Raw genomic sequence first — 144179 nt, 5'->3', positions numbered from 1 at the left:
AACAGCCTAGAAGGATTGCAAAATTTATATAACAAGGACTGGTAATCCTTAGCCTTTGATTCCAAAATCCGAAGTGTTTCTTGCTCACTTTCTTAGCCAGGGACCAATCTGTTGGCCTGTTAGTATTTTAGTAGTAATTTTAGATATTCAGGTCTTTCTCCCTATCCTAGGTGACCTTACAATAAATGGAGTGTTACTAATCAGTATGCCAACACCATAGGTATGAGTGGGGTGACCCCAAATCCCTTGTAATCCCCAAATCTCCCTGACCATCAATAAAGCAGTTAATACTCCAGATTAAGAATTTTATGTTTCTACTTCCTCTGTTTCTCTTGGCTATTTTTGTCCTTAAGTTTTAAAATCTGTCATCTTTTAGCTACAGTCAGAATGAAATTTAAACTCAGTAGTTCTGTTGTAATAGTCAACAACTCATATAATTTTCAATTTCATTTGGGATTTAAAGACAGTGATAAATGTAACTCATAACAATTTTTATAAGCCAGTAGTTCACTGCTGCATATATATTCTGCTGAAATGTGTACACATTTGATTTGTACACATGTGTACACATGTGATTTACATATCTGTGTGAGAGTTGCTATCTGTGGTAACCCCAGACTAAAGATTATCCAAATTCCCATCAAGGATAGATCACATAAATTCTGATCTGTTCACATAATGGAACACTATATAGCCATGAAGATAAGCAAAGGGTAACTACACACAACCATATGGGAGCCAGCTACAGATTAGTGCATATTCTATGATTCCATTTATATAGTGTTCAGAAAGAGCTAAACTAACCTTTGGCATTAGAAGCAATGAGAGTAGATGAGGGGGCCTGGAGAGACTTCCAGGTATTGTGGTAGAAAGAACCCGGGATTCTTCTGGGGGCTGGCTAAATGAGTGTGTTCAGTTTGTGAACACAATATCCATATGACCTGTGTACTTTTATGAATTGCCTTGTACTTTGACAACATTTCAAAGATAGACAATGATGTATAATAACAGTTTTTATACATATATAAATATTCCTCGGGGCGCCTGGGTGGCTCAGTGGGTTAAAGCCTCTGCCTTCGGCTCAGGTCATGATCCCAGGGTCCTGGGATCGAGCCCCAAATCCTGCTTCCTTCCCCCTCTCTCTCTGCCTGCCTCTCTGCCTACTTGTGATCTCTGTCTGTCAAATAAATAAATAAATAAATACTTAAGTATTCCTCTTGTGAAAACTGCTGATACTTGTTTTATGATTTGGAAACCAGGCTTTTAACAGATGAAAAGGGAGAATGGAAGTTTGAATAGATTGAACATACTAAGCAACAGTCACTAAATGTTGACGGGAGCCCTCTTTAGATTAAAAAAAAAAATCCAAAATTAGGTACAAATTGGATATTTAGAACAAAAAAACACCATGAAGTGCGATAAAACACTTTTAACTGCCAAAAACACATTTATGAAACTTACTGATTTTTGCACATGTTTATAACTGCAAATTCTTTGATTGTCTCTTTTGTGATAAGCTTTGTAATATTTTCTACAAGGAGACTACAAAGATTTTTTTCCCCTGATGTGGTTGATCCAATACTTTTTTATTTAAAAAAAATGAGATCTCACATACATTTACCATTTGTTGTATTGCTACAAACTTAGGTTCTACAAACATAGAAATTCTGATACATTTTATTTCTTACAATTCCCATACAAAGGAGTGGTGCTTTTTATAATTTTATACCTTGCATTATAAAAATATATCCCCAACATCAGAGAACTTTCATTTGACTAGGAATTTTTAAGATGTTAATCCTCCACTTGAAATTTTACCAAACAACCTGGAAGAATCTCCCATAGACTAGCCTCTTCTGTCATCACTGCCTATACTCTCACACACCCTGAGCACAAGCCATGTTTAGAATGCAAACATTTTTTTTGTTAAGGCTCTGAGTGAGTCTACCCAATAGGCAAGAGGACTATTCCTGGTTTTCCTGTACCAGAACAGCTAGCAAGAACTTAAATACAGACAGAAGTGATAAATATAGCCCATTAACTCCGAACTAAACATGCCCAATTCAACTTCTCTCTAGTTGGATCTCAAAAATGCCCATGACGGCTCTAATCCCCTCCACACAAGAAGTATGACTATGACAGCCTAAGGTTGGGTGGGAAATAAGAATGATCCCAACCACCTGCTGTTAAAATACTGTACTTCTGAAAATTTTGCAGAAGCAAATGACTGTATGAAGCCAAGCGCCAGCTCCCTTTCTGGTGCGCTGGAAGACATGCAGCAAGCTTCACCTGCTTCTGTTTTAAACCCCCCTCTGTTTCCTACTTTGCCTCACTAGATGCATTTTGCTTCTCCTGGAAATGAGCTCTTCATCTCTAAGTACTGTCAAAGCACTGTACACACCTACAGTTGGCTCCTTTGTTGGCTGTGATTGTCTTCTCACAGTCCACAATCTGGGTGGTATTATTGAAGTTTCTCCTTCAGTGACTTTTTATAAAATTTCATCTGCCTGCCCCCTGGACAGCCCACCTTAGCTTAGTGGACAGCAGGGTAAGATTTCTGCTTTTGTTATCAACCACTGTTAGAAGATGACCAGCTGAACACAGCTTTGAGGTGGCCATTAAGCTTTGAGGCAGTCTGAACTGGCTGTGCTTCAAGGTCTTAATGGTTTGTTCTTGCCATTTGGTGCTGATTTGATGCTAGTGAACAGGGTGGAGCCTCTACGGATACACAGGCAACAGCAGTATTTTCAGTCTTCCCACTGATTACACAATTCCTAATTCAATTCATCACTTGTCCAGACAGGAATTGCTGTTATTTATTTGTGCTGACTCCTGACTCTATTTTACCCCTTTTGTAAGAGCACAAATATTTGTGCTTGTGTGGATTTTACAAGCCCTTATCAAAAGAATAATTGAATAGAGAAAATATTTACTTAATAATTAATAAGTTGATTTCTGCCGGTTAGCGATATTCTGTGTTGAGTACCTTCCTACTCTTCAGCCTAAAAAAGTATTTCATTATTCTAAATTAATATAAAACTTCTTGCATGCAGCACTTAAGTTCATTTAAACTATCAACATTGGATTAAATAAAATGAATCTCTTTAATGTGAGCACTCAGAGAATCTTTAAATTATTGAATATGTCGACAGTGGCCACTGGAAGAAATTTTTCAGTTTCTAGTTCTTCCTCTTGCTTAGTTGAACTAAATAAGCACTTGTACTCAGTGTCACACACATATTATTTCATTTAATTCTGACGACAAAACTTTAAGATTGTCTATGTTCTAAGGAACCTGAGATTCAGACAAGGTATAAACTTGCCCAAATTCCTGTTAGAAATAACTGGTGGTTATGATATTCAAACATGGGTCTGCTGACACAAAGCTAGGGTTCATATCCAACTCTAACTTTTAGAGTTAGTAGTTTGGTAAGCAAGAAGAAACCAGAAATAAAAGGTCATTGTTTTTAACAATCCTCTCAAATCTAGAATGAACTAGAATTATATTCCTATAGTTGGACAATTGAAAAATATTGATTTGTCATCTCCCAATCATAAAAGTAACTCCATCCCCTTCATAGTAAACATGCGTTGAGTTACCATTCAACTGAGCTGTACTTCTTAGTAACTTCATTTTATTTTTATTTTATTGTGGTCACATGCCTGAGCATATTCTGAGACGTTTGTTCAAGTAAAGAGTTCTAAGCCCCATTGCAAACCTATAGAATCATACTTTCTTGTGCTAGGGTCAAGAAATCTGCATTTTTGGGCACCTGGGTGGCTCAGTGGGTTAAGCCACTGCCTTCGGCTCAGGTCATGATCTCAGGGTCCTGGGATCGAGTCCTGCATTGGGCTCTTTGCTCAGCAGAGAGCCTGCTTCCCTCTCTCTCTCTCTCTCTGCCTCCCTCTCCGTCTACTTGTGATCTCTCTCTATCAAATAAATAAATAAAATCTCTAACAAAAAAAAAAAAAGAAATCTGCATTTTTTTACTCTAACAATTAGACTGCAATTCTGAAGAGCACTAGAAGTCTTTAGAAAGAGTTCACCATGTGTTTGCACTGGTTCATTATTTCTTTCTTTCTTTTAAATTCATTTATTTGTTAGAGAGAGAGAGAGCGAGCACAGGCAGACAGAGTGGTAGGCAGAGGCAGAGGGAGAAGCAGGCTCCCTGCCAAGCAAGGACCCTGATGTGGGACGACTCGATCCCAGGACGCCAGGACCGTGACCTGAGCTGAAGGCAGCCGCCCAACCAACTGAGCCACCCAGGCGTCCCTGATTCGTTATTTCTTGACCGATCATATATATGTTCCCTTAAGATATTGATATAGAATCTCAATGTAACTGTTTTTCTGAGAAAGGCTTCTCTGGTAGTCATTAGCCTTCTTCACAAATATCCTGATTCTTCTCTGTCAAAGCACAAGATGAAATTATGTTTCCCTGCCCCTGAGAAATCAGGGATAGCCATGTGACTTCCACTGGCCAATGGAAATGAGTGGAAGTTCCCTGGCTCCAGGAACCTTTTACACTCCAGACAGTGGAGGCTTTATCAGTCTGCATTCCTGCATGAATATAAGAAGAAGTAGAGCCCCAAGCTGATCCCCAGTAGATCCGGCAAAATGGAAGACTAGCAGGATATTAGTTCTTTCCCCATATCACTCTGCACTTACACCTTAGTTGTAAAAACACCAATTATTTTTTTGTCAGTGTCATTACTTTTCAGCTAAAAGATTAAATTTTCCAGTCTATTTTGTAGCTAGATACAGTTATTATGTTAAATACTGGCCATGGGATATTAAGTGGAAATTATATTTCATTGCTAGCAAGTATCCTTAAAAGACAAAGGTGCTCTCACCTTCATTTCTTTTCAAGTTTCCTGGAATACAAATATAATGTCTAAAGTTCCAGCAGCTCTCTGGAGCTATGAAGTGAGTTTTAAGATGCAAACCACATTAAACAGCAAAAAAGGGAGAAGGAGTGTGGGTCTGTAATAAAGTGAGCCTTCCACATTTTCCTGGAAAGCCTACCCATGGATTTATTTTATATGAATGAGAAATAAACCTGTACCAATCGCTCTTTTCAGATCTTTACTTCCTACCATAAAATCTTATTCACTTTGGTACAAAGCATTCTATCTACCTGTAATTACTTATTAGCCAGAACTCTGCCATTAACTAACTTTATTAGTTTGGGCAACATACTTCGCAAATCTGGGCACTGTTCCTCATTTGCAGACAAAGAGCTGATAGGGAGAACTATAGCTTTATCCAGTGTAGATAATGCGGGGCCTGCAGGCTACATGCCTTCCAGAAGTGGGACGCGATTCCTGTGCTTGTCAGCCAGGCTCCTAAAATGATATTCTGCATTTTCTGGGCCACTTTGCCAGCTCACCCACAGTCAGTGCAGTCCTGGTCAGCATCCTGTCAAGCTAGATGGAGTTCGTAAAGGATCGCCAGCCTTACTCAGAAACAGCTGCCGGGGTGATTTTGAACTCACCGCAGCGACCGAACTCACCAAAGACCCGTAAGTGTTTCCTGCAGGAACTTCAGACTAGCTGATGAGTACACTTATTTTGGCACTCATTTATTACACGTAAATCACACTGATCAACTTCAAATGAAACGTTGCTATTTTGTGGAACTTCTCTAATCAGCAGAATTCGGCTGCTGGAAGATTTAGAAGGGGCTGAGCTCAATGACTGGATTTTTACACGAGAGGAAAATAAGCTTCAGAGGGCAGACACGACACAACGAATCAAGAGCCACCCAGCTAAGCTCAGGTTAGGAGGGAGGGCTCCGACTCTCAATCCATGTCTTTTTTCCTGAACTAAGTCTTAGCTCTGTTGCCCATACTCAGCAATTAGCTGGAGTCTCTCATGTTGGGTCTGAGTTTTGCATTTATTCCAGTTTTAATAACCTCCCCGGTATTTAAAAAAAAAAAAAAAGTGTCCCCTCTTGATGTTTTTCCCCTGAATTCCTGAAGCAAATTATTTGGGCATCTATACTCTCTCCCAGCCTGTTACCTGCCTCCTTTTAAAACAGACCTAGTTCTTTCCTGTCTTTACATAAGCTACAGTTTCAGTGTCTTAAATAGAATTTTTTGGACCATATGAGCTTTCAGATTCTTCTTCGTTCTCTGGGCAGCTTTGTTCAGAGATTTTATTCAATATCTTCTTTTGCTTCCTTGCTCTTCCCCCCACCCCCCCTTATTGTTTGTCTTTCTCTAGCTCCCCATTTTCCTCCTGACCACATTTCCTCTTACCGATATAAAATATCTTTGAATCCCCAGTGGCTTGCAGAGTACCTGGCATATGTCGAGTATTCTGTAAATTTTTTGAGTAAAGAAATAGTAAAAGACTAAAAAGATTATTGTAACCACTAGGAAATCTGGCTGTTTATTAAATATCCTTCAGGTGGAACCATGGCTACTTATACAGACATACTTGTGAATGTACAAAGGAGGAGCTCCAGTAACTTATGTTGTTAGTTACAGTGTGTACAGTCTGTACCTGTGTGTACCTGTCTCTCTTTTAGGCACTGTACACGGTATTGCCTCACTTGACAATGAGCACATTAATAATCATAATAGCAAATACAGATGGTGCTCTGGATGGCCCAACTACTTCTTCAGATCATTTTAATATGTATTCATTTATTTATCCTCACAAGAACTCTATGAGGTAGGCACTTTATTACCCTAACAAAGACCTAGAAATAGAAGTACCTGGGTGGCTAAGTCAGGTAAGTGTCTGCCTTCAGCTCAGGTCATGACCTCGGGGTCCTGGGATTAAGCCCCAAGTAAGACTCGCTGCTCAGTGGGGAGTCTGACTCTTCCTCACCCCCTGACTCTCCTCCTTGCTTGCACACACTCTCTCTCAAATAAATCTCTATCTCAAATAAATAAAATAAATCTCTCAAATAAATAAATAAAAATTTTTAAAGAGACGTGGAATACCTTCTGCCTTTACACAGCAAGTAAGTAGCAAGCAGAGGAAGAACTTGTACTTAGATGTTCTGATTCCAGAGTCTATAATCTTAGGCCCTAACATTATACTACTTATTATCAAAGATTTTACAAGTAGAGTTGGTGCCGTGTAAAAAAAAGATACTCTACATTCTATCCAAAGTGCCATTGCTGGAACACCTTACTTACTGGCTTGCATAATAAGTGACAAAGATGCTATTATTTAGTCATAATCTTTACAGAAGGTACTTGAAGAATGCGAAAACAAAAATGCAAATGTGTCATAAGGGGCAAATAACATCAAACTCTAGCCAACCATGAACATTTTAGCATGATACAGCTTACCAGATTAACCTCATTGATCTGTGTCAGACTCTTGAGGAAATAGGATAAGATGGCACAGTGAGTTTAAGATGCTGGGGCAGAAAGAGTCTTGCAGTGTCAAAAGAGTATGAGAAAAAGACCAAGGAGGATGGTTACACTGTAGGATATTTAAGGAGAAGAGAAAGAAAAGACAAACTGGAAATTTGGACAAAATAAAAAGGATTTGAATTTGCTACCACCAAAGTATTCTGTGCTGCTTGGCCCCCCCATCTCACCTGAAAGTAGCTGATTTTGAGTATATTTATTCTATTATAGGTTCTGTATCTCACTTGGAGTCATATCTTTTGGATCAGCTATTTCTTTTTTTTTTTTTTTTTTAGGTCTGGTTGCATATTTTATAAGGTATTATTAATAAGTATAATTTAGACAGATTTTTGTTACCTGGAAGAATAATCTCCAAATTTATAATATGGGAAAGCTGACTCTAATATGTAGAATTTTGCTTCAGCAATTTTTATTTATTAACATCGAAGTTTCTCCCTATATTAAGGTGCTCCTATGAGGATCAAAATTATGCTTCAAGATATATGGAACTTGAACTAGATATTCCTGGGTAATAGGCAACCTCTGGTCTCATTTCATGCCTGCCAGCTCTTTGACTTTTAACCTTTTAATAAAGAATAATTGGTTTAAGTAAATTTTTAAGTACTCCCTCATGTAATACAAGAATTTGCCTACATAGTCAACCTCAGGCAGCAGAACTTTCTCTGGAAGCTTCACTGAGGAAATAATCTTATGTTTCCTTCTCTTTTAATAAAACTAAATTCAAGATTAGACACTAGGTGGATACCCTTCCCTTCCCTTCCCCACCCTTCATTTCCTTCTCTTCCTTTCTTTCCTTCCTTCCTTCCTCCTTCCTTCCTTCCTAATTTCCTCCCTAACTTCCTTCCTTCGATAATTTCTAAATATGCACTCCTAGGGTGCTAGCAGTTACATTGATTTCAGACGAACATTAACTTTAATTTTGCAGTATCATTTGCACTTTCACGAAAACAGAGCATTTGGAGAAGTGTGATAGGACACAAAATATGGCTCTTCCTGTCTGGGGGTTTTGACCAGGTCCTCAAAGCTGAGAATAAGTACTCAAGGCAAGATGGACCATTTATAAAGGAAGTGGCAAAAAATGGCTCTGCCAATGCATATCTAAGAAGAATTCAGTAAAAGGTAAGTGATGGGAGAGAGAGCTATTTAAAGAGAAAGTTTCCTATTCCTTGACTTGAGGAAGTCTTCTCAGGAGAGGCAGACTTCAAAAGAGCAACGAAAAGTACTAGGACTGTAAGCTCTGAAATTAAGGAAAACATAGAGATTAAAATGTGGCTCATGTCTGGAAAAGTCAAACAACTGAGAAGGTTTGTCAAAAGTCAAAGAAAAGAGAGGATTCGAGTAGAAGCAAGAGGAATTTCCACATGACGTGAAACAAAGGCATGTATTTTCTGTGGTTCAGAGGTGGGTCATGGAAGGTAGGCTGCTCTGATCCCTTTTGACAGGCTTTCCCAAAAAAAGATCACTGGAAGGCTAACTACCAGCACAAGAGGATGGATTGCTAGAGGCCAGGAGCTTGACAGCAATCATATCTGGCTAGATAAAGGAAATTTCACTAGTGCCAAGGAGCGGCAATGGGACAGTCCAACAAGGTGATCTCCAGGAACCCAAAGAAGCATCTCATTGAAGAAGCAGCTGGTCATCTGACATACCCAGGAGACACCAACACTTGATTGCAGTCAAGCCTAATAAGAACTTGTCCATTTCCTTCCATCTCCTTCTTCCCCCTGCTCCAACACTGGAGGGTCTAGGATTAGGAGAAATGAGAAGAAGAGCAAAGTGAAGAAATAATGAAGTCTGTAACTCTACTGTCCAGCCTGGAGTAAGCTGTGGAAGGGACAAAGATGTAAAGCAAATACGAATGAGAAATTTAAGTTTCAATTATGGGTTGAACTGACTTATTATTACATTAAAAAATGAGATTATGTTTTCCACATCTGATCAGGTTCTAAAAGCTCTGGCATTTTCTGGAGATTTTATCCATGATGAAGAAGGATGAGTCAACAGACTAAGTTTAATGGGGGATGTAGAGAAATAATAAAGTTGTCTTCCTCTTGAAGCCTACTGAGTGAGACTCACTAAACCCATTAGAAATTACATAAATTTAGAAAGAAGAGAGCCCAAAATGGTATGGTTATATGAAAAAAAAAAATCAGTCTCCAACATCACAGTATTTCTTATCACAAAGGATCTCCATAAAATGAAGAAAATTAATTTTAGGAAAGCTTCTTTGAATTTTGAAGCTAAGATAGCCTATTCAGCCAGAAAACTAGAGCTGAAAAGTGTCATTAGCAATCACAGAATTTTGTGGTGGATATAAACTATAAAAATAGTTTATATGAAATAATCAATATTGATAAATTTGAATATGATCTGAAAAGAGTCATGTATGAAACCAAACATAGCCAAGAGTATATTAGAGTAGATTAGTGTTTGCATTTGTGTCCTGCTGCTGCCAGAAAAATTTAGTGGGATAAACAATACCAAATTTAGGATCTCATAGTAGGTCAGAAGTCTATTGGGTTATCTGATTCTTTGGCTCCCATTTCACAGATCCAGAACCAAGGTGCTGGCAGAGGTGAGGTCCCCCCTGGAGGATCTAGGATGAAATTCAGTTTGTTGTGTCTATAGGACCAAAATATTTGTTTTCTTATGAGCTGTTAGGTGAAGGTAATTCTCAGCTTCTAAAGAGTGCCTCAGTCCTTGGCTTGTGGTCATCTTTCTCTGTTGTCAAAGCCGGACAGGGTAAGTTTTTCTCATGCTTCAAATCTCTCCTGGTACCTTCTACCATCACACCTCTCTGTCTGCAGCTGGAAAGATTCTCTGCTTTTAAGGAATACAGTGGTTAAATTGGGCCCATGTAGATAATCCTAGATAATCTAGATAATCTTTTCCATCTAATTATCTAATCCTAGATAATCTTTCATCTCAAGGTCTATACTCTTTTTTTTTTTTTTAAAGATTTTATTTACTTATTTGACAGACAGAGATCATAAGTAGGCAGAGAGACAGGCAGAGAGGGGAAGCAGGATCCCTGCTGAGCAGAGAGCCTGATGTGGGGGCTCGATCCCAGGACCTGGGATCATGACCTGAGCTGAAGGCAGAGGCTTTAACCCCCTGAGCCACCCAGGTGCCCCTCAAGGTCTATACTCTTAATTACATCCGCAAGGTCCCTTTTGCTGGTAAGGCAACATACTTGTAGGTTGCAGGGGTAAGAACATGGTCATCTTTAGATGATTATGTGTGTGTTGAGTTTGAGGAGTTCTTTATCGATCCTGGATATCGACCTTCTGTCTATACTGTCATTTGCAAATATCTTCTCCCATTCCGCAGGTTGCATCTTTGTTTTGTTGACTGTTTCCTTTGCTGTGCAGAAGCTTTTGATTTTGATGAAGTCCCAAAAGTTCATTTTAGCTTTTGTTTCCTTTGCCTTTGGAGACATATCTTGAAAGAAGTTGCTGTGGCTGATATCGAAGAGATTACTGCCTATGTTCTCCTCTAGAATTCTGATAGATTCCTGTCTCACGTTGAGGTCTTTTATCCATTTTGAGTTTATCTTTGTGTATGGTGTAAGAGAACGGTCGAGTTTCATTCTTTTACATATAGCTGCCCAGTTTTTCCAGCACCATTTATTGAAGAGACTGTCTTTTTTTCACTGTATATTTTTTCCTGTTTTGTCGAAGATTATTTGACCATAGAGTTGAGGGTCCATATCTGGGCTCTCTACTCTGTTCCACTGGTCTATGTGTCTGTTTTTATGCCAGTACCATGCTGTCTTGGTGATCACAGCTTTGTAGTAAAGCTTGAAATCAAGTAACGTGATGCCCCCAGTTTTATTTTTGTTTTTCACCATTTTCTTAGCGATTCAGGGTCTCTTCTGATTCCGTACAAATTTTTGGATTATTTGAAAAATACCAGTGGAATTTTGATCAGAATGGCATTAAAAGTATAGATTAAAAGTATAGATTGCTCTACGCAGTATAGACATTTTAACAATGTTTATTCTTCCGATCCAAGAGCATGGAATGGTCTTCCATATTTTTGTGTCTTCTTCAATTTCTTTCATGAGTGTTCTGTAGTTCCTTGAGTACAGATCCTTTACCTCTTCGGTTAAGTTTATTCCCAGGTATCTTAGAGAGCCATTATTCTGCCTCCCATGGTGTTAATGCCCTGACAGCTTTTATTTTCATGATGAAGTAAATGATTAAGTCATCCCTGGAGAGCAAAAAAGGCAGTGGTGTAATTAAGAGAATAACATTTAGAATAGCTATCATGAGGAATGAGAATAGGAGTAAATAGGAATTATTGGGGGAAAAAATCTATCCTGTGGTAGAGATAAGGGATTAAGTGAGGGCTAAGCACCATTTGGCAACAAGCTATGTATAACTAAGAATCATGCAATTAGTATGCATGCTGATCAGAAAAAGCATCATTAATTTAAAATTATATCTACTTGTTCTTAGGGATTTCACTTGTGTCTGAGTAATTTGCATCATGAATTCTTAACTTTTGTTAAATGGTCAGACTCATTAACTTTCAATTAATACATAGGTATGCCTGCTGAAAATGGAATTAATTCTTTCCCTTTTTGGAGATTTTTATTTATTTATTTGAGATAGAGACAAGGGTGCAGAGGAAGAAGCAGAGTCCCTACTGAGCAGGCAGTCCAAGATGGGACTTGATCCCAGGGTCCTGGGATCATGACTTGAGACAAAGACAGACACTTAACTTACTGACCCACCCAAGTACTCAAATTTTACTTTCCATTTGATAACCAGAGCATTGATTTTCAGCAGAAGGAGAAATAGTACCAGGGACTGGGGGAGAACATAAGGTGGAGTAGAAGTCTCTAAATCTCCAGGGGAGTAAGAAGATTGAAAAATTACATTCAGTATGTAGTTTACTGTTATATTTTAGAAAGGAAAAACACTCTAAAGATTAGAACTATGAAATATAGACTGGGGAGCAGTTGAGATTAAATTTATCAAAAAGGGATTTTTTTTAATTATAAAATACTGATTTAGAGAAGACCCTTTAGCTTTCATTAATTTTTGTTTATTTGGTTTGGAATATATCTCTGTGTCCAGTCTGCATCAGTAGCCTAAAATCACCCTTTCTTGAAGTTTTGTGTGTATATGCATGTGTGTGTGTGTGTGTGTGTGTGCTTATTGCTTTTATTTTTTAAAATTTTCTGGAGCTGTAGTCTTTTATTTGGCCATAAGTTATAATTGGGTCTAACTTAAGATTGCTTTTGTCTACCCCAACAGATTTTCTTAAATTCAAATTGAAAGAGTATACCATGAATACTAGAAATTTCTTTTTTTTTTTTTAAAGATTTTATTTATTCATTTGACAGAGATCACAAGTAGGCAGAGAGGCAGGCAGAGAGAGAGGGGCGAAGCAGCCTCCCCGAGGAGCAGAGAGCCCGATGCAGAGCAGAGAGCCCGATGCAGGTCTCAGGACCCTGAGACCATGACCGAGCCGAAAGCAGAGGCTTAACCCATTGAGCTACCCAAGTGCCCCAATACTAGAAATTTCTTAATCTCAACTACTCTGGACTCGTGATTTAACCAGATCAGTAATAGCTGACTATGGAAAAAGTTAAAAGGGCTATAAACTCAAAGTTTATGTGAGAACATGATACATGAAACTCAAAGTTTACAGGAGAACATGATCAGCAAGGAGACAAGCTGAATTGCATCCTATCACCTGATAGGATGCAGTGAGAAGAACCCAGCATTTCTTCTCTAATATTCTTGCCAAAGATGCATACCCTGACTCTAATCATAAGGCAACATTGGAAAAACCCAAACTTAAACTAATTCTACAAAATACCTGGCCTATAATCTCCAAAAGCGTCAAGATCATGAAAGTTCAGCAAAGGCTGAGGAATTAGTCTAGACTTAGGGATCAGGAGAAATGACACTGAACTGCAAAGTGTGATTCTGAACTGGATCCTCTTTAGGTGATTGGTGAAATGGAATGGATTAGATAGTAATGGTGTATCATTACTCTTCGACTTCAATGCTTATACTGTGGTTTTGTAGAAGAATGTCCTTGTTTGTAGTAATTACACACTGCATTTGTTACCTAGGGTTGCTGAATTAAATTGCCATAAACTGGGTGGTTTAAAACAAGATAAATTTATTTTTTCACAGTTTTGGAGGCCATGAGTCTGACATCAGGATGTCTGCAGGATTGGTTTCTTCTGCAGGTTCTGAAGGAGAATCCCTTCCGTGCCTCACCCCTCACTTCTGGTGGCTGCCACATTCCTTCACTTACAGATGCATCACTCCAATCTCTACCTCCGTATTTACTTGAAATTTGCCTGCATCTCTCCTTTGTATCTGTGTCTCTTCAGTCATCTTGTCCTTTTTCTTATAATGACAGTATTTATGGGGTTTGGGTTTCATCTTTAGTCAAGGATAATCTCATCTCAGAATCTTTTACTTAATTATATCTTCAAAGACTCTATTTCTGAATAAGGTTACATTCTCAGGTACTAGAGGTTTTATGGGTGTGTCGGGGGGGGTCACTATTCAAACCACTACACACACTAAAGTATTTGGGGATGATCAGGGCATCACACTGGCATGGCATTCTCAAATGGTTTAGGAAAAATGTTCTTTGTATGGTACTTGTGATCTTTTTGCAAGTTGAGGCTGCTTCAAAATGAGAAAAATTGGAACAAAGTAGAAGAAGAAGCTCTATTGGTTTAGCAGTGAGTAGGACTGACTACACTGAGATTGGGGTGTGAACTCCACCATTTACTGTGTGAAATTGTGCAGGTTGCTAAACCCATTCCCACTTCAGTTCCTTTGACCACAAAATGGGAACAGTAGTCCTTTCTTTATAGATTTGTGAGGATTGAGACAACAGTTGTAAATAGTTTAGAAAAGTGTTCACCACTTAGTAAAGAGTTAATAACAGTTAATATTATTTAGTATCATTGTAATATCACCAGAATCATTAAAATGATCTAATATTTACTTTTATGCAATAACTGAAGGTCAGAGATTGGCCTGAATTCCTGAATTTAGTAGTCCAGTAGGACTTGTTTCTTTCTATACTAGTTTACCAAATCATACATTTTTGCTTTCTGCTTGTAGTTGCAATTAAGGGGTCAGACTATGAAGCATCGAATTTGTGGGGTTTCGACCTTTAAATGGCACAATATAGCCATTCAAAGATCTGGAGATTCCCAGAAGTCCAGCCTTATTATCATGGTTAGCTACGTATCTTTGTCTGTGTTGGTTGTTGTATCATTTAGGAATAAATTCAGCTACAAGGAACATAAAGCAAAACTAGAGTTTGCTGTAATCCTTTTTCTCCAACAACAGGAAGTTAAGAAGTCAGCAGCCCAAGACAGCAAGGCAGTTCACAGATGTCAGCAAGGACAATCGTAGGTGTGTTAGCTTCCATTCTTTATTGCCGCATTGCCACAAGATGGTTACAGGACACTGAGGTTTTATATCCCTACAGGCATGAAGAGAGGAGCACCAGCAGATTACAGAGCACACCAAGGGAGTCTGTCTTTTCATTTTTTTAAGAGAGCACAATTTCTCAGAAGCTTTTGTTCGCCAGACCTTTCCTATATCACTTTGATCAGAACTGAGTCACATGAATGCCCCCGAGATAAATCACTGTGGGGCAGGAGAAGAGGGAAGAAGGATGGTATTACTATAATTAATTCAGGTCACTTGTGATTTCTCTTCCAGAACTGGGGCAGGGATCAGCTTTCTCAATAGGACCATCTTTGGTATGCTAGCTGAACACACCAAGGTCCTATTATCAGGGAGGAAGAAGGAATGTAGGTATGTAGGTAATGGATGTTTTCCGTCATAAATGGTCACAACTGTTTGTCAATTACATTAAAATGTAACATATCAATTTATCACCAGATCTTTCGGAAAATATCAACCTAAGATTTACTAGCAAAGTATGGTTCTAACCTGATTACCATTTAAGCAATTATGAGATACACAGTTTTTAAAAATATATTTTTAGCATATTTTTTAGATACAAATATAAAATAGGAGCACATAGAATCCTTTTCTTATTGAAGATGAGCTAAGATCTATTAAATTTGTTCCAGTTTGTGATTAAAAATTCTCAATCTTGGGACACCTGGTGGCTTAGTCATTAAGCGTCTGCCTTCGGCTCAGGTCATGATCTCAGGGTCTTGGGATCGAGTCCCGCATCGGGCTCCCTGTTCAGTGGGAAGCCTGCTTCTCCCTCTCCCACTCCCCTTGCTTGTGTTCCCTCTCTCACTATCTCTCTCTCTCTGTTAAATAAATAAAATCTTTAAAAAAAAATTCTCAGTCTTGCAAAGAAGGAAAAATTTTCCATTGTGTGAGAGAGATGGGATTCTCCATGAAATCTTTAAGGAACGCAGGGACTGTGTTTCTGTCTTTATGATCTGGGAAAGGCCTTATATAAGTAGAATATAAATCTAACAACTATTTATCAATATGACCTTATAAAAATCATCTAATCTTGCTCCCTCTTTGCAGATATGAAAGGACTGAGGCCCAGAGAGAGAAGATTAAGACTGTTGCCAGAGGTTGCTTGATTGATAGGGGAGGTGGGACTCGATCTCAGACCTCTTTACCCCAAACCAGTCTTCTTTTATCTGTATCCCTCTGAGGCTGAGACAGTCCAATGATCTGGAAAAATAAATGCATAGTGATTCGTCTTGATTTTTATTGAGAGGAGAAGAGATAGCAAACTAGAGAAATTTTACAGATAGTCTAACCTCTGGCTAGGAAGAGAAGACCAGACCTGAAAGTTTCTTATATCATGAGTAGAGAGAGGAACAACAGATATGAATGTTTGGTTTTATGTAATCAGCAAGCCTATTAAAACTCTAAACTTGTCTTCCCCTGTCTCCATGTATTTACTGAACACCTGCTTTTATCTGGCACAATGCAATATAAAATGAAGTCCTATCTTCCATGCAAACTTAGGTTTTCAAATCTCAAGATTGTACCCATGATCACGAAGAATCAAAATTATGGTTCATGGTCTACTAGGAATCAGCTGTGTCCCATAGTCCCAAGCAACTAGTTGTGCCTCCAAAATTAGAAAGAATTTCTGATTTCTCAGATTAGAAGTGGATGAAGCAGTGAGCTGTCTCTAGTTCAGGGGCCATGATGGATAGCAAATGCTGTCTTTACACACTCACATCACACTCATGGTTGGGAGGCACATGCATGCTGAGACAGAAATCAAAGCAGACTCTAAAGACTGAACACCAGCATCCAATCTCCCATCTCAGATTCAGTCTGAGGCCCATGTTTATTGACGGGACTGGTGTGCAGAATTGTTTTTTTTTTTTTGTCTTTTATTCTTTTTTAAATTGTTCTTAATAAAATATATGTACGTTAAATGCATGTCCACAGTTAGCATTCATTTACTACTAAGTATAAACTAGTGTATATATGACTACATAACTATAGAATTATAACTCAATCGTTCGTGAAATGAGTATCCATTTAAATCTGGAGTGAGAAAGGGTAATATGCAACTAGTGAATAAATGATTGCCTAGACATCTATGGTGAGAGGTGACCATTTATTAGGAGAAGAGAGCTAGTGAGGAGCATCTCCTTCCTGCCAGATGTTTTATAGATCTTACTTTTTTTAAGCCTCATAAAAATTGCACGAAGTAACTTTTGTTAACCCCAAGGGAACAGTAGAAAACTGTCCTATGTGAGCAAGAAATCTCTGAAGAGTATCAGTATGTCAAGCACTTTATAATCATGAGTACTGGAAACATGGAAGTCATGTATCAAAAATAAGTGCATTTGGAAATAGGCCACTTAATTTGATCTTTAAAAAGGGTGCAACTATTTTCAATATCTCTAGTAAATTTGAATTTACTTAATGACTCCTTTAAGTTCATGTGATGAGGTTATAAATAAATTATTCCGATTGCCAAGATTCAATTTCTTGTTAAATTAAGAAAATTATTTCCTGAATATTTTAGTCTGACTTGTTGTTTATTTTTAATTGACCTTATTTTTAGAGCAGTTCATATCAGTCAATTGAGCAGAAGGTATGGAGATTTTCTTTGTATTCCCTACCCCCATGAGGCAATATTCCTCATTATCAACATCCCCCACAAGACTGGTACATTTGTAACAATTGATGAACCTACACTCACACATCATTATCATCCCACGTCTGTAATTTATATTGGGGTTCACTCTTGGTGTTTTACATCTTATGCATCTGGACAAATTTGCAATAACATATACCTACTATTATAATATCACACAAAATAGTTTCACTGCCTTAAAATTCCTCTGTGTTCTGCCTGTTCATCTCTCCCTCTCCCCTAAAAAATGATGCCAAGCACTGATCTTTTTATTCTCTCCATAATTTTTCTCCCCCCTTAATCATAGTTGGGATCACACATTGTGTAGTCTTTCTAGATCAGCATTTCACTTAGCAATATGCATTTACGTTTCCTCCGTGTCTTTTCCTGGCATGACAGCTCATTTTTTTTAGGTGCTGAATAATATTCCATTGTCTGAAAATAACACAGTTTATCCATTTACCTACGTAGGGACATCTTGGCTGCTTCTAAGATTTGCCAATTATAAATAAGCTATTATAAACATCTCAGCACAGATTTTTGTGTGGACATATGTTTTCCTTTGGTTAGATACCAAAGAGCATGATTGCTGAATTGCATGGTTAAAGTATGTTTAGTGTTCTAAGAAACTTCCAAACTGCCTTCCAAAGTGGCTGTTCTATTTTGCATTCCCACCATCAGTGAATGAGCGTTCCTATTGAGCCACAACCTCACCCGTATTTGATGATGTCAGTGTTCTGCATTTTGGGCGTTCTAATCGGTGGTATAGTGTTATCTCACTGTTGTCTTAATTTGTATTTCCCTGATGATGTATGATTGGAACATCTTTTCATATGTTTATTTACCATCCATATATCTTCTTTGGTAAGGTGTTCGTTCATGTCTTGGGCCCATTTTGGATAGTAATCCTTTCTTAGGTGTGTTTTTTTGCAAATATGTTCCCTGTCTGTGTCTTATCTTCTTATTCTCTTGAAATTGCATTTCACAGAACAGTTCTTAATTTTAACAAAGTCTAACTACTAATTCTTTCTTTCATGGATCACGCCTTTGGTGTTAAATGTATGTATTCATTTATTTGGTGTTGTATTTTAAAAAAAAATCATCACCATTCCCAAGATCATCTAGGGTTTTCCCTATGTTATCTTCCAGAAGCTTTCTAGTTTTTGTGCTCTACATTTAGGTCTGAGATCTACTTTGAGTGAATTTTTGTGAGGGATATAGATCTGTATCTAGATTTATTTATTTATTTATTTTTGCATGTGGCTGATGAGATGTTCCAACAGTATTTGCTGCAAAAACAATCTTTAATCCATCAAATTGCCTTTGTTCCTTTGTCAAACATCAGCTGTATTTATTCTGGTCTGTTTCCTGGCTCTCCATTCTGTTTCACTGATCTCATTTGTCTAGTCTTTCACCAATATCACATCGTATTTTTACTGTACCTGTGGAAAATTCCGAGTGAGGGGCTTCCAGTCTTTCCATTTTTCTCTTCTCCTTCAATACTGAATTGGTTATTTTGGGTCTTTTGTCTCTCCATATAAACATGTTATTTATTTATTTGAAAGAGAGAGAGAGCACAAGCAGGGGAAGCAGCAGGCAGAAGGAGAAGCACGTTCTCCACTGAGCAGAGAACCCAAAGTGGGACTCGATCCTGGGACCCTGGGATAATGACCTGAGCAGAAGGCAGATACTTAACTGACTGAGCCACCCAGGTGCCCCGCCTCTCCGTATAAACTTTAGAATCAGTTTGTCCATATTCAAAAAATAACTTGTGGGGATTTTGATTAGGATTATAATGAATCCATAAGTCAAGAACTCCTTGACAATATTGAGTCTTCCTATATATGAACACAGAATATCTCTACTTATTTGGTTCTTTTATTTCTTTCATCAGGGTTTTGCAGTTTTTCCTCATATAAATCTTGTATATATGTTGTTAGATTTATACCTAAGTATGTAATTTGAGGGTTGCTAATGTAAATGCTACTGTGTTTTTATTGTCAAATTCTACTTGTTCATTGCTAGTGTATAGAAAAGTGATTGACTTTGCATATCAGCCTTGTGCTATAGACAGAATGCCCGTGTCCCCTCAAAGTTCACATGTCAAAATCTAACGCCAAAAGTGAATGGAATTAGGAGGTGGGGTCTTTGGAGGTGATTAGGTCATGAGGGCAGAGCCATAATGAAAGGGATTAGAATTCTTATGAAAGAGACCCCACAGTACTCCCTCGCCCTTTTTAAGGGCAGAAGGAAAGATGGACATCTAGCAGCCAGGAAGTGAACCCTCTCTAGTCATTGAATTTGTCGGTGCTTTGATCTTGGACTTCCCAGCCTCTAGAGCTATGAGAAATAAATCTCTGTTGAAATTGGCCACATTGGGGTACCTGTGTGGCTTAGATGTTTAAGCATCTGGCTTTGGCTCAGGTCATGATCTCCTGGTCCTTGGTATCGAGCACCGTGTCAGGCTCCTTGATCAGCAAGGTGTCTGCTTCTCCATTCACCTCTCCCCCCATTGGTGCTTGCTTGATCTCTCTCTCAAGTGAATAAATAAAATCTTAAAAAAAAAAAAAAAGAAGAAGAAATTGGCCAACCAGTCTATGGTATTTTGTTATAGCAGCAACAACAGACTTAGATACCTTGCATCCTATAATTATGCTATAATAGCTTATTAATTTCAGGAGGCCAGTTTGCTTTTGGAAATTGATCTAGAGATCCAGTAAGGGAAGAAGAGACAGAGGACAGACATAGTTACTACAAAAGCAGGATTCTTCTCAGTACAATCCTTTTGCACAACTAGTCTACATGCTATCCAATTTCATTTCCCTCTTGGCTATTATCTCTCAGCCTGTCCCTTCATAACTGACTAAACTCTCAGTAACTTTCTTTTAATGAAGATGTTGACACTTTTTTCCCCCACCTTTCCTTCTAATAAGTTTTGAACAATCATAATTAATTTTTAAGGTTATGACTCATTTAATACCCTAGTTCCATTTCCTTGATCTTTACATTAATAATCTTTACCTCTAATCACTCACATGTCTGTCTACACCTCTAACACCTTAAACCCTGAGATTTTTTCCTCTCTGAATGAGGACTCCACCTCCCTACTTCCTCAATTTCAGTAAGATTGATTTTTTGCTTTTGTTGTGATCTTCCCTATTCCCAACTTATTTATTATTATCTTCCAGTTTATTAGAATCTAAGCTTTATTTTCTGCTTGTTACCTTTCAACAAGAAAGTACCTGTTCCCTGATGCTGTAAACATCCTCCAAGTTTGAGGGATAACATGCCACATTCTACTCCAGCTCCCCTAGATTTCTGAATTTATCACTAATTTTCACATTTATAGCACTTTATTACTCTTGGTCTTGTGGCTCAGCCCTACATTTAGTGTTACAACTGTGTTTTTCGTCTTGGATCATAGTCTGGGTTTTCCATTGTCTGTGCTACCTATAGGCATCTGGATAAATATCTTTCCTAGAATTGTTCAGTCCTGAATCCTAGCCTTGCTTCAGCCTTCTAGGTGAAGCTGTTAGTGATTCCACCCGTCCCTATGCATATGATCTAGAGAGCTCCCTACACAGGCAGAATCCCAGGGTTCATCATGTCAAGTCTATATACTCATTGGACCCTTTTCATTTTTTTACTCTCTTGACTGTTTAGTGGAAGTGATCCATTAATTTCCAAACCCTACTGATTCACATTCTCTAATTCAATTCCAAATTTTTAAATACTCTTAAAGAAATTGCATAATCATGTTGGTTGGGCTCCATTAATGTTTACAGTTGTCAGCTTCAATGAGATAAGCAATTCTTTTACTCATTCTTAGTTGATCCCTTACATATGCCTTTTAGTAACTGCTCAAAACAAAACAAAACACCTTTATGGTTCTTTTCAAGCCTCTGATTAATAAAAATAACCTACTTTTTATGTAACCTAGAATTCATATATCTTATAAGAACATCCCGAATTTTACAATTTACTGTTTCTAACATACAATTCTTTCATCATCATTCTCCCTTCTTTATCAGCTAGGATGACACAAATGGATTCTTTGAAAGAAAAATGGAATTTACCAGAAATTGTCATATCATGTACCAGATAATAGTATCAAAAGGAAGCTTAAAAATGTGGATTTGGAAATCTTCAAGAACCAAGGGAGCCCCAGAAAAAATTACAAAACAGTCTCTTGAGTGACAAAAATAGTTTGGTGTTCCAGTCCCGACATCTGTGGTGAATCCAGCTGTTTCTAGTCTCTGCCCAGTATTAAACTTCTGGGAAAAGAACATTCAAGTGGCTTAGTTTGGATTATATAAATTGCTTCTTGGCTAAGTAGAAGTAGGACTCTCAATTACACATCCACCAGACTCTTAACTACCAGAAAAGTGATAATTCCCCCAAAGGGAATTGGAATGCTCTGAAGAAATGAAAACTGAAGGCTGAACAACTGAAACACAGTAGAAATCCAAATATCCTTTCTATCTCTGAGAAAGACTTTGTTCTACTCTTTTGCAATTCTCCCACTAGGCTCTGATTCAATCCCTTGTAGGATTTAGTCATGACTTTCCATTTCAATATATTCCTTCAAATCCTGGTCCTCTTTGTATCTGTTGAAAACCATTTTATGTTCCAGTCCTACAAATGATAGACTCCAGAGTCATCTTAGTCTTTCTCCTATTATGTACCAACCGTCATCCAATTAACTGATGTGAAAATTACATTGATAATATGTGAAAAATAGCTCTCCAGTTAAGTTTCTTTTTACCTCAGTTGAGCCTATCATAGACTCTTACAATAACATCTTACTTAATTTTTTAGGTTTACCATTTTCTCTTTTATTTTTAGTTTTTTTTTCTTTTTTTTTCAAATTTTTACTTAAATTCTAGGTAGTTATACAGTACAATGTTGGATTCAGGAGTAGAATTCAGTGATTCATCACTTACAGACAATATCCAGTGTTCATCACATCATGTACCCTCCTTAATCCCCATCACCCATCTAGCCCAACCCCCACCACCCTCCTTCACCCCTCAGTTTGTTCTTTAAGAGTCTCTTATGGTTTGTTTTCCCCTCTCTTTCCCCCCCCCCCCCCAACTCCAGTATGTTCACCTGTTTGGTTTCTTAAATTCCATGTATGAATGTAATCATGATATTTGTCTTTCTCTGATTGACTTATTTCACTTAATGTAATATAGTCTAGCTCCAGCATAGGCTGCCTTTTGTTTTTATTATTGTTTCCTTCACTATGCAGAGATTTTTTTTTAAGACTTTATTTATTTATTTGACAGAGATCACAAGTAGGCAGAGAGGCAGGGTGAGAGAGAGGGAGAAGCAGGCTTCCTGCTGAGCAGAGAGCCCTATGCGGGGTTCAATACTAGGACTTTGGGATCCTGACCTGAGCTGAAGGCAGAGGCTTTAACCCACTGAGCCATTCATCACCATTCACTGAAAAGACTTTAATCCATTGGATATTCTTTCCTGCTTTGTTGAAGATTAGTTAACCATATAGTTGTGGCTCCATTTCTGGGTTTTCTACTCTTCTCCATTGATATGTGTATATGTTTTTGTGCCAGTACCATACTGTCTTGATCACTACAGCTTTGTAATATAGCATTAAATCCAGAATGAGCATGCCCTCAGTTTTGGTATTCTTTTTCAAGGTTCCTTTGGCTATTCAGGATCTTTTGTGGTTCCATACAAATTTTAGGATTGTTTGTTCTAGCTCTGTGAAAAATGCTGGTGGTATTTTGGTAGTGATTGCATTAAATGTGTAGATTCCTTTGAGAAGTACACACTTTTTTTTTAAGATTTTATTTATTTATTTGACAGAGAGAAATCACAAGTAGATGGAGAGGCAGGCAGAGAGAGAGAGAGAGAGGGAAGGAGGCTCCCCGCTGAGCAGAGAGCCTGATACAGGACTCGATCCCAGGACCCTGAGATCATGACCCGAGCCAAAGGCAACGGCTTAACCCACTGAGCCACCCAGGCGCCCTGGGAAGTACACACATTTTAACAACATTCTGCTAATCCATGAGAATGGAATGCTTTTCCATTTCCTTGTGTCCTTTTCAATTTCTTTCATGAGTATTCTATAGTTTGAAGAATACAGATCTTGTCTCTCTTTTGTTAGATTTATTCCTAAGTATCTTATGGTTTTTGGCATAATTGTAAATGGGATCAATTCCTTGATTTCCTTTTCTGCTGCTTCCTTTTTGTGTATATAGAAATGCAACAGATTTCTGTATATTGATTATATAGTCTGTGCTTTTACTGAAATCATATATTTGTTCTAGCAATTTTTTGGTGGGATCTTTGAGTTTTCTACATAGAGTATCATGTTGTCCGAAAATAGTGGAAGTTTGACTTCTTCCTTGCCAATTTGGATGTCTTTTATTTCCTTTTCTTGTCCTATTGCTGAGGCTAAGACTTCCAATACTTTCAATCCAACATGTTGAATAGTAATGGTGAGTAGACATCCTTCTCTTGTTCTTGAGTATAGGGGAAAGGCTTTTTTCTCAGTTTTTCCTCATTGAGGATGATATTAGTTGTGGGTCTTTTGTAGATGGCCTTTATGAATTTGAGGCATGTTCCCTCTATCCCTACCTTGTTAAGGGTTTTTATTAACAATGGATGTTGGGGGTGCCTGGGTGGCTCGGTGGGTTAAAGCCTCTGCCTTCGGCTCAGGTCATGATCCCAGGGTCCTGGGATCGAGTCCTGTATCAGGCTCCACATCGGCTCTCCCCACATCGGGCTCTCTGCTCAGCAGGGAGCCTGCTTCCTCCTCTCTCTCTGCCTCTCTGCCTACTTGTGATCTCTGTCTGTCAGATAAATAAATAAATTTAAAAAAATAAAATAAACAATGGATGTTGTATTTTGTCAAATGATTTTTCTACATCTATTGAGAGAACCATATGGTCCTTACCGTTTCTTTTATTAACATGGTGTCTCCTGTTGATTTATTTGCCAAAATCAAACCACACTTGCAACCCAGGAATATATTCCACTTGATTGTGGTGAATGATTCTTTAATGTGCTGTTGGATTCAATTTGCATCCATGTTCATCAGCAATATTGGTCTGTAATTCTCCTTTGTAGTGGGGTCTTTGTCTGGTTTTGGAATCAATGTAATGATGGCCTTTAAGAATGAGTTTAGAAGTTTTCATTTCTACTTTCTAGAACAGTCTGAGATGAGGTCATAACTCTTTTTAAAATGTTTAGTAGAATTCTCCAGAGACACCATCTGGTCTGGGACTTTTGTTTGGAGATTTTTGATTACTAATTCACTTTCTTTGATGGTTATCCATGTGCTCAATTTTTCTATTTCTTCCTGTTTTAGTTTTGGTAGTTTGTATGTTTCCAGGAATTTACCCATTCATTTCTTCTGGATTGCCCAATTTGTTGGCATGTAATTTTTCATCATATTCTCTTATAATTGTTTGTATTTCCTTGGTGTTGGTTCTGATCTCTCTCTTTTCATTTGTGAATTTATTTATTTGGGTCCTTTCTCTTCTCTTTTTGATAAGTCTGGCTAGGTGGTTTATCAATTTTATCAATTCCTTCAAAGAACCAGCTCTTAGTTTTGATGATCTGTTCTAGTGGGTTTTTGGTTTGTTTCTCTATCATTAATTTCTGCTCTTATCTTCATTGTGTCCCTTCTTCTGCTGGCCTTCAGCTTCTAGCTCTGTTACATGGAAGGTTAGGTTGTGTATTTGAGATGTTTTTGCTTCTTGAGGTAAGCCTGTAATACTGTATACTTCCCTCTTATGACAGCTTTGGTTGCAGCTCAAATGTCTTGGACAGTCATGTTTTCATTTTCATTTACTTCCCTACATTTTTGAAATTTCTTCTTTAATTTCCTGGCTGAACCATTCATTCTTTAGTAGGATGTGCTTTAACCTCTATGGATTCGTGATCTTTCCAAACTTTTTCTCGTGATGGACTCCAAGTTTCATAGCGTTGTGGTCAGAAACTATGCATGGCATGATCTCAGTCTATTTGTCCTTGTTGAGGCCTGATTTGTGACTTCCCATGTGATCTGTTCTGGAGAATGTCCCATGTGCCCTCACAAAGAGTATGTATTCTGTTGCCTGAGGATGAAATGTTTTGAATATATCTGTGGAGTCCACCTGGTTCAGTGCGTCATTCAAAGCCATTGCTTCCTTGTTGATTTTCTGCTTAGATGATCTGTCCATTGCTGTAAGTGGGGATGTTAAAGTCCACCACTATTACTGTATTGTCATTAGTGGGTTTCTTTATGTTTGTTATTAATTGTGTCATATATTTGGGTGTTTGCAAGAAGGGGGCCTAAATATTTGCAATTGTTAGATCTTCTTGTTGGATAGACCTCGTTTATTATGATGTAGCATCCTTCTTCATCCCTTGTTACAGTCTTTGGTTTAAAATCTAGTTTGTCTGATATAAGTATGGCTCCTCTGTCTTTCTTTTGATGTCCATTAGCATGATAACTGGTTCTCCATCCCCTCACTTTCAATCTGCAGGAGTCTTTATGTCTAAAATGAGTTTAAGCAGCATATGGATGGGTCTTTTTTTTTTTTTTTATCCATTCTGACTCCCTATGTGTTTTGATTGGGGCACTTCACCATTTTCATTGAGAGTGATTATTGATAGATATGAATTTTGCATCATTTTATGACCTGTAAATTTGTTGTTTCTAGAGATTTTCTTTGCTTCTTTCTAGTCTATTGCTTTTGGTCTTTTTTTCCCCACTCAGAGTCCCCTTTAGTATTTCTTGCAAGCCTGGTTTTGTGGCCATGAGCTCCTTTAATTTTTGTTTGTCTGGGATTTTTTTTTTTTTTTTTTTTTTGAGAGACAGAGAACACAGGAGGGAGCAAGGAGTAGCAGAGGGAAGAGGAATTTAAGCGGTTCCATGCCTGGTGCAGAACCCGGGACAGGCCTCAGTCTCACGACCCTGGGATCATGTCCCAAGTGGAAATCAGGAGTCAGACACTTAACCAATTGAGTCACCCAGGTACCCCTCTGGGAAAACTTTCATTTCCCCATCTATTCGAATACCAGCCTTGCTGGATGACGTATTCTTAGCTGCATGTTTTTCCATTCAACATGTTGAATATAGTATGGCATTCTCTTCCAGCCTGTTAAGTTTCTGTGGATGGATCTATCTTCCCTTTTAGTTCAGGGGTTTCTTTTCCCTTGCTACTTCCAGAACTTTTTCCTATCTCAATATTTTGGAAATTTAACTGTGATATGTCTTGGTGTTGGTCTGCTTCTGTTGATTGTGGTGGAAGTTCTCTGTGCCTCCTGGGTTTGGATGTCTGTTTCTTTCCCCAGATTAGGGAATTTTTCAGGTATAATTTGCTGAAATAAACATTGTGTCCCTTTTCCCTCTTTCCTTCTTCAGGGACTTCTTTGATATGAATGCTATTACTCGTTATGGAGTCATTGAGTTCCCCAAGTCTACCTTCATGATCCAATATTTTCCTTCCCTCGTCTTTTCAGCTTTGTTATTTTTCAAATTTTAATCTTCTATATCATTTATTAATTCCTGTGTTTCTTCCATCCTTGTAGTTATTACAACCAGTTATAATTTTGTATCTCATTTATAGCATTTTTTATTTCAGGTTGACTAATTTTTAGGTCTTTTTTCTCTGTGGTAAGGGGCTTCCTGGTGTTTTCTTTGCCTTTCATAAGCCCAGCTGGTATCCTTGTGATTGCTGCTTTAAATTCTGGATCAGTTATATTACTTACATATCTTTTGATTTGATACCTGGCCCCGACCTTTACTTGTTCCTTTTTGGGGATGAATTCCTTGGTCTTGGCATTTTGTCTCCGTTGCTGTCTTCTGTGTGTCAGGAAAGCCTGGTATGTTTCCTCTTTCTGAGAGTAATGGCTCTATAAAGAAGAGGTCCTAACCTGTCCAGGGCCTGGTGCTTCAGGAAGTGTTTCTGGCCTATGCTGAGTGCACTCTGTTGCTGTGTTTCAACTGCTCTTTCCTTCAGGTCCTCTCCAGAGTTTGCCTACAGTGGGGAGTGTTTGGACCTTGTCCAGTTTGTGGTGAGTTTCACAAGGTGTGTTTCGGTCTTGCTTGTTTCAAGAGGCTAGATCCTATTTCCACTAGAGCAAAGCTCTGCAGCGCTCTGCGGTCAGTAGACTCAGTGTGTGCGGGAGGTCTGTGCGGGTCTTTTGGGCGGGGTCTGGCTCTTGCTCTGCCTCTGAGGCACACCTGCCCTGGTAAATAAGCACCTGCAGATGCGGGCAGGGCTGGGTGTACGCGACTGAAGCCTCCGCTCAGTGCTCTGCCGCTCACTGAGCTGCTGGGTGGGGAAAAATGATGTCAGTCTGTTCTCTGGTCTGTGAGGCGGAGTTTGACCAGCGGCAGTTCAGGAAGCTGTCTCAGGAGAGTGAACAATCTCTCCTCATGTGCCCCATGCAGCCCTCACCCTGCCTTCCCCCTGTCTGTGTCCAGGGCGTCTTCCCACCCCGGGGCACAGTGCTTCTGTGTTTCATCTGAGGGGTATGGGTTTCAAATCTCCACGTTTTCGGGACCTAGCATGGTGTGCACTCACACTGACCCTCTGGGGTTTTGCTGGCTGTGGCTGGTGCTGGCAGGCTCATGCTGCTTAGGAGTTCGTGGTAAAGTGCAGCAAAGTGCCGGTGTCCAGGTTAACTGTCCTCAGCTTGTTTCACTGCTCCTGTGCTACTGAATGGAGCAGGGCATTGGTGTCCACCAGCTCTTTTGTCCCCAGAGAGATAGTGTCGCCTCTCCCAAATGTACTCCCAGACAGGGAACTTGCTCTCCCATTGTGACCCAGGGGATCCTCAGACCACACAGCTGGCTCCTGGACCTCTGTCCTCTTTCACAGGAGCACCTCTCTGCTCACCGGGCTACACCCCAGCAATGAAGAGATGACTTCTGAAACTTCAGTGTTTTTTTTTTTTAAGATTTTATTTATTTATTTATTTGACAGATGGAGATGACAAGTAGGCAGAGCAGCAGGCAGAGAGAGGAGGAAGCAGGCTCCCCGCTGAGCAGAGAGCCTGACTGGGGCTCTATCCCAGGATCCTGGGATCATGACCTGAGCCAAAGGCAGAGGCTTCAACCCACTGAGCCACCTAGGCGCCCCATGAAACTTCAGTCTTTGAGCTCCATTGCTTGTAAAAACTTGAAATCATCATCCTCTCTCATTTTCCCAGTCAGTGGTTTTGGGGACATGTTTGTCTTGTGCAACACCCTGTGCGCTGCCTCCACTCCCTCTCTCTCCTTCCCCCACGTCCCCCCATTACCCCCCATCATCAAGGCTCCATCCCCTTTGCGGCACTCACAAGTCTTTTCTCTCCCAAACCATGTCTCCATACCTCCTACCTTTGACCTTTTTTCCCCTCTGGTTGTACAGTTTGTTCTCAGTCCTCAGATCAATTTCTTGGGTGTTCTGAGTGATTTGATCTTTATCTAGCTGTTGTCGGGGATGAGACAATCATAAGGTCCACCCACTATTCCACCATCTTAACTCACTCTACTGGCTTCTATTACAGACACCGAAACACAGAAATAAGCGAGCTGACAGAAGTCTCAGCCCTCCTGGAACTTATTTTCTAAGGCGGCAAAACAGAAACTAACCACTAATGAAATGGTAAGGTGTAGAGTAATATAAAGTATTATGGAGATAAATAAATCTCAGGAAAGGTGACGGGGAGTGCTAGGGAAAGACTATAATGTAAACACAGCATGGTCAGGGAAAGTCTCTTTAAAAAGGTGAAATTTGAACAAAGATTTTAAAAAGGTAAGAAAGTAGATGGATCTCTGGGGGGGTGGGGATTAAGGCAGCAATGTATGCAGCATGTTGTGTCAGTGTGTCATTAAAGAATAAGTACACCAAGGAGCCAGGAGAGGAAGAAGGGTTGCAAATTAAAATGAGGGCCAGACCATACAAAGACCTTTTAAGCTATTGACTCTGAATAAGGTGTTTGGGCAGAGAATTGCTAGGATCTATCTTCTCTCTTCTCCCCCACTTCTCTCTCTCTCTCTCCTCTCTTTCCAGTTACTATGTGTGTGGTTTCTTTTCTTTCTTTAATCAAAGTATAGTTGATACACAATGTTACATTTGTTTCAGGTGTACAACATAATAAATCAGTACCTCTGTACATTACACTATGCTCACCACAGGTGTAGCTACCATACAATGCTATTACAATACTACTGACTCTCTTCCATATGCTTTGCCTTTCATTTCCATGACTTGTTCATACTTCTCTTTATAAAGGATCATTCTGGTTGTTGGGTTGAAATTAGAGTTTGGTTAAACATTATCAAACCGTATAATTATTACTTGTTTATTCATCTCAGATCTCTTCCCCCTTTGAGTATAAAGTTATATCTTGTTTTTTATCTTACTACGCTTGTGACTTTTAAGTGTTTGAGAGACTGAACAGGTAATTGTATATCTGCGGAATTAGTTCCATTGCTTTCATCAGGCATGAGAGAAATGTTTGTATTAAATTCAATCTGAAAAGATTACATTAAGCTTAATTTCATAGGAAAGCACCACTAAATTGATAAAGACAATAGAGTGTAAAAAGGGAAAAGAGAAGAAAATTAAACCTACATGTAGATAAATAAATATAGGGTGGATTTTTAAAATAAGGAACAATTTATCTTTAGGTTTTTAAGTGGTTTAAGAGCTAAGGGAGTGCAGAATTCTAGCTTAATCAAATATATTAAGCAAACATCTAGAATGACACTAACTAGACTATCATGGTGTATGTCTCCATTAAAATCAAAGCATTGGTAAAATGTTGGAAAGTTAGTAATTTCTCGAATGGCTATGTAGCAGTAGCATAGACAGATCATCAGATAAGTATCTCACAGTTAAACAAACTTATCCCTCGAATCTAAATCAAATTATGTGTTTGAGCCATGTGTATTGCTTCCAAATACAAATTTGCAACGTCATTCAATTTTCAGACAATTCCTAGGTTTCACTAAATGTATTCTTTTGCACTGTCATTTGTCTAGTGTTTGAAAAGCCGTATTCACAAGTTCAGCTAGAAAATATTTATAAGCCCTATGGTGCCAGGCATTGGCAAATGTCCTCCCTGGACATGTGCTGAAGGGAACGAGCCATGCAACTGCTTCCCTCCCACATAATCCCTCTGGCTCATTGAAACTGGATGACCTTCCTGGGAACTCTTTACTGTGGCCTCTGTGGGTGCCAAAAGCCCAAGAAAGCTTGCTGGGTTGTTCTTATTCAAATACTGAGCTTGCTGGGTTCTCATTCAGGCATCTTTAGACACACTTCCTTCTTGCTCCACGACACTACTAATTGGCACAGGAAACATCCCAGCTTTGTCCATTTTCTATAGAAGTTGGAAATGCTTCTCCCTCCCTGTGCTGACAGAATTATATTTTCAATGGTATGAATGCCCCGGCCATTTCAATGATAACTTTGGGAATAAAAATAAAACACATAATGCTGTTAGTTAGTCTTCCACAGCCTCATGCCACAGAATAAGGGGTTACAAGCCAGAGTCCTCAAAACTGGGAGCTAAAGAAATATGTGCGTGCTATATAGTTATTTAACTTTGATAGAAGCTGTACCTAGTGACTTTGTGTTGCTGTGCTCTTTACCTTAATTGACCTATTTGCACAATTATACATTTAATCTGTTTGCCACTAGTTATAAATAAGAGGTTGTTGTGGTCTGTTCCCAAGGAATTTTTCCATCAGTTCAAGAAAGTGTGTTACATTGCCAAGAGTGAAGAAAATTGTCCTTGTATTTTTCATTGGCTAGGAGCCTATGTCTTCCATATTTATAAATGGGGGGAAAAACATCTCTAATCTGTATTTTTAGGTCTTTCCTGCTTGTAATGGACTTGTGTAGACTGATAGGCAGAAAGGAAATATAATTACTTGTGAGAGCACTTGGGCTGGGTGTTGAAATTACTGAAACCTTTTTAAGCCAGTCTTAACATTTTGTAAGTTTGTTTATGTCAAATGGCCAAAGGCTACCTTAAATTTTTTGCATATGTGTATGCATATATGTCTTCCTTGAATTCAAATAGATGCATCGGTGCCTGGGTGGTTCAGTGGGTTAAGCCACTGCCTTCAGCTCAGGTCATGATCTCAAGGTCCTGGGATCGAGTCCCGCATCAGGCTCTCTGCTCAGTGGGGAGCCTGCTTCCTCCTCTCTCTGTCTACCTCTCTGCCTACTTGTGATCTCTCTCTGTCAAGTAAATAAATAAAATCTTTTTAAAAAATGAATTCAAATAGATGCATAAAGGTTTTGTAGAGTTTTTTGAGGCTAATGATGCTCTTTAGTTGTGATATTTCACATTAAATATATTGATAGGAGCAAAATCCATTCAAAAATATTGTTAAATGGATTATTAAGGTTTTGCTTTGTGTTTCTAATTGCATATAGTGAGGTTTTGGAGTATTCAGTAAGAATAAGATAACAATTCATGACATCACCGTCCCTGTGTTTTAAAGATCATGACAGGGTGACTGACCAGGTTACTAGTCATACACAGAAAAATCCAGCCATTTCTGGTTTTTACTTCATGTATAAGAAGTTCATGCATGCTGCCTTGTTTCTAGTGCTGGAAGGTATTTGATTCATTGAAATTCTATGTGCCCACAAAGTGTCTGGAACTGTGATAAATACTTGAATGGATAAAAAAAAAGAAGTAGAAGTCCCCTGGAGAACTATTGTTTAGATCTTTGAATTATGATTTTTAATGCTTTCCAAGTTGTTTTGTTGGAATTAACTTTTAAAGGATAGTTTCAAATTTTCTAATTTTCTAATTTTTCCAAGTTTTTCAATTTTATTAATTCTTTCAAATATTTTATGCCTCCCCAGATTAAAGATCCACTAGTTTGTGAAACAAAACTAAAAACAATTTTCAAGATCATAGTAAGTCAAAGAGGCTGAGGCTTGACAAGGAACAAAATGATAAAACAGAATTGACATTTCCAGAAATAGAGCCAAAATACACATAGGGATTTAGTGTGTGGCAATGTTGTTATTTCAAAGCAGTGGGGAAAGATCAATTATTTAATATACACTGTTGGGACTGCCAGCTAGCCATTTGGATGAAGATCAAGCTGGATCTCTCTATAGTATCTCTAATAAATTTTTGGTAACATAATTTTTAAAATAATAAGAACCCTAATAAACTGGGGGAAAATTGAATACAACTTTTTAAATTTATTTAGGATCATGAGATGGGCAAAGTGCATATAAACATGAAGTATCACTTAGAGACTATAAAGAAAAGGAAATGGCAGAATTGCTTATGTAAAATTTTAAACTATTTATGCAGAAAAATGTATCATCAAAATGTAAAAAAAAGGTAAACTGAGAAAAATATGCATTGAACATATAATAAGCAAAGGCTGATATTCTAGATATGCAAAAATACTCAGAAACCAACATAAAGATAACACCTGAAAGAAAACTGACAAAAATATGAACTGTTCACCAAAAAACAAATGATCAATAATCATTCATGTCACAATCATGTGCTGAAAACCTATATGAGCAGTATTATTCAATGTACTTATATCAAAGAACAAAAGAGACACAAATTCTTATGCTTGAGTTCATTCTATCATGAGGGATGGTGGTGAAGAGGACAATAAACAGTACACCTAAAAAATAATTATATAATGGGTTGGAGTCATGGTTCCCAAACTATGCACCAAGGCATCTTGAAATACTGCAGCAAAATTACAGAGGTGATGCAAGTTATCTATATTTTTAAGGGAAACATGGCAGCATCTATCAGAAAATATACAAATTTCTAGCTCAGGTAGCTCAGAGTTTCAACATCGATTCGTGCTAAATTTCATTTGATGACATCATATCTTTTTTCAGTGGTTGCTGTAATAACCAGCAAATCCTACACAAAATCGTTGTGTATCAGGAAACGAGGATGGTGTTGTGCTTTATGATTCCAAGTGTTGACAAGCCATTCAGGGTCTGACAGACACACACATCCTATTAAGTAACTAATTATGATGAATTAAGAAATAAATGTAAATATTATTATTTTTAAAAATGGCTATTAAGTTGTTTAGACATCAGCACTATTTAGTTGTTTGAATCTATCTGTTTAATGAATGGAGTTAGATACATCTTTTGGCTAGAGGTGCTATGAAGATTTTTTGAGAAACTAAGGGTACTATGGACACCTCTATGTTAGAGGGTGATATGAAAAATGCAGAACTATGAAAAAATGCAGAACCCCCTTTATTTATTATAAGACACTCTCTTATAATTTCCTTGGTGTTGGTTCTGATCTCTCTCTTTTCATTTGTGAATTTATTTATTTGGGTCCTTTCTCTTCTCTTTTTGATAAGTCTGGCTAGGTGGTTTATCAATTTTATCAATTCCTTCAAAGAACCAGCTCTTAGTTTTGATGATCTGTTCTAGTGGGTTTTTGGTTTGTTTCTCTATCATTAATTTCTGCTCTTATCTTCATTGTGTCCCTTCTTCTGCTGGCCTTCAGCTTCTAGCTCTGTTACATGGAAGGTTAGGTTGTGTATTTGAGATGTTTTTGCTTCTTGAGGTAAGCCTGTAATACTGTATACTTCCCTCTTATGACAGCTTTGGTTGCAGCTCAAATGTCTTGGACAGTCATGTTTTCATTTTCATTTACTTCCCTACATTTTTGAAATTTCTTCTTTAATTTCCTGGCTGAACCATTCATTCTTTAGTAGGATGTGCTTTAACCTCTATGGATTCGTGATCTTTCCAAACTTTTTCTCGTGATGGACTCCAAGTTTCATAGCGTTGTGGTCAGAAACTATGCATGGCATGATCTCAGTCTATTTGTCCTTGTTGAGGCCTGATTTGTGACTTCCCATGTGATCTGTTCTGGAGAATGTCCCATGTGCCCTCACAAAGAGTATGTATTCTGTTGCCTGAGGATGAAATGTTTTGAATATATCTGTGGAGTCCACCTGGTTCAGTGCGTCATTCAAAGCCATTGCTTCCTTGTTGATTTTCTGCTTAGATGATCTGTCCATTGCTGTAAGTGGGGATGTTAAAGTCCACCACTATTACTGTATTGTCATTAGTGGGTTTCTTTATGTCTGTTATTAATTGTGTCATATCTTTGGGTGTTTCTAAGATGGGGGCCTATATATTTGCAATTGTTAGATCTTGTTGGATAGACCTCGTTTATTATGATGTAGCATCCTTCTTCATCCCTTGTTACAGTCTTTGGTTTAAAATCTAGTTTGTCTGATATAAGTATGGCTCCTCTGTCTTTCTTTTGATGTCCATTAGCATGATAACTGGTTCTCCATCCCTTCATTTTCAATCTGCAGTCACTTGTAGGCAACACATATATGGGTCTTTTTTTTTTTTTTTTAACCATTCTGACCCCCTCTATGTTATGATTGGAGCATTTAAGCCATTTGCATTTAGAATTTTTTTAAAAGATTTTATTTATTCATTTGACAGAGATTACAACTAGTCAGAGAGGCACATAAACAGAGAGGAAGCAGGCTCCCTGCCAAGCAGAGAGCCTGATGTGGGGCTCGATCCCAGGACCCTGGGATCACGACCAGAGCCAAAGACAGAGGCTTTAACTTCCCAAATATGGGGAAAGAAACAGACATCCAAATCTGGGAAGCAAAAAGCAAGCCAACCTCAAAACATACGGTAACTTTGCACCAGGAGCCACCCAGGAGCCCCTAGAATGATTATTGATAGATATGAATTTAATGGCATAGATTACCCGTAAAGTCATTGTTTATGGAGATTTTCTCTGGTCCTTTCTAGAGCTTACTGCTTTTGGTCTTTTCTTTCCCACTCAAAGAGTCCTTTTTAATATTTCTTGTGGGGCTGGTTTAGTGGTCGTGAACTCCTTTAGTTCTTTTGAGCAAAATCTTTTTTTTTGAGAGAGAGAGCGAGAGCATGTGAAATTGGCAGTGAGGGTGGGGCAGAGAGAGTGAGAATTTAAGCAGGCTCCATGCCCAGGACAGAGCTTGATATGGACCTCAACCTCATGACCCTGAGATCATGACCTCATCAAGGGTCAGACACTTGGCTGACTGAGTTTCCCAGGCACCCTGTCTGGGAAGCTCTTTATCTCTCTTATTCTGAATATTAGCTTTGCTGGACAAAGTACTCTTGGCTGCCTATTTTTTCCATTTCAGCATGTTGAATATATCATGCCACTGTCTTTTGGACTATCAATTTTCTGTGATAGATCTGCTAACCCTACTTGTCTTCCCTTGTAAGTTGGGGATGTCTTTTGCTTTGCTTCTGTAGGATTTTTTTCCTTATCTCTGTATTTTGCAAAGTTACCGTATGTTTTGAGGTTGGCTTGCTTTTTGCTTCCCAGATTTGGATGTCTGTTTCTTTCCCAATATTTGGGAAGTTTTGAACTATAATTTGCTCAAATAAACCTTCTGCTCTTTTATCCCCTCTCTTCTTCTTCTGGGACTCCTGTGATATGAATGTTATTATGCTTTATGGAATTGCTGAATTCCCTAAGTCTACCTTCATGATCCAATATTTTTCTCTCCCTCTTCTTTTTAGTTTCATTGTTTTTCATACTTTTATCTTCTATATCATTTATTCATTCCTGTGTTTCTTCTGTTCTTGTGGTCATTACATCCATTTGGTTTTTCATCTCAGTTTTAGCATTTTTTATTTTCAGCCTGACTAGTTTTTAGGTCTTTTAAGTCAATAGTAAAGGACTCCATGGTGTCTTCTCTGCTTCTCCCAAACCCAACTAGTGGCCTTATAATTGTTGCTTTAAATTTGGATCGGGCATATTTCTTATACCTCTTTTGACTAGATCCTTGGCCGTGACATTTTCTTGTTTTTGCAGCGGGGGGTGGGGAAGTTGAATTCCTCTTTCTTGTTTATTTTGTCTAGGTCTCTGTCTTCTTCTCTGTGTTAGGAAAGCCTGGTATATTTCCTGTTCCTAAGCATAATGGCTTTATAAAGAATAGGTCATATAATTCCTTCTCCACAGGAACACCGCAGTGCCCTCGGGGCTCCACCCTGGCCATATTTCAGACCTCTAAAACTCCAGTCTTTGAGCCAACTGGTTGTAAAAAGACACAAATATCAGCCCCTCACATTTGCTTGTCCAATGGCTTTGGGGAAGTGTTTTCCATGCCCAGTCCCCTGTGCATTCCTCTCTCTCTCACTTCTCTCTGTGACCAGGCCTCACTCCCCACTCCCTCACCTGTGATTCATTTCTCCCCCAAACTATGTTTCTGCACCTCATATCTTCTGCAATGTGACCTCTTCTCTCCCTTTACTTGTGCAATTTATTCTGTCAGTCCTCAGATCATTTCTTGGGTATTTGGGATGATTTGATATTTATCTGGTTGTGTTCAAGATAAAATGCAAACCTAGGGTCCTGCTCTTGCTCCTTAGCTCCTCCCCCATATATAATTGATTTTATGCAACATCTGACTCTTGGTAAAACAATCAGGTACATGAGGAGGTAAGACAATGAGATCAAAATTAAATGAAACATATGATGACACAATGAAATTATATCATGAATTTTATATTTCTTATGTTACTCATTATGGAAAATTCCAAACATACATAAAAATAGAAAAATAGGGGTGACTGGATAGTTCAGTCAGTTATGTGTCTGACTCTTGATTTCAGCTCAAGTCATGATCTCAAGGTCGTGAGATTGAGCCTGTCATGGAGCCCCTCATTCCCTCTGTCCCCCCACCATCTCTCACTCTCTTTAAAAAAAAAAAAAAAAAAAAAAAAGACTTGATAGAAACAAAAAGGAACACCTTTCTATCTATAACCCAGGGATAACAATCAACATTAACTCATAAACCCTCTTTTGTTTCATCTCTCCAGCTCTCCCACCTTTGAATTATTCTAAGAAATTGTCATAATTTTTCACCTGTAAGTATGTCAGCATATATCATTAAAAGGTAAAGAATCTTATTTAAAATATGTCATGGACTAAGTGTGTCTCTCCAAAATTTATATGTTGAAGCTCTAAATTCTAACGTGATGATATTTGAGAGAGGACCCTGGGAAATATTTGGGGTAGATGTGAGGAAGTGAGGGTGCTGCATTCATGATGGGATTAGTGCCTTTCTAACAGGAGACACCAGGGAGCTTGCTTTCTTTCCTCCCGTGCAAACACAGAAAAAACGGTACATGAGCATATAGCAAGATGGCAGCTGTTTACAAGCCAGAAAGAGAGCCTTCTACAGAATCTCACCACCGTGGCAACCCAATCTCCAACTTCCAGTCTCCAGAAATGTGAAAAAATAAATTTGTGTTGTTCAAGCCACCCAGTCTATGTTTTTGTCATGGTAACATAAGATGAGAACTAAAATATATAACGATAACACAATTATCACTCAAAAAGGGTGATAACCCATTATAACCCATTTTTCAGCCTGAGTTTTAACTTTCTGAATTGCTTCAAAAATTTTTCGAGTTGGATTGTGAGTATTAGGACCCAAACATTGTTCCCGGGACAAATCTATAAAACAAACATATTCAAAGACGCTTCTTTGAAAAGGGTTTTGTTTTTTCTTTTCAGGGGATAGATAGATATAGATATAGATATAGATATAGATATAGATATAGATATAGATATAGATATAGATAGATATAGATATGGATATAGATATATCACATCTTATCCTTTCATCTATTGACACACATTTACTTCCATATCTTGATTATTATAAATAATGCTGCTGCCATAAACATTGTGGTGCATATAACTCTTTGAATTAATGGTTTCATTTTCTTTTGGGTAAATATCCTGTAGTGGAATTATTTGGTCATAGAGTATTTCTGTATTTTAATTTTTTGAGGAACCTCATATTGTTTTCCACAGTGGCTGCCCCAATTCACATTTCCATCAATAGTGCATGAGGGTTCTCTTTTCTCCAGATTCTTATCAATGTTTGTTATTTCTTATTTTTTTTGATTCTAGCCATTTTGAGAGATATAAGATAACATCTCATCATGGTTTTGATTTGTATTTCACCGATGATGAGTGATGTCAAGCATCTTTTTATTTGTCTGTTGGTCATCTATATGTTTTCTTTGGGGAAAAAAAAGTCTGTATTGGTACTCTGCCAATTTTTCAGTTGGATTATTTTTTTGTGTTGAGTTGTATAAATTTTTTATAGATTTTGGATATTAACTTTTTATTGGATATATCATTTGCAAATACATTCTCCCATTCAACAGGTTGCCTTTTTGTTTTGTCAGTGGTTTCCTTCACTGTGCAAAAGCTTTATATTTTTTGTAGTCCCAATAGGTTATTTTTGCTTTTGCCTTCTGTGCCTGAGGAGATCTATCCATAAATACGTTGCTAAGGCCAATGTCTAAAAGATTGCTATGTTCTCTTTCAGGAGTTTCATGGTCTCAGGTCTCAGATTTAGGTCTTTAATCCATTTTGAGGTGATTTTTGTTCATTGTGTAAGAAAGTCTAGTTTCACTCTTTTACATATAGCTGTCCAGATTTCCCAGCACAATTTATTGCAAAGACTGTCTTTTCTTCCATTGTATATTCTTCCTTCTTCTGTCATTGATTAATTGACCATATAGATAGGAGTTTATTTCTAGGTCCTCTATCCTGTTCCATTTATCTGTGTCTATTTTTTGTTCCAATACCATAATGTTTTGATTACTAAAGCTTTGTAATTTATCTTAAGATCAAGGATTTTGATACTTCCAGCTTTGTTTTTCTTTCTCAAGATTGCTTTGGCTATTCCATATCTTTTGTGGTTCCGTACAAATTTTAGAATTTTTTTGTCCTAGTTCTGTGAAAAATTCTATTGGTATTTTGAAAGGGATTGCATTGAATCTGTAGATTATTTTGGGTATTGTAGACTTTTTAAGAATATTAATTTTTCCAATCCATGAGCATGGAATATCTTTCTGTTTGTTTATGTCATCTTCAGTTTCTTTCATCAGTGTTTTACAGTTTTCAGAGTGTAAGTCTTTCACCACTTTGGTTATATTTATTCCTAGGTATTTGATTCTTTTTGTTAGAAGTGTAAATGGGGTTATTTTTTTTTAATTTCCCTTTCTGCTATTTTATTGTTAAATTATACAAAAACAACAAATTTCTACGTATTTTATAACTCGCAACTTTACTGAATTTATTTATCAGTTCTAATAGTTTTATGATGGAATCTTTAGTGTATCATGTCAACTGCAAATAGTCACAGGTTTACTTCTTCCTCACACATTTGGATGCTTTTTATTTCTTTTTCTTCTCTGATTGCTACAGCCAGGACTTGCTGTGTTGAATAAAAGTGGTGAGAGTGGACATTTTTGTTGTGTTTCTGATGTTTGAGGAATAGCTGTCAGTTTTTCACCATTGAAAATAAAAAGAAATTAATGTTAGCCATGTTTTCTTATATATGTCATTTTTAAAGTTTAAGTATGTTCCCTCTAAACCCACTTTTTGAGAGTTTTTATCAAGAATAGATGTTATGCCTTGCCAAATGTCTTTTCTGCATCGATTTAGATGACCATATTGTTTTCATCCTTCTTCTTATTCATGTGACTGATTTGTGAATATGAATCACTTGTACCCCTGCAACATATTCTACCTGATTTTTTTTATTTTTATTTTTTTAGTGTATTGTGGATTTGGTTTGCTTATATTTTGTCGAAGATTTTTGTGTCTACCTTTATTAGGGGTAATGTCCTGTAATTTTGTTATAGTGTTGCTGTCTGGTTTTGGTATCAAGGTAATCTGCCTTGTTGAATGAATTTGGAAGTTTTCCTTCCTTTTCTATTTTTTGGAATAGTTTGAGAAGAATAAGTATTAATTCTTCTTTAAATGTTTGGTAGAATTCATCTGTGAAACCATCTAGTCCTGGACCTTTGTTTATTGAGAATTTCTTGATTATCAATTCAATTTCATTCCTAGTGATTGGTCTGTTTGTATTTTTTATCTCTTCCTGATTCAGTTTTAGAAGATTGTATGTTTCTAGGAATTTATCCATTTCTTCTAGGTTGTTTAGTTTTTAATATGATTTTTTATAATCTCATATAATTCTTTGTATTTCAGTAGTGTTGGTTGTTATTCTCCATATCTGATTTTATATATTTGAGCCCACTGCTTTTTTCTTAATAGGTCTGGCTAAAGATTTATAAATTCTGTTTATCTTTTTAAAGAACTAGCTCTTGTTTTCAATGATCTTTATGTTCTCTTTTTAGTTTCTGTTTCATTTATTTCTGTTCCAATCTTCAATATTTCCTTCCTTCTACTAACTTTGGGTTTTGTTGTTCTTTTTCTAGCTCCTTTAGGTGTAAGGTTAGGTTGTTTATTTTAGATTTTTCTTGACATTGGCCTGTATCACTCACTATAATTTCCCTCCTAGAACTACATTTGCTATATCTCAAAAATTTTGGACTATTATGTTCTTATTTTCATTAGTTTCCATGTATTCTTAAATTTCTTCTTTTGCTTCTTTTTGACTCATTGGCTTTTAATAGTGTATTATTTAGCCTCCATGTATGTCTGTTTTTTTCTCTTTTTTTTTTTGTAATTGATTTCTAATTTTATACCATTGTGTCACAAAACTATACTTGATATGACTTAGATCCCTTTAAATTTTTCAAGACTTGTTTTATTACCCTGGAAGATGTTCTATGTGCCCTTGAAAACAATGTATGTTCTTCTGTTTTTAGACAGAGTGCTATTTATATATTTGTTAGGTCCATCTGGTCACACATATTATTCAAAGCTGCTGTTCCCATGTGATTTTCTGTCTGGATGATCAGTTCATTTATGTTAGTGGATTGTTAAAGTCTCCTACTGTTATTGTATCACTGTCAATTTCTCCCTTTATGTCTGTTAATACTTGCTTTATATATTTAGGTGTTCCTGTGCTAGATGCATAGATATTTATAATTATTATAATCATTTGTTGGATTGATCCCTTTATGATTATGTAATGCCTTTGTCTCTTGGTACAGTCTTTCTTTTAACATCTATTTTGTCTGAAAGAAGTATCTTTACCCCAGCTTTCTTTTTTTGCTCTGTTTGCATGATCTATGTTTTTCCATCCCTTCACTTCCAGTCTGTATGTCTTTAGGTCTGAACTGAGTCTCTTGTAAGCAGCATATAGATAACTCTTGTTTTTTATCCGTGCAGCACCCCATGTCTTTTGATTGGAGCATCTAGTCCATTTACATTTAAAGTAATTATTGATAGGTATGTACTTAGTGCCATTTTGTTAGTTGTTTTTTTTTTAGAAGTAGCTATTTTTTATTGAATTATAATTAACATATGGTGTTATATTACTCTCATGTACAGTATGGCAATTCAACAGTTTTATACATTACACAGTGCTCATCACAATAGTCACCATCTGTCACCAAAAAATGTTATTATAGTATTATAGACTATATTCTCTATGCTGTACTTTTTATCCCTGTGACATTTTATAACTGGAAGTTTGTACCTCTTAATTCCCTTTTGTAGTTATCTGTTCTTTTCTTCTCTTGTTCTCTTCCTTTGTGCTTTGATGGCCTTCTTTAGAATTATGTTTGGATTCCTTTTCCTTTTGTGTGTGTGTGTGTATTTATTATAGATTTTTGGTTTGTGGTTACCACTGGATTCAGATATAACATCTTACATGTATAGGAGTCTGTATGTGAGTTCATGGTCTCTTAAGTTAGAAAACATTCTAAAATTTTTTACTTTCCATTTCACATTTTATGATGTCATAATTTACATCTTTTATTTTGTATATTCTTGACTAATTTTTAGTGGATATAATTGATTTTACTACCTCTGGATGTTTTAACCTCTATACTGGCTTTATAAGTGATTAATCTAGTACATTTACTGTACGTTTGCTTTTACCTGTGAAGTTTTTTCCTTTCATAACTTTCTTGTAGTTATGACTTTTTCTTCTCACTTAAAAAATTCTTTTTAACATTTCTTGTAAGGCTGGCTTAGTAGTGATAAATTTCTTTAACTTTTGTGTGTCTGGGAAACTCTTTATCTCTTCCTCTATTCTGAATGATAACAGAGTATTCTTAGTTCTAAGTTTTTTCTTTTCAGCATTTTGAATATATTATGCCACTTCCTTCTGGCCCACAAATTTTCTACTAAAAAAAATCAGCTGGTTACTTTAATATGGTTTTCCTTGTATGTAACTGTTGGTGGTTTTTTTGTTTGTTTGTTTGTTTGTTTGTTTTAACCTTTAAACAATTCTCTCTTTATTGGGGCACCTGAGTGACTCAGTTGATAGGGTGTCTGACTCTATTTCAGCTCAGGTCATGATCTTGGGGTTGTGGGGTTGAGCCTTATGTCAGGTTCCACCCTTAGTGGAGAGTCTGCTTGTCCCTCTCCCTCTGCTCCTTCCCTGGCTCTCTCTAAAATAAATTAAAAAATTAAATCTTACAAAAAGTTCTCTCTCTTTATTATTACTCTTTGCCATTTTAATTATTATGTGTTTTGGTGTGGACCCCCTTGGGTTCATCTTTTAAGAGGTTCTCCGTGCTTGATGGATGTCTGTTCCTTTCCCCAGATTTGGGATGTTTTTAGCTATTATTCTTCATTTAAGTTTTCTGCCTTCTTTCTCTCGTCTCTTTTTGAGATTGGTGTAATGCAGATGTTATCACACTTGATGATATCACAGAGTTCCCTTAACGTATTTTAATATTTTATTTTTTTCTTTCTGTTGTCCAGCTTGGTTATTTTCCATTATCCTGTTGTCCAGATCACTAATTTGTTCTTCTAAATTTTCTAATCTGCTATTGATTCCCTCCGGTGTATTTTTTGTTTCAATTATTGAATTCTTCAGCTCTCTTTTTTTTTTTTCTTTTCTTGAGTTTAGAGAAACTCAATGAGTTTCTCCACTCTTAGGTCCAGTGAATATCTTTATGACCATTGTTTTGAATTCTTTATCCAGCATACTATTCACCTATAATTTTTATTTTATTCATTCATTCAGGGTATATTCTTCTGTCTCCTCATTTTTTCTGTGTTTGTTTTTTATGTATTAGGTAGGTCAGTTATGTCTCCTGGTCTTGAAAGTAGTGACCTTACGTAGAAGAGGTCCTGTGATGCCCTGTAGCACAATGCATTCTGATCGTCAGAACCAGGCACTCCAAGGGTTTCCCCCATGTGGGTTGCATGCCCTGTCCTATTGTGGCTGAGCTGTGGTTGCCTTTAGCCCAGTTAGCTGCAATGATCTCCTTTGCTTGCTGTGGGCACACTTGGGCTCATTGGTGGGTGGACAGATGTTCACCCTAGTTCTCTGCAGTTAGCCTCTCTGCCATAACAGCAGGTGCACCAAGGCAGGGCTTGCTCCCTGCTGGCAACAAGAGGACCAGCTGCAGGAACTACAGGTGCACTGGTGGGTGGGGTTATCTTCTTGCCCTCTTACCATGGCATGAAACACTCTGGTGTGGTGTCAGCCATGGCTGGGGCAGCCTGCCAGGTACAGCAGGTCAGAAGCTGCTTTGGAGGGATGCCTGTTGAGGCAGGGAGTTGGATACAGTGGGTTCATAGAGGAATACTGGGGCAGGTCATGTGGTTCTAATAGGAGAGATGGAGGGTGTTAGCACTGGTTCCAGAAAGTGTCTGGCTATCTAGATTGGGGGATGGAAAAGCAAATGACATCCACCAGCACTTTGTTCCCTGAGAAATCTCCTGCCGATCCTTGCCCCTCCAGCAAACATTCTAAGATTAGTCAATGTATCTCCTTCACATACTCCCCAAGCACTTTTCAAACTGCTGCTTCTAACTGTGTGTCTTCGGCCAAATTATTTAGTGTGTTGACTTTTTAAGAGGAACGACTCAGTTTCCTACCACCCTCTGGCTCTGGTTTTTAAGCTGCTGATGTTAAGCCCCACTGATTTTTAAAGTTCTCAGAATTGGGCACCTAGTGACTCAGTTGGTTAAGCGACTGCCTTTGGTTCAGGTCATGATCCTGAAGTCCTGGGATCCTGTCCCACATCAGGCTCCCTGCTCAGCAGGAAGTCTGCTTCTCTCCCTGACCTCTCTCCTCTCATGCTTTCTCTCTGTCATGCCCTCTCTCTTTCAAATAAATAAATAAAATCTTTAAAACAAAAACAAAAAATCAAATAAAGTTCTCAGAATTAAGTCCTGCTGTTTTTCAAAACTAGATGTTATAGGAACTGTATTCCCAGTGCAGGTCCCTGATACTAGGGATGCTCAGTGTGAGATCTGGTCCTTTTGTTTTTCCATACTTGTGATGTCCTTCTTGTTTGTGGTTAGTCCTTGAAGGCCTTTGGTTCCCAGCTATGTCTCTGTCCCTCCTACCCTTTTTGATGTGGCTTCCTTTCTATGATTAGATGTGAAAGGTCTGTTCTGCAATTCTTCAGGTGGTTTTCAGAGTTAGTTGCATGGATGTAGCTATAATGTATGTATGTCCATGGGGCAAGGTGAACTCAAGATTCTCCTACTCCACCATCTCCTTAAAACTCCTACATTTTTAATAAGTAGATATAAAGATTACAGAATCTTTATATCCATTTAATATATTTGAATTAGGAGTTTATAATTTCTCAGTTGTTTTGGTGAGCTATTCCAAAACACCTTTCCAGGTTGGAGTTAAATAATAGGTCTGAGTTTTCTCTTTTTTTCTTCTAATGTGTTTTGATTTTTTCCTTTGAGTTTTTAAAACTATATGTTAGATGTCCTTAAAAGTCAGAAGTCCTTAAAATGTCGTTATGTTCCAACAGCCTTATGTTGGGCAGACCATCTTATTACACAAAACCTCTTCAGAACATTTTAAAGTAAGTTTAAAGAAATGCTTGAAGCTGCTTTGTGAAAGCCATTCTTAGGAGAATGAAAAGATAAGCCACAAACTGTAGCAAATATGTACAGAACACATATCTAACATAGGATTTGCATCTAAAATATACAATAACATTTTAAAATCTAATAGTAAGGAAACAACCTAATTTAAAAATAGACAAAAGATTTGACAAGACACCTCACCCAGGAAGATAAACAGATGGCAAGTAAGCTTATGAAAAGATGTTCATCATCATTTGTCATTAGCAAAATAATAATGATACATTATTACCCACCTCTTAGAATGGCTAAAAGCCAACAAACTGACGATAAAAATTGCTGGAGAGGATGTGGAACAGCAGGACTTTTCATTCCTAGCTGTTGGGATTGCAAAGTGGTACAGCCATTTCAGAAGACAGTTTTGTGTTTTTTACAAACCTAAACATAGTTATACCATGTAGTCCACAATAATATTCCTAGGCATTTACCCAACTGATTTGAAAATTTATGTCTCCAAAAAAATGAATGTTTATAGAAGCATAATTCATAATCACCCAAAAACTGGAAACAACTAAAGATGTCCTTAATAGGTAAATGGATACCCAAATTGTGACACATCCAGATAATGGGGAAAAGTAAAAACTGTAAAGAAAGCTTAAAACCAGTGATTTCTAGAGGTATGGGGGAAATAGAAATGTTGAATACATAAAGCACAAGGGAATTTTTAGGGCAATCAAACAGTTCTGAATGTTCTATAGTGGTGGGTGTATAACACTACACATTTGTCAAGACCAGTACATTGAGAAACCTAAAACATGTGTTCTCATATACAGATTTTCTGGTTCTATAAACATAGCAATTTTATTAAATTGTATTGTGTTTCCTCACAAATTAAGAGGAAAAAATGTATGATTTTGTGTATAATTATATTACTTAAAATTTTCTTGTTGGGGAAAGCTACCAAGGACTTGAGCAGGCATTAATGAAAACTGATTCTTCCACCTGTAATTTTACACATCAGGTGACTGTGATGACCATGAGAATTTTCACCAACTGGCTTCTGCCTCCATTCATTTCAAACCTTGTTTCTCATCCATTACCCACATAATTCTGGTACCAGGTCCATAAGACACATTCACTAGGGGCATCCTAATGCAGCCTCTGCTCACACACATTTTTTGGTCATGGTGTCCTAGTGAACTGGGACAGTGGTCAATGGTAGTGTTTCTAGAAGCCATTTCCACACCAGAACACTAATATCTTAAAGATAATGGGAAGTGGCTGCAAATTTTACAACATATTACTATCTGAATATATTACTAATTCCTTCCTATGATATATCAAAAGATCTATGAGGTATGAAGACCATAAATTTAAGTTTCTTTAATTTCACAGAAAATCAGCCTCCTGGTGTTAGGAGTATTTGGAAGTTTTCTTTTATTTATTTATTTAGTTTTTCAATTTTCAAGGTAAAACAGCCATCAAGATTATGAGCTAAGAGTGAGAATGGGGAGTGCAGTGAAGGGTCAAGGAGAGAAAATGTATAAAATAGCTGTGAAAATGGAAAAGCAAAAGTACTAGAGAAGAGCGATAGATGAGAAATACAATTGTTGGATCAGCATTAAGACCCACTTGACAGGAAGGACTGTATAGAGAAATGAATAAGCATGATGGTCTAATTTATACCAGTCATGTTTAGCCATACAAGCGCAGATAAAGAGTGGGTGGAGAGGGGCACCTGGGTGGCTCAGTGGGTTGGGCCGCTGCCTTCGTCTCAGGTCATGATCTCAGGGTCCTGGGATTGAGTCCCACATCGGGCTCTCTGCTCGGCAGGGGCCTGCTTCTCTTCCTCTCTCTCTGCTTGCCTCTCTGCCTACTTGTCCTACTTGTGATTTCTCTCTGTCAAATAAATAAAATCTTTAAAGAAAAAAAAAAAAAGAGTGGGTGGAGAACTATCACTTACCAGGCAGATATTAGGAACTGAGAGGGATCAAGAAGAAAGTATATGCAAGAGAGTGATTATGATGCTGGACTGTGGATTTTAACCTGTTTAAAGAGAGGAAAGAGGACATCAAAGATTAACAGTTAGTAGAAAATGGTAGAATCATAGATTGATGGTCCCACTGGATCAAAGGGAGTAAATTGGAAAGATACAAAGTGGTGGTCAGAGATGGAATACATGGAATTGAAATATGAATGGGTTACAGTTAACGGCAATGATAAAGTCTGTAAGAAGACCATCAGGCTAAGTGGCTAGGGTCGTCTTGAGAAGTGATTCATTAGGAGAAAAGTTCCAAGGACCTGAAAAGACAGGATGTTGAAAGGATCACTTACGTGTATAACAAAATCCCAAGAATTAGGACAGGAATACAAATGAATTGAGTGACAGTGATCCAGGGGCTAACACCATTAAGAAATGAGAGAGAGGAACCTGGGAGTTCTACATGGAAGCAATACTGAGTGGCAGTGGATATATAGAGTCTAATAATATGAGATTCAAATCTGGGAGGGCTTAGGGAGTAGAAAACAAAACTGAAGAAGCAACAAAGAGCAGAGGACCCATTTCTGAACCCAGTGACAGTTATGGAAGGTAAACACCCCCTAACTGAGAGGGCTGAAGAGGTAGATATATTCTTAGAAGAGAACCTCATGTTAATTTTGAGTAAGATGATGAAGGCAAAGTTCTAAAAGTACATTGGATGTTGCTAATTATGGACTGGAATTCCAAAGAGCACACATTATATTACGATCTCAATGTCCGTCTGTAATTTTCTGGCCATTATGGCACAATGGATAAAGGTTTATGTGGGCTGATCCAGAGTGTTACAAATTATTCTAATAAATGGAAAAGGTAAGGTTGAGAATAGTATTATACATATACATGTATACATATATACATATGTAGATACATATACGGTATGCTCATGCCAAAAAGTTTTGGAAGTTAATACCAAGTAGTTATTGGTGTTGATCTCTGGGAGAACCTAAATTCAATGTTAAAGGGAGACTTTGCCTGTAGTTTATACCCTGCTGTAGTGCAATACTGAAATGTACAATGATAGGAGAATTGAAATGTGAATACTTACTGACTCTTTAATATTAAATTGTTCATTTTTCTTAGGTGTGACAAGTGTACTGATTATGTTGTAAAAAGTTATAATTTAGAAATACACATACAAATATTTACAGTTCAAATATTCTTAGGTATTGACCTACAAATAATATGAAGGAGTACCTGGGTGGCTCAGCAGGTTAAAGCCTCTGCCTTCAGCTCAGGTCATGATCCTGGGGTCCTGGGATCGAGCCCCACATCGGGCTCTCTGCTTGGCAGGGAGCCTGCTTCCTCCCTCTCTCTCTGCCTGCCTCTCTGCTTACTTGTGATATCTGTCTGTCAAATAAATAAATAAAATCTTGAGAAAAAATGTTTTTTAAAATTAAAAATAAAATATGAAGGGGTAGTGGAGAAGGGGAATAGATAGCAGACTTAGATAAAGCAAGATCCTTCAGTAGTTGAGTCGAGTTGAAGCTAAGTTATGCTTACATAGGGTTTCATTATACTACTCTGCCTGTTATATATATTTCAAATTGTTCATAATAAAACATTATAGAAAATAATTTATCAGACATTAGGTAATATCTGTTCAGTTCAAATTTTTTAAATTATATATTTATTATGTGTATTCAAATTTAGGGAATTACAGTGGTATAAATATTCATGGTTGTTCCCCTCACAATGTTCATGACTTAAAGGGGAAAGAAATCAATTACCGATCCCACCCCTATTCCCCCACCAAAAATGAGATGGACAAAGCAGGGCCTTGTTAAGGCATTTGGGCTCTCTTTGAAAGTAATGAGAAATCATTTAATGTTTTAACCAGAGAAAAGTAACATCAGATTTCTCTGAATTATTCACTCTAACTTAAGGAACTGATTGAAAAAGGGCTAGTGATGTGTAATCAGGTAGGAGGCTATTTAGTTGTCTAGGCTTATATTGGCAAAAGTTTGCAATATAAACATTGAGCAGAGGAGGCAGAATCAGCAAAGTTGGAAAGAAATGGGTGAAAAATTATTGTGTCATAAAACTAGGGGATGTGGTCTCAAGAATCAAAAACCAACCAGAGGTTAAGCAAGATAACGATTTATTGCCTAAATCGCATGAGCCACCGTGGTGTTTCATCTCGCCATTCCTCTTCTCAGAAATGGGAAGTTTCTTCTCACAATGGGAAGTTTCCCAAGGTCCCTAAGAATACCCTCCTTGTGGTATCCAAGACTGTGCTCTTCTCTATCTCTTTTTGTATTACATGCTCAGGGCATGCTGGCTTGTTTTGATAGAATAAGCTAAGAAATTCTATTGCTTCTTGCTTTGGAAAGTGTTGCTCAAACTGGGTATAATACTGTCAAAATTTGTCTTACCCTTGTAAATCTTAGCCCAAATATTAACTCCTCCATAATCTTGCCTAATCTATATCCATTTCCTTCTTGCATGCTTTAAGGACATGCTCCAAGCTTTGCACTTAGGTAATTACTTCAGTGTTGTTTTTTACAAAGTACAGTGGTTTTCACATCTTTTCCCCATTAGAAATAATGTTGAGATCAAACAATGTTAACTTAATGGGTCAGGTAATCAAAGGCAGTAACTGGTAAATATTTATTAAATTGGAATAATTTATCTCATGTTCATATGGCAACAAAATCTAGATTAATGAGTTTTTGCAGAAAAATTTGATTTTAGCTTAATAAATGCTCAAACTTTTTTTTAAAGATTTATTTATTTTAGAAAACACAAGCAGGAGGGGGAGGGAGAGAGCAAATCTTAAACAGATTCCTTGCTGAGCATGAGCTCAATTTATTGACCTAAGCCAAAACCAAGAGTTGGATGTCCAGCTGACTGCCAGGCAAGGACCCCTTCAATTATGTTGTAAATATGTGTGATAGCCTTGAGATATCAAACAACAGGGAAAACTTCTGAGAGTGCATAAAATTCTTTATTTAGAACAATAAAGTATATGTATATATAATGTAATTTCAAATTCAACCTGTATAAAAAGGGGTCAGGACATAAACCTAGTTTAAAAAGTACACATATAGTATATACACATACACATCACATTTTACAACCTTTTTTATTTACTTACACTTCAGTCATAATAAACTAGAATAGTGTTGACATACATTTACATTACAATATGCAAACTCCAATCTATGATTGAACTAGCAATATATCTATGCATCCATCTAAATGTTTGAATACTTTCAAGTCCATCGATTTAAAAAATAGTGACAAGTGGACACTATAATCGCACATTAATCCTTAGAATATAGAATAGGATATTCTTATTGAAAATTTTTGAGTCTTATAGCTGAGAAATCAAGTAATTGAAAATACTATGGTTTTTAGTTTAAACAATTATCTTAGTTATATTTTTAAAAATAACATCATAAGGACATAGTTGGAGACGGCAGTTATAAATTTACAGTGCTTAGGAAACATTTTAGGATTATGAATATCCACTTTAATATAAATTATTTCTAAAACATCTTGTTAGGAAATGAAAGTACCATTATTTTATCTGTAACAAAGGCATTTCCAGACTTGTTAATGGAAAGCAGCAACATCATAAATTGTGTGATCAAACACATAAATTACTAGACTTTCAATCTGAATGTTTATATTTTACTGCCAATCTCATAAAATAATACTGTTTCAAAGACAAGCTGGCTTAATTAAAATTCTTATACCACTTTCTAATTTTAAAATGTAATTTATGGATGACCCCTTTCCAAATGGATTATAAATGATCTCTTGGCACTCAAAAACTTTGAGCATCTTACATTTTGTGCTCTAAGCTTTTAATAAAATGAGAGCATTTAAATAAGCTTAATTTGGTGCAATTCTAAAAGTCACACATATCTTATAGTATCTCTTTCTAAAATGTAATTGTGGTTTTCGTTCTTCAGAGGTGATCCAAAAATGTTTACTTAAGCAAAGGAAAAAGCCATCTCTTGTGTAAATGGTTATCCAATTCACCCTACATGAGACTGAATTTTACTTTTACTAATGGATCCTATTTACATTACAGACAAGAATAGCAATGACTTTTTATGTTCAAATTGCTTATTCACAGAGATCAGAGTTGAACATTTTATATGGAATAATTCCAGATCTATTTTATCGTTTTTGTCAGTCACATATCAATAGGGCTCATACCTAAGGCGATGTGACCTCCAACTTGACCATAAAGATAAATAAAAGATTGAGATCCAAAGAGAAGAGGTGACTTAACCCACATCAGTTAACAGCAGAGGGGAGGCTTCTGACAATTTTCCCACACAACCACCTCGCTGTTCCAGACTCTTTTTGAAAAAGATTTCTTAAAGAATGGGTGGGAATGGTTAAAGGCCTCACATTGGAATTACATTTTGAAACCCAAACCCAGCTGCACAAACACATTAAGAGATAGCTGAATTCTGAATGCTTTTTGTTACTTTCAAACCTCAGTTGAACTAGAATACCAAAATATGCCACAGTTGCCCCAAAGTACTTTAATACTCAAAGAAATGTGTTTAATTCTTATTATAAGCAAACACTGCATTATAAACACATACTTTCTCGTACATTTTCATTCTTCACATACTTAATCCTTTTTTAAAGACAATAGGGTACTTATGCTATTATCATGTTGAAAAAAAAAACAATTTGTCTGACTCATTTAAAAGTGGCAGTGTGGTGAACACGTTAAGATTATAATACAAAATCCAACAACACTTCAATATCACTGAACAGGCACCATTTATCATAGAGCCGGTTTCTTTATAGGCTTCTGTTCCACCAGAGGTGCAAAGCTTTTAGTATAATTTAAAATCTGCAGACTTCTGAGATCATTTTAAAAGGCAGTCTTGAAATGTTACACAAGAGAACTATCAGATACATGGCACCAATTTAAAAGGTGATTTCATGGTTTATAATATCAGTTGTGAGTTTTCCATGATTTCTGAAGGATATTCAGCACATGTACTGGATAAAACAAAGCAAAGATATATAGTTCTATATATATATCTATATATTTATCTCAAAGCAGATATGACAATTCCCAAGCAGCTAGCATCCAAAATAATGTTCAGCCTTTTTCTACTGTTCATGCATTTTATCAAACTTTAGTGTTTTAAAAATTGGTAATTCACGTAACTCTCAATGAACCAATGTATTTAATTAGGCAGAATATATTATCCCTTGCCTACCATGCCATATTTCATAACTTACTGAATTCGTTTATTTAAGTCTATTGATTAGAACCATCTCCTTGAGTGATAAAACCCAGTTCCTAGCTTTGAGAACAAAAGTGTTTTTCTTGTACTCTCAAGCCCACAAAACAGCATTTTCTCATGCCTAAGCGATTCGAAACCACTGGTGAAATAAATCAAATTATTAAACTGAGAAGTATCAATTTTCTCAATCTACACCTGACCTACACATATAATTCAGACATATTTATATCTATTTTCCTCAAAATAACCAATGTCACACACTGAGACAGGTCCTTTCAGCAAATAAACTGATCTCTGGGTTTATTACTAATCGATTGTATCAGGGGATATTTAAGGGCCTGAATAAGTCAATGAAGTTTCCCAAAGCACCTGGGTTGCATCTTAGAGAAATGACTACCTTTTAAGGAACCCCAGCACTTTAGAGAAGGAAGGGCTCACAGAAAGCATCTGGGCTCTTTGGTATAAAAATAGAGCAAAGGCCACTTCACTGGAGTTGATTTAGATCTGCTTTGAACATAATCTAAAATCTAACTAGGCTAGAAATTCTTGGACTTTTGAAATCAAAGGAAAGCTCACAGTTTTTCATGATTTCTTTCTTTCTTCTTTTTTTTTTTTAATCACTACACTGCAAATGGTCATCTGAGGGGTAGAACATGACAACAATGTTATAACAAGAATTAGGTTACAATAGAGAGCTTTGGATTCCTTTATGTATCTGTTCATGATATAGTAAAAGTATCTTCATCAAAATAAACCATAAGAATTCATTTCAGTCAGATGCTTCTTTGCCTATAAAAAATTGGTAATGGAAATTCACATAATGTCTTAACAACTTTAGTTTAAAAGCATGATGTCCATCTTTGGAATTCTTACAAATTCACTCTTAATAGGACAAATGCTGTTACATGTTTTAAATAGCAAACTGACATGTGTAACTATGTAAAGCTCGCTAGCTTTATTTCATAAACATTAATGAATACACAGTGACTAATTTTAAATAAATAGATCCTTTAAGCTGATAATGGTGATTATATGAAAAATAACTAAAATTTCCTGATTCCTTGCTGCCTTATAAAAGCCAAGTAACCTAGTTTTCAATACCCATATTATTATGTGGGTGTGGTTTTCTTAGATACTAAATATAATTTATTTTTACTTTCTCTCATGATGTAAATTGAAAATTGCACCTTCATATAGTCAGCAATTTCTCTGTAGTCCTTTTATATAACTCTGTAGTATTTTTAGAATATAAACATTTCATAATATATTTTGCAAGCACAATTTATACACTCTGATAGTGGCAGGGGGAAAGGGTGTTGAATGTGTTCCTCAGTGACTGTCCTGATATTCAGTGTTCTTAGCTTTGGGTCCTAAGTCTTTTGGAAATTTTCCTCTCTGTAAAGGCATCAATATTTGGGGGAAGGGCTTATTATTTTTACATTTTTATTCAACTTAAACTAATAAAAAACCTAGGTCATTCATTTATTACCCCATACCATCCCTTGCAACCACCAATCTTTTCTTTGTATGCTTGGTATTTTTGTCTTTTTTAAATTTTTTTAGACTCCACATATAAGAGATCATATGGTATTTGTTGTTCTGACTTGTTTCACTTAGCCTAATGCCCTCAAGGTCCATCCATATTATCACAAATGGTAAGATTTCATTTTTAGAGCTGAATGATAATCCATTGTGTGTGTGTGTGTGTGTGTGTGTGTGTGCACACACATATAGGTACATGCACACATACACACATCATCTTTATCCATTCACCCATTGGTGTACACTTATATAATTGTTTCTATATCTTGGCCATTGTAAATAATGCAAAGGACATAGGGGTTTATACATCTTTTAGAATTAGTTTTCATTTTCCTTGGATAAATTCCCAGAAATGGAATTCCTGGATAATATGGCAGTTGTATTTTAAATTTTTTGAGCAAACTCAAAATTTTCCATAGTGACGGCACCAATATGCATTTCCACCAACGGGGCACAAGGGTTCCCTTTTTCTCCACATCCTTACCCAAACTTACTATCATCTTTTTAGATAATAGCCATTCTAACAGATATGGGGGGAATCTCTCATTGTGGTTTTGGTTTGCATTGCTCTGGTGACTAATGTTCAGCAACTTTTCATTTATCTGTTGGGCATCTGTAGCTCCTCTTTGGAAAACTGTCTATTCAGATCTTCTGCCCATTTTTAAATTATATATATTTTTTCCATTGAGTTGTAGGTGTTCTTTGTAGATTTTAGATATTAGCCCATTATCAGATACATGATACGCAATCATTTTCTCCCATTCTGTAGGTTGTGTTTCATTTTGTTGATGACATCAATGTTCTAATTCAATACTGGCTCATAGTCATGGTTAGATCCAGCTAACCATGTCCATTTGTCTAATGGGATACAGGTTTATGTCGAGAAGAGAACGAGATCAGACTCAGACCATTCATTAGCATCTACAAGGCTGACATGCTGTCTACTCCAATTATTTTATCCCCACTGTTTTCTCTATGTAGAGTTGTTGATGTTATTGACATTTGTTTTTAAATTTTTTTCTGGATCCCTTTGAGAAAAATTATTACCCCCCACTATTCAGGATGAAATCTACTTGCAGAGGCCAAGATAACTGTGAGCTGCAGGTTGTAACTGAAAATCAAGCTATGTGGCTTTTCAGCAATTAGACACTTCTGGAGGCATGCAAAATGGTGCATGCAGTCTGGGGCACGTGCTTTCTCTCCCAACATCAGTTGCAAGTTCTAAATGAGACCACAAGTCCCCCAGGTCCTTAAAATAGAGTCCTGCTCCATGCAAGTTCTTCTTTATAGATGATTAATTCAGTGCCAGTTTCACAGTAAAACACGTTGTTCCAATTTGTGAATCATCCATAGAGTCATGGGTAGCAAGAACAGATAAAAATGCAGTCTGTCACTCCAGACAGAATATGAATTTGTTTAAAGCTGCTTCATTTATGAAGCAAACATGAACTGTTACCCGCCTAGAGAGGAAAGAAAAGAGAGAGAGGTTATGGTGTATCTGCTTTCTGCCGCCTTTTCATTCTCAAAAGCTGAATTCATAGGACTCCACATTGAGTCATAGACTTAAAATAACTGCTTCACTTACACAGCCTAAAAGCACTTGACAAATCTTTCCCCAAATGCAATGACTAGTCACTCTCTCTGATCTTCCTGTTAACATTTAACATTATCTGAAATGATCTTACTGTTTGAGTCTCTCCACCCATTAGAATGTATGCTCCATGAGGACACAGAGTTTTGGCCACTTTTTTTTTTTTTTTAAAGATTTTATTTATTTCTTTAGAAAGAGAGAGAGAGCAAGAGTGAGCAGGGGAAGGGGCAGAGGGAGAAACAGACTCCTGGCTGAGCAGGAAGCCCTATGTGGGGCTTGATTCCAGGACCCTGGGATCATAAACTAAGCTGAAGGCAGACACTTAACTGATGAGCCACCCAGGCACTCCATTTGTCTGTCTTTTTAACTGCTGTGCTCCAATACCTAGAACAGTGCCTGACACAAAGGAGATACTCAGTAAATATTCTTTGAACATAAGGATGGTTGAATGCATACCCGGTGACTTTCACACCTGTTTACTGGTTTGCATACCACAGATTATTTCCATTTGTGGTAAGAGGGTTATCTTGTAGCCTTGAATTTCTCTAATCAGGCCATGAGAAGGTGGTAGGTAAGGGGAGAGGCTTTGAAAGACCCAGGCAGTGTCTAGAGAGAAATGGAGTAGCATGAAGGAGATAACCAGCGGAAAAGCTGATCACCACCAACAAACAGCAGCCTTGTGGTCACTGAGCAATGCTAGTGTGTTAACTGCCCAGCCAGGTTCAAGCCATCGCTTCTCTCAACTGAGGAACAGCAGCTGCATGTTCATTATCAATACTGTCAGCCAAGAAAAGAAAGACAGAAATCTGGCACCAGATCCTGACAAAGCCTCTGGGGAGGTTCATTTGGCCAAACAGAGCTTATTGTACTTGTCGAAACATGAAACCTAGACAATGTTTCATTTCTTCAGAACTGGTTTTAAACCACTGAGTTTTGGGCTCTGCTTTAGGATTTTCAACTTTCAAGTCAAGTATCTATACTTCCTGTTTTTTTTTTTCTAGTTGCAACCCCTAAATGAATATGTATGTTGCTTTTTCTTCCCTACTCAATACTCTTTCTCTTTGTCCTTATCAATCCCAGAATCTCAGTTTTTAAATATTTGACATCAGTGCAGAGGTTATAAGTAAATTGTGTAAAATTCCACACTATAAGTGATAAGAAGTGCAGTATTTTTATCCAGTCATTCTAAATGAATATTCTAAAAACCATATTACATGACAGTTTACCAAACAGAGAACTCCAGAAACTAGAGAACCTGCACCTGGGAAAAGAGAACTAAATCCTGAAAGAAAAATTAAGAAACATTAAGAAAACTCAGAAATCCAAAACATATAGCAGATATTTTAAAGCTTGATTTAAAAAGTAAAAGGGAATCACACACACACAAAAGCCAAAGGATATATTTTTTTTAAAAAGCTAGAAGAGCTTAAAATTCTAAACTTAAGTAGAGAAGCAAAAATGGAAATCTATTTCTAATTTTGTCCCCAGGTCTCTTAGCAAAGAAAATGAACTTGAAGGTTTGACAACTGTTCTCCCATAGAACAAAAACTACAATTTTTATAATGATACCCTAGATACTAGCAACAACCTCATGAAATAAGCAGGGTGAGTCATATTATCCCCTTAACTATCTCTGAAAAACCAGGGGTTAAGACAATGGACATACAGCTTATCTAGTTGCAGAGCCAAGTCCTGAACCCAAGTCTAATCCCTTCTTATCCTCTATATTATAATGTGTCTACAGATGAGGTTCAAAAACAAATCCTCCAAAGCTCCGGAAATTCTTGGGAAACATCTGGTAAAGAGTCACAGATCTTGCCAAGCCCTGTGTGCCAAATGACTAAACCTGACTCAAGGTCATCCGTATTTCAACTCTAGGATCTATTATCTCCTGTCTTAGCTCAGGTCTGCAGGAAATGTCCAGGCTGTGTTTCTTTTGTGAATTTCTCCACCAGCCTAATTGTAATAATTATTTTCAACATTTACCATGCTGGGGAGTTTCATTAAACACTCTGTCCTAGTGTCTACCAAGTCACACTATTTACAGTCAACCAAACTGGGCGTGATATGCAGTCCTTCTCCCAATGTCTCAATGAAAATTCTTTGTAGCTGACTCCCAAACCCCAAATCTATTACTTCCAGCCCTGACTGTTCTTTGAATCTCCAGTCTAACAGATTCAGCCACTGGTCAGTATTTCTTAACACCTCCTTCCCTTATTTTCTTTGAATGGCACCACTACCTGGTTAGTCCCATAGGCCCCAAATCATCCTTGAATACTACCTGTGATGTCGAGCCTCACATTTCACCAGTAATCAAAATGTGTTGATTCTTTTACTGCATATCTCCAAAGTGGTTCATGCTTTCCTATTTCCATGGCCCTGACCCTAGTCCAAGTCATCATTCTCTCTCATCTGTTTGGAATATTGGCTTCCTAGGTGGAAGGAACTCCATGACTCCAGCTCACTGCTTCCAACCATCAATCTGGCCACACCAACTTCTCATTACTTTCCTAAACCTTGGCTCTGATTGTATCACTCACATCTTTTCCAACCCTCCAACATCTCCTTACATGACTCCATAAAGTATATGTCCTATACTTGGAATTTTTCAAACTGACGTCCATATCGTTGTTTCTCAGCCTTTTAACCCTTCATGTGTGACTTTCCACTGGGAGTCTAACTAACTGTACAAATGGACTCTTGAACACACTTTCTGCATCTTCTGGCCTCCCTGACTCAGTTTATGCCATCTGCAGTATCCAGACGACTCCTTTCCTATTGCTATTAAAATTTTACCCATCATCCAAGATCTGGCTCAGTATATCTGCCACCTCCAACATCTAGCTTGTGATGAAGCCTTTCTCCTGTTGCTAGTGATTTCTCTCCTTTCAGATAAGGCAACTGTATATGGGTATACCTGTGTATAGTTCTAGGAGGTCCATCCATTCCACACCTATGTCAAGGATACATCCTCTGCAACGTAAGCATTGGTTTTGCCTTTGATCTCTTATTGCATTTGCCTTGTAAGCTCTTTTTATTGCTTTTTTAAGTTCATAAACCTCTAGTTTCCTTTTAAAAGTAGGTTATTATGCATATGCCTTGCCTTATTTCATTTTGTAGGCTATAAGCAATCTGAGGACATAACTCGGTTATATTAAGCTTTGCATCCAACCATGTACCTACTTACTAGAGTGTGTTGTGATTCCAACTCATTAGAAATGAAACTCATAGAAACACTAGAAATTATGTGTTTCCAGCTCATTACCTTATAATCTTTCCACCTTCTTTCCTCGTTTTTAAAATACCAAACCCTCCTTCTCTTCATCTTCCAATTATGGGTTATTTCATTTAAAGAACTAACTATTCCATTTTCTATTGTAGTACTACAATATTTATCTTAATTTGTTTTAGTTGGTGAAACCTACACTTCAGGGAGAAATCCCTGCCATATATCTGAGTCATTCCCTGAACTTTCCCCTTCCTTGTAAGCTAAAAAAAAAATGGCCATAATCCAAATTATACCTACTTTTAAAAATGCATAGCAAGAACTGCGAATGACATTTCAATCTTGGTGCTTTTTACTACTATTTTATTTCTTGGTATATTTCCTCTCCTACCACCTTATATTTTGCCCTCACCAACCTCTTCCTTTATCACACCCCTCTTCCCAAATTATACTTCAAGATCCTTGGCAGGTTTTAAAAACCTCTGCTGATACAGGGACCAGCAAAAGGCTTTACACAATGGGTACTCAGTAAATGACTACACATGATACCTATACATTTTGAATTTAGGGTCTGTAGATTCAGGATGACGAGCTGGATCTTTTGTCTTTTTCTTATCCTTCCTGTGTCTATTTTTGTTTTTATTTTCATAAATTTTGTTCTCACATTAATGCAATTCTGAGATTCCCATCTTCTCCATTTTCCTTCCCAACAAATATTTATTCATCAGTTGCATGCACAAAGTATAATAAGCTATATAGTTTGGTGGGATTCCAAAATGAAATTCAGAAACAAATCATGCCCTGTAAGAGCTTATGGCTTAGCAGAGGACACAAAATGTCTATAAAAGTAATTGAGAAGTCCTATTAGTGTGTATTACATGGGCATTTCAAGATGTATGAGCTGTCACATGAAATATAATGAGCTGGTCATAAATTTGGGAAGTCGGCTTTCTGAAGTGGTGGTACCGGAGTTCAGTCTTGAGCGAGCTCAGTGGACATGATGAGTAATACTTTATGAAGGAGAATGCCACCTCCGATTTCACCACTTGTAATGTGTGAGGAGTCCATTTGTAATCAATCCAGAGCTTCGTTTTAAACCCAGCTTGATTCATTGTAAACATGAACAGTATTTCACTTTTAAGAAAAACTGTCATTTCCCACAACTCTCCTTCCCCTTACTTTGGAGATTTTACTTCCCTATTGACCCAATTCAGCAAATTACGTGCGCATGCGTGCACACATATGCGATAAAAAGAAACCCCACTTTGCTTTCTTAAAGATTTTTAAAACTTTATTTTACTGAGGTAAGAACGCTTACTGTGAGCTCTACCCTCTTTCCACCTATTTAAGTACACACTACAGCACTGTGAACTATGGGCATAATGTGTCACAACAGGTCTCTAGCACTTATTCGTCTTGTAAACTAATAAAAAAAAACATACTTCAGAAGGACTGTCTTCCTTACTAGTGGTTAAATGTTCATTCCGGGTTTATTGACCCTGTCACACTCTTTCAACAAGCCTTGAGTGAGGGTCTACAACACAGAGGTTACAAGAGAGTCACTTGTGAAGGAGACATGGCAAGAACCAGCCAAGCTCTGCTCCTCTCCCTAACTATGCCCCAGTTGCTTGACTATGGCTGCTTTAACACGCAATTGTTTTCCCTCCTAAACACGTGCCCTGGGTTTTCCCATCATAATCCATTTTCCAAATGTCACAGGATAAATGCCTCAATTAAAAACCACATGATTAAAGACCTGTGTGCCAAAAGAGGATCCCAGTGATCAATGCAGTCCAAAACCAAACAGAGGACGTTACTTGAGACTTTAAGACTCAATTAACCATGTAGTGTGTGGTTTGTGGATGTCTAGCTTTAGGGAAGTGAAACGGCAGAGAACCTCCTGCGAGGCTCATGTTGGGGTTGAAGGGCAGAGAAATTATGTTTTCTAGAAACCTATGATTTCACCTTGCAGAGTATTGCTCCAGAAAATAAAAAGTATCAAGAGAAAATATCTACTTGTTAACATTGTTTGACAGAAAACATGAGCTTAGAGAGAAGGTCAGATGGTGAGCAGGGCAGGGGAAAAGGTGCTGTTTATACTTTGGATAGGATCAAGGGCCCAATTAAAGGCCTAATTTAGAAGTCCCTGTAATAGCAGGGTTAAAGGGTTAGAGAAATATGTGACATAATTATTATATTATGTTATTTGTGGCTGTTGAAAAATGCTCTCCAGCTACTAAAGTGAGCCCCTGGAGGAGTTAAAAAGCTCTGTGACCCAGCTTCCCTGGGACGGTTCAATCTGGAGATAAATTTCTGAATCTGGGACAAAAATGAAGTTGGAAGGACAGTGACCTATAAAGCAAAGGCAAAGCTCACCAACAGACCATCTATCGAAGAACCCCGGAGAGTAAATGATCTTCTGATGAGGAGGGACTGCAGGGAAAGAACTAAAGACTGAGGAAAATGCGAGGATGCTCATGTTCCACTCTGATAAATGCCCGGGACCCCAGAGCCACATCACAATGAGCAGTGAGTTGGCGGTGGAGGTAGAAACGAGCGGAGCAGGAACTGAGGCTGGGTCAGGTTAGTGCCGTTGTGGTGCTTGCCCCAGCCCCTCCCCGACCCTGCTCCTCTGGAACCTGCAGCTGGGCCCCTGAGAAAGTAGACAGGAGAGCAAACAGGAGAATCCGCACCTCCTGGCCATGGTTTCTTACTCTTCTCCCACAAGCCCTCCACAGTCCTTCATGATCTCAATGGGTCTCTGTTTCTGGTTTATGTTTACGGCATCCTGGGCTCTGGACTGGGATGAGGCACAATGACTGCCAGTCCCATGGCACGCAGCACTTTACCTTGACAACTTTCTTCTCCTGATCCCTTAAGATAGTTTGGTCCTTTCTCTTTTTCCTTTAAATAGCAAGGAAACATTTTTGGCATTCACTTGTTTCAGCTTCTGAGATACTCTTTTTTTTTTTTTTTTAAGATTTTATTTATTTATTTCACAGACAGAGATCACAAGTAGGCAGAGAGGCAGGCAGAGAGAGAAGGAAGCAGGCTCCCTGCTGAGCAGAGAGCCCGATGCGGAACTCGATCCCAGGACCCCAGGATCACGACCTGAGCAGAAGGCAGAGGCTTTAACCCACTGAGCCACCCAGCCGTCCCCTGAGATACTTTTTTTATTATGTTATAGTAGCCACACCTAGCTGAAATGGGTTTTATTTACTCTTCCTCTCTTAATATTACTTTAGTCCTAATTTTTTTCCCCTTTCCTAAATTTTTTTTTTTCTGGCCTCTAAATAGCAAACACTCCACTGTTAATTTTTTGTATACCTCCCACACAAGACGAATCCACTAATCAGGACCACTATTCTCTTCTTGTCTTTCAAAATGTCGAACACAGGTAACTGAATTGTGCATATGTAATTCACTGTAACAGCTTCCGTTAACATACTGACATCAGTTTAATAGTCAATTTACTATATTTTGTTTCTGAGTTTAAGCATCTAAGATGTATTATTTTTTTAAATCTTTCATCTTGAATTTGAAAAACTTACCAAGGTACGAAAGTAACAGTGTTGATAGAAGCCACAATTACACCTCTTGAAACTCTCTCTCTTTTTCTTGCAACATACTGAAAAACAGAGAGAAAAATGCTATTTGCTTTTGGACAGAGATTCTGCAGGATACCGTGATCTTGGCATTGTAAAAGGCAGTTTTTCTGTAAATACAGTTAGAAAAGGTGACAAAATTGAGAGGGAAGCTTACCTTCATAAACAATACTGAAGAGAAGAAGGAAGACTTTATCTGCTTCAATATAGTCTTCCCAAGTAATGTACACATACTAAAAATTCCTATCTGTACTTCATACGTGTATATGTATATACAAAGGCATGACTGAAGAGAAAGTAACATGCCAAACTAAACTATAACTGGAGGTAAAGCAAAATATTAGTATTTAGGCAATATGGGGTAAGGTAAAAGTGATCAGCATCAGCTACAGTAAATGCAAAGTTTTCAAAACAATTTTTGTGTTTGGGCTTGGAGAAAATACTAAACAGACTGAGAAGAGCTAAGTGCTCCAAAAGCTAGAGGGAAGCCATATATATCAAGGATGCAAAAGAAAGTCACTGCAAGTATCCTGACTAGGAGGTAACCTCATGAACCGGGGTTTACGGCATAAGGAGACAAGGGTACGGTTTAGAAAGGGGAAGGAAAAGCAAGGTTCTGTGGCAGCTCAACCAAGACATCATAAAGATATGGATGAAGATGAATACTATTGCCAAAGAGCTAAGACACAGGGAGGAGGAATCAGTAAGTCCTATGGGTGGCATAGAAATGAAGGAGAATGTGCAGATGAGCCTCCAGAGCCCTGGGATGGGGCATCCAAGCAAGATTCTGCTGCTTAGAGAAAGGGAGCCTAGAGGATCACTACTGATGCCTGAAGATAGCTCACAAAGATGTGAAGGTCTTTTACAGGTAAGTGGAGATGCGGCACCGAAGCAAGTGTGAGAGGTACGAAATGTGGATAAAGATCACCGATACGCATTGGGAGATGCCATGCAGAGCAAGTAACTTCTTAAAGACATATAAGCATGTGCATGGTTGGTGAAATGGCAACTGTCAAGCTTACTTCTGCACATATTTAGCAAATAAAGTACCTTATTTCATTATCCTCTTCATTAATCTGTATATTTTCAACTGTCCTTGTGAGATTTGGTTGTTTCTTCTGGGAAAAGAACAGGATATGTATTATAAAAATATCATGTATAATATTCAAGAGGTTAATGGTATCAGTTGTATATTTTATGTCAATAACTCCAATATCAGGGTTCCCCCCCCCTAGCATGCAGCATATAAAATACTTCTGCAATAAATAAATATGGAAAATGCACCATATTATCAACTTTTTTAGGGGGTTGGAGGTGAAAAAGTAGTATCAAATTCAAAAGACAGTTCAAAAATTTGAACCACAATGATTTAGTGCATTTCAAAATGTTGGATAGGTTTCTGTGAGAAGAGAACAGAAGAAGAGAAATCCAAAATAGCAGATAACACAATGGCACTTCTGTTTGGCTTTAAAAGCAAATCATAGGATTTGTAACCTATTTCTTCCTTTTTCTATTTGCTGCGGGCTATGAAAATCAGTTCCCATTTCTTAAGTGTGCCTTTTCAGCAGTGGGAGGATTGTCTCCTAAGCATGATAAGGAATAAGGGGAAAAACCTTTAGATTTAGAGTCTATTGAGACTAAGTTAAGGTAGGACCTTTTCTCAGAAAAGGGCAGTTTGGTAATCGTTTATGTAAATCAAGTATGCACAAATAAATATCTAAAGTTCATGAAGTTTTGATCAAGGAGAATAAAAAAGGAATAGCAACCCTTACCTTCCAGTATAAGGCTCCAAAAGCAAACCCAATTACAAGAGAGAAGAATGCTGGCAAGGCCATGGCTGCCCACTGCAAGTTGGAGTCTCCAAGGGGGTTTGCGGCCTTCCCTGTAATTCAACAGTGCAGTGGTGAGCGGCACATCCCGGACAGAGGTTTTGCTCTTAACCTATGGCTGTTCCCAACTGTTGCCATAACGTACTCTTGGCCCAGCTCTGTTTAAAATATTTGGAACCCTGATATTTCCGCGGAGTATTGTTTTGGGACAGCCAGACAAGTCCATGTTGTCTCCAAAACACTTTAAGTTGAAAAATAAAAGAAAAGCCACAGAAGGATCTTTGACGTGGCTGATGTTGACACACATGGAACACAGATGACATATTCCTAAAGGCGATTTGTACTCTCGAGCAAATCCATTTTCCATGACTTTATCTTCGAAAACTTTTTTTGTTTTCTCACTCTTCACATCTTGCCAAGAAATTTGGAAGAGGACATTTTGCAACCCGGATTGAGGACAGTAGGCATTAAGCTGCTTTGCCTGTCACAAGTACTAAGTCATTAAGTGGACTTAGCTATTAGTTAGGTACCTCATACTTAAAGCCATGGCGTTTCCTCATCACATCCGCAGTATACCTTTACTGGATGTCAGAGCGTGGCCGGCTCTGTGTTAAGGACTAAAGGTTTGATTTTTCGGACCTTTTATGTTGGAAAGCCTGAGACCATTAAACACTAAAGAATGGTTGAAAATACCAGTGTCTTCTCACAGCAAGAGATTGGGCGGGGGTGGGGGGGTGCTGTTTGAGGGAAAAAAACATGTAAGATTAACTTAGGACTCCTTTTGACCTTGCTCAGCTCCTCCGTGAGCAGCAAAATGATTCATGAATTAAACAAAACACATCTACCATCTACCACAAGGTTCTCTTCTCTCTGTCTCCTTACAAGGAACAACCTGGTTGTTAGAGACACAGACACATGTGCCGACCTGTACGAAAAGAACCGGAAGTCTTCAGTTTTCCTTTGGTGAAGGAATACATTTAGAAATTATATATTTTCAGCAATTATAGGATCAAATGCAAACTAATCCAAGGTAAATGATTGTTTGGGGCTATATTATGCAACATTTGGGATATGGTGTCAGCCTATAGTCACCTGTTTAACATATTAAGTACATAACATAAAAGATCCAAACCACTGTACATGTGTAAACATTTACAGGGAGAACATGAACTTACAGATTTAACCTGAGAGGCCAGAAACAAATCTTATCTACTACAGAGAGAATAGGAATTGCCCATTTCCCCACCATTTGTAAACTGGGAGCATGGAATTCACTAATCGCTGGACTCCTATTTCCAAAGGGCTCTAATAGGAAATGTGTGTGTGTGTGTGTGTGTGTTGGGGAAGGGTGTCATGGGTGCCCCTTACACTTAAGAAAGGGCGATGGGGAGGGAAGTGGGGTCTTCCATTCATATAACTACACATCACTTCCTTGAGACTAGACTAGCGTATCTTCTGATCGCCCCCCACCCCAACCATCCTATAGCCTCGTGGGAAATAAGTTTTAGGCACTTTAAAGTAGAATTCAACATCAATTCTTTCATTAGAAAAAAAGAGTTACAACGTGGAATTTGGTATAATCGATTGGTGGTACTACCATTGTTGTACTAATACAGCTATTTTAAGGGTTATAGCAAAGATTGTGTATATTAGTCTGGAATTTAACTACCATTTATAAAAGTATTTTCTCTTAGAAAATGGACTCAGAATTATAAGCAATTCTTGACATTTTAGGAGTTTTCATATCACTATCTGTACGTAACTTGGCTATTTGTGGTTGTATTCCAGTAACAAGTCTGAATTCTCCTTGAGGGCCACTGTGCTGTTGATGAAGGATAGCTGGAAGGCAGGGACAGGAGCCCCTCCCCCAAACCCCCAGGAAGAGGAAACCACCCTTAAAAGGACTTTACCCTGACATGGAAGGAATCCTCCCTTCCTTCCCATGTGACAAAACCCTGACTGGATGACAGGCAGTGGGAAGGTTCATCAGATTGACCCAGCCTGTCAGCAAGTCCATAAAAACACCTAGACTTAGAAACTCCCGTGGCAACCCCTTTGGGTTTTCTCCTACCTTGGGAGCTCTGTACTATCACTTTGCTATCACTCACTAAAGCTTGTTTTGCTGCCCACCACTCTGTCTGGTCTACCTCTTCATTTTTTGAGGTGGCATGACCAAGAACCATGGGCACAGACAGAGAAAAAAAATTCCTGCAGCACTATGGCCCACAGTGTCTCTTGGGACTGCTGTGTGGTTATGATAGATTTGACCAGGAGGGATCCGAGAGGGGTCCCCTCATGAAGATATACACAGAGAACAAAGGAAGCTATTAATATTTTTGTCCCCAGACTCCAGTCAAAAACAAAGGAGCTGGGTTGGTGCTATGGAGAATTCTATTACATATACTCGGCTACCAGAGGCCCTAGAATCAAGGCAAGCAACATCATAAATTCTTCCTGTTCTTTCCCAAAGCCAAATCTTGACTTGAGCCATTCAGACCACAGGAAAGACCAGGGCCACTAACAACAAGCAGAAGTGGCTTACCAAAGTGAGATACTCCGGGATTCTCTGCTCACCGTCTTTCTCAGGTAGGACAGCCCCTAAAAGTTTTCTCAAATCCATGCTGGACAAGAGACCTCACTCTTCCAGAGTAGTCACTTTTTAACTACTTTAAAAGTTCCACCCCCAGAACTCTGGCCCCAAAGTCCCAGAACCTGACTAACACATTGCAGCAGTCTACCTGCAGGAGAGGGAGGACATTGCAGCAGTCTACCAGCCGGAGAGAGGGAGGAGGGGGCCTCCTAAAGACTGGGAGGGGAAATGGACCAGAGGAACTGAGCTTCACCTCCTGGAGGAGTCAATATTGCTTTGCTTTTGTTATTTCTCCCTAATGCAAAGAGCTTAATAGCCAGCCTTTGGTTCTTTCCAGAAATACTACAGTCCCTCTAGCAGAGAGAAAAAAAGAATGTTATCAGAAAAGGCTTATTCACTCCCAAGGCTACTGCTGCTACTTACTGGAGATCAGTGAAATTTGAACTGTGTGCCTCAGGGCCAAATGGTGGGTATTTGGCCCTACAGATGCCCAAGCTAGTAACAAAGCTTTGCTTTCATGTAAAGACTGCCACATAAAACTTGTAGGGTGAGGAAGCTCATCTGGATAGGATTTGAGTAATCCCACATCTCTGGGCTTTGTTGTCATAATTCTGTTCCTTATTATGAATGTCCAAAATTAATGGAAACTGACTTGTTTGGTTTGACCAATAATACCCAACATCTGTTCAAATACAGAACACAAAAAACTGTGCTATGATTTTGCTGACCTGCTTTTTCAAATGATTTTACTTACAGGCATTACCATGCCTGTGAACATGGACCTCTTGGTGCTTAGAAAACCTTCAAATCAGTACCCCTCCTTAATTCAGATTCAAAGCTCATTGCAGGTTGCCATAAGTACTGACCCACAGCCTTGGTGCACCTAATTATTCTAATAACGATGAACATGTATTATAAATAAGGCATAGCTCCGAGTTGGTGTGTGTTGACACATTTAAAACTCACAGAAACTCTATGAAGGAGGTACTTTCATCCTTCACTTGACTGGCAAGTCCAGAGAGATTAACTTGCTCAAGGTCACACAGTTATCCAAGGGCCAACACTGATATAGAAGCCCAGGCAGTCTGACTCAAAGACTGTCTTTTTAGAAGATGAATAAAGTAATGTCAAAGTAAGGATAACTTCCGTATCATTTAAATATAGTCTGCAAGGATCTTAAACATTCTTTTAGCTTGATACAAAGGAAATTACTATTATTTTGAAAACACAACTCTTTCTGGATAACTTGAACACTTCTAATAAGGGAGAATCATGGCATAATAAAAAAACACTCATGTCTCAGGACTCCTTCATATAGCTACCATGACCACTTTTGGGGATTTTTATCCTGCAAATTTCCCTTCAAATTTCCCTGGCCATATCCCTCCAAAAAGTCTCATCTCCTTTATGATATGACTAAAAACATTGACATACTTCTATTATAATAGATATTGTAATATATATATATATGATAAAAATACTAGGACTTTCTCTTACAAGAAGGTAAACTCTACAAGAGCAAGCCTTTGCACATGGGTATCTAAGTGCCATGTTAATGAGTAACGTCTCCTGGCAAAAAGCTGCAAATTATGCAAGATTCATATTTTTTTTATAAAAAGGAAAAAAAAAACAAAAAAAGAAGGCTGACCATTTTGTAATAAAAAAAATGAATAGGTGTTTTATATTCAATGTCCTTTGAGGTTAAGTAGAAAAGACCTTTGCTTCCAACCATGGTAATAACATATTAGCCTTCCCAACCTAAATAACTGTTATACTAAACAAATTACCTGAGGTAGTTACTTTCATACATTAGTCAATAGGTAGCTCAAGAACGTAATCCCTTAGAATAAAAACGTATCTGGTGAGGCCCATGATTGTCTTCATTTTCTGGCTGGGAGGTATGGAAGATAGAACCCAACTAGGGTTCAGTAGTTTCACAGAAATAAGGAATCAGAGACTGAAGTTCAGGGATGCAGATGTGTCTGGAGTTTGTGGGGCAAGGTTATTGGTGGGAAAGGAACTGTGTAGAAAAGGAGCACCAGAAATCTCTGGAGGAACCTCCCTAAGTCAATGGTTAAAAAAAAATAAGCTGTACATGCAAGGAAGAGACTTCACAAAGCCTGGCAATAAACAATATCTGGGAAGCTATGATCTTGACTGTTGATCAGAGACAAAGGAGCTCTGACAAGCCAGAATGGGGAGAATAATAGGCACTCAAGAGGTACCTTAGAAATTCTATGCCTTAGCAATAAGCCTATGTTCCCCATTCCTTCTAAGAAAGCTCAAAAACAAGACAGGGAAGGAAAATAAAGAAAATCTGCCACTAACTGAACTATCTGTATAAAACTCAGAAGTATCTAAAGAAATGCTATAAAATCTACATTCTCATAAACATAATATCCACAATATCCAGCATGTATTCAAAAATAACCAGCCACTTAAAGGGAAATGCGACCCATAATCAGGGAGTTGGGGGCAGTCAACACATACCAACACTGAGATGACCTGTATGTTGAGATCAGGAGATGAGAACTTCAGAGATTCAGAACAACAGCTGGCCCCTGAACAATGCAGGGGTTAGGAGCACCAGCCTCCTGCACAGCAGAAATCTACATGTAACTCTGACTTCCCTAAAACTTTACTAATAGGCCACTGTTGACTGAAAGCCTTACCGATAACAAACAGCACATATTTTATACATTATAGCTATTATATATATTAAAATAATCTAAGGAAAATGTTAAGAAAATCATGAGAAAATAAATTTACAGTACTGTAAAAATCTGTGTACAAGTGGACCCAGGTGGTTCAAACCCCTGTTGTTCAAAGGTCAACTATACATCCAGGGGCCAAAAAAGAAAATATCATAATGAATATGCAGATGGAAAATCTCAGCAGGAAAATATACAATAAAAAATTAAATGCAAATTTTAGAATTAAATGCAAATTTTAGAATACAAACTTAGAAATGAAAAAATGTACTAGATCCAAACCCATAGAATGTATAGCACCAAGACTGAAACCTATGTAAAATAGGCACTTTGAATGGCTATGATGTGTCCAGGAAAGTTTATCAGTTTTAACAAAGGTTAAATATTCCCTCTCTGTGGGGAATATTGATAATGGGAGAGGCTGCACATGGGTATGGGCAGGAGGTATGTGGGAAATCTATGTAGCTTTCCCTAAATTTTGCTATGAACCAAAACTGGTTTAAACAAAATTAAAAGCAATTGTATTGGATGAAAAAAAATGTATTGAATGAAACGTTCAGCAGCTTACAGATGGCAGAAGAGTAGGGAAACTTGAAAACAATAAGAAATATTGCAATAATGCAGAAATATTCCATAATTTTTATGCAATAATGCATAGAAATTATGCATTTTGGTGAACAGAGAGATTGGGGAGAGAGAGAAAAAATTCTGAATAAAACCTCCATAATCTGTGAGACAAGATCAAACTACCTAATAAATATGTGATTGCTATGGGTGTGATTAAATATACTATGTGTGATTCCTTTTGGAGAGGAGAGAAAATGAAGAAAAATATTTGAAAGAGTTATGGACAAATTTTCCCCAAGATTTTGGGAAAATACACTTATGTATCAAAGAGGCTTGACAATATGCAAAAGAAAAAAAAATACAAAAAAAACCCCCAAAAAACAAAAAAAAACAAAACCCAGTCCTAGGCACATCTTAGTCAAGCTACTACACAGAAGAAAAACTTGAAAGGCAGAGGGAAAAATGACCCAGTACATATTAGAACAAATATAAACTCTGGATGCCTTTTTCTCAGAAAACAATAAAAGCAGGAAGACAATTAAGTGACATCTTTAAAGGACTGAAAAAAAATTCTGACTACTCAGAATTCTGTATCCAGTAAAAAGCACCTGCAGTACTGAAGACATTTTTTTTTAAAAGATTTTATTTATTTATTTGACAGAGAGAGCTAACAAGCAGGCAGAGAGGCAGGCAGAGGGAGTGGAGGAAGCAGGCTCCCTGCTGAGCAGAGAGTCTGATGCGGGGCTCCATCCCAGGACCCTGAGATCATGACTTGAGCCAAAGGCAGTGGCTTAACCTACTGAGCCACCCAGGTGCCCCAACATTTTTTTTTCTTAAGTACGCTCCATGCCCAGCACAGAGCCCAATGTGGGGCCCAAACTCATGACCCAAAGATCAAGTCCTGAGCTGGGATCAAGAGATGGTCACTAACACAATGAGTCACCCAGGTGCCCCCATGGACATTTATTTTTTTTTTTAATATTCTATTTATTTGACAGAGATCACACGTAGGCAGAGAGGCAGGCAGAGAGAGAGAGGAGGAGGAAGCAAGCTCCCCGCAGAGCAGAGAGCCTGATGTGGGGCTTGATCCCAGGACCCTGGGATCATGACCTGAGCCGAAGGCAGAGACCTTAACCCACTGAGCCACCCAGGCGCCCCCCCACGGACATTTTTTAATTAAAAAACAACAAAAAAAAAGATTTTGTTGCCAGTAGATTTACACCACAGGAAATACTAAAGGAAGTACTTTAGACTGAAAGGAATTAACACTAGATGGAAAGTTCGGTTTACAAGAAGGAATGCAAAGTTTAAGAAATAATATATGGGTAAATACAAAAGACAACTATATTCTTTTGTTTTTTAAAAAAGACATAGGATAGCTTAAAGCAATAATTATAAGACTATAGTGAGGCTTATAACCTATGTAGATCTATATGTCAACACAGCACAAAAGATGATTCTCATATTTTTTTCTTAAGTGCTACAATATTAAGTAGAACACTGCAAGATGTATACTGTAATTCCTAAAACAACCATAAAATAATGCAAAGAGAGCTATTGAAAATAAAATTAACAAAATTAACCCAAAATCAATCTGGAAAGGAGAAACAAACAAATGAAGCAAATAGGAAATAAATGATAGGCCCAAATCCAACCATACCAATAACTGTATTAAATATAAATGGATAAAATACTCTAATTAAAAGTCAAAGACAGCCTAGCTGAAATAGCAAGGCCCAACTATACACTGACTACCAGAGATGATCTTTAAAAATAGAGACAGTAGGTTGAAAAGAAGAAAGGTATACCATGAAAACAGTAAGCATTAAGAAAAACTGGCTCCACTAACGCAGACAAAATACACTTCAAGACAAAGAATTCTAGCAGAGATAATGATGATTATTTCACTATACCCACCTAATAATACAGCTTCAAAATATGAAGTAGAAAATACATAACCAAAAGGAGAAATGGCAAAAACCACAAATAAAAGATTTTTACTGTTCCTCTATTAGTAGTTGATAAAGAAAATTAGATAAAAAAATTTAATAAGCATTTGGAAGATCTGAACATTATCAGCCATTTTGATCAAATTTTAGAATGCTACACTCATTATTTGAATGATACACATAAGTTTCAATAAATTTTGAAAGATTACAGTGTATGTTTTCTGACAACAGAATTTAGAAACCAATAAGATATCCAAAAAAACTACATATTTTTAGACATTAAGTAACCCACTTTTAAATTACTCATGAATTAAAGAAGAAATCACATGGAGAATTAAAAGATATTTTTGAAGAAATAATGGAAACACAATATATCAAAATGTGTGGGATGCAACTAAAGTTGCTTACAAGAAAATTTATAACTTTAAGTGCTTCCAACAGAAAATTAGAATGGCTTAAATCACTAATCAAACTTTTCAACCTTAAGGACTTCAACTACAACTTAGCTGAACAAACTAAGCCCAAAGTAAAAAGAAGGAAATAGGGCGCCTGGGCGGCTCAGTGGGTTAAGCTGCTGCCTTGGCTCAGGTCATGATCTCAGGGTCCTGGGATCGAGTCCCGCATCGGGCTCTCTGCTCAGCAGGGAGCCTGCTTCCTCCTCTCTCTCTCTGCCTGCCTCTCTGCCTACTTGTAATCTCTCTGTCAAATAAATAAATAAAATCTTTAAAAAAAAAAAAAGAAGGAAATAATAAAGATGAGAAACCAATGAAATATAAATTAAGAAGCCAAAAGTTGCATCTTTGAAAAGATTAATAAAATAAAATCAGTAGTTAGTAAGAAAGACCTTGACTGGTTAACACAGTCTCTTTCTAAAACTTTTCAGATCTGATATGTTTTGTAATTCAGAATTTTGAGATTTTAGAAGATTCTGTCTTACAGATATTGTATATAATATCCTCAGCAAAGTCTAGGTAGCATGCTGTGATCAAACACAATATTTCTATAGTGAAATCTATAAATATTCACTTTTAGAAGGAGAAAAACTATAAACAGCCTTATCTCAGTTTAGGTCAGGTCAGGTTTTGGTGCCAAAAATTCCCAAACAAATGGATTTTAGAGGTTTTTAAATTTTTTCTGAATTACAGAACTGGTATTGTGGATTTGTACTAAATTGATTATTACTTTTTATAGGTAGGTCCTCTCTATGTCCTTGAACATATGACAGTACCCCATTACTAAGTCTTTTTTTTTTTTAAAGATTTTATTTATTTATTTGACAGAAAGAAATCACAAGTAGATGGGGAGGCAGAGAGAGAGAGAGGGATGCAGGCTCCCTGCTGAGCAGAGAGCCCAATGTGGGGCTCGATCCCAGGACCCTGAGATCATGACCTGAGCCGAAGGCAGCGGCTTAATCCACTGAGCCACCAGGCGCCCCGCCATTACTAAATTAAGGGATAACTTTTTAAACTAAGATCATAGGATGATTTTTTTTCCTTCTACAGCTTCCTTGAAACTAGAGGATCAGAATATTTAGTAAAATCCAATGACCTTTATAACGACCTTCCCTGTATTTAAAAGGAGGACATCAAACTACCAGGAAATTGGGTCCTTAGTCAAAGAGCACATAAATTTAAGGCGAAGAAGCATATTCTCTTCTAACATTATTTTATAGTAAATAAAATCATCAGATGCACAAATATAAAATTGTAAATACTGATATAGCAAAACTGAAAATATCCTTAGAATTCTAATACAACCAACATCTGTACTTTCAATTTTAAAATTCCATTTTGTCAGGCAAATCCCACAACAAATATATTAAGTTGACAATGAATAAAGCTTAAATCATATTTCTAAAAGTAACTATATGACTTATTTAAAACAATCTTAACAGATTTTGGCCCAATACTCTAAAGATCATCTTGGGTTGTAGGGAAACCCATTCCTACAAAACTAATATTTATTTACTTATTAAAAAATTTTTTTAAAAAATATTTATTAATTTGAGAAAGAGAGAGAGTGCACACAAGCAGGAAGGGCAGACAGAGAGGGAGAAAGAATCTCAAGCAGATTCCATGCTGAGTGAGGAGCCCATGCGGGGCTTAATCTCATGACCCTGAAATCAGGACTTGAGCCAAAACCAAGAATCAGACGCTTAAGCAACTGAGCCACCCAGGCACCCCCAAATTTTCATTTAAATTCTAGTTAGTTCACATATAGTATAATATTGATTTCAGGAGTAGAATTTACTGATTCATCACTTACATAGAAACCTAATATTTAATTCTCAGGAAGATTGTAACAGGAAGAATAGTACCAGAACAGTATTAATATTATAATTGCAGAAATTTCCTTTAAAGCCCATGCAATACTCCCATAGGTGCTAACTGGAGCCATGCATGCATTAAATCAGACGTATGTACTTACTATTACTGCTACTGCTGTCATTCCTAAGGGAGCTGGCTGCAACAGGGGGTAACATAAATGGTTTTGTGACACTGACTCTGGAATCTAAATAGAAAGCAATAATGTGTCAGTGTTGCATGGTGATTTACATAAATTACAGAGTGTGCAAAAGGTTGAAGTGCAATACCAGAGTACTTTCAAGGTCTGCTTCCCAAATTTTGATTATTCAGATCCTATTTATTTCTTACTGGGTCCTGTTCTATTTTAATTAAGAAATTCATCACAGTCACCTTACAGGGCAAAGATTCATTGCCTGTATACTTAACAAACATAAGTAATACAGATTTTCCCAGTGGGAAAACAAGTCTCAATACTGAGTAACTGGTAAAGATCAGAATTCATGACTCAGAGGTAGACCTTAAGGAAAAGGCTTGAAAAGGGAACATTAAGAAAACTGGAGATGAAGAGTAACACACACTATACAATACAAGCAAGTATCAGATAAATCTACCTCCCATATTGTTTACCAACAGAAAATTCTTATATTTGAAAATGACAAGTGTTGCTTTGGTTTGAAAACCAACAAATCAACTGATTATTTCTTTCATGCCATTTATATATGTCTCTGTGTTAGACATGTACACATACATCTTTCTCTAGCTACACATATATTTGGGTCAGAGGTAGAGTCTTACCTATATATACAAGATTCAAGCTTGCTTTTCACATATGAATTGGAAATTCTTATTTGTCTTACCTTTTTCAGGACTTAATGTTGAAGGGAGCACACATTCACTAGTTTTAGATGCCACTGTTTCCAAGTCCTTGAGGGCATCAATGGATCTGTTAAAAATTCTGAAGAAATCTTCAGGGGTAAAATGCCTGGGTTCTGGGTTCTTAGGTGATTTTTTTACATTCTGGAAGAAAACAGGATTATATTCTTCAGACAGTTTACAGATCTAACTGATGTCGAGGTAACAGGCTATAAAAATGTCCCCCAAAGATGCAAGTAAAACTAACACTTTTAGACAACTATCTTAACCTACATAATTCAAATTGGTACTGGAATTGAGCCCCACTTTGGTCTGGGGCTCAATTCCAGATAAAGGAATGAAGTGGTGGTGGGGGTAAGGTGAATAGGGTATCAAAACAAAATAATGTTAGCAACAAATTAGAGACACTGTTCTTTAAAGATGCTCACTAAGATAATGATTCTTTTATTTTTTATTTTTATTTATAACTTTATTATATTATAATATATATTTATTTATATATTTTTATTTTTTATATTTATTTTTATTAAAAAATACCTCATAACATATGCTCTAAATATATGTCATTTATATTTTATACATTTATTTACATATTTATATATATTTTTTAAATATTTTATTTATTTTATTTTAAAAAATCCCTCTTATAACACATGCTCAAAATAGCCCCAGATTAAAAAGTCAGATAATACTAAATAGTGGGAAGAATACGGAAAAGGGGGACTCTATATATTGGTAGAATAATATAACTTGGTGCGTTTGGTAAGGTTGGACATGTGCCCATTCTGTAACCCAGAAATCCCACTTTGGGTGAATGCGCTAGAGAAGCTCTTGCACATACATGCGAGGAGACATACAAAGAAAAGTTCTTAGCAACAGTGTAATATAACCCTTACATCAAACAACAGAAGAGTGGTTTAACCATGAGAGACTCTTAACTATAGGAAACCCACTGAGGGCTGCTGGAGGGGAAGTGGGGGGGGATCAGGTAACCTAGTGCTAGGCATTAAGGAAGGCACGTGATGTGATGAGCACTGAGTGTTATAAGCAACTGATGAATTACTGAACTCTACACCTGAAGCTAATGATGGACGATATATTGGTCAACTGAATTTAAATTTATTTTTTAAAAAAGTGGTTTAATAAATATCAGTATATTAAGTCCATTCTATAAGCAGGAAAAACTTAATTTCAGCTCTATGCCTCAAAGTGGATATATCTTATAAACATAATGCTGAGCAAAAGAACCAAGTTATAAAAGAAATAAGTATGATTAATTTCTAGAAATTCCCCAGGAAAGCAAACCAGACTTTATTTTAGGAATTCATACATGCATGACTGTCTATAAATAAAAGTAGGTAACAATAACACCCATGTAAGTACTTGCTATGAACCGCACTAAGTGCTGTATACATATTAACTCCATCTCCAAAAACAATAGAGAAATACCACTTGGGTTCTAGCCACAGTGTCATGATTAGCAAATGAATACTCTTCAGTATCTGGGATGCTCTTCTTGACATCACCATTTACCTAATACTTAACTCATCTTTCAAGCCCCTGTGGTGGATTATTTCCTTCACGACATTGTTCCTCAGATGCCCTACTTTTTGTGACCTCTGCCTCTTATCACTGCCATCAGAACCCTATTTGTACTACTATGATATAAAAAGACATGTTAATTCTAAAACGTCATAGACTGTAAGACACACTAATTTAGAAATTAAAAAGCAAAGCAACAGATGTGATGAGATGTAGTGAGGAGGCTCTTAGTGCGGTAAGAATTCCAAGTGTGAACACAAAGGGGATGAATATTGGGTCTTACAGAGAAACTGGAATTTGGAGAAATATTTAAGTTTTACACTACAGAATGATCTCTAAAACATATTTAAACACCTAGAAGGCCTGTAGGGCAGACAATGAATTGTGAACTCTATGCCAAAGCAGGTCTTCCAAGACCTATTTTATTATGGAGTGTGGTATTCTAAAATAATAATTAAAATGTTTATTAGGATTTATTTTGCCAGACATGGTCCTAAGGCACTAATCACGGATCATCTAATGTCAGCTCCATGAGATGGATCCCGTCACGGTCATTCTAGGGATAAGGAGAGTGAACACAGAGAGGTTAAGTTCACAAAGGTAAACTAGTGACAAAGTCAGAATTTGAACTCTAACACATCATTCTTAATCTCTATACATTGCCTCGTCAATATACTTCAATCTCACAGCCCTGCCAGGCCCACATTCTGAAGCTGGTGACAGCTAATCATCAAATGGCCTGGCGATGGTAAAATTCACTGTTGTGACATGATTACTATGAATAGGTTAAGTCTAAGTGTTCGTTATAGGCAATTTTCCTTTTTTTTTTAAAGATTTATTTATTTATTTATTTATTTGACAGAGATCACACGTAGGCAGAGAGGCAGGCAGAGAGAGAGAGGAGGAGGAAGCAAGCTCCCCGTGGAGCAGAAAGCCTGATGTGGGGCTCGATCCCAGGACCCTGGGATCATGACCCGAGCTGAAGGTAGAGGCTTTAACCCACTGAGTCACCCAGGCGCCCTGGCAATTTTCCATTTAAAGGTAAATGAACATTTGTAACCTAAAAGGTGAGTTATGAGGACTTCCCTAACAAAATAAAGGGCATTGTTTTTTTTTTTTTTACATTGTAGTGTGAATAAATTTTATTTTATATTAAATGACATCTAAGCCTTAAGGTATATTCCAGAATTTCAGTGTGACTATAACCACCTATTTTCTGTGCTCACCTTGAAAAACTTTCTTTAATGGAACATTTCACAAATAAAAGACACCACCCACCCTTGCCACCCCCAATCAGCATAGGTCTTAGAGAAGAGTAGTAAGAAGCCATCCCAAGGAATACAAATTTACCTCAGATGAGTGTTCCTCCATGCACTCCACAAGGTCGTCCACTATTTTCACAAGTTTGTCTATGATAGAGTAATTACTCAAGCCTTCAGAAATATTTGAAAACTTGTCCAGAAGATCAGTTAAGCTGACTGACAACTGTTCCACCATCACTCTTATCCAACAATGACTAGGCTGCAAGAAATTGAAAGAAAGGAAGATAAACAAATCTGTTATAAATACAGTAAACTTGAAGCATCCTTCTTCAAAGACATTAATGTTTTGGTCACTGCTGGACAAAGAATTTCCTTATATCAGAACAGGTCAGTTCTTGTGTTTTGTTTAACTCAGATGTAACATCTGCTTCTAAATTTGCAAATGAATAAAGATGTGAACAAAGTACTGATGGTAAAGAATGTTGCTCTTTTGGGCATCTGGGTGGCTCAGCTGGTTATGTCTGCCTTTGGCTCAGGTCATGATCCCAGGGTCTTGGGACTGAGACTCCCATGGGGTTCCCTGCTCAGTGGAGAGATCTTCTCCCTCTCCCTCTGTCTGCTGCTCCCCCTGCTTGTGCACTTTCTCTCTGTGTGTGTCAAATAAATAAATAAAATTAAAAAAAAAAAAAAAAGAAGAAGAAGAAGAAGAAAAGGAAGAAGAAGAAGAAGAATGTTGGTCTTCCATGGAAGTAAATTAAAGATGGAACCAAGTCTTAGCCTTGACAAGGTTTACTCACTTTACTCACTCACAATGTTCTTAGAACAGTTTTAGGCATAGAGGGAGTTATCCAAAAAAAAAAAGAAAAAAAGAAAAAAACATTGTAGGAGAGAGTCCTAGCCCTCAAGGACTTGAAGTCTTTTGGTGAACTGGAATATGAAACAGTGGGTTAAAAATAGCTTATTTTTCCAAAGTGCTTGATAGATTCTAAGACTTCTTCATAGATAAATTCATCTGGTTATTTAAAAAACAAACAGCCCTGGCAGGAGAATGGTCTCAGAGAGAAGCACTTTTATCTTTGCAGCAAGCCAGCTACATAATTTGTAGAGCCAAGTGCAAAATTTGTTCAAGAATGAATAATTTGTTCAAGAATGAATAATTATTAAGATGGTGACAGCAGAGCATTAAACCAATCATGGAGACATGTCCCTGAAGCGAGCCCTACCCATTAGGTTAGAAGTTCAAATGTGTATAGTCAGGTATAACTGGGGTTCAATTTGGGCTGAGAAACTCCAGAAAAGCTGCATAAAGTCTCTGAACCTCTCTATAGAATGGGAATAACAGAACAAATTAGTTGTGAGGAGATGATGCACATAACTTGAAAGTAAGTTTTATGAAGGCAGTTCTAGACACAGCCTAGAACTGTCTGGCATGGGAAAATTGCTCAGAAACTATTTGTTGAACAAATGCATGAGTGAATAAAAAATGAATGAGAAAAAAATACTCTGTGTCAGGGGTCGACACTTTCTATAAAGGGCTAGGTAATCCGTATTTTAGGCTTTACATACCAAGAGACGAAAATAAAGGATATTATGTAGGTGCAATTATAGAGAGAAAGCGAATTTCTATAAAACTTATTACAAAATTAAAATGTAGTCACAATAATTAAATATGTCTTTTGCATAATCATCAAATTTCATCTCTTGTAACATAGGTCTACCAATAAGAATGAAATTATTTTGGGTCAACATTTTGTTTAGCTGGGTTTCAAAATATTCTCTATTATCAAATAGACTGTGAACATTCATCTGTAAAAACCAACCTCAGCTGACTGACCATTAAAATCAAGCAGTGGATTGGATCTGGCCTATAGTTTTCCAGCCTCTGTTATAAATGGCTCTGGGCCAATAAAGGCTTAGATTATTAGGAAAAAAATCTCTTTGATATATTAAAACCCATTCTATTTTTTAAAATCAGTGTAACATTACTTAAAATAATTACATAAAATAAGTTCATATACTTTGTATACTTTAACACTATGTTTTCTTCTTTAAAGATCTTTTAAGTAGAAGCTCTGAATTTTTTTTTTTTAAACTCTGCTAAAATATAACAAGTGAGAAAAATAAGATTGGGGATAGCTATAATTGCCTTGGTTTATAAGATCCTAACAAATCTAAAATAACTTCTGCTGTAATAAAAATATTATAGGGAGGAGCTGATGCCATGTAAAACGAACCAAACCACTAGATTTCCCTTCCTACCAGCAGAATATATCTATGGGGGAAGGCCAAGTAATTTATCCTAAATTATACAAGGGGGCTATCTTCTATTCATTTAACAGAACAGTTTTAATTAATATAACACAGCCAAAAAGGAAACGGGTTTATCTACAAATTGGTAAGCCCCAATTCCTGGAAGCACGAAATGTCATTCAAAACTTTCAAAAGTGTTGGCTCTGGCTTCAGAAAAGTAGAATAAACAAACCCCCAAATGGGAATTAGTTCTATTAGGCCATTTCACTCAACTCATCAACCAAGTTCTCAAAGACTATGTGTTTCCAAAGTATGTTCAGAATGGATTCTTTGTTTTGTTTAATCAGTGCTTATCTCAAGCACATGCAAGTTCACATTTGCATCATTCACAGGTCTCTTTCCAAAATGTCACTCTTTCCTTTGGGACTGAATCGCTCTCCAAGTCTCCCTCCATTTAAACAGTGATAATTCCCTTTTAGACAGTCAGCCCTGTCAGCAAGGGGCAGATTTCCTAGGATATGGGATACAGCACAAACTGCAAATAACTGTTTGAAGAGTATTTATATGGTGGTGCAGCCTTCTCCAATTAATTCATTCCGTTGTAATTGTGCAAATTTTTCTGTGGCAAGCAGATTCTAGGTGTCAGTCTCTTTAAACCCTGTCTTCACTCCACTTTTATCAATATGCTTGTCTATCCTTCCCTCAAATCTTCTGACATAGAAAAACCAAAATCAAATTCCCTTATTCTGAACTAAGGTACTCCCTTAGTTTCTGCTAGTCTTGGCGCCTTAAGTGAGCAGGGGTTTTTTTTGTTTTGTTTTTGTTTTTTTTCCCCCTTTTCCTTTTTTGTGGTTAGAAATGATTTTGGTCACAGGTTTCTTATTTTTAAACCAGGGAACTCTGGTGCTTACGGCCACCATTTCTGTTTATCTCTATTTTCGGCTGAACTCTTTGTTTCCATTCTGTATTTAAGTTCTTATTTAGCTATGACAATGCCCTCACCGCCACTCACGGTCCCCCACGGTCCCCAGCTTTCACATACCCAATCAACAACTGAAGCAACCAACTTTTCCTAGCAAAAATTTTCTAGCCTTAACTTATAATTTCTTACAGTTAAATCCTGGAACTCTCACATCTAATCTTAGCCCAAAACTTGCCCTTTATAACTTATGAAGAATTCTCTGCTTGTTAATATGAGCTTCTGTACTACTACACTACTGAAAATCACATTTCTAAACATCTTGTAAATTGTAGTTCATTCATTATTCATTCTTGCCAAATTTCCTTGGGAAAAATACTGTATAATCAATTCAGAGTTCTATCTTTTCATTAATTTGCTTAAAGAGTCACATGTTAGCTTTTTAGGATTCTTGGACTTATTAAAGATAGCTCTGAGGCTGAAACAAAATTAGGTATCAGCCAGTTTTGACCTGTCTGCAAGAAAACCAGCTTTGACTAGATCATATTTTCTTTTTAATTAAATATAATAGAATGAAACATAGGAAACTCATCATTTCATTTGTGAGATAATATATCTGCTTTCTGACTCTTCTAAGATTATGATTAAGAAACATGATTGAAGGCTGTAAGTTTCCCAAATGTAATTTTTCCCTTTGCCTTAATAACAGGCATTATCATCACTATTCCTTAGCTTTCAGAAACCATTTTAAGCTTAAATAGTTTAAATAGTTCTGTATAAATATCAACTCACAACATTCATCAGAAGAATGTAAGATACAAATAATGTTCTCTATTTTACTAGCAGAAGAATGTGAAGAATTAGGAAAGTTGATAAAACCACACAGGAGGCCAAAGAAGTGAGGTAAGAGGTACCTGTCAAATTCTTGAAGTACATATAATTTAAAGTTCCATTCCTGCATATACATGCAAAACAAAACATATTCCTTGCTTTGAAAGGGAAAATCTGCCTGGGTTTTCCTTAACCCCAGACTCTCAATTTCTTATCTTCTTTCCTGGTAGCTTCTTTCTTATATTTGCTGGGTTAATTACAGCAACTCCGGCTAAGACTACTGGAAAAACATGCTTTCAATTCCTATGTAATATGTATCATTCTAAAATGCTAACTGAATCAATTCATCTATAATTCTTGACCTGCTACTATGCCATCACCACTGAAGATTTGTTCAAAAGATGAAAAATTCCTGGGGCTCCTGGGTGGCTCAGATGGTTAGGCATCTGCCTTCGGCTCAGGTCATAATCCTGGGGTCCTGGGATCGAGCTCCCTATCAGGCTCCCTGCTTGGCAGGAAGCCTGCTTCTCTCTCTCTCCCACTCCCCCTGCTTGTGTTCCCTCTCTCGCTGCATCTTTCTCTGTCAAAAAAATAAAATCTAAAAAAAAGCTGTAAAATTCCTAAGGGATTTTAAAGTACCATAACCAAGTTAATGATTTAACTAAATGATGAAATAAAAGATATAAAAACTACTATACTTAAAAGCATTCTAAACATAAGTAGGAATAGGACTGCTTCCAAAGACCAATAATGAAAATATCTATGCACATTCTAAAACCACACATAAATTTAAAGTGGGTCCTATATGAGCATATAAAATAGATACTATATGATATGTGATATAACACCTCTGCAGTCCCAGAACTGATACATTCGAGACCGTGGCTGAAACTGGGTGCTTTACAAATGCCCTGGGGACTTCCTCAGTCTGGCATGCCTTTCTCTTCTCTATCCCCTCCTCCTTTCAAGAAATTGTTCTGGTTTATAAGCTAAAATAAGTTTACACATTATTCTGCATCAGTCTTAGATGCACAGGAAGTCTCTAAGAGCAGGTACCATTAGCTTTCACTGGAAAAAACATACTATAAAATATAACATTTCACGCATACTTGGTGCTACCCTCCATTTGGTAGCTCTCAGTAGAGAGAGACCTGTGGCCTTCCTTAGTGGTCCTAATGCAGGTATCTACATTGTGAGAGTTCCCTACAAAGGAGCTGGGGTAATGACTCCATTAGTGATTCTTAGGGAGAAAAGCCCTGACTCATAAACCATGAACCCTCTAAGGAATATCCACAGCGTGCACCCTTTCTTCTAATCCATCTAATCTGATTACCAGCCTTACTGCCCAGGTAGATTGTTTTAGTTTTCTTTGCTTTAATGTGTGTGTGTGTGTGTGTATGTGTGAGAAACCTCAGTCTGGTCAGAATTAGAGGTATGAATGCCCAAGGCACAAAGCATTCCTTTCTTTCTTCTTGTGCTTCCAGCATTGACCTCCAGGCTGAGAGATCCAAAGAACGTAGAGCCATGCCATTGAGAATCACTAGAGTTGAGATCTGGAAGGAATGCATTAGACCACCTGCTCCAGTCCCACCAATTTCAGAAATGGGAAAACCAAGACCTAGAGCCGTGAAGTGGTTTGTTCAAGGTTGTACAATAAATGTAAAACAGAAACATGAGAACGCCAGGACTCACCTAGTTCTTTCATCAGTGGTATAAAGCACGTACAGCTGCAGTATTTGCTTTCCATAAAGGTGACCATGAGTCTTACGGTCTCACATCTGGACCACGCATACTGGTCCTTCGACTCAAGTAAGAGAGCTCTGGAGAGTGGAAATGGCTCTTTCTGTGTCAGTTCAATGAATTCAGAGTCCTAATGATGAAAATAAATTTCTCCGAGCCAACTGTCACACCCAGACAGCAAATGCCAGTCGTCTTTAGTGGACTTTCTTTATTCTCCTTCTAGTATTTACCCTTAGGGCTGGAGAACACACTCCCCTGCTACTCTCAAACATTCCAAGGCAGGCAAATTTCAAACATTTCTATCAAAGCACTTTGCAAAACAGTGTGTGCTCCCAATGCTGGTATGGAATCTCTAAAATCTTAACTACCTTTTGGAGAAGCTGGTTTTGTCATGATTTATTTTGGTCTTCTGCCTAAACAATTCATTTGGGTCTTCAGTATTCTCTTCAGGCATCTGACTCTCATGTTCTTGCTTGGATTAAAGTGATGTAGAAACCTCAATCTGATTAAGCTGGTAATCAGTCCAAACACTATAAATATGTGTTATTTCCCAGGGCAGGCCTATAAATGGTCTCTGATCCTCACCCAAAATGGCACAGTGACGGAGGAATGGCATGGCCAGGTAAGGGCAGAAATGATGAACAAGAAGCTCACTGTCTAGTCCCAACTATTCACACACTTTGTGGTTTTTAGTCAAGTCACTTAATCTATTCAGAGCTTCATGTTTCTCCATAAAATACCAGGGTCTGTCTAATCTGTACTAGCCAATACGGGGGCTATTAGCCCCTGTGGCTACTTACCACACAAACTATAGCTTGGCTGATTGAAGCACTAAAATTTTAATTTTACTTAACTTGTTTAAAGTAAAAAAATCAATACAATTCAGTGACTGGAGGAAGTGTGGTTTTTGAGGTTTTTTTTTTTTTTTGAAGATTTTATTTATTTATTTAGAGAGCACATGCAAGCTGGGAGAGGGGCAGAGGGAGGGGAGAGAGCATCTCAAGCAGACTGTGCTGGGCATGGAGCCCCACGCGGGGCTGGATCTCACAACTCTGAGATCACCACCAGAGCCCAAATCAAGAGTCAGATGCTCAACTGACCAAGCCACACCAGCTGCCCCAGGCCTGGAAAACTTTTAAGTATATTTGGAAAAACTCTGGTATATGAATCTGCACTTTCAATTGTAAATTTTATGAAAATTGAAAGGAGTAAATATTTCTGACGAAAATTTAATATCTGCACTGAAGTGTGCTATAGGTGTGAAATACACAGTGGATTTTGAATATGAAAAAATTTAAAATATTCCATTAATTTAGTTTGAGAAGGTAAAATGTTATTTTGGATATATTACAATAAAAACTATTTTACTGGGGCACCTGGGTGGCTCAGTGGGTTAGGCCTCTGCCTTCGGCTCAGGTCATGATCTCAGGGTCCTGGGGTCGAGCCCCTCATCGGGCTCTCTGCTCAGCAGGGAGCCTGCTTCCCTCTCTCTCTCTGCCTGCCTCTCTGCCTACTTGTGATCTCTCTCTCTGTCAAATAAATAAATAAAATATTAAAAAACAAAACAAAACAAAAAAAAACTATTTTACTTATTCCCCTGTTCCTTTTTACTTTTTTTTTTTTTAAATGTGGCCACTGAACAATTTTTAAGATTACACATATGGCTTCCATTATGTTTCTACCAGACAGTAATGGCCTAGCTATTCTGAAGAGTATCTTCATATAATCACTAATTAAGATGGGTCCTGTAGTTTGAGTACACAAAAGAGCTACTTAAAAATAGTATTTAATGTTATATTTTATTCATTTAATATTTTATACCTATGCACTAAAAAAATACTTTCTTTTTATATAGGAGGTATAAGTAGGTAAGTACAGTATCTACTTGGAGGATTTAATCTGTTTCTCTAGGAAGTACTTCTAATCCTAGGGGTTGAGCCTCAGGATCCTTACCAACAACTAGGAAACTTGCCCTATGGCTTAACTGGATAATGGTAGATCCTCAGCCAGTTGGACCAATCGGAAAGTCCCTACCCCAAGCCGGTAGGTAATAGAAACTAAGCCATCTCTGAGCAGCGCCACAACCGCAGATATATGAAGTTGGGAGTCTGGGGTAGCTACATTTCACCAGATGACCGGAACACAAAGAAATTCTGCACAGACAGAACAGCATAAGGCAGAGATGCAGAGACTCAGAGAGAGGAAAAGGGAGACCCGGTAGTTTTCCGGTACTGGCTGGAATCCCTTCATGAAGCCTGGCCACATCCTTGCCCTTTTACTAGAATGCTGTTCTCTTAAGCATCCTTATAACTAGAATTTTTTTTTTTTTGCTTTCTTTTTTTTTTTTTTTTAAAGATCTTATTTATTTATTTGACAGAGTGAAATCACAAGTAGGCAGAGAGGCAGGCAGAGAAAGAGAGAGGAGCAAGCAGGCTCCCTGCCAAGTAGAGTCCGATGCGGGACTCGATCCCAGGACCCTGAGCTGAAGGCAGAGGCTTAACCCACTGAGCCACCCAGGCACCCCTCTGCTTTCCTTCTTTAAGTTTCAATTCATTACTGTTAGTGAGAACCAAAGAACTCTAAACAAGTAACATGGACTCCTTTAACATCTGGGAATCGGGACATATTTTGACAACAGTTAAATGTTTATTGGTGAGCAATTTTTTGAGTAATACCTACCTCCTTGAATGGCAGAGAAATACAGAGGAGTGAAAGATTTGACCCCTAATCTTTCCTAAATAAATCCCTAAATAAGACAGTAAAAAGAGAAAGCATGACAAAATAATGGTAGCCTCTAACAAATGTATATATCCTATATCTTGGACTTTTTCCGATCTTAATTATTTCTCACAACACGTTGAGACAAATACATAACACATACAATTTTAAACAGCTCTGTAAGCCATATACGATCAGGTACTCAAAATGAACAGGTATCCAAAATGGACAAATTCTATAAAAATGCAGAGATGATGAACTAAAAGGTAGGGTCCACAGACCAGATCCCATGTTGGTGTTACTGACCACCGTGTCTCCCCGAGTCAAGCAGAGCAGGGGTAATGCCAGTTTTTCCAAAGAGAGCTGGGTCTCGAACAGTAGGAAATGGCTCTGGGGAGAAAGGGGGATCTCCTCCTGGCCTCGGATAAAGAGGGTCATGAGGTTGCTTTCAGGGGCAAGATACTACATGACTGGGCAGTAGAACCGGCATGAGTGGATGGAAGAGGGAAGGGCATTCGTGGCGAAGGGCAGTAGCCCTGAGCCAAGTCCTAGAGTTGAGAATAAGCACGGTAATGTTAGGAGAAAGGGATGCATCTTCCTGGGGTGGCAGGTTGGTGTTGAGAAATAAAAGATAATAAGATGAGGCAAGATTAGGAAGAGTCATGAGCATCAGATTGAGGAATTGGGCGTTGATCCTTTAGTCTCTGGAACAATGAGGAAGTCCTTGATTATGGAAATGACTCCATGAAAGTAGTTTAGTTTTTATTTTTTTCAAGATTTTACCTATTTATTTGACAAAGAGAGATCACAAGCAGGCGGAGAGGTTCCCTGCTGAGCAGAGAGCTCAATGCGGGACTCAATTCCAGGATCCTGAGATCATGACCTGAGCCGAAGGCAGGTCATTAACCCACTGAGCCACCCAGGCGTCCTCAATGAAAGTAGTTTAATAGGAGCCTCAAGGAAACCCTGATTCCTAAAAATTGCATAATGCCTTATGCATAAGATTTTTAATAAAATGTACATATATCTAAAAAAAAGAAGGGCAATAATGTTGAGGTGCAGGTATTGTGTGAGGCGTTATAGGCATTCATCTCACAATAATCCTGTGGACTCCATCCAGGTCAAATTTGTGCCTTAGAGGAATAACAAGAGATTACGTGAGAACTTTTCTCCTTCCTTCCTCACTTTCTCTCAGCAAGTTATTCATTAGGTCCCTATCAGTCATTAGGCACTAATGCTATAAAAACAGAGCAAACATAGACAATCCCTGTCCTCATGAAGTTTACAGGTCTAAGCCGAAGGTTATCAATTAAGTAAATACACAAATAAACGGGAAACTGTTCCTTTGAAGACGGTCACAAAGGGAGTTTCCAACCGGAGGATTTGGCTTCATCAAGGAGGAAAAGGAAGGCTCCCTTACAGAAGCGAAAATGAAACCTAGAGTCTGGAGTTACTGGAATCAAAGGTCCCACCATGTGCAGAGGAACAGAGGCCACGGGGAACCCGTGAGGATGTGCATGCGGCTGGTAGAGGGTCTGCCGCGCAGTGGGAACCCATGAGGACGTAGGGCTGGAAGAGGGTTTGAAAAGGTGCCACACAATGCGGGTCTTAGAGGCCTGGTTTCAGGAGCTCCTTTTTTCTGTTTCCTAAGAACTCTGGCATTCAAAGCATAGAAAGAGGGAAGGGTAAAACAATTAGGTGTGTGTTAGCTTGTTTAATCAGTTGTGTCGACTCAAGAAGAGTCAAAACCTCAAATGAGAAGCCCTGGAATGGCCAGGGAGATGGGAGGAGCCCAGAGGCAGCAGAGCCCAGCAAAAGAAGGCAGGAAGACCGGAGACTGGGAATCCTGCACACCCGGGGCAGGGGGCTGCAGGGGGACAGTGGCCTGGAGGATTATGGTTAGAATGAGGTTACATATTCCCAATGACTTCTTTCTTTAACCTTGCCTTTAAAAATAATTAAAAACTGGGCACCTGGGTGTCTCAGTGGGTTAGAGCCTCTGCCTTCAGCTCAGGTCATGATCCCAGGGTCCTGGGATCAAGCCCACATTGGGCTCTCTGCTCAGCAGGGAGCCTGCCTCCCCCTCACTCTCTGCCTGCCTCTCTGTCTACTTGTGATCTCTATCAAATAAATAAAATCTTATAAAAAAACAAATAATTAAAAACTGACATGACATACAGTAAAGAATGGTTTAGGTAAGCATCAATAGATGCTAAATTTGGGGGAAAAACTTTTGATAAGGAACTGTGCATGATCTTAAAACATCTCCCTCTAATATTGCTCATGCGTTGCTAATGAGTAAATACATAGAACTAGCAGAGTATCTTCACCGGGGATCTGTTTAAGCACCTTGAGGGGAAAATGGACACTGTGTGCCTCTGGGTGTGATAACCTAAAGACATTTCATCACTTATGTAGCATCATGGCTTCAAATGCATAATCTGAATATAATCATTAAGAAACATCAGTCAAATGTTTCAAAGACACACATCTTACTTAAAGGGGATGGTTGTGTTACTTTACATTTTAATGTCATAGAGACAAAAGAAAGGCTGAGGAGCTTTTAAAGCAGAGTAAAGAGACAGGAGATATTAGCTTACACAAGCTTAGTGGGCTTAAAACAGCACAGATTTATTATTTTACTGTTCCTGAGGTCAGAAATCTAACACAGGTCTTACTAGGCTCAAATCAGGGTGTTCATGCAGTCTGGGTTTCTTTTAGGGGCTCTACCAGAGAATTCCTTTCCTTGCCTTTTCCAGCTTCTATTTTATTTTAAGATTTTATTTACTTGAGATAGAGGGAGAGTAAAAGAGTATAGGCTAGGGGACGGGCAGAAGAAGAGGGAGCAGACTTCCCACTAACCAGGGAGTTCTGGCTCAATCCTAGAACCCTGGGATCATACCTGAACTAAATGGAGACACTTAATCAACTGAGCCACCCAGGAGCCCTGCCTTTTCCAGCTTCTGGAGACTACCTGCATCCCTTGGCGGGTGGTCCCTTACCCTGTAAGGACCTATTTTATATTTTTATATTTTAGCAAGAGGCTTTCATTGAGGTTAAACAAAAACCTTGTTGTTTAACCCTTAAACTGTCCCTGCTCTCCTTCTCCCAAGGGATTCACTTAAAAACAAGTCCAAGAAAAACAGCTCTAGGTAGCAAAGCCCAGATACAAGGATGGATCAGGCCAGGTGGAGACATCCGATCAGTGGGGGGATGCATACTGTCTTCCTGGTTACCAAGGAGTATGGGCCCCGCCCTCTGGGAGCCTTTTGGGTGCCAATCCCAATCAAGGTGTAATAGGCTGGCTTAAAGGCCTTTGCCCTTAAAAGCTAGTCTGTGAAACAGCGAAGGGTTGCCCTCTCTTGTAAGACGTGTGTCCCCAAACGTTCGGTTAGATTCTTGATGCTTGGCGCGAAAGAAAGCTTTGCTTGACCTTCGATTTATATCGGTTTCGCTCCTTTAAACACGGATCCATTATTGGGGCATAACAACCCCATTTTCAAAGTCAACAATTCGACATCTTTTAATCATTCTCTCTGACTCTCACACTCTTGCTTCCTTCTTATAAGGATTCACGAGATTAGACCACACCCATCTGGATAATCCCAGATAAACTTCCCATCTCCCACATCCTTAATTATATCAGCAAAATCCCTCTTACCATGTAAAAGATATATTCACAGCCTGGGACATCTTTGGGGAGCCATTATTCTGTCTATCACACATAATGTCAAAAAAGGAAATCATTATCCTAGATTAGATCTTGTACTGGGGGAAAGAAATACTTAAAAAAAATTTTTTTGATAAAACTGAAATACAGCCAATAGATTTAAACATTTTTGTTATTGCTAAATTTATTGAAACTGACAACCATACTGTGGTTAGGTAAGAGAAAATCCTTTACGTAGGAAATACACACTTAAGTATTTAGGGATAAACAGCCATTAAGTATACAAGTGACTCAATGAGTTTAGAAAAATAACACACACCTGAGCACAAAAAGCAAGCATTTATTAAAGCAAATGGGGCAAAATGCTAAAAACAGATGAATATGGATTACAGTTTGTGAGTGTTCTTAGAATATGCTTATAACTTTGCTGTATATTTGAAATTATTTCTGAATAAAAAGTTAAAACTGATGAATCTATAACTAAAACTGATAATTTTTTTCTAAACTCAAATACTATAAACAAGTCATAGTTTATCTTATTTTATAAACATTGAATGACTACAGATGTGTGACACAAATTCAGCAACACAGTTTTTGGTCTTTCTGTGGCAACATTACTGGTGAATGGAAGGAGCAGAAATGTTTAGGATTTTAAGTTAGGATTTTTATGGTTAGTGACTTAAAATCCTAACTGTCTGGCAATATTATAGTTTCAAGAGTTTAAAATAGAATTAGTAATTATCATCAGATTTAAACACCAACTGGTTGGTCACACCCTGCTATCTGTGAGAATCCGCTAGGTAATTTTCTAGGAGGTTTCTTAGAAAAGTAGCTCCCTAAATATTCAGGAGTATTTAGCAGATTTTTAAAGCAAAAGCATGACAATGAACTGTATTCTATTCTAGAGCCTTCTGCCCGGTGCCTCAGGCAGAATTTTATTGCTTTGGCCCCAGAGAATCTTTCTGGTCTCCATTCTGATTCCTACTCTGCCCTCTATTGTTGAGAAACAAAAGATAAAGCAGCTGGGACTCTGACCCCTGACAAATCATCACTGGCCTCTCCACTGGGAAACTCCTCTGGTCTTGGCAGAAACCCACATTTTTAAAATAAAGGTAAAACAAAGCCTAGGACCAGTTTCTGCCCAAAGCCTTCTGCACGGGCTTATTTTTCTTGCCAATTATGGTGGCCAAGAACAAAGTTTCTCCAGTTGTGCCAGGACAGTATGCCAAGATCAAAGAATAGTGGACTTTTCTCAATTACAGAAACACGAAAAAAAATGTGGCAATGAATCAGCTTTATTTTTACAAGTTTGGCTCTTGCTACCACCAGCCCATACTGAAAACTGTGATTTAGCATAATCTATGATTATACCAGCACAAAATAATCTATTTTGTTATTTTCAGTTTAACATTAAGAGCTGCATGATTTCTTTGAGTCAGTTTGGCAATCACACAACTAAATGCTTCTCCAGTCAGGGCAGAGTACATCTTTATTACTTAAATGTTTCACTTAGAACACCTTCCCTTGGGGCGCCTGGGTGGCTGAATCAGTTAAGTGTCTGCCTTTAGCTTAGGTCTTGATCTCAGGGTTCTGGGATCGAGTCTCACACCAGGCTTCCTGCTCAGTCTGCTTCTCCCTTTCTCACTTCCTCTGCCTCTCTCAAATAAATTATTAAGAAAAATAATAATAAAAAAATTTAAAAAATAGAAAAAAAAAGAATACCTTCCCTTGCCCTTGCTATTATAATTATTTAGATACTCATATACTGTAACCCAAGGTTAAATGTCAGATGACCTGAAGTTTCTTTTTGTTAAATGTATTTTTAAAATTTCTTTTCAGTGTTCCAGCATTCATTGTTTATGCACCACACCCAGTGCTCCATTCAATATGTACCCTCCATAATACCTACCACCAGGCTCACCCAACCTCCCAACCTGAAGTTTCTTTTTTAAGAGTGTCACTTTTTAGTTGTATAACCTTCAGTGAAATATTCTTGCCAATCTCAGTGTGTCATTTGTAAAACAGAAATCACACAGATTATGGTGGCTATCTTGCCTTCCTGGAAGGGTTTTTCTAAACATCCAAGGAGATAAATATGTGAAATCATTTTGAAAGTTCAAAAAAAAAAAAAATCACATTATAAAAAGGCCCCTTTCATCCCCCTTACTTAGTTATTATTAAAGCACACAAGGCTAGGTGATGTGTTTGTTTCTTAAAGTATCTGGTAAGGTGCTGACTCCTCTTTTTTTCCTAAACAAATGCTGTGCTTATTCCCTGAGTAACTGAATGATTAGATTAACTTCCAGTCTGCTATGATTTTACATTTCTATCTCCAGAGAATGCCCCCTAATTCAACAGGACAGACACTGACCTAGACTTGAGGCTATCTGGTTTAGCATGAAGAGACACATTCTACGGAACTTTAGATAGCTCATGCTAACTTAAATAATTACTTTCTTATGGAAAAGAAATAGGCCTTTGACATTCTCTTGAAATGACAGCCTTAGAGTCTGTCTTTGAAAGACTTTTTAAGCATAAGCACTTAGCCATGGGCTTAACATAGTTTAACTGGTAACAATGGATTGATTGGCTAATCCACAAAAAGTATGCAAAGCCTGAGATAGCTTGCACCAAGTGGGTCTGTAATAAGTGTTCCATAAGTCATGGAAAGAGGTCTACTTAAAATCACCCAAATGATTTTAAGTTCAACTCAAGGAATACAATACAGCAGTTAAAATGAATCAGCATGGATCAGCGCCTGTCATAGGTGTGTTGCAAAACAGAAGTTGCAAAGTGGTAAATACCGTGTAATGCTATTAAGTATGAAATTGTGCAAAAATACAGTAACTTATGTAGGAGTACAGATTTGCAGTAAATGGAAAAGAACAGGTGCGGCTACTTCGTGTTGTTGCCCTAGCACAACCCCCGAGGACGCTATCCTCATGCCAAGCCGTGAAAACATGCAGTGGGATGAAAATTCCAGCTCAGAAGACTTGTTCCTAATAGTCAAATTGTGTATAAGAACAAAGTGGGGATTCGTGGAGACAAGAAAGAGGCAATACAAGGGTCTTTAGTAATATTTATAATGTTTCACTAGAAAGTAGATTTGAAGCAAATACTGCACCATGGTAAGGTTTTACAAGCTACATGGTGGGTATGTAGGCATCTCTATGCTTGCAAGATTTCTTCATGTTTGAATTCTGGTAATTTGTAATCAGAAAAATAATTAAAATTTCTTGGTTGCGGTAATAAAAGCATATTTATAATTATAACCTCCTATTTATATTGTAGATTTCTCAAAATCTATTGACTAATACATGGTGGTCTCAAATTAAATAGGAAAAAGACTTCTAGAGGACCTTTGCAGAATATGCAAAGAATTTGCCTAATTTCACACTCCGCTTTTAGGAGGAAGTTACAGGAAAGAGAAATCTGTGGCTAGCTCTAAGGAAGATGATCTTATTTACTTTAGAAGTAACAGGTCTAAGACAACATGTACTGAAAAGCTTACCCATAAGTAAAGTTTAGCAGTTACTTGAGGATAAAACAAAAATAATAACCATGCAACTTGAATTCCAAGGATACTTTCTTCAAATACCGAGCATTAGCTAACTTCTAAATGGGCGGTAATTCCATGTCTCGATAGAATGACCCCATCCCTTTAATCAGCTACTAAAAAGGAACTCAGAAATGTACATTTTACTCACCAAAACATCCATCCCGGGGACATAGTTGAGGGCTATCTTATAGTCTTTTGGAAGATTTGCCACCTACAGAGACAAGAAAAGAAGGGGAAGAAAAAAAAGGAAAAAAATCCATGAGAAAATTCATACATAGCAATTAATATTGTTTTTAGTGGGAGAAAAATACAAACCTATTGTATTATTTTTAATTTATCACTGCATTTCAATATTTACCTTTTCTTGATTTCCTTTTGTAACCAAAAGCACTCTCCAAAAATACAGTAATAATACAAGTCTTTTAGTCTCTAAATTCAGTAATAAGTATAATCCAGTGAGTTTTGGAAACATCTAAATTTCAGTTTCTATCTGTGGTCTTAGAATTCCCTTCCAGGACTGTTCTACTGTTTCACCAAAGAATCAGTAATACAATGTTTTGTTTTGTTCTTTTTGGTCAGTGGTTCTCAAAGTGCTGTATCACCAGGGAACCACTAAAAATGCAAACTCTCAGGCCACATCAGCCCTACTGAATCTTACTTAAGTCCTCCAGGTGATTCTGATGCAAGTTTGAGAACTTGATCCTAGAAAAAAATGTCAGTGAAACCAAACCTCAAAAGAACACTACTACCCATGAAATGCAAATGCTTTCTAACTTAAATAATTTGTAGAGATTCAGTTCTGTGCGATAATGTAATCTGCTTACATAGGCCTCAACATTAGAAATGTCTCAAATGTCTACCTAGCTTCTTTTAAAGGCTTTTTAAAAATATCTAACATGTTTTCATCAGTCACTGTGGCGTGTGTTGAACAAACACCTGATCTGGAACCAAATCTAAATTCTGTACTTCGGGGTTTTGATGTTGTTGTTGTTTTCATTTTTCTTAATTTGTTTTTATTTTGAGAAAAGTCACAGTCTTTTGTAGTTAGTACAGAACAAAGAACTTTTTTTCCCTGAACCATTTGGAATTTGTTTGGTAATTTGATATCCCATTAGCCCTTAATACCTTATATATTCTCATACGCAACAATCATACGATGATGAAAATCAGGATAAATTCTGCACTTTGGTTTCTTTGTCTCATCTATAAAATGGAAGATGAAAGTACCCATGTCAAACAGCCAATTTACAAACCGAGATAACTTCATGTACTAAACACATCATAGACAATCCATATGCTGTATTGAGGGGTATACAGGCAACTGACTTGCTAGGTATAGATCCTGGCACGTCACAGAGTGCTAGGTTCCCTTATCTCCTTTCTCACATACAGCACCAGCTCCCTCATACCACCACAAATGCAAATTTCCAGCTACAAATAGCCAACAACTGATTTAGACCATAGGTCTTATCTTAAGACAAAATACGGTATAAAAAAGTGATTTTGTACTATTATGTCTTCAATAAGTCTGCCCTACTTTTACAGATTTTTCCCTTCATCCTTTCTCTGAAACCTTTGCTCTTCCCCATAGTAACCTAGATCTAGCTCATGCTCGCTGGACTAGGTCACCTCTGACAAGTCTCCCATAACACAATCTGTAGGCTTCTTCCTGGCCATGCCAAGAGCTCCTAGAATCTGAGAACAATTTGGTGAGAAAGGAATACAGGCACAGGCCTAAGTGAGTCAGAAGGAAGCCAAGGTAGCAACTGATCCCTCTGCGCTTACAACTATTCTCCCTCTAATGGTACCACCTCACACTCATCTGAGGCTCAAGCCTAGTATTTTCTCAATATGCGCCAGGTACTGTGTTCAACAAGGGCTTATGTTGCATGATCACATCCAATCTTCCAATCCCTGTGATACCGAACAGTCAAGGAAATTAACACTCAAAGAGGTCAAGTAACTAACCAGATCACAGTTACTGCTTGTAAAATATGAACTAGAACTCAAATCTCTTGACAGGAGAGCCTCCCTTGCCACTACTGTTCTATCTACTACACATTTCGTCTACTCTCTGCACGTTTGTCCTGGGTACTTTATTCCTGTCGGTCAAATTTCCCATCAGACTTCTAAAATTTCTTTGTCTTTGGATCTTCATGCTCATCTTTGAAAAGCAAAATGACCCAGTCATTTTATGTAAGCCCTCCTGGCAAAGACACAGCTGACACTTCTGTGGGTAGAAACACTGGAATTAAACTGAGCAGCAACATTTTATTATGTCATGAACCAACCGTGTAAACTAAAGCCATTCCAGATGGAGAAATGTGACAAGAAGTGGCAGGTGTTCTGAACATCACCTGCTTGACAATCTAGCCCCTCCTTAAGAATTTACATTATATCTATCTACCTATATAAAATTGACAGATTTAGTGTTCAGAAAGCTAAGGACCTGAGTATACATAAACCTAGTGAGCAGAAAAACATGTAAGGGATATATGGCCAATTCTATTTTATTAGTAATTTATATATAAAAATCAGTTGGGGCGTACCTGGGTGGCTCAGGGGGGTTGGGCCTCTGCCTTCAGCTCAGGTCATAGTCTCAGGGTCCTGGGATGGAGCCGCATTTTGGGCTCTCCGCTCAGCAGGAAGCCTGCTTCCCAACCCCCACCACCCAGTCTGCCTCTCTGCCTACTTGTGATCTCTCTGTCAAATACATAAATAAAATCTTTAAAAAAACAATCAGTGGAAAGAAGTCAGCTTACTGAAACACACTGAAATCTCCATACCTTATACTTGGGGGGCGGTATATAATAATAATTTCTGCCTTAAACTGATTTATTAAGATTTTAATTTCCAATGGGATGAAAATACTATTTTTGAAAAATACTCTGCAATCTAAAACAAGTTTTCATATATACAGTCTTTGTTACAATCTCATGAGATATATACTATTAAGCCTATTTTATAGATGAAGACATGGAGGCACAGAGGGGCTAACCGGTAGCAGACATCAGGAGTTCCCGATGGAGGGAGGATACAAACCTGGCCCTCCGTGCCTGGCTCAGCACCGTCCTCTACAGAGCAGTCTCCTTTCATTACTCTCTTGGCTGCCATTGGTTCCTTTCCAGTTACATTTGGAAAAGAACTTAAGAAGTCAAGCTGTAGATTTTTATGGTTGCTTCATGAATTATTGTATGACTTTCTAAGCGCTTGGTAGTGTGTGGAAGAGCCCTCAGAGAGCACAGATAACTCTGTGATAAATTCAGCTTCTTTGATATATACTGATCATAACAGAAAGTCTGTAGAGGGAGGAAGCCTTTGGGATTTAGAAGATGTTCCTTTCAGTTAGTTTGATGGGGGAGTCATGGCACAGGTTCTGGGGACACACTGTTAGATCCAGGCCCTTCCACATGTTAACTCAGATCTTGGCAAGTTACTTAATCTGCTTTAATGTCAACATGTATAATATGGGAATCATAACAAAATCTAGCCAGTGAATTTATAAAGACTAAATAAGGACTAAAAACTCATTTAAAACACCTGGTGCTTAAGCATGGTATGTACACAAAGACGAGTTTATATTAAATGCAAGAGAGTGGGACATTCTAGACGGAGAAGGGGTCATATGCAAAGACAAAGGCATGGGAAAGCACAGGTGTGTTCAGGAGATCACGGGCAGATAAATCAGGTTCCAGAACGTTAAGAAACAGGAAATATGTCAATAAAAACACATTAGAGAAGGACTTAAATGTTGGGCTAAGGAGGCCAAATGGGAGGCAGTAAAGTTCAGGAGGACATGTTCTACCACCAAACCCACCAAGTCGCTTTTGCCTCATTTCCTCTCTGACGAACTTTTACACTTGTCTGTAAAATAAAGGGAGTGAACTGGGTAATTACTAAAAATGTAGTCTGCTCTACCTTTATCCTGGAAGTAGTGGTGCTATACTGAACACGGAGGGATCAGGACAGTAAATTCAGGAAGACCTTCTGGAAGGTATGGATTGGACCAAAGACAGAACAGAGCCCAGGAACAGTTTAGAAGACCATTAGAAAAGTGCTGAACATGAATGAAATATTTATCTAGAAACTGGAAGCCAAAATAACCAGAAATGAGGTTTAGATTTGAGGGAAGTAGCCTATTGGGAGGGTTAAATGGATGACTAATCAAAACTATAGATTTTAAAAACAAATCCATTCTGGTAAAATAAGTTCAGGTCAAAAAACAAACAAACAAAAAAAACAAAAAGGAAGTTAATTGATGGTGAATTTTGCCAAAAGCCAAATTATCCCAATGAACTTTTGGGTTTGGTGTATGAAGAGGTCAATACTATGCTAGACTGTAAAATGCATAAAACTGCAAAAACAAGTCACTTTATGATGGGCTCATTCTACTAGATGGGCCCCACTGGGTAGCTTTAGGATTGATCATACTCGGTGACACTGGGAAGCACAAAAACAAAAGCAAACACATAAGAGAAAAGCATGCAGAAATGCTGAAAACTCAGCCAAGAAAAAGTCTTTTGACACCAAACAGATACTGGCTACATACCAGGTCCTAAAGGTATTTGGACTCAGAAGAAAAAAACTCAAAGTGAGAACACTTAATGACTTCTCTAGATCACTAATCTAAAATCTTTGGATCACATGGTTCAAATGTCATTGAGGTCTCTAAATCTCATGCAGGCAGTGACTTCTTGGACATCTTTGCTGAGACCCTTCCTTGTCTCAGTTGTTTCTCCTCAGTGCAAGGGAAAAATCAAAATACAGTAGCAGTAACTCCTGATTCCCTTGGTACTCTACATAAGACGTTGTGCCTAAGTGCACGTCTCTGAGGAAAGAGTCCACAGTTTCCAGAGTCTCATCAGACCCAGATAAGCTTAAGAATCACTGCTTTGGGGGGCGAGAGGGGAAGAGTATCTATGCTTATATTTAAATATCCCACCTCACCCATGTATAGCCACTTAGCGTAATGCTGGTTTTCAGAAATAACGCAGGAAAAAGCTTTTTGCTTTTTAAGTTTTCCTTCTAAGTCATCCTCTGTTGATACTAACAATGCAACGCAACAAGACAACTCTCTTTAGTTCTCAAAGGTGTTTGTTTTTGATAACACAGAGATTTAAAAAAAAAAAATTAAGATAACAATTTTACAAGACTTTTCTGAGCCTTTTCTTAGTGAAAAATACCTAAATAGTTAAAGGACTCATCTCCCTCCAGAAATAATAATAAAAGATTAAAAGCAGGTTAAAAGAACATCTACAATATGATCACCTCTTAATCATAAGATGACTACTACCTAGGGAATAAAATTCCTACAATGGTAATTCTTAAACTGCAGTTGACATTTAAATCTTAAATTAAGATATTATAAATTATGAGCTAGGTTCGTGTGTTCCAAAGACCGGTAGCTATGGGTGTGAACTTCTCCACTCAGTTTCCTCTTTCCAGGTAAGGATGGTCAGGTTACTTATCATTAGGTCTCAGCTCCCTAATCAATAAACCAGAGGTAAAAATAATTACCTCCTAGGTTTGTAATGATTAAAGGACAGAATCTAAATAAAATGCTTTACATGGTTCCTAGATACTCACACAGTAACTACTGCTCTAAAAAGTCAAGGAGCAGGAGCCGTAGTACCTAAGTGATTCATCCTATAAAGGAAGAATGACTTTCTTCTTCAAAATTAAGACTCCCGGGCACCTGGGTGGCTCAGTGGTTTAAAGCCTCTGCCTTCAGCTCAAGTCATGATCCCAAGGTCCTGGGATGGAGCCCCGAATCGAGCTTTCTGCTCAGCAGGGAGCCTGCTTCCTCCTTTCTCTCTGCCTGTCTCTCTGCCTACTTGTGATCTCTGTCGAATAAATAAATAAAATCTTAAAAAAAATTAAGACTCCCACATCTGGTAATATAATAGGACATTTGTCAGTTTTTACAAATATTATTTCCGATACACTTCTGTCCTTTCTTTGAACACTACAAGTTCAAAATTTACTTTCAAATATGAGAGGTAAGTTCTGCTGACTGCAGGAGAAGAAATTAAAATGCTAAGTGTAGCCAACTAATAAAAATAAACTTTAAAAACTATCCAACTGGCAAACCATTATTCTTCAAAGGTCCAAAATAGAAAAGGGAAACCTAACCCCCCAAAACTGTGAGCAACCTCTGCTTTTATTTAGTTTATTTTTGAGAGAGAGAGAGAGAGAAAGAGAGAGAGAATGTGGGCACAAGTGGGGATAAGGGCTGAGGGAAGGGAGAAAGAGAGAACCTTAAGCAGGCTCTATGCTCAGCTCGGAGCCTGACTCAGGGCTCAATCTCAAGCCTGAGATCATGACCTGAGCTGAAATCAAGAGTTGAATGCTTAACCAAATGAGCCACTCAGGCACCCCAAGAGATCTCTGCTTCTATTTTATCTTTTTTTTTTTTTTTTTTTAAGATATATATAGAGAGATAGAGAGAGAGCACGGAAGTGGAGTAAGGGAGAGAAGGGGAGAGAAAGAATCTGTGGAGGGCGGAGCCAGCTGTAAGGACTTGCTATCATGACCATAAGATCATGACCTGAGATGAAATCCAGCGTCAGAGGCTTAACTGACTGAGCCACCTAGGTGCTTTTGACATTTCTGCTTTTATTTTATTTTATTTTATTTTTTTTACTAAAAGATTTCTTAAAATTTTATTTATTTATTTGAGAGAGAGACAGAGACAGAGACAGAGAGAGAGCATATAAGCAAGGAGGAGAGGCAGGGGGAGAAGCAGACTCCCCACAGAGCAGGGAGCCTGACACGGGGTCCTGGGATCATGACCTGAGCCAAAGACAGCCCCTTATCCAACTGAGCCACCCAGGTGCCCCTGAGATTTCTGCTTTTTATTTTTATTTTTTTTTTTTGAGATTTCTGCTTTTTAAAGAGAAGATATGCTTAGAAAAGCTAAGAATTCATCTAGAAATGGAAACACTGAGACTCGGAAACTTCATTTTTAATGCTGTGGTAATTCTATTTGAAAAATACGGTTCTTGAAGAAGAATAAAAATCAGAAATTATTCAAAACTGTCCAGAGTGAAACTTATTTGCAGTATTTCTCTATCTCCCATTATGCTCAACTCTAAGAGTCATGTGTTAAAATAAGTGCCTATCAGAAGACCAGGGAAACCATGAATGCCTGAGTTTTAATTCTGTTCTGATTTGGAGACTGGCCTGGAAACGACAGAGTAATTCCACCTTTCGAAAACGGGGCTGGGGTAGCAACCTGCCTTAAACATTTTGAGGAAGAAAAATAATTACTCAATAGATCCTTAAAACAAAAAAGGTTTTTAAAAAGTAACATAGTCACCTTTAATTAAATTCCCCCAAATGAAAGAAAACTATGATTACAAATGAAGGCATCCGTACAAAGAACAAAAGGAAAAACCAGTTTGAACTATTTCAATAACTGGATGCCTCCTTCTGTAACACAACCGTTAAATCTGCAGCCTCGTTGTCCCACAGACCACAAATTTTAAAGTTTGTTTCATCGCTTCCCAGATCCTTGACCCTTTCCTTAGGTAGGTCTGAGTTTGCCATTTAAAACAAGTCTTACAACATCTTTTAGAAACAAAGCAAAATGTTCTATAAATAAATGGAACTATTATGTTGAACAAACATGCCAGAGAGATTTCAAATGAAAACCATGGGGACTGTAGAGGCAGCACAAAGTGTCCAAGAAGAAATTAAAAGAACAACAACCAAAAAATGACAGTAAAGGTCATAAATCATGTACTTCTGTGACATGAGAATCACCCCAAGCAAACAGACTTCAGGTCTCTGGGCACAGTACCAGCTGACACTTAATAGAGAGAAGGAACTGGTAGAGACTGCAAAGAAAGGATTTCAGTCAAAGAGATTACTGGGCGCACAAGGTAAGAAAGGTAGGCAACCTACTTTGTTTCTCTCAAACAGAATGTACCAACATTATGCGTATAAAGCAACCCCCTCTTATTCTATGTAACCTCCCTGAGTCAGGGCATTACTGAATTATTCTAGAAGATTCGAATTGACAAAGTATCATGATAGAATTGTCCCATGGTACTTTAGAGAGAGGCCGTGCTTCTCTGTATCTGTGGAACTCAGAAGTCACTCACATCACTGAATTAGATTAATGAGTTTAGGCTAAGGATGAGAACACAATTTTGTTTTGTTTTTGTTCTGTTCCCCCCTACCCCAAACGAAAAAATCCCCACATTAGAGGTATGATTGCCTAAGCAGTTCTGACACTTACATGCAGATCCCTACCACCCAGGACGCTAGCTGGAAACACCTCACCTTCACAAGCTGAGAGTCCGAATTTCTGCAGTGGGAGCCCTGACAGCTGTACTTTCAGTAAGTACCCTAAAACTCCAAACGAATGATTCTCAAATGATACCCTACACATGGTGGTTGATAGCAGTGACTTCCAACATTTTTTCAGCTGATTCTTTTTTCCACATCAAGTCTTATTTGGAAATCCAGACACAAATGAAGGCTGAATGGCTGTGTGAGCTCCAGGAGCCAGTCTGAAAACTACTGTCATAGAAGGCACTGCGCTGGTAACGGGACCTGGAGCTGGGCTTCACCATTCCTGGGTCTCAGTTTCCTTATTTATTAACTTTTTAAAGGTTTTATTTATTTGTCTGAGAGAGGGAAGAGAGCACAAGCAGGGGGAGTGGCAGGAAGAAGGAGAAGCAGGCTGCCCGCTGGGCAAGGAGCCCAATGCAGGACTGGATCCCAGGACCCTAGGATCACGACCTGAGCCAGAGGCAGAGGCTTAACCCACTGGGCCACACAGGCATCCCTCAGTTTTGGTTTTTTTCCCCCTTTTTTAAAAAGATTTTATTTCTTTATTTGATAGGGTGAGAGAGAGCATGAGAGAGGAGAAGGTCAGAGGGAGAAGTAGACTCCCCATGGTGCTGGGAGCCTGAGGCAGGACTCGATCCCTGGACTCTGGGATCATGACCTGAGCTGAAGGCAGTCGCTTAACCAACTGAGCCATCCAGGCACCCATATTTTTTTTAAAAAAATAGTTTTTCCAGATTGTCTCTAAATTTCTTTTCAGCTCCAGGATCCTCTGATCCTACAACACCACTTCTACCACTACTAACAGCTAATATGTAGCAGGCACTTGCTGTGTTCCTAACACTGTTACACTGATTCAATCCTTATAATCACTCTATGATGTACTATTAATCTTAATACTGATAAGGAAACTGAGGCCCAAAGAAGTTTATATAACAATAACTGTGATAAGAAACATCATATATACATTCTTTTATTTATTCTCTAAGACAAAATTGGGATGTAGAAATTGAGATTCAGAAAGGTAGTTATTTAAGGTCAAAAAGCTGGGATTTAAATTCAGGTCTACCAAATTCCAAAATCCATTCCTTAACCAATTTATCGGCACAGGTTGATCCTACATGAAATTTTTTAAATGGCATCCACGTATCATGTATCGTGGTATTAGTGATATCCTTTTATATTTTTATGGAAATGACTTATCTCCCAAACTAGATTATGAACATTTTTTTAAAAGATTTTAATTATTTATTTGACAGAGAGAGAGAGAGATCACAAATAGGCAGAGAGGCAGGCAGAGAGAGAGGAGGAAGCAGTTCCCCGCAGAGCAGAGAGCCCAAAGCGGGGCTCAATCCCAGGACCCCAAGATCATGACCCGAGCTGAAAGTAGAGGCTTAACCCACTGAGCCACCCAGGCGCCCCTAGATTATGAACATTTTGAGGTCAGGGATTATTCTCCTATTTCCTACTCTATGAAATACGGGTTGCAAATTATGTAGGTCTTTATTCAATTAGAAGTCAGCTGAGTCCTATTTTTGGGGGGAGGGAGCAGGAGGCAGAGAGAGAGGGAGGGAGACTCTTAAACAGATTTTGCACCCAGTGTGGAGCCCAACACGGGGCTCAGTCTCACAACTCTGAGACCAAGACCTGAGCAGAAACGAAGAGTCGACCGTCCAACTGACTGAGGCACCCAGTCACCCCTGGTGAGTTATATTTTTTATTAATTTGATTTTTTTTCAATAATCCAAAGTAAACACACTAATTTTACTAGATCAGCTCTTGAAATTAGTGTGTTTACTAGATCTTAAAATCTTGATCTCTTGATTTGTGTGTTTACTAGATCTTGAAATCTTGTTCTCTTGAAATTAAAAAATTTTCCCGAGTCAGTTGCTAGAAGGGAGGTAAAAACCCTCTTTTTCTCAGTCTAATGATTTCACATTTGCCCTTCGGGTGAGGATTTATCCTTTCATGTCAATATTAATGAATATCCCAGGCTGCTCTTTCTCTGTAATGGTTCTTGCCATTTTTCATTGTATCCGCAGACAGGTAACAGACTGAGAATAAACAGATGGTCAAAGACAAGGATGGAAATCTTGGAAGGTGCTTGTAATATCTACTTATGCCTCTTGAAAATACTGGTTTGACATTTCACAGGAAGTAATGCTCATTAAGTAGTTTTCCTTAAACACTTAGCAACTAATATACATATAAGTAATTTTTCTTAAATACCGTGTTAATTTTGGATATGCTGGGCCTGTGGTCAAGTATACCACCATCTTCCAACTATAGTTCATTGCCGATGTACTTGACATTTGCTCCCTACGGTAACTGCGTATCTCCATCGATCATCCTCAGTTCCACAGTTATACCCACAGACCCATGAGAGCTGTAATTTCCCCATTGTGAACTACTTTAAGCATATTTTTGAGACTCACACTAATCTGAGATCCCTATAAATTTATGTAACATAGAAAAAGCTAGTCAAAATAAGAACTGAGACTAAATTAGAATTAAGACACTTATGTCTCCAAATTTTGGAGACCCAACAGACCACCTAGAGCAGTAGCTCTTAAATATCCTTTCAGAAATGTCTTTAAAATGTAGATGCCTGGAGCCCTTCCTCAGACCTGTCATTGTATTAGCTTCTTAGAGGGCAGCCCAGATACCTTTAATTTTAATAAGCACCACAGGGGACCATAATGCTTACCACGGTAAAGCACATCAGGTCTTCCTTCACTGAACAAACATTTAGTGAGCAACTTTTTACCAATATAAAAATGATAATATGAGCATATATTTTCTCTTTTTATTATTTATTTACTTACTTATTTGAGAGAGAGAGAAAGCAGAAACAGGGGGAAGCGGGAGAAGCAGGTTCCCCGCCGAGCTGGGAGCCCAAAGTGGGGCTTGATCCCACAACCCTGGGATCATGACCTGAGCTGAAGGCAGGTGCTTAACTGACTGAGCTACCCAGATGTCCCATATTTTCTTTGCAGTATAGTTTCTTGGGTCACAGATTAATAAGCAACTTGAGGGAGAGGTCCATGCTCTGCAGTCTTTGAAGACAAAATAAAGCAGGAGTGCCTGGGTGGCTCAGTTGGTTGAACGTCCGGCTCTTGGTTATAGCTCAGGTCATGATCTCAGGGTTTTGATATGGAGCCTGACCTTGGGGCTTAGTGTGGAGTCTGTGCTTAGTGCGAAGTCTGCTTGAGATTCTCTCCCTCCATGTGCTTATACTTGCTTCTCTCTTAAATAAGTAAATAAAATCTTTAAGAAACAAAAAACTTTCCTCACTTGCTCCCTAAGACCTAGCAGGGCATATAGCAGGCAAATGTTGCTTTGCTTCGGTCACCAGCCCCTCAAATAAAATGTGCTGGTAGATCTTCATCACAGAATACTGCATCACAGAATACTTTTTAAACTTGGATCCTCTGGGCATCCTTCTAAGGAATCCACCTAAATTGCGTGCGAGTCTGGTTTATGTGTGGTTTATGTGTCTGTTTCTAACTGCATTGAGGCTAAGTCAGAAAGACTTGGACCACAGAATTAAACTTCTGTTTTGAAGTTTGGCTATAAGCCCCAAATAAAACATAAACCAGGAAATATAGATCAAGAGTAGGGAAGACAAATATCTCAACAAATACAATTTTCTTTCTTTTGTCCATATCACGACCTTTATTTCTTCCCTATGTTTGTATCATCTCTGTGCTCGAGACAATTTTCAAGTAACAGAATGCCGCTTGGTTGCTTTGAACTGGGCACTTAACAAAAATGCTTCACCAAGTGTGCTCACCCTGAAATCATACCTAGTAGCTCAAATGGGCATGTAAAATCTCCCCTAGATCAGGAGAGCTGGGAGGAATGCATTCCAGATGCTGTATTCTCTCTCTCATGCCATGGTATGCATTTTAAGAGAAACATGGCATGAAGCTAGTTGTAACCAAGGGGCACCAGCGTAAAATGGCTTTTGCGGAGAGATGAGCTTCCACATGACAAATGTGGAAGAGGAGTCTGTTCAACATTTGGGTAACAAATCACTCCTCCAGCTATGTTCCCAGAGGGAGCACATACCCACCTACATGTCATGGGGTCTTCATGCTGTTGAAGGGGGAGATTGGCCATTTCAGGTCTTTTCTGTTAGGCTTGTTACAGAAGAGAAGGAGGGCATATGGAAGGGAAATAAGACACTGAGAAACCCACTCAAGAGATAATGGGGAACAAGGTGGTATGCCACATCAGCACACAGAAAACTCTCCAGTGTCCTACACTGCCTGTGACAGAGACGAAAAAAACAAGAAACAAAGTCACCGCAGTGAGGTACCAATGTTACCAATAGATTCTCCTTGATCATAAATATCTCCCTGCCTCCTCTCTAAACACCCTTTAGAAGAACTCATTGATTTCTTTCTTTGTCTTGGAAAAATACTAAGTTGGGACAAAAAAAAAAGTATGAAACCTTTTTCAAAAAAATGGAAGAAAAACAAAACAAAACACAGCTATTGAAAGCATTCCTTACTTACCAATTTTGTAACGTCTTTTACATCATCAGTCACACGGTTCCTGCAGATCCCTTTAGTTTTCACCAGAGGATTAAATAGGAGTAGTTGAAGATAAATGCAAGTGATAATCCAAGTCTAGATGAAAACAGAAAGATTGCTGGTGATGACCAGTTAACAGCTGTAATCACTCAAGCTATTACATCTTATACCTTACTGTGGAAAAGCCCATCTACCTTAAAAAAAAAAAAAAAAGAAATGCTACTGGCTTATATACAATTCAATGCTGAGTAATTGAAGTCTGCTCACCAAATTTTTAAAAACTGCCAGTTAAAATGTGGTTTGGATTTTTCATTTCTATGACATTACTGTTCGTTTTTGTCAGAAGCTTTCTAGAGCCAATTTCCTAATGGCAATTAGGAAGGAACGTGCAGCCACATGTAAAAGATCTACCACTTGAGGTGTTTTCTAAAAACTAGGAATGTATAAAATTCATACCTCAAGGCACCAAAAGAGACTTTCTATACTTTAAGTGTAGACTCTTTGGCAAGTAGCAGCAAACCTGAGCAGTGCTTTAATTCTAATAGTGTAGGACAGTACACCAAAGTGAGGAAGAGAGATATATTTTTAGATCTAGGACAGGACTTAACCTCATTTATGAGACATCAAAGGAATCATTGTTTTTAATCATAGCTTTTTAGCCATTTACTAGGGGGAAACATTTTTCTTAGCAAATAGGAAGACATTCTTGAGCTCTATTGTGAGGTCCTCACACACATACATGTGCACTTACACATGCCTCTCCTTGAAAATAACGCAACCATGTTTATAGTTACTTTTATTCAGGACTTATTTTTTCTTATTATACTATAGTTGAGGTTTTTAAGAAATCAGTCATCCAGTTCTCTTTTTTTAGTACCTTGGTAGCCTGTAACATAGCACCTTGCATATTAAAAGCTCTTAATAAATATTTGCTGGATGCATCAGTGATGATGGTAAAAAAAAGTCTAATGTTTCAAATTCAAATCCGTTTTATTGAGCAGATATTATGAGACAGAGACTGTGCCAGTCACTAGAGAGACAAAGGTGATGAAGTTGCCCTTGTAACTCAGAGGCAGGTACATAAATAATGTGCACGCTCTGTGACAAATGCTTTGGGAACACAAAGGCAGAAGCAATTAATCCATTAACCTTAGCGAGGAGAACCCTTGGCAGGAAGACCGTGCCAAGAAAAGCTAGAGAGAAAATGTGACTCTGGCTGGCTTCTGGAGGACAAGGAGTCTGCAAGAGTTGACAAGGAAAGGATAAGCATTCCAGGAAGACAAACAGCATGAGCAGAGGCATGAAGATGTGAAGATACCCTAAAATGGGAGAGTTCTTTTATGAGTTAACATGCACTTACGGCATCTTAAAGTTACACAAAGTCCATCAGCGCATGGCTAGAAATCCTTCCTATTTACACAGCTGCCATGTATTTTTTTAAAAACTGGATTATTTTCCACTAATATCTGCACGCTAACTAGATATTACACTGGACCAAATGATGATGGCCATTTACTGAGATTTCTGAGACTACATGCTCCCTACATAGGTAACAGCAGCTTGTAAACAAAACTCAAACCCTTTCATTGTTTTACCAATGTATTCTCCTAGTTTGGCAGTAATTCCGTTAAAGTTTGGTTAAAGCTCCTTTCAGTACTGTGGGGTCACGCTCTTCATAGCAATGTCTCCCTTGGAATGAAATGAAGATTAAATTGTGTGCAAATGATTTCTTGGAAGAAACCAGGATGTTCTTTGATAGGTGGATAAATAAACCGTGGTATATTGGACAATGGAATATTACTCAGCACTAAAAGAAACGAGCTATCAAACCATGGAAAGACATGGAGGAAATTTCAAGGCATATTTTTATTAAGTGAAAGAAGCCAATCCAAAAAGGCTACACATGCTACAATTCCAACTATTACGACTTACTGGAAAAGGCAAAACTGTCAAAATAGCAAAAAGATCAGTGGCTGCCAGAGGCTGTAGGGGGAGGGATGAATAGGTGGAACACAGGGTTTTTAGGGCAGTGAAAATACTCTGTAAAATGGTAGGTATGTCATTATCCCCCTGTCCAAACTCACAGAATGTACAGTACTAAGGGTAATTCCTAGTGCAAACTATGGACTTTGGATGATTAAGACGTATCCATGTAGATGTATCAGCTGTAACAAATACTCCACTCTGGCCCTGTGTAGGGGCAGGGAGCAAGGGGGAAACCTCTGTACTTTCCCCTCAATTTTGCTGTGAACCTATAACTGTTAAAAAAAAAAAAAAATGACTCTGGGGACACCTGGTTGACTCTGTTGGTTTAAATATCTGCCTTCGGCTCAGATCATGATCCTAGGGTCCTGGGATCAAGCCCCACGTTGGGCTCCCTGATCAATGGGAGCCTGCTTCTCCCTGTCTTCCCACTTGTGCTCTCTGTTGTTATCTCTGTCTCTTTCTCAAATAAATTAAAAAATCACTTTGATTGCTGTGGTGATTGCTGTAGGGTAGCAATAGGTAGAAACAGTCCGGTTAGGGGCTCCTGTTATAATCCAAGCAAGAAAGGGTTGTAGCAATGCACTGACCAGAAGTCGTTAGATTCTGGATACCTCCTACAGGCTCAACCACTAAGATTTCCTGAGAGCTAGAGTGTGACTTGAAGGAATCAAAGATGACTCCAAGGATTTGGGCTTCAACAAATGGAAGGATGGTGTTGCCATCAACTGGTATGAGGAAGGCTGAGGGCAGAGAAGGCCTGGAGGGAAGATCAGGAGCTGAATTTTGAGTGTGCTAAATTTGAAATGTCTTTGCCATACCTGAGGGAGGATACTAGGTCAGGATATTTGAATCTGGATTTAGAAGGGAAGTTGGGGCTAGATATATAAATGATAGCCTTGGATGTATAAATGGAATTTATTCATCATTCAAAAGAGTGGATGAGCCCAGGATGAGCCTCACTCCAGGGAGTGAGGACCAACAGAACAAAGAACAAAGAATTGAGTCCTATGGTGCTCTAACTGGAAGAGGTCTGGCAGAAGATTTAGAACTCACAAAAGAGCTGGCGAGCTTGAGAGAGAAGCCAAAGGAATAGGAGGAAGCCAAGTTTAAAAAAAGAAAAATTACCTGGGGGAGGAGGTCCAACAATGTCAAATACTCGTAATAGGTCAAGTAAGAGGAGAACGGAGAACTGACCCCTAGATTTGGCAGAAGACAGCTCACTGGTGACAGTAACAGGAACATTTTTGCTGAAGTAGTTATGGGAAAAAGGCTATCTGGAGTGGGTTTAAGAGAACATAAGAGAGTAATTAGAAACTGTGAATGTGACAGCTCTTTTAAAGAGTTGTCCTTCAAAGGAGAGCAAATAAACAAATGAATAAAAAAAAAAAAAGTGGGATAGTGATTGGCAAGGACGGGGGGGGGGGGGCTTCTCTGTAAGCAGACCAGGCTGTCCCTATGCCTATGTGGATGACAGTGCAACTGGCAACGTAAGCCAGAAGGGAGGCAACTGCTTGAGCAATGTTCCTGCAAAGGCAAGAAGGGGTGAGATCTAGCTGTCAATCACAGGGCTCAGCTTTAAATAAGAGCCTGTAGAGTACATCAGTACTATCAGACAGGATGTCTAAAAGTGTGAGTGCAGACACTGGGGTTGTTTCAACAACACAGTGAAGAACAGCTACCATTTACTGGACATTTATTATGTACCAAACATTTTGTATATCTTCTCACAAACTAAGTTTCATATGTCCTTATTGCATTAAAAAAATTTTTTTTGAAGATTTTGTTTATTTATTAGAGAGAGAATGACAGAGATCATGAGCAGGTGGAAGGGTTGAGAGAGAAGCAGACTCCTCATTAAGCAGGGAGCCCAATGTGAACTCCATCCCAGGACCCCAAGTTCATGACCTAAGGTGAAGGCAGTTGCTTAACTGGCTGAGCCATCCAGGTGCCCTTTAAAAGATTTTTTTCTTAAGATTTTATTCATAAATCCTAGTTTTAAAGGTGAAGAAATTGAGCTACAGAGAGATTTGGGGACTTCTAAATAAAACCAAAAAACAAACAAACAAAAAACCAGGTCTTTCCAATTCTAAATCCTGTCCTCTTTACCATCCCATACTATCACAGCATTCCCACAAAGCTCAGATCACTGGTCAGGACTACAAATAGCAAAGCTCTAAAACTTCAATAATTTTTTAGATGTCAAGCATATGGAGGCAAGTATATTTCATAATCCATGCCATAGCAGAATATTCTACATTTCTCAGGTTACCATAATTTTTAATATATGTCCATCACAGTTTTAAAAAATATCCTAATACAGACTTAATAATTGCAAAATAATCTGCTCATTTTTATAGGAATGTTTGGCCAGTGCTAAAATTAAATCTGTTCGTATACTCACACATCTCTGACAAACTTATATTTTCTAAAGCACTTTATTTTAAAGCTGTTAAATAGATTTGTAATTTATTTTCATATATACCTAGCTAGTAGTATGGGATATTCACCTTTTGTAAAATTCAACAATTCACTCTGCCGTAACTAAACATTAGAACAGAGGAGCCATCATGGGAGTAATGTCCCTCATCAGTACTCTCGTGAGAGGAGAGAGGGCTGAAATGCAGAACTTACTTCTTCATATTGGAAAGTAATCTTTCAGTATTATTCTGTATTGATTACAGACATTTTTTCTAATATATAGGATGCACATTTCCTTTATTTCTGAAACAGTGGGTAGAAGTATTAAACCCCACTTTTTTGATGATTCAGGTTCATGATATAAAAGACTACATGAAATAAGATAAGCCAGATGTTAACATATTGTATGATCTCACATGTGGAATATAAAAAAGGAAAGGAAAAAGAAAAGAAAAGAAATAAAAGGAAAAAAAAGTCAAATTCATGGTAACAGAGTAGAATTAAGAGTGGGAGTTACCAAAGGCCGGGCAAGATCTAGATCAAAGGGTACAAAATTTCAGTTACAAGATGAGTAAGTTCTGCGGACTTCATGCACAACACTATAGTTAATAAGACTGTATTATACATTTGAAATATGCTGTGAGTAGGCCTCAAGTGTTCTCACCACACACAGAAAGAAAGGGTAACTGTAAGGGGATAGTTTGTGATGTACACTTGCCTCAAACATCATATTGTACACCTTAAATACATATGATTTTTGTCAGTCATACCTCAATAAAGGTGGTGGGGGAAGAAAGCATTCCAGGTATGTGGTTGTGACCACCTTCCTCTAAGTAGCTCCAAAGTACTGTATTTGTTTGAAAGACGACTATTTTAAAATTTTATTTTTTGTCGGCTTCTCACGTTACCCGTTTCTCCCCAGGCTGTCAGCTCATTCCTTGCAACATATTTCACTGTTAGTATGCCTATTTCTAGCTTCCTGGAGTCTCAACGGCAACACAGAACACATGGCCCATGGGGGGCTGAGTCCCATAGGCACAGTAATGGCAAAAAGATGACCACACCCTAATTCTTGGAACTTGAGGATTTTTTCCTTATATGACAGAATGGACTTTACAGATGGGATTTGGCGAAGGACCATGAGGTGGAGAAACCACCCCAGACTCCCTGGGTTCAAAAGAATCTTATGGCTCCTTACAAACAGAACCTGTTCCAGTTCTGGCTAGAGAAATGGAATAAACGAAGAAGGGCAAACGGCGACATCATTAACTTGCCATTCCCGGGAAGGGAGCAGGAGTCCAGGAATGCCAGTGGCTTCTAGAAGCTGAAAAAGGCAAGGATCAAAGTCTACCTGAGAGCCTTCAGGGAGGTACATGGTCCCACGGACACCCTGATTTTAGCTCAGTAGGCCTGCCAACTTTGGATTTCTGAATCTCCAAAACTGTAACATAATAAATCTGTATTGTTCTATAAGTCACTAAGTTTGTGGCAATTTGTTATAGCAGCAATAGAAAAATCAGAGTTCAAGAAACTTTTGAATGAATTAATGGATGAATGGTATAGTATTGCGATGTCCAAGCTTTCCTAGTAAGGAAAATAAACTGCCCTTGTCAGTATTCTGGGCCCCCAACCCTGCTTTAAGCAAAGCAGCTTGGCTTTTTTTTCTGTTTTATTTGTTCATGCTTCTGGGTAAGATTTTATTTGAACAAAGGTTTCCAAGGGCAGGAAAAAAAAAAAAAAAGAAGAAGAAAAAAAAACACATGCTTTTGAAAACCGGTTGTGTGATGGCAGAGAGCAGAACGTGGATCCAGAAAACCTCTGAGCCCCTTACCGTGGGACCTCAAAGAAGCCAATTAATCCTTCGAGGACTCTGTTTTATCAGTCTTAAAAGATGAGAATGAGAATAATTTTTGCCTTACCCACTTCATGCAGCAATGGTGAAGATCAACTGAAAAGTTTTCAAGTCATAGGAGCTGTGCAATTATTTGTTGTGTGGTTTATGGGTTTGGGATAGGCTAGGAAACCAGGGAAACAAGGACTTTTCAGACTGAATAAAGGAGGGAAAAGGACTTTATAGAGTCAATCTTCCAGGAACAAAGAGGATGCTCTTTAGTACACGGGTATTTTGCACGGATTTTGGATTCAGAACCTTTTTCAAATTTATTTCTTAGTTCTCAATTGTGTTTAGCTTCAGTTAACAAATGACTTCCAATTAACGGAGGTAATTACCATGTATCACCAAAATATTTATCTTTGTTTTCTCCCTCTTCCTCTTTCTCTAATTTCTGGAAACTCCAACAAGGGTACACGGGTGCCTAAATGTGGGGGTGTGTGTGCGCGCACACACCCTATCGGAGATAGAATGCTGAAGCAAAATGTCCCTGTGTTTGTGACTTCTGCTCTAAAATGTATCTTTTCAGTTTGGGCAATCATCTCACTGTTTTTTTCTCCCCCCCTCTAACATTCTCTGCTTCTGCCTATGACATTTTTCTCTGGCTACTTTGTTTTAACATCGTACAACTTTTCTCTCTAGGTCACGCTCGTTGTGTGATAACCTCTCATTTCACGATAACCTTTCATTGCACAGACACACCAAACTAATCTTATTGTCGGCAGTTCTCGATTTTTTTTTTATTTAGAGGCATGCGTCAAAAGTGTCCCCCACATACTCCCCACATCACACACAATTCCGATAACTCTTTCATTGCTAAAAATTGCCTTTACATTATTCACATGATAAAAAAAGAAAAAGAATAAGACGTCTGGTTGTGCTGCTAGAACTAAGCCATACAACAGAAACGGTTTTGGTAGTGGGAAGAAGTGACAAACATTCATGTGAATGACAGACAGAGCAGATCTTTTTCAGGTAGGTTTTAACAGTGGCAGATAGTTCTATAAAGATACTTTGAACAAGAGGGGCAAAGTGACAAGAAGATGAGGCTGGAGACCCTGAAAGGCAAAAAGATCTTATTAAGGTCTCATGTTTGTTAAGAATCAGTCACAGCAGACCCCAGTGGGATAGTTACCCAGTCATCAGTTTTTTCTGAACATAAGAACCTTCCTTATAATAAAAAGCCACAAGGCAGGAAAAGGAGCTGCAGATTCCTCCTAAAGCAAACTATTTACTTGATCTGAACATGTGTGTGTTATAACACAGAAGTTGCTTCGTAGATTTCTTTCTTTTAGTACAGAGGGACATGCAGGTAGCCCAAGTACATCAGGGGAACATACGCTGTTTGAGATATCAGAAGATTCCAAGTCTCTAAACTTGGAGGAAGACAACAACAACAAAAATCAAACTTTTCTCTCTATGAACTTGAGAAATGATATTTTAAAATATGTGTTGCCAGGGCCCACATTAGACACTTCCCAAAGTCGGAAAGGTAGAGGAGTGTCTGTGTAGCTTGTTTTCTTTAATACACAGACCTACAGAGTTGTATTAGGTCTGCCCTGAACAAAACAGCAGCTGCTGCCAAAAACAACATTCATCTTCTCTTTAATCTTGAATGCCAGCTAGCGAAGCAGGCAGTTAGTTCCCTTGTAGACCAAATGTGCTTTGGAAGCAGGCCAACTGGCTTAGCTACCCAGGACCAGGAAAGCAATTTACCAAGATATGGGTATAGTAATTAGTCCTGAGTTCAGGTCTTCTGAGGTCATATGAACAATATCCTTTAAAAATAACCTTAATGTAAACCAACAACAGATTCTGGTTCAGGGAAGAACCATTTACTTCTATGTGACTTCTTTCTTCAGATTTTTTAATTTTTAAAAGATATACCATTACACATTATCCCTAATCATCCCTACACAGACTCAAATTCTTCTCTAGCAATTGTCCAGTAAGCTCAAAGGGACTGAGGAAACACATAACAGTAAAATTTAGAAAATCTGCTACCAGGAAAGCAGATGTTAACAGGATAGCTCAGTGAAACTCAAACCAGCTTCTTCAAGTCCAGTTTGGTGCCCTAAAGTCTTGCGAAACGAAACATCCACATCTCTCCATGTAGATCCTTTTGTGAAGTGACATGAAAATATTCTAAAATATGGATAATCCCTAAAACACATGGTGAATATGGTCTACTAACAAAACCTGAACCACCTGGAAATGAATTGTTTGATATAAAAAGATAGGCAACCGCTTTAAGGTAAACAGTAAATTTAAGGATTTCACTGGGAAAACAATGAGAAAAGTTACCCTTGATGGTCTGTCCTTACTGTAAATGTAAACCCTATTTAAAGGGAAAATGATGGGGCTCCTGGGTGGCTCAGTGGGTTAAAGCCTCTGCCTGGGATGGAGCCCCACATCAGGCTCTCCGCTCAGCAGGGAGCCTGCTTCCTCTTCTCTCTCTGCCTGTCTCTCTGCTTACTTGTGATCTCTGTCAAATAAATAAATAAAGTCTTTAAAAATAAATAAATAAATAAAGGGAAAATGACTCCCATATACTGACACTTAACTAAGGGCAACACCTAGGAGCAGCTTACGGATAGCATTACCTGTAACCTTCCCAACAACCGGAGTCTGCAGGTAAATAAGACACGCTTCAGTGAGATTAAGTAACTTGTTTAGGGCCGCTCTGCTAGTCAGTCTCTGGATTGGGTTCAAACCAAGACCTATACTATATATTAGAAAGAAAAATACCCAGTCAGACAGATAAGAAAACTGATTTCAGTTGCATTTAATGAACTATTCAATTTTACCTAAAATATCTACACAGTGGATGGCATATACGTCCACTTTTTTTTAAAGATTCAATTTTTAAATTAAAGATTTGATTTCTTAAAGAATCAATTTTTTTTTAAGATTTTATTTATTTATTTGATAGAGATCACAAGTAGGTAGAGAGGTAGGCAGAGAGAGGCAGCAGCTCCTGCTGAGCAGAGAGCCCGATGCGGGGCTCGATCCCAGGACCCTGAGATGAAGGCAGAGGCTTCACTGAGCCACCCAGGTGCCCATTAATCAATTTTTGATTGGAGTTACAGTGTCAAATTACTACGAGGTTGGGTAAACAAGTTGTACAGGTAAATCAAGCTACACCTCACTAGAGCTTTTTAAAATTTTTCATAGCTAGAGGGAAGGGAAAACAACAAACAAAATGAAGCATAAGTGGTCCCTTCTGATAAAAGCAAAATTGACTACTTTCTGATTTCTAAGAAAAGCTGCCTATTCATCTAATAGACATTTATGGAACACCTGGTAAATATGTAAGTATAGAATATAAAGACAGAAGATACTGATTTGGGCCTCTGGGAGCTCAAACTACTAGAGAACACTGCCGGGAGGGGACGGGCCCAGGAGGGACAGCTAAACCTGACTTTGGGGACAGGGAACTGAAGAAGGGACTCAAGGAGGGCTCCTGGGAGAGGACCTGTTCTTTAAAGGTGAATCACAGTTAACGGATCAAGGAGAGCAGGGGTGAAGACCCCTGTCAGAGAAAAGAGCTGGTGCCCACAGAAGTGAGAAAACAAGGCATTTTCATAGAACTTCACACTGATGATATGACTAGGGAAAATGAACTTGAAGGAATCAACAACAGAATAGATGAAGCTAGAGAGACAGGCAGAGGTCCTCCTAATTTTTCTAATTGATTTGGATTTTATCTTAGAGACATGAGGAGCTCTGGAAGGACTTTAAGCAGAGGAGTATCAAGATCAGATTTACTTTATAAAGGCTTATCAAACATCAGCATGAAGGACAGATAGACTGGAGGGGCACAGAGGTCACCAAAGTCATTAACTGGGGCAGAGGCAGCGGTAATGGCAGGAAATGGGTCAGTTCAAGAGGATATGGAAGTAGCCTGGGACTTGGCTGACTGACAAAATGTGTGGGGTAAAAAGGAGAGGAGTCATGAGTGACCTCAAGTTCCAGTTTAGGTGACTGGGTAAGAAGTCCTGCTTTTCACCAAGTCAGGATAACGTAAGAGAAGTGGCAGCTGGAGACCGTAAGTTATCACCCCAAACTCTGCAGGGCAGATCCCACATCTGAGGAGGGAAAGAACTACCTGAATAGATGAGACAATGAGAAGCCAAGCACAGGAGAGGGAAATCAGCTGACTGCGGGAACTGCACAAAAGGGCAAATGTGAACAACAAAAGAAGCACTAAAAGTTGTCAACCTTGGGGCGCCTGGGTGGCTCAGTCAGTTAAGCGTCTGCCTTCAGCTCAGGTCATGATCCCAGAGTCCTGGGATGGAGCCCCGCATGGGACTCCTTGCTCAGTGTGGAGCCTGCTTCTCCCTCTGCCTGCCACTCCCGCTGCTTGTGTATTCTGACAAAAAAAAATTTTTTTAAATAATAAAGATGTCAACCTGACCATTGCCGGAAAACACCTCACAGAGCGGACACTGACAAGGATCATTTCTGTGGGACTGACAGAACTAGGAACCCATCCACAGTGGGTGCACAGGGATAAACGAGTGGGGGGAATCTCAAGGGTAATCCAGGACAGCTTGAAAAGGAAGGAGAGCAAGTAGTTAGGAAAGGCTAGGGTGTTAACTTTGGTCTTGGCAGAAAAGAAGGCAGCTCAAAAGCAGTGGGGCTGTCATGATAAACTCAGCCTTTCTCTTTCTTCAGTGGCTAACGGAAGCCAGGTAAGCTCAGAAGCTTTGCCACGGTGTGAAAATCTGTGCAATGAACTACCTCAGGCAAGAATCTAGGGCCCAGGTGTTCAAGTTTTGTTATTACTATTTTGTAAGACACTTACATGACAGAAGAAACATTTATGCCAGCAGTAGACATTATTTCATTAGAAACAAGTGTAATATAGGTCATTAGCTCTTCACAAAAACAGCAATTCTATAAAAACACAGCAAGAGACTTCCCCTAAACAATATAATCTGCTCTATGTTAGGGAGATACTGATGACTAATTCTAATCAATTTTATGAGGAGAATATGTAACAAACCAGACTACTCTAAAAAATTGGTGGGTACTAGTTTAAGGTTGAGCCTAGATTTACATATTTGTTGCCAATTCTTTTTGCAAGTAAATATATTTTCAAGGAAATAGGAGACAGGCCCCCCAAATAGGCCAAAGTATAGGAATATAGCAAAAAAACAAAACAAAACATGACAGTTCTGAAATGCACATCGCCACCTTCAGAACCCTATGGGCACTGGTTTCTTTTTGTTCACTACCACAATAAGTGCTCTGAGCGCTGTACCTTTCCAAAAAAAAAAAAGTATATATATATATATATATATATATATATATATAAACATAAATTCTAATTCATACTTTTTCAACTGTGTGACTCACTTCTGAAAGTGTGATCTCTTGTAAATCAAAAAGCTCTGAAACTTTTTCAAAATCCATAAAATCTTTTGCATTTCAAACAACTGAGAGACGGAAAAATAAATCTTGGTTCCTGTTGCTCTCTGATCCCATGTGCTGAATCTGGACTGAAGGACTGAACTTCCTAGAACTTCTTGTGTTTTTTGTTCTCCTATGGTTGCAATTAAATATGTTCAGATGTCTTGTCAGATCAGCTACCAAGGCTCTGACAAGTTTGATCTCTCCAGGCCTTTTAAGTTTTAAAAAGCTTAATCTGAGGAAGCACGCTCAGGAAATCTCCAAAGTTTTTTTCCCCACCTAGGCTTTTTTAATGACATTAAAATAAACTAAATCTTTACACTCAGCTTTAAGTGCTTCCAAACAGCATGAAAACCAGTGGGGGTTAAAGGCATGAGCTAAAGCACACTCACAATCTTGATCATTTTCTTCATCCATCACATGGCAAGCCCGATTTGCAAAGGTCACAGCCTAAGCATTCCTGATTACTTAATGTGTGCTGGACACACCAAACTGCCTTTGGTTAAGTTGAATAAACTGTTGAAACGTTCCCCCCTTTTGCTCAAAGGGCTCTAACTGAAATGGGGAGTCACCTCTCTTACCTTTAGAGGAAAGTGTATAATCATCTGGGGATGTTTACTAAGATTGCAGATTCCAGCATCACACAGAACCTAAATTTCTGAGAATGCATCTCAGGAATGTACACTTTTAACAAGCCCTCCATGTTATTATTTTTTTTTTTTTTAAGGTATTCTTGAAAGTCTGAGACGGGCTATTTTAGGCTCTCCTAGCTCAGGGGTACTATATCATTTGGGAAAAAAAGAGAGGTCTAAAAGGGTATACAAAGTTGCATTTGGTTCAAGGGCTACATGTTAGATGCTCCTGATTTAGAGCAACTTGGAAAAAGAAAAGGGAAATGTAATGAACCCTGTAGGAGTAGTGAGTGTAGAGGAAACTGCGAATTGGCTCTTTGATTACCACCCAGCCCTCTCCTAGCATATTCTCCTCTGTGGTGGCTGCCAAACTTCTCCTGCTCCTTTGCAATTAGCTACAGTTGCAGAGATGACTGGGCCAGTCAGGTACAGCCCTGCAAGACTGATAGGGGAAGGACAGTCTTGTGCTGGGCATTTTGCTCATATAGATGGTAGCCAGAGCACAAAGACCCTTCAGTCAGGACCAGTAACAGCTTTCAGCACTAGCTGTAACAGTTTTAAAGACAGCAGTGGACTTAATTGGGCTCTAAGTGACCAAAGTATTCTGGAAGTTTAGCCTCCTCTTCTGGCCCCTCCAGTGGTCTTATAAGCTACCAAATACATTTCATCATTTTCCCCCCTCTGTCTAGCTAGAATGGATCACACTGCATGCACCTGAACCCTAAGCAATGCTAGGAGAAAAGAACCCAAGTTATTAAGCATTTATTTCTCATAAAGTTTAGTCTAAACTTTCATTTGGAATTTTCAATTACTGTTTCAAAGTTCAAATTGTAAGATAAGCATCATTTAAAAAATTTTTTTAAAAAAGGAATTTTTTGATTGGCAATCCACGAGAATGTTAATGTATTTCTACTACCCAAAGCACAACAAAGCACTTATCTTTGACATGCCTGGGACATGTTCCTTTGGTGACAAGACACTTCCAAATACAAGTTCATTGTTAATGAGCTTGATGTTTAGACCAGGAAAACATCAGCAAAGACTTGGATTCAAATCCTAATTCCATCACAAATGTGCTGTAACCTTGAACCAATTATGTAAGCTCTGTGAGCCTCAGTCTTCTGTTGAGGATAGCATTTCTTTGGGTTTTTGAAACGATTAAATAAGACAGTGTTATGTAAAGCACCCACAAGATGCCTGGTACATGACAGATCACGACATGACTGCCATAGTTAATCATTATTACTAATCCTTTAGATGTTGAAGTCAAAACTAAAAGTTGTACTAATAGTGAAGGTCACATTCCACATATGCTCTGCTTCCCTGTGGATGAAAGATCAGCACAGGAAGAGGATAAAGAGGTTGTGAAATTGCCACTGGGCTTGGATTTGGATCAGCTCTCCCAAAGCACGCAGGCCCATCTTGACCTGGCGGAAAAGTGAGGCTGAATTGTTTGGGTAATGGGTGATGCTAGCCTCAACAGCAGAGTTTCAAAAGTCAACTAGAGCTTCAGTAATAAATTCGAGAGAGTTTTAGAAAACATCCCTGTTTACTCACACACAGAGAAGCCCAACTTTGAATCTCTACTCTGCCACTGACCACTCTTGTGGCCTTTGAAAAAGTCACTTCATCTTTCTCTGCTTTAGTTTCCTCACCTGTAAGATGGGCCTCATCGTAGAACCTACTTCCCAGGCTTGTTGAGGCTGGAAAGGAGCTCTAGATGGGAAGCACTTGATAGAGGACCGGGAAATAGCACACCCCCAACCATGTTTCCATGGTTATTATGCTTGTCTCCATTCCAACCACACTTAGCCCAAGCATCTCCAAACTCCAAGCTCAAGCCAAAACTATGGGCCCCATCCTTGATTCTTCCTGTTCCCCTACTTACACATCCAGGAGGTTATGTCCTGTTAGTTCTACCAGCAAAATCAATCTTGCAACATTCACCTTTCCCCACCTCCTCCTTTACCGCCACAGTACAGGCTCCACTCCTGCCCAGAAGGCTTTCAAGGGGCCCTTAAGTAGCCTCCTTTGCCTTCATGCTTGCTACTTAACAAAAGAGTGGTCCTCTGGGATTATAAAACAGCACTCACTGCCTGCTTAAAATCTCGGAATACCTTTCTATTCCATTTACAACAACAGGCAAGCTGCTGATCAAGTCCTATCAGAAGTCCTACCAGGTCCTATTTAATGTAAACTTGCCTACTTCCATGCTTGTGTCTTAGCACATGGTCACTTGGGTTTAGGAACTGGAGCACAGTTGAGGTCTGGGTAATGTATGATTCAATCCTCAGCAGATGGTGTCCATATTCACGCAACGGAATTGCAACATTACCCACCAGTTTTGTTTATAATTTGTCTCCCACATTTGAGTCGGAGAACCATGCATAAGACCGGTACTTTTCAGGGCCTCACTGTTCTGGCCAGAGTGGGTAGAGCAGGGCTGAGTACAGAGAAGTGTCTCATAAATATGTTTTAAATGAATGAATGCAGGATAAAAAGAAGAGTTTCACTCAACAGTTGGCCATAAACCACGGTCACGCTTCTCCCTCTAGGGTCCGATAACTGCTAACTCCTAATGACAAGTTTGAGTCATGTTGCAATATTCTTTTAATTATTCAAAATGGGACATCAGCTAACGGTTTTTTGGGTTGAACTTTGAGCCATTTTCTCTCAGCGCGTAGATACTTCTCTAGCTCATGAAAATGATAAAGTAGGATATCAAACCAAGGGTAGACTGTAAGCTCCATGAAGCATAGCAACAAAATAATTTTTACTATTATATTTCTAGCCTCTAGCACAGTGTCTTGTAGTAAATGCTAAATAAATCTTTTTTTAAAAAAAATTAGAGAGAGAGAGCTCACATGCACAAGGGGGGTCTGGGTAGGGACAGAGGGAGAGAATCTCCTGCAGACTCCCTGCTGAGCCCAGAGTCCAGTGAGATCTAAATAAACAAATTTTAATGAACAACTAGTAGAAAAATGCCTTTCTAGATGTGGCTGAAGTAGGATAATAGACCAAAGTGCTCACCTGCCTATAAAATCCCCAGAAGCCCCCCTCCAAAGGAATTAGGTAAATTCGATTATGAAGTTACTTTCCCTTATTGACCCAAAGGTAATAAAATGAAAACCACAATCAAAAAGCCCCCCACGGATCTGGAATACAGGCACTTCCCTATAGTAAGTTGAACGGAAGTCTTCGAGAATTCTACAACTCCGTACTTCATTTAGAATTCAGAATATGGCAAGTATAAATTTCTCCCTGTCTCCCCAATGAGTTGCAATCCATCAAAATTTCTAAAGCAGCCAATTTAAAAAAAAAAAAAAAAAAAAACTATTCATGGGGATTCTGCACTGGGAACACATGCAGAGAAAAGGATTTCACTTGGGAGAAGTCATGTTCAGAAGTGATGACATTAGGTCAAGCTTTTAAATGCTAATCTTATCCCTTCCCAAAGCATTGGTTAACTTATCTAGTGGTCATCCCTTACTAAAGCAGGCAAAAAAAAAAAAAAAAGTTCCTAGAACTGATGGTTTGTTTGTTTGTTTTGTAATCCAGATCCAATCCTAGTTTGACTAAAGAATAAAAACGTTACCTTTCTTCAGAGTAACTGAGGCATACTATTACTGCTCCCCTCTCCCATCACTTGGATGCAAGAAACAAAGTTGCATGCCAGACTACTCATCAGCTGATTCAAATGACCCTCTTCCCCCCCCCCTGCAAAATAGACCTCAGTTGTGCCTATTAGTGTGAAAATGCAATAATTAGTGGCAAGCTCTTTTATTCCAATTTTTCACCATGATGTTCATTAAATTATACTTGCAGTAGAGACTCCAAATTCAATAAAGAAGATGCACAGCAGAAATTAACAAGACCTTTCCAACATATCAGGATGTAAGTATTGGCATCACGGATTTTTACAATGTTTAAGAGGGTTCTGAGTTACTCTTCAAAGTAAATTAAACTATTTTGTGTTTCAAAATTCTCCTTCAAGTCTCACTTGGAAACTTACTTGATAATATTCCCTAGACTAAAAACAAAAACCCAAAAACAAACAAACAAAAAAATGCCACAGAAGAATATGAAAAATGTACTTTAACTCTCAAGTTCTTACTCTAAATAATGCTGGGAGGGGGGAAAAAGGAACTTTCTTCTTGGGTCAGCAAAGAGGGTGAGTGGGTGACCATTGCACGGTAATCCTTTGGACTTCTTTTCAAAGCAGCTTCTTTGCTGGGGAATCCAGCTGCTTTGCTGGGGGAATGAATGTAAACAGGGGGATGGCTTGGGTAGCACAGGACTCTCTCCCCATTGGGAGGAAAATGGGGATCTACTTCCTCAGGAAGTGAAGAGAGGACTGTGTGTGAGCAGCACATCCAGCTTTAAGTGAAATTGAAAAGACATGCTTCAGCTGCTGTAGGATTTAAGTGCCCAATCTGCACAAATAATTTTGCACATCTACTTCACTGTTTAATTTTTGTGTGTCATCTCTCATTTACGATACTTTTTGGAGCTTTCGTTTGCAACTTAGGGCAGGCGGTAGACTTTGCTCTTTGTGACACATTAATTACTTAAAATCTGAGAAGTTTTATAGGTTTCAGAAATGTTAAGCTTTTCATTCTACATCCCAAACTGAACTTAACTGATATAAGGAAAAGAAAAAAGAAAAAGAGAAAAAGAAAATAGACCATGCTACAAGGTTGCCTAAGTTTAAAACTTCAGAACTTGGAAAACTTGGCATCAAAAGCATATCGGGAAGTTTTGAAGTGCACTATACGTTGCTGCTCCAGGTCTGTACAGTTGTGTTCCGTGACATGGTGGATTCTCATCACAGAAGAAATGTGAAAACTTCACTTATTCATCCTTCTCTGACCTTCCTCCACACATAAAGAGATCTTTGATCTTAAGTATTGAAACATCATTTTTTCCTGAATTCCTTAACCACACCTGTCTTTAATTCTTAAATACTCAAAATGAACCATCTAAAGCTTCTATGGTCATATTTGTCTTCCCTCACTGTTTTTGTTTTTGTTTAAAGATTTTATTTATTTATTTAAGAGAGAGTGAGAGAGAGCATGAGAGGGGAGAAGGCCAGAGGGAGAAGCAGACTCCCCATGGAGCTGGGAGTGGGACTCAATCCTGGGACTCTAGGATCATGACCTGAGCCGAAGGCAGTCACTTAACCAACTGAGCCATTAGGGTGCCCTTCCCTCACTTTCATCGATAGAGATTATACACATCAGAGTCTGAATCTATAGGATACCCCATCCTATAGAATCTATAGGATACCCTGTCTTTCCTATGGAAACACAATCTGAAAGGAAGCATCCTGAATGTGGGTAAGGTGTGAAAGAAGAATATGTTAACTCCATTTGCAATAGATGTAGTCATTACTATTACATATCAAGAAAAACACCCTAGCTAGGCAATACAAGGAGATGACAAATACTGATATGAAGCAAAGGCTTAGGAGCCAACAGACCGGGTCTGAAGACTGATTTGATGTTAAGATGTGGATTAACTTTCTCCATCTCCCCAAGCTCATATTCTCCTGGAACGAGGAATATCCATATTACCACTATCATAGATGGAGAGAACTAGGGGAGATAAAATGTACACTTTCTTCATCAGCAACAGTATTAGGTCTAACATCTTTTCTGGCTGTTAAACCTTCTATACATCTTGCATTAGTAGATACTGGCACTTGCCATTCAACCTATTGTATTACTTCCTTAAAGATGGCCAGCAACTTGTCCACCTTTTCCTCCCCCACCTTTTTTAAAAGCCATGGTCTCCATGCTCTTCTACAAGCCTAAGTGGCCCATTTCTCTCTCCAAACAGAGAGAATGTATGTTTGTGTGGGCCAGTGCTGCAGGAAAGGTTATATACATTTCTTACTGACATCAAGGCATAACCGTAATGTTCTAAATTTTTTTCCTACCTTCCAAATCACTCTCCCTATATCAGCTGAGGTCACACATGAACTGAGGTCACATATCAACTGAGATCAGTAGGCATAAAGATGGTTAAGTACCCAGATCCACTCTTAGACTACTGGTAGGTGTTCAGAATGCAACATCTGATCATAGTTTGGTTCAGAAAATCTTTGCCAATATTTTGGTGCTGAGCTACTAACAGGAGACAGCAATATGAGGCAATTTATCTTGGTAGGCAGGTGAGTAAGAAGATAATTTCAGTACAGTGTTTTCACACTATATTTTTTTTTTATGATTTTTCATTTCCTTATGTGAGACACAGAGAGAGGGAGAGAGAGCATTGGAGGGGGCAAAGGGAGAAATGGACACCCCATTGAGCAGGAAGCCCAAAATGGGGCTCAATCCAGGACCCCGAGATCCTGGATCTTAACCAACTGAGCCACCCAGCCTCCCAGTATGATTTTATTTTTTTTAATGTATTTCTTTGAGAGAGAGAAAAAGCATAAGAGTTGAAGGGTAGGACAAGGGGAGAGGAAGAGAAAGAATTTTAAGCAGACTCGTGCTACACTTAGAGCAGAACACAGGGTTCAATCTTGCGACCCTGAGATCCTGACCTGAGCTGAAACCAAGAGTTGGGATGCTCAACCAACTGAGCCACATGGGCGCCCCCATTTCTTTTTTTAATGTTATAAAAGTACAAGGTCAGATCGCTAAACACAAGGTCAGTGGAAGTGAAGAATAAGAGCAAACAATCATCACAGAGGGCTTTGAGAAGAGCTGGACAATTGGAAGATGGACGAAGAAGGGCCCAATAGGGCCTTCAAGGTCAAGTACAGTCTGTGGTACTGCATCCTGTGGTACAGGGTATATCCCTGTACCACTGTACATTGTTCGATGACACTGTAATAAAATGTACTACTCAGAGTACTGGAAATAGCCAACAATCAAATCAGAGAACCCTGTATAGAATGCTGAGGGTTTGGACTTTATACTGCTCATAATGAAAAGTCAGGGGAGGCTTTTAACCAGAGCAGTTACATAGTGAGACTTCCTCTAATCACTCTAGATGATGAGCATTGGAACTTTTGAAACAACAGAAATCACCATTTATTTTTTTGGATAATGAAATGGGCACCCCTGGAAGGAAGGACTAAAACACCAACGCCACATTGTTGAAGTCAAGACATGATATTCAGAGTTAGCAAATTCTTGTTCTGATGTTCCTGCAGAACCCCTCAAATGCCAGGACACAGATTTTCAGGGAAAGATGCAAAACTAATAAGCTTCCTTGTACTCCAGCTCTCCTCCTCAGTCACTTACAAAAATAGTATAATGTCAGTGTTTCCATCCCATTCTCCTTTGAGTTTGAAATTAATGGACTTTAAATATATATATATATATATATATGAGCATGCAGAAGAAAATTTTCTCCTTGGTTTCACAGTCTTGTTTCAAGTTCTTGTGTTAGGTCTACTCTGAACTGAACCCAAAATTACTTCACACATTTCTACATTGGTAATTTAATCACAGAGGTAGTGATTATCAAAGATTCAGTCAAGAAACCTCTAGAAATGGCCTCAAGATTATACAATGTTAGAAAACAGGAGCTGTTTTCAGTCTTTCATAAGTGCTTTGAACAAGTCAACACTTTATCAAAGGGAACATAATAGTTTCATGTTCTGTCAAAGAATGTAATGCTTCTTTACCTGAAGTAATGGACTGATAAAAGTAACTTGCATCTGTCTTGATTGACACAAAGCTTACTTGGGGATTAACCTGGATAATCCAGGCCTTACTCTTGAAACACAATTACCTACAAGAAAATAAAACTTGAATTCACCCTGAAAACACTCCCAAACTCTTGATTCTGACACACGTATTAAATTCAACACATGCTGGGCACCTGGGTGGCTGAATGAGTGAAGCCTCTGCCTCCTGCTCAGGTCATGATCTCAGGGCCCTGGGATCCATCCCCATATAAAGCTCTCTGCTCAGCAGGGAGCGTGCTTCACCAACCCCCTACCCCCACGGCCTCTCTGCCTACTTGTGATCTCTGTAATAATAAATAAATAAATCTTCAAAATAAATCTTAAAAAAAAATAAATAAATAAATTTGACCCATGCACCCCCCCCCCCAAAAAAGGTTTTGAATGCAAAAATGCATTTTGCCTGAAAGCAACCAGCATTTACCCAGGTATTTTGTATGGTACTAGCCCTTTGCGTGTACTGGCTCATTTAATCTTCACAATTGTCCGAGGAATTAGTCACTATTATAAGTTTTATTTTACAAATGAGAAAATCAGAATACTCCAAGAATTAAGTGAATCAAAGTCATCCAATCTGAAAAGGTGACTCCAGATCCAGAAGTCTCCAAAGCTATCAACACATGCTATCAAGTTGCTTCAGGCTTATTCTGGAAGACATTAATAAACACAAAGCTTTTAAGGATTTGGAAAGTTTGAATTTTTTAATCACTCAAGGCTTAGAGTAATAATATGACCCTAGGCCCCTGAGTAGAACAGCACAGTCTACAGAGCACTACTCTAATAATTAACTCTCTCTCAGACACAGCTTGTGAGGTAGTCAAGCCCTATGTCAGTCAGCATCCTTAGTTACATTGGAGGATGGTGATCCTCCCTGATCCAGAGCCCTTACTAGCCTCAATTTACTGTTACACAATCCTATTTCTCATAATCACCCATAATAATTTCTGCTTTTCAATGACAACAGATTTTGAAATTATTATAGCCACCACACAAATGGAACACACTGAAATAGTACATAGTCTGGTGTATTCTGATCTTTTGCTGGTAAAATACACCCAGAAAGATTACAGATACCACCTATCAAACATTGGTTCTGGATCAACCAACTTCCATCTATTATCTCATTTAATCTTTGTACTTTTTCAACTGCATACTATTACCCTTATTACCCCATTATACATATGAGAACATCAAGGCCTAGAGAAAGAATGTTCATAACGTGCACACAGTCTTGGTGAATAACAGAACTAGGACTTGGGCTTCCTTCTAACTATAAAGGTGTCTTTGAGGCCAATGAGTCAAGCACTTTGCACAAACATAATTTTGTGCTTAGCAATACAGTAGGAAAATGTGTTAAGAGTGGAAATTATTTATAGTAGTGTGATTCTGCGAGTGACAGTCACAAAGCAGGTATACAACATACTGTTTCCAAGTTTAAAAAGTGAGTTAGGGGGAAAACAAGGAAAGGAAGGGGGCTGGAGAAAGGAAAAGGGAAGAAAGGCAGGCAGGAAGGAAAGGTGCTAAGAATTATTATTTTACAAAGAGGAAAGCCAAGCTGCATAATTTGCCTAAGATCCCCCTGCAAGCTAGAGTCAAAAGCCGAAAGGAGAGCCCTGGAGTTCAGACACAAGCATTCTTTCCATTCTCCTTTGACAAAGGGCTAGATTTCTGCTGATGCTGAAAATGACTTCTCCCAGATAGGGAAAGTAGGAAATCACTCACCAGTTCATGGAAAGGACTCATGTTCTGTCCCTCCAGTTCCAGGTGTAGCACATAGTTTAGGAATGTACACTCTGGTTTCAGACCACCTGGTTCATAAAGCAGCTCTACCTTGTTATTAGCTCTGTGACCTTGGGCACATGATAGGAAGAAGTAACTGTGCTCCTTGGTAAACTATCTTGCGATTACAATTGTGCACATTTAGCTCTTTTTCAATTTTTGTTAAAGTAGGGAATGAAAACAATCAAATTATTCAGGACTAAAGTGAATCTGAAGCCTGACTTGTCTGGATGAATGGCTTCAACTTTCCCTTTCATGAGGACAGTGGAGACCTTGCAATTAAGAAAAGTCATGGATATTGATAAACTTCCCATTTGTTTAATGCTCATGATAACAGCAAACATTTTATTTAGTATTTCCAATGTGCCAAGCACTGGACTAAGGGCTTTTTGTGGATTATTTCATTTACGCCTAACCACTTTTGAGAAAGGTACTATTGGTCTCCCTGTTCGGCAGATGGGGAAACTGGGGCTAAGGGCAACCAGCTTAGCCAACCAAAGCAGGTCCGCTAACTGATGGCTTTTTTTTTTTTTTTAAAGATTTTATTTATTTATTTGTCAGAGAGAGAGAGAGAGCACAGACAGACAGAGTGGCAGGCAGAGGCAGAGGGAGAAGCAGGCTCCCCGCTGAGCAAGGAGCCCGATGTGGGACTCGATCCCAGGACATTAGGATCATGACCTGAGCCGAAGGCAGCCGCCCAACCAACTGAGCCACCCAGGCATCCCTAACTGATGTCTTTTTGGTTCATCACACTTCTGTGCTATTGTCTCCTTCACCTGCTCTCAAATGGTTCCTTCTAGCTAACGTTTTCATTTCCAGTAAAGTATTGTCAAGTTACCCAGTGATACCGCTTATAAAAGTACTCTGACAGGCATTTGTTTAAACAATCAAAACATCAACATAAAAAATTTTTACCATTCATGCACTTGAACTGAACGGACAAGGAATCACAAAGCAAAGTTCACAGCTTAAATGGCTGGTAGTTTTAAAAGCCAGACATAAGCATAAGGACATTATTATTAAATAGTTTTCTAATACGATCACAGCCACTTAAAATTGTCTTCAAAAATAGCATGCAAGAGGGTCAGAGCAAATTGATTACAGTAATCCCTGATGCATTATTTTTCCCCCAAGAAGTTTTTTTGAAACACAATTTAGAAATATTTTAAAATCTGCCCTCTGCCAAGAACCATATCGTTTTCTTTGAAAGACACCAAGGATTTGGCAGTAATTCTGAATTCCATAAAGTAAAAGGCATTTTTAGAGTTTCTAAGGGGCCTCCCTCACAACAGATGAGGCATGCATTTTATGGCTAAGGAGACAGGAGTGGAAGAGGCTGGTGTCCAAGCCCAGGCTCCCTAACTTTTGGAGATCTCATTACTCAGCACAACCATTGTCGCTCCTGGGTGGTGCTGAGGTGGTGCTGGTGGTCAGAAGCACCAGTCCTGTCCCTCAGGGGGAAACTCAGCTTGGCCTGCTCTCAGTCTTGCCCATGTAAGATTAAAGGACATCATCCACATACACACACACACACACACAAGTGCAAGCCTTTCAGATAGCATGGCTACGTACGTTTATACTGAAAGATGGGTGCATTCTACTGCAGTTGTTAGGAGGAATCTAGTCGTTAGAATTAGGCAGGCTTGGTTTGAAAACCAAACTCTTCCACTTACTTGCATTTTTTTCTTTTAATCTTGGGCAAATTTTCTTAATCTCTCTGAATTTTAGTTTCCTTATTTGTGTAAAAAAAATCAACATCTCTCTTAACACTTTCTTTCTCTCTTCTTCTTCTTCTTCTTTTTTTTTTTTTTTTTTAATTTTTTTTTTAACTAGAATCAAATGAGACCTACCTGTGCAGTGTATGGCATGGTGCTTCATCCGTGCTGAGCAGCCAGATACTAACTTACTAACTAGTCCTATCACTTCCTTACTCAATAAGCTATTCTTTCTCTTGGAAAGCAGCTTGTCTTTTGGCCTATTTTGTATAAGTGTCTCCTTTCTCAGGAAGAGAAGAAAGGTAAAGGAGATCAAATTGGGGGAAAATTTTATTGAATTTACTGAGTGCTTATGAGTGTTAAAAAAAAAAAAAAGTAGAGGGGCACCTGGGTGGCTCAGTGGGTTAAGCCTCTGCTTTCAGCTCAGGTCATGATCTCAGGGTCCTAGGATCGAGCTCCACATCGGGCTCTCTGCTCAGCGGGGAGTCTGCTTCCTCCTCTCTCTCTCTGCCTACCTGTGATCTCTGTCTGTCAAATGAATAAATAAAAATCTTTTAAAAAAAAGTGGATAATATATAAACAAGACAGTTAAGCCATCAATCTCTAGGGATTACTTTAATTCATTTGTTCAGAATGCAAGTCTTATAGCCAAAGCCAGGTATGGCTAATAATGAAATAATTTTTACAGCATTTGCTGGATTTACAGGATTTGCTGTAACGCTCCAGGATTATTCTAGCAGAGAATGAAATGATTATCTACTAAGTGGAAATCACTGTGCTATTAGGCACTATCCTACTTAGTCATCACATCAATACTACAATAAGTAGTTATTTCCACACCTATTTGAAAAATCAGGAAAGTTAAGTGCAGAGAGAAATACTTACTACAAGTCATATAGAGCTAGTAAGTGGCAGAACCAATAATATATTTGATCTAGAACCCAATCCACTGTTTTCTATTTCCTTGCATGGTCTCCCATTTTGGTTAGTAAATGATATGGCATATTCACTGAAAATTAATGCTGTGAATGGTGAACCAACTAGCCCCTCCAATCACCAACCAAACACATGTTTGTATAATGGACATGTTTTCTATATGGTCGTTAAAATTTGCTTTCTGTTTTAACAACAACAACAAAGGTTCTTAAAAGTATATCAGCCCCTAACAAACCGAATCCAGTATCCAGTCATTCCACAACATTCAACGTGTATTTATTAAGCATCTAGGAATCTGCTAGGCAACTAGAATTGTGAAATTTTTGTTGTCTAAATTAATATCGCTGGCAGCTGTTTTACTACCTGAATCACTTTTCTCTTTTGATTCAATGTTCCTATAAACAGAATGTGAATCTTTTTTTTTAAGATTTTATTTATTTATTTGACAGAGAGAGAAAGAGATTGCAAGGAGGCAGAGAGGCAGGCAGAGAGTGGGGGGCAGGGGAGAGGAAGGGAAGCAGGCTCCCCGCTGAGCAGAGAGTCCAACGCGGGGCTCCATCCCAGGATTCTAAGGCCACGACCTGAGCCAAAGGCAGAGACTTAACCCAATGAGCCACCCAGACACCCCAGAATGTGTATCTTTGAGGTACTGAATAAGCCTCATGGATACACTGGGGTTGAGCCAGCTAAATCTCTTTCGTTGCTAGTCTTGGCAATAACCACTTGGAGTTGGCAGAGGAAAGACCTTATCTCAGTTTCCTCATCTGCGAAAAAACAGGACCTACCTCCCAGAAGAAAAGTTCTATGAATTAATCAATCTTGGAACAGTTTTCTACTAAGTGCCATTTTGGCATGATCTTAGCATCAGGGTGATTTGATTTTATAAAACAGTGATGGACGCTCTTTAAAACAGCCACACATTTAAATGTCAAACACTGGGGGTGCCTGGGTGGCTCAGTGGGTTAAAGCCTCTGCCTTCGGCTCAGGTCATGATCCCAGGGTCCTGGGATCGAGCCCCGCATCGGGTTGTCTGCTCCGCGGAGAGCCTGCTTCCTCCTCTCTCTCTCTGCCTGCCTCTTTGCCTACTTGTGATCTCTGTCTGTTAAATAAATAAATAAAATCTTAAAAAATAAACAAACAAACAAATAAATAAATAAATGTCAAACACTGGACACATAACTATAATAAATTTCCTTTCTTCAAGCTGAATCATTTGTGTGTGACATTTCTACGGAATTAAAATAATGGTCAAATCAGTTTGGGATTTTAAAGTGTATTGAATTGTTTAGGAGTAAAAAGATCCAGGTTTCAAATAGTTGGGGGAAGTCTACTATTTTCTGAATATTGTTAAGACATAATACTATGGTCATAGAACATCATAAACAAATATGTACTAGAATCTTAAAAATATTTTCCCGGGCAAGGGTTAAAAAATGAAAAATTTTGACAATAATAAAAAAAACTATTACAATTGATGCAAAAACAAGAATTATAGGAACCGTATTTTGTAGCCCTTTGCTTTTCTACATAGAATTTATTTAATCTAATATTAAAAACACTATGCTAATAACCTGCTTTTCAATTTTCATGAATGTTTTCCAACTCCCTTTTATTCCTGCATTTCAGTGCCCATTTTGGACCACCTGGAGGCAGAAAGCACCAACCACTCCCCTCTACTGTGATAATTTATCTTTCTAACAAGCAGTCAAATAACATGTGTTGGTCCATCCTCTACTTAATGGAACACATCAGAAATGCCTGGGCAGGGCCAGATAAATAGAGTAGTTTTCTAAAATCACCAGATCCAAACTAAAGCAATCACAGGAAGTTTTAGTTGACCATCAAAAACCTAAGTCCCTAACGTGTTGACGGTTTCAGAAGCATTAAATTGTAGGTTGACACAGAACCATAAATAATGATGTGTGACTGCCAAGGCTTGTTTTGCAATCCTTGGGTTTTCGAGATCACATTAGAAAATCATTTCATATGAAACCTCGCCACCCTTCCTCCCTCTGCCCTCATCCGAAGGTCTGCAGTGAATATAAATTTTGATAGCCATCCATATGGACAAGACATCCCAGGAGGAAGGCAAGGCATCTCTAACACAACCACTTTCTCGGCAACACTCTTCTTGGAAATCAAGGAATCTGTGTGTTTTCACAACACAGTTGCTTAGGAGGGCATTGAGAAAGGGACCCCAAGGAGGTGGTGGAAAACTCAGCATAAGAGAGAACCTCACAGGGGCGCCTGGATGGCTCAGTGGGTTAAAGCCTCTGCCTTCGGCTCAGGTCATGATCCCAGGGTGCTGGGATCAAGCCCCATATCAGGCTCTCTGCTCAGCAGGGAGCCTGCTTCCTCCTCTCTCTCTCTGCCTGCCTCTCAGCCTACTTGTGATCTCTTTCCATCAAATGAATAAATAAAAAAATTAAAAAAAAAAAAAGAGAGAGAGAACCCCACAGTAAATAGCCACCATTAAGTTGTCATTGCTATAAGTGAGCTGGTTCCGACACCATTCAAACCTTGCATTAGAAGAAAGAAACCAATTACAAGAGGCATTTGCATACTGGAGTTATTAGCTTCAGAGATTTTACGTCAAGGTAAAAAAAAAAAAGAGGCAAAAGTTCTCAGCACCCACGGGGCTTTTTGTTCAGAAGATGAACTTTTGCTCCTGAAAGGGTGACAGAGTGTGTGTATACAAGACAAACACAATGGCCCCCTCTGGGCTGTGCTCTTTCCTCCCAAATCCGCAGGGGGAGGCACATTACGCAGTGCAGACGCCCTTTCTGTAAAGGTGAGGGAGACTGTGGTTTACTTTTTCAAGTGAGCAGGGGCGGTGGGTTTGCACTTTTGCTTTCCTTTTACGCTCTTTCCCATGGGAGCAAGGCATCCTTTGCAAGGTGACTGTTGGATTTTTGAGCTGCTGTCTGTGCACCAGGAACAAAGAAAAGAAACCCTAAAGGCCCGCATGAAGACCACATTCTAATGGGCAGCACTGAAAGCCCCAAGGCAACAGTTACACCTGCAAAGTCAGGGGCTGAATTCCTGCATCCTAGGAGCTGGTCTATAGCTACTGTTACTTGCTTAACTGTCTGCATCCCTGCCTTTTGTTTGTTTCAATAGGTAGTTCACTTGACTGAGGGCATTTAGAGGAGACATGCACTGGCATCTTGTCATGATTGTATTTTCTGAGAAATCCACGGTCCCTTGTCTGGAAGAGAGGTCCACCTGATCTTCTGATATTCTCCTGTCAACAAGAAAAGGACTGTCGTGGCTTCTGATCGCTAAGGAAAACCAAGTGCTGGCTACCAGGCCTGCCCCAACCCTGAGCTAACGTCAGTTTTAGAGAGAAGCTAAGGAAAGAAGGCAAGCAAGAGGTGTTCCAGAGACTGTATTAGATCTGCAAAAAGCCAGGGCAAGGAAAGACTCAGCCAAGGGTCATCCACAGGAACTATCTTTTCCCTGAAGCAAAAGGGCTGTTCCCTCTTTCAGCTTCTCTGTGTCCAGCTATACACCCTCCCCTTCACGATCTTCTCAGGATTAACTCTAGGGTGCAATTCACAGGTAATACTACCACTCAGAGACTTGCCTGTAACTTGCCCATGACTTGCCCAAGACTTGCCCAAGCCTACTAAGACTCAGTGATGGGCACTGAAGCAGAGCCACACACAGGACCCATTCTTCTGATTCTGCCCACTAATACCTCTACTGCATGACCAGATTCTCTCCATTTTCCACTCCCTGCACACAGATGTTAGAGACTGCAAGGGCAGCAAAGAGGAGCAAATACTGGGAAGCATTCATGACCTTTTGTAAGCTTACCTCCTCTGGCTGTCTGACCTTGCCTTAGGGTTCTTCCTCCCCTGGAGAATTTAAAGATTAAGAAAAAAGAAAAATCCTCTTCAACTATTGATATGGCTAAAATAGGAATTATAAATAGCATTCTTATTATAGAGAATTATCAAGTAGAAGATGGAATGGCCCAAAGTACAACATCTTACACTTAAATCTTTCACTTCTCCCCATTGGCTGGTTCATAATCATAAAAGAATGGTTATAATTTGTATTCATACCAAAGCAATGGCTACATTATTCTCCAAATCAAAGGAAGCTTAAATGTCATGTGGTTCAAAACTCTATTTTACTATAATCTCAGAAATCAAAAACTTTAGAACTGAAAGGCACTTAGAAATCACCTATTCCCACCTTCTTTCTCACATTACAGTTGAGGAAACCAAGGTGGGAAGAGATTAAAATGCCTTCCCGGGGTGCCTAGGTGGCTCAGTGGGTTAAAGCCTCTGCCTTCAGCTCAGGTCATGATCCCAGGGTCTTGGAATCCAGCCCCACATCGGGCTCTCTGCTCAGCAGGGAGCCTGCTTCCCCCACCCCTCTGCCTGCCTCTCTGGCTACCTCTCTGCCTACTTGTGATCTTGTGATCTCTGTCTGTCAAATAAATAAATAAAATATTTTTTTTAAAAAATGCCTTCCCAAAGTCATACAACTTAGTATCTGGGCTAGTCAATGTGGCAACCTAGAAAAATAGTAAAATGTAGCCAAAAGAGAAACAGAGCTACATAAAGAACAGTCTTTCTTTAGATGACATACATTGTGATTTAAAAAAAAGAACCATGAAGCCTAATTATAAGAAAATCAGTCACCTCCGCCCAACTTCTTTTTTTTCTGGACAGAAGGAAATACGTAAAGATGAAATAATGATAATTTTCTCAAACTGCTAACACTTGTAAACGGTTTTTAGTATACACATACTTAAGTGAAAAGGCAAAAACATCTTGCTGCATCTATAAACTAGTAAGCTACAGTCAATGGTTTCTATGAGACAAAGTCTATACAAAATAACTCTGGAAACAGTGTAGATTATAAAAGCATCCTGGCGTTCCCTCAATTTGTTTTATAAACTGTTCTGACTACACAGGTGACTAACACCAAAAAAAGAGTCTCTTGTAGCTGCTTGTGATTCATGTACTGGAAAACAAAGATAAAGTATCATTCCTCAGATTCATATCCAAATGCTTTACACCCTAATTTATAAAAGGGAACATTAAGTTAATCAAAGAAAAAAAAAAAAAAAACTCACAAACTTGCATAATGAAGAAAAAAAAAAAGGCACTGCACGTTGCCTGGTAAAAATACCCTGCAGAAACGAATGTGTGGCCTCCCTCAGAAAAGCAAGTACCTTTAGTCCACAATAAACAGAATCACACCAGGGCAACATCGCAAGAATGTGGAAATATGGAAGTGAATCAGATATGGTAATAATACTTCCAATTCCTATCTTTATTTTCAATTCTAAAGCTCTTACTCTGTTTTACCTTTAAAGAAAAACTTTAAAGGTTTTAACATGGCTCATGCTACATAGTGCCTTTGTTTTCACACAGTCCTAGTTTGATGTGTGTTAATTACAGTCTATAAACAGATAACAACCTATAATGGGAGGCACTGAATCCATAGATCCAGATTTATAAAAACTTGGCCTCTCTGTTTTGCTGGTTCAGCATCATTTAGATGCAACAGTCAGTTTTTCTCTGGCTTATAAATTGCTGGCAAGGAGATTTTCTTCTCAGGGACAATAAATTCTGATCGTACTATAGCAAGGAACTGTGCTGGGATAAAGACCAATAAAAAATTTTGTTTAATCCTTTACAATCATCATATGAGAAGAATCTTTATAACTAGTTGATAATCATCATATAGATTATAACCTGGAAATCCTAAGAAGCTTAACCATTTGCCTGAGGGTCATTTGTCTTACCAGTGGTAAAACAGATATCAGAATTTAAGTCCTCAAAAGCAAGAGCCCACAGTCTCTCCATAATAGCTTAGGTACTCCCTAGACACGGATGGGGAAGGCCCATGCAGTTGGGTTCAATGGGCCATGCAAGAAACTTTCCTTCAATATTCTGACTAAGTATTTGGGCAGAGCTTTTTTTTTTTTTTCTTAATTTAATTTTTTTTTTATGTTATTTATGGTGATGGAGGAATTTCAGTCACTTATCATTAAAGGAAAAAATGTGACTCCCAATTGCTATCTTCAAATCGGTAGTTAGAAATAAATTTAAAAATTTAGCAATTTTAATTTGTTTGGCTCAGGCTCTCAGATTTCCATATGGTTACTTTCCTTGTTTTCTATTAAATGTAATTGACTTAGCACTTGACTTTTAAAGTCTTGGCACAATGTATCAATTAGAAGTATATAAATTAGAATAATGCAAAGCACGCATTCCAAATTGAGTGACTTTAAGGACAAAATTTAGAAATGCTCTTTTCGTAAATGGTAATTTTTTCTAAAACTTGCATCATCACGCAGATGACAAATTTCATAAAGACAAAAGAGGGTATTTTCTTTGGAATAAAAAAAACTAACAAGCATTCTATTTGTTTCTTTTCTGAGAACTAATGTGTGCCTAAAATGGCCTTTCTACACTGTTTGCAAGATGAATATTTCCTGTCTTGGTATTTCTAAAACTGACAGCAGTCATGAAAACTCTCACAAACCATCTCAAAACTAAAAATATAAGTACAACATTGATAAACATGGCTCCGGGCCCATTAAACTGACAGCTCCTTTCTAACCAGTCTTGCCAAATAATCTGCACAATTGTTATTTAATATACCAGTATATCAGAGCATTACATTGAAAAAACATTTACACATTGAAATAGATGTTCCTTCTAAGCCAGAGCCACAATTCTCTTCTGAAGATGTAAAACCACACAATATGAAAAAATAAAAGCAGAAATCTGAAGAATGCAAAGCACATTCATTTCTGTAGGTTCATGATTCAATTTATTGTTACAATTGCTCCTAAGGACTATTGCCGGTGTAATTCTTTTCCAAATACTGAAGTCCATCACTCAAGCTAAATAAATGACAGAATCATTTATCAAGCCCCAAGTGGTTGTTGATGGAATTTCCACACTTATTGGGCTCGAGTGAAAAGCCAGAATGCCTGTGTGTCCCTGGGATTCTTGGAGAGCTTATAATTCAAGTTAAAATTTATCACTATTATTACTATTATTAAATTCTCACTTTGTATCTTGGGTAGTGGAAACGTACAGAACCAGTTGCCTTATGATAGAATTCTGGTATGGATACCATATTTATAAATGATTACTTAAGCTGTTGAACATTAATAGGCATTCCTCCCTGGCAAGGATATCATTAGATGCAGTAGGAAAAAAAAAAAAAAAAAAAAAAAAAGACCTTACTTATTAATGTCTAATTTCCTTGTGCTATTCTCCACCCACAAAGAATTGCACAGAAAATTTCTTTCTAACTTCCAGATTAGGAAATTTAACAATATGAAGAAGGATCTAATTCCCCTCCCCTATTTCCATGATTTTATTTATTTCCTACTATTTCCAAGTATCTTCCTTTGTAGTGGCAAGAATGTGGAATTGCTAGAAGTATCCTTAAAGGAAACCTTGAAGGTCATTAGATCCCAGGCAGTGAATGCCTTCATTCAACAAGGGCACTGCCCTCCTTTGCCAGCAAACCCTTTAACATCAGCAAGATCCCCCAAGGGCTTGCACTTTAACTTGGTTGGAGCAGGTCACATTTCTAAAATACTTAGCGGTCTCAAATGTCCCTGGTCGGCAGCACTGAGTCACTAACGCCACCGCGTTTCAGGCTAGATCGACCTCTTTCTAGTTTTCAATTGAATTATTCCATGTAATCCGATTTACACAGCCATTTAATCAAAGCGAGAAAGGAGATTAGAGAGCTCACATTTGTTTTGCAAAGGAAGGGTGCAATCCTACTGACTCTCAAAGTGACATGTAGTCCATCGTCTCTCCCTTTGGAGTGTTGGACATTAACCTGATCTGGCTCCTGTGTTCTTGTTTAAATAAGAAGGTTTAGGCTTCCCCCCACCCTCCTAAACCAGAACATAGCAATTTCTCCACTGGGTCTCACCACTACCATTCATGTGAGGAGATGCTCCTAGAACAAGGAATTGGTCCCCTGCGCTTATTATTCCACAAAGCAGAAAGCTTGCACCAGTCAAATAATTACATTAAAACTTTTCTTTCGGTGCCAGTCTCTAACATTTGCATTTCAAGAGCACAGTGCGGTGATCCTGGGTGTGGTGTTCAAGGCTTTGCCTGTAAACTAATCCGCTTTCCAGAGGAACCTGTGCTCTGCTCCTTGGGTCTCCAGAAGCACAAACCTCCTTTCCGCCGGGAAAGGTCCCTTTCCCCTGCCCTTTCCACACCTGTGCATCGGGCTCCATTCTTCCTCCTTCCTTCTGAGTGTGTACATTTCTCAGGCCCACACATCAATTTAAAATAGGATACAAAGCAATTCATTCAGCAAAGCATTTTCAGCACATGGATACCTTCATCTTAAACAGACGATTTGGACAAATTCTCAGTTTCCTTTTACCCCACCACTTCCACCCCTCGGAATTGCAGTCTCTGATAGATCCTCCTGGGGGGTGAAAGGGCAGCTTTACCCAATTCGCGGCAGACACACAGATAAATCCCTAAGGGGAGAAGTGGGAAGAGGTAAGAACTGCAGTGGAGAAAGGAACTGTGGGTGGGAGTACCGCGGCAGGCCTTTCCAAACTGTAAGCCAGATAGTTGCTTCAAGGGGGGGGGAAAAATGTCTAATTGTACCCCTGGGCGGTGCTTTACTCACAGTGTTTATGTATAAGGCACAATTCAGCCGCACTGGGAATTACCTCAATAACTATCATTAGAGGTGCCTGTTTAAAAAGCAAAACAAAACGACAACAACAAACTTTTTTTCTTTCTTCTGTAATGGAAGAAGGTGGGTGCACTGTGGTGGTATTACCCCATCGATGGCTCCCTGGAAACTCACCCAGAGCCGCAAACCTGGCAAAGACCGCGCAGAGCCAAGTTCCCGGGGCTGGCGGGCAGGTTCCCCGCCTCGCGGAGCGCCGCTGCTAAGGAGCTCGCGTTGGCTCCGCTCCCGCGGCTGCACCCGGGTCCGCACGAGCCCCGCGCCCACCAACCTAGGCGCTGCACAAAAACCTGGGTTCGAGAGGGAGCGAGCGTGGTGCTCTGGGAGCTGTTTTGTAATCTCCCGGGATCCACGGGAAAATATCTCCCGTGCGAAGAAATGCCCTCCTGTGATAACTCTCGGGCCAAAGAGCAGCAGATCTTCCATTTTAAAGGAACTGCAGTTCCCGACTGACAGCTCCAAACTTAACGGCTTCGACTCCAAACTTGACACCAGCTCCGTCTCATCGCTCCCACTCCGTCTCTCGGGCTCACCCGACCAGGGCGGCTCCGACTCGCACTCCACGCCCGCCTCCCTCGCACCCTCTTGGCTCGTCCCGCGGGAACAGCCCCACACGCCCCGGCAGCCGGTGCGGAGACAAGCCAGCCCCCCCCCCCCCCCACTCCCCTCCTCGGGCTCCGGGAGCGATTTTCTAGGAGAGCCGGCAAGCTCCCGGTGCGCCCTACTCACTTGTGTCTTCTTCATAAGGAAAGGCAGCGCTGTGATCCAGCCCAGGCAGCGGTGTGGCGACTCCGTTTAGATGTTCTGGAGCTCCAGCATATTGCACGAGCAGCGGCGGCAGATAGTCCACGCATTGGGTAGCCCGAGCGCAGCGCCCTCTCCACGGCCCGTGCTTCCCGCGGCGCTCCTCGTCCCGGCGCAAGGCGACAAGTGAAGCCCGGCCCGGCGCGCCGCCAGCACTTTTATACCGGTCCCTCCCGCCTGCTCCGGACACGCCTCCTTTCCTTCCGGAGCCCCGGGGAAGCGAGACGCTGCAGGGGCGCGGGGGGAGACCCGGGAGGGCGGCCAGAGCGCGGCCAATGCCCCCGAAGTTGAACGAATCAGGCCAAACGCTTCCTCTCGGCTGGCCGCCGCGGGCGCGCACAAGAGGGAAGCCACGAGGGCGCCGAGGGTGAAGCTTAACCTGCAGCCGCAGCTCGCGCCGCGTGCCGGGTCCTGCCAGTCCCGGCTCGGCCTCCCCGCTCCGCCAGGATTCACCTGGCACCGCCCGGGGACAGACGCGCGCTAAGGAGAGCTGGGAGCTCCCCCATTTTACACTGAGACGGTTCGCGAGAGGAGTTCACTGGGTGCCTAGCAAAGAATTCATCCCGCCCCGCCTTGGGGACGGGGGTGGGAGAGCTTAACTGGGATCTGCAGTTAGGCCATTGTCTTACCCCTCTATTTTTATTTTTTATTTTTAACAATTTAGTGAATGAATGAATATTTATAATTTTAAAAAGATTTGTTGACTCAGGGTTAAGTATTCTGAGGGAGATGCTATTTTAAGAATGGTTTCCTGCTGCTTCTATAGAAATTAACATCAAAAGAGAAGCTATAGGTTATTAAATATGCAGGTCGATAACAGCAAATGTTTGAAAGTTGTACTTTTTTCTTAGAGATATTTTGGAAATCAGAAAGATAATGAAAAAAACAGTGGTAGTAGCTAACAGCATTATGTGATTAACTTAACTACATACCAGGTGTCATGCAAAGGACTTTTGGTAGATTCTTCTGTTGAATCTCTCCCTCAAACCTAGAGTAACCTCAAACTATCTTTTTTTTTTTTTTTTTGAAGATTTTACTTAACAAAACTATCATTTTTATTCCCATCTTATGGATGACAAAACATAGTTTTTTTCCCAAACTACAGCTAGTAAATGCTACATCTTAATTTGAATCCAGAGTCGTCTGGCTCTATAGCCTTAAAAAAAAATACTTAGAACAAGTATTTTATTGCCTCCGCAAAACTCTTCTATTTTTGTTCTTATAACTGGAGACCATTAAAAAGAATTGTGTTAATTTTTTAAAACAAAATGTTAGACATAACATCAATAAATTTTTTGGAACAAGAATAATGTATAAATTTAGAAATTAGGTATTTTAATGAGTAGGATTCGAAATTTGCATTAATTAGCGCAGTGTGCCTTTGTTAACAAATAAATATGCCAAACGTATAACCATGACAGCAGAAACTAGGTAAAATTTGAACCTCACTGAGTTAGTTTTCTATGGCTGCTGTACCAAATAACCACAAATTTAATGGCTTAGAACAACACAAGTGTATTATCTTACGGTTTGGAGATCAGAAGACCAAGATGGATTTCACTGGGCTAAGTGTTGGCTGTGCTGCATTCCTTAAAAGCTCTAGGGGAGAATTCCTTGTCTTGCCTGTTTCAGCTTATAGAAGCTGTCCACGTTCTTTGGCTCATGGCCTCCTTCATCTTCAAAGTCAGTGAGTTGAGTTCTTCTGCCCTCAAACCATTCTGACTTTCCCTTTTGTCTCCCTCTTTTACATCTGAGGACCTTGTGAATAATCCAGGAAAATCTTCCTATTTTGAAAAACTGGCTGACGGGGTGCCTGGGTGGCTCAGTGGGTTAAAGCCTCTGCCTTTGGCCCAAGTCATGGTCTCAGGGTCCTGGGATCCAGCCCGGCATCTGGATCTCTGCTCAGTAGGGAGCCTGCTTCCCCTCCTCTCTCTCTCTCTCTCTCTCTCTCTCTGCCTGCCTCTCTGCCTACTTATGATCTCTGTCTGTCAAATAAATAAATAAAATCTTAAAAAAAAACTGGCTGATTAACAATAATAACTGCATCTTAATTCCCCTTTGCCATGTAACAGAGGACATTTACAGGTTCCAGGGATTAGTATGTTGCCATCTTTGGCGGGGGGGGGGGGGGGGGGGGGTTCATTATTCCATCTACCATTATTCTGTCTACCACATTCACATAATAGCAAACAAATTTGGGGACTTGGTATGTCACTGTGCCCTCCTTCATCAGGTGGTTTGCTCCATGTGGCTGCCCCTCCCAATTAGAAGAATACATCCCTGTCCATAGTTATAAAAACAAATATTTGAAAAAAAGGACCACAAGAAAAGTTTGTAGTATTAAATTATTGTTTTTACTTTCAATTAGAATCATGTTGCAAACCACTTTAAGCAGAAGTGGAAAAAAGCCTGAAACGTGTATGATAGTATTGGAAAACCATTTAATTAAAGACTCCTCCCAAATAATTCCAATTTCAACCAGCACTTGTGGGTAATTTTGTTATGCCAAAATCTTCCAAATACTTGCCTAGATATTGTGCATAAAGAATCTACACTCCTGAATGTCTTACTATACGCTAATAGAATGGCAATTGAGTATGAGAAAGGTTGTTTCAGATTCTGCGGCAGGCTCTATTACCTTGCCTCAAATTGTGGGTATAGCAGTGTGACATGCATAGCTATAAATGTTCCCAAGATGATTTTAGGTGGTGCACAGATTAATATTTTTGTTTGTTTTATCAAATGATTATGGATTAAAATGTATATATTTTTAAATGTATACATATAGGATATGTATATATATCACATCAAACAGATGATTACAAGTTGTTTCTGGGGAAAAAAATTAAGAGTCAATTTAAAGACAGTTCAGTGTATAATATTAAATAACTAATAACTAGTACTAAGGGAAGGCATATGTGATAAAAATAGTGAAGTTGGTAGAATTACAAAAACAGGCAAACATCAATATAACCATATTAATTTTATGAAACCAATAAGAAGGAAGGGCTAATAAATTAGGCCAGGTTTAAAGAAGCCAGATGGTGAACCTCTCAGAAATTCAGGTGAATTTCTTTTTATTCAACTAAGTCATTCATCTCAGTATTCAATATACTCACCTTCTACATTGTACTCCACCCTCCCTTCCTTCCTCCTTCCCTTCTTTGTCCTTCTCTGTTCTGTCTCCTTCTCCTACCTGTACAGATCAGTGGCTTTAGCTACATTTAGATCATCATTGACTCTCTTATCCATAACCATATCTTCTGTTTCCTTCATAGCGATGCACCAGTTTTTCTGTATAATCATGTTATTTGAAAGCAAGTCAAGAGAATAAGAAGCAGATATCTAAGAGATTAGAAAGAGCTTGTATGCAATTCAAAGATTCTCCAGCAAGCCCATGGGGAGGTCAAAAGTGGGTCAGAAAGACTGAGATCTCCCTTAAAGGCAGCACGCCTTTGGAGGAGACACAGGCAAGTATCCAGTCCCTTAGCGGAAGGAATCCAGGAGCTACTTAAAAGTGAACAAGTGTCAGAGCTATGCGGCAAGTGGATAGGAGATACAGGGAATGTTTTCTTGCAGAGATA

The 144179-nt window shown here is 38.6% G+C and overlaps 1 protein-coding gene across 2 annotated transcripts; it reads right to left on the bottom strand.

Moving 5' to 3' along the window:
• Positions 1–50186: 50186 nt before the first annotated feature.
• On the bottom strand, positions 50187–141077 carry KITLG (KIT ligand). Of its 2 annotated transcripts, XM_059402373.1 has the most exons (10): positions 140521–141077; positions 106585–106698; positions 93918–93980; positions 78171–78341; positions 75263–75422; positions 74527–74610; positions 64226–64335; positions 63504–63571; positions 62400–62476; positions 50187–55491 (listed from the first exon to the last, which is right to left on the bottom strand). In XM_059402373.1, the coding sequence occupies exons 1-9, from the start codon at positions 140533–140535 to the stop codon at positions 62437–62439; spliced, it is 825 nt and encodes a 274-aa protein (XP_059258356.1). In that variant the 5' UTR covers positions 140536–141077; the 3' UTR covers positions 50187–55491; positions 62400–62436. The 2 variants fall into 2 exon arrangements, with proteins under 2 accessions (XP_059258356.1, XP_059258357.1); XM_059402374.1 differs by lacking the exon at positions 74527–74610.
• Between the last annotated feature and the right edge of the window lie 3102 nt (positions 141078–144179).

Source organism: Mustela nigripes, chromosome 6 (assembly GCF_022355385.1).
Source record: "Mustela nigripes isolate SB6536 chromosome 6, MUSNIG.SB6536, whole genome shotgun sequence".
NCBI lineage: Eukaryota > Metazoa > Chordata > Mammalia > Carnivora > Mustelidae > Mustela > Mustela nigripes.
Note: the sequence above shows the minus strand (reverse complement) of the source record. Positions and strands in the feature narration are given on the sequence as shown.

Excerpts from the sequence above, each read along its gene's own strand:
- KITLG (XM_059402373.1), bottom strand. Across the intron at positions 64,336-74,526 it reads TGACAGCAGTAGCAGTAATA|GGAAGGCCGCAAACCCCCTT; the intron begins GTAAGTACATAC and ends GTTGAATTACAG. Across the intron at positions 62,477-63,503 it reads GAAGAGGATAATGAAATAAG|TATGTTGCAAGAAAAAGAGA; the intron begins GTACTTTATTTG and ends TCTGTTTTTCAG.